The sequence below is a fragment of the Melopsittacus undulatus genome, chromosome 3, assembly GCF_012275295.1.
Source record: "Melopsittacus undulatus isolate bMelUnd1 chromosome 3, bMelUnd1.mat.Z, whole genome shotgun sequence".
NCBI lineage: Eukaryota > Metazoa > Chordata > Aves > Psittaciformes > Psittaculidae > Melopsittacus > Melopsittacus undulatus.
This window is the reverse complement of record NC_047529.1, coordinates 114,469,682-114,606,010: the sequence shown is the minus strand read 5'-3', so window position 1 is coordinate 114,606,010 and position 136,329 is coordinate 114,469,682. Positions and strand designations below refer to the sequence as shown.

At 43.1% G+C, this 136,329-nt stretch overlaps 1 protein-coding gene across 1 annotated transcript; it reads left to right on the top strand.

Annotated features, from left to right (window-relative positions):
- The first annotated feature begins 21,026 nt into the window (after nucleotides 1-21,026).
- On the top strand, nucleotides 21,027-94,381 carry PLB1 (phospholipase B1). Its single transcript, XM_034060795.1, has 56 exons — nucleotides 21,027-21,090; nucleotides 21,552-21,610; nucleotides 22,845-22,885; nucleotides 23,751-23,794; nucleotides 24,710-24,794; nucleotides 25,329-25,380; nucleotides 26,501-26,581; nucleotides 27,174-27,236; nucleotides 28,491-28,573; nucleotides 30,591-30,669; nucleotides 31,314-31,418; nucleotides 32,375-32,467; nucleotides 39,309-39,377; nucleotides 40,025-40,105; nucleotides 41,606-41,672; nucleotides 42,345-42,403; nucleotides 43,453-43,526; nucleotides 44,873-44,916; nucleotides 45,747-45,855; nucleotides 46,736-46,787; nucleotides 48,694-48,774; nucleotides 50,155-50,220; nucleotides 50,873-50,970; nucleotides 53,542-53,623; nucleotides 54,434-54,538; nucleotides 55,250-55,345; nucleotides 55,813-55,884; nucleotides 56,345-56,404; nucleotides 56,804-56,864; nucleotides 57,571-57,629; nucleotides 59,365-59,432; nucleotides 60,452-60,495; nucleotides 61,731-61,839; nucleotides 65,605-65,656; nucleotides 65,801-65,881; nucleotides 66,995-67,060; nucleotides 67,406-67,506; nucleotides 68,359-68,440; nucleotides 68,869-68,973; nucleotides 70,471-70,566; nucleotides 71,687-71,758; nucleotides 73,509-73,586; nucleotides 75,562-75,622; nucleotides 76,555-76,613; nucleotides 79,111-79,169; nucleotides 79,963-80,006; nucleotides 81,204-81,303; nucleotides 82,682-82,733; nucleotides 84,518-84,598; nucleotides 85,677-85,742; nucleotides 86,112-86,206; nucleotides 87,326-87,407; nucleotides 88,665-88,769; nucleotides 89,808-89,903; nucleotides 93,366-93,440; nucleotides 93,557-94,381. The coding sequence occupies exons 1-56, from the start codon at nucleotides 21,063-21,065 to the stop codon at nucleotides 93,776-93,778; spliced, it is 4,299 nt and encodes a 1,432-aa protein (XP_033916686.1). The 5' UTR covers nucleotides 21,027-21,062; the 3' UTR covers nucleotides 93,779-94,381.
- The last annotated feature ends 41,948 nt before the right edge of the window (nucleotides 94,382-136,329 follow it).

The following is a 136,329-nucleotide window of genomic DNA, read 5'->3' as shown; positions in this document are numbered from 1 at the left end:
AAAAGCCAACAGGAGGATAGGTTCTTGCTTGCCTCCTGCCAACCTGAAGAGCTCCCTAAGCTCCTGTTTGCTGACAGCGCCCTTCAAAAAGGCTTAAGGTTGCTTGTCTGCAAGTGCTGCTTGCGAGGCTTAGGCCTCCCACCTGATTTCCTCCCAGCACTGGAGGGTTGCAACTGCCTCTTATCATCACTGCCTTGCAGATGCTGGAATGTCCACAGCAGTTACTCTTAATTCAGGTTTTGAAGGATGAAACTACACAGCAGAGAGAACTGTTTTCCACCAGCCTTCTAGCGGTGGGAGGCCAAATTCTACCACATTGACATGGAACTTGTTTTTTCCCAACATCCTCATCTTGGTTTAGATCTCCACTTCACAAAGGGAATTTCCCCTCCTCCTGAAACAGATAAACCTCCTTCCACTGTACGATGCTCACACCTCGCTCTCGTGCAAGGGAGGGATCTGTGTGTTTCCATGGGGCAGGCAGAGTCATGCTGGAAGAGAGGCCACCCAGTCCTTTTGCAATGAGAGGATGTGAGGGCATCTGCGCTGAAAACCCTTCAGTCAGGATCAATATACTTCCCGGTGTTCTTAGTGTGTACAAGAAGGCTCCTCACTCTTCTGCCCTTCCCATGATGTGAAACTCATCTCTGGACTTTCCTCCCAGTCTCATTTCTTAGTGAAGGACCAAGAAGGGGCTCACCTCTTTAGGCACCATGTGCGTGCAGCCTCATCTTCCTACCTAGTCAGTGGATGGGAGCCCCTACCTGGGGCAGAGCTTTTGTGGGAAGAAAAAGCCTAGAAGAGTGACCTTAATGTATCATGCCAGAAGTGGCAATTTGTCAGGTGAAGGTCTGTGGGGGTTATTTACCTTTGCTTCTTAAACTTTGGTCTAGAGTCTGCAGGAGCAGCCACAGGAACACTGTAGAAATTCTGCAGCCAATGGAAAGAATAAGCGTGTGCTAAACCTGAAGAAAGCTTAATGGCAAGCAGAGCTGGAGTGGGAGTGTGGGGGAAAGGAGAGCATCCAGAATGCTGGTTTGAAGTGATGTTTCCACTCTCATGTGGGAAGGATGTGACAGAGGAAAACTGTGACACAGTTATTGCATCAGATACCCCGAAGTGGAACAAATGATGTATGCTTATTTTAAAACACACATCACCTTGTGGTCCTACTCCTACTGATGTCTGTGACCTGTGTCTATGGCCTGACCCCCTGAAGTTTCATGGTATCATAGAAAGCTCCTTGATTCAGTTGCAAGAGCCTGGGGTCTCATGTCCTGTCTCATGGGGCAAAAGTGAGGTCCTCATCCAGCAGTGCTTGGCCAGTGTCAACATAAGAAACAATGCCTATGGATTATCAACCTGCGTGGAAGTTGCTGGCACGCCCTCATAAGCCTGAGGTTTAAGAAGAAGGGGTTTTGTGTGTGCTCCAGTGTAGTGAGATCCAAGACACCTCAGGAAGATTCTTCTTGATGAAGACAAGGCCAGGCTGGGAGGAGAAGTTGTGAGAGGTGGGATTGAGAAAAGAAGGCTCAGGGAGCATCTTACCAAGGTGTGTAAATTCCTGATGGGGATTGGGAGCAGAGGAGATGCTGTCAGACTCTTCCCAATAGTCCCAAGTGACAGGATAAGAGGCAATGGCCACAGTTTGCCATAAAGGACATGAAAATCACTTTGTTGCTCTGAAGGTGGTCAAATAATGGCACAGGTCACCCAAGGAGTTCTGTGGAGTCTCCACCCTTGGAGACATTCAAACCTGACTGGGCATGGCTCTAAGCAATCTACTTTAACTGATCCTGCTTGAGCAGAGGGGTGGATGAAACACTCTCCAGTGGTGCCTACCAATCTCAGTCTCTCTGTGCTTCTGCTTTTGATTCCACATAGTCCATATTGCAAGCGTAGTTCTTTCCTCCTTGCAGTCCTGTCCCATCTGAACTCCAGAATTCCTCTGTGCTAAATATCAGCTTTTTTGATGCTGGCTGTGCAAGGTCAGGCAGATAAGGACTAAGCTGGGAGGAAGATATCGTGGCAGACAAGAATGTAAACTGTTCAGCCTGCCGCAGTGCAAGTCTCAGATTTCCCTTTTTATTCTGCATGCTCCATTCCACAGACTAGTGTGGGGGAAGAGAGGGAGACAGGACTTACATGGCCATGATCTAGAGCCTGCATCCCACAAATGACTGTACAACTCTGCAGATCCACAGGCAGTGCCAGGAACTGTTGCCCACTTGCCTTTCGCAGGCTCTCCTACCATTTTTCCTCTCTGAAGCAGAAGTTGTTTTTCGAGTTCCCTGGAAAGATAAATATGGATCTACAGCTGGTGATCCTCATAGGTCAGGCACAATCCATCAACTGAGCATAGAGGCACCCCATGACCTCCCCACCCCCTTTCTGTAGCCCTCACTGGGGCTCCCAGACTCAGGCAAATTCATCATTGGCTCGCAGGGATGACACACACTCATGCTGGTGATTACTGACATGAGCGGCCACAGCAGATGATGTTTGTTTGGGGCAAAGGGAAGAAATAGGTCAGTTCTTTTCCTTTGGGTAGCTCAAGTTATCCAAGCACTGGATGCTCTAATTCACCTAAATCCTATTTCACTTGCTTACATCATATTACTGCTCTGAAATGCACTTAGTTTTGAAATGGTTTATCTCACGTTAATGAGAGTAGAGCAGCAGACACCAGCCTGTGGCCTTGAAAGAAAAATTACATGCCAGAGGCCCATGAATGTCTCCAGTAATACAGGGGGAAAGGTGAGCTCATGATCCTTACACACCTAAGATTGCCCTGTGCTCTGGCCAGGCACAGCCCTGCTCTGACCCCTCAGAGCCAGGGCTTAGGGCAGGGTGTCAGCACCAGCAGTGAGCAGCACCAGAGCCTCACACAGCAGCAGTCAGCCACCAAAGCCTTCATTCTAGGCTGATGCTGACTTAGAGGGCTGCTATAGGTCATGGGGGTGATGGGAGACATTAGCTGCCTTTTGTAGCCTCCAGTTGAACTTTGTCTTTATGAGCCACAAGGACTGTGATTAAATCTCTACTCTGAGCAATGTTCTGAGGCCGTACTGGTATCTAATTACCTTCTCTACTTCTGGCAGCTTAGGAAATGAAGATCTGCTGTGACACTGTCTGTGGTGAAAGGGAGGGAATAGGAAACGAGAGTGATGCCTTCAAAACATCACCTTCAGGTGCTTCCCATGACCTTGTGCATGCTTTTCTGTCAGCACCTGCAGCTGGGATGTGTACTCATCATGGAGCAAGGCTCTTCCTTCCCTCTGCTCATGTCATTCTCATGGAGGTGGGATCTTGCTGGAGCCACAGCCCCTCATAGGCCTTCCCCAGGCAGGTGCAAAGGGCAAGGTTGTGGTGTGGCTGCCCCACAGCAGGAGCTGATCTTGGCAATTCAGGGTCCTCCAAGACACCTTGGCTGTAGGAGGTCCCTGACTGTATGGACCTGACAGTCCTAGGGGCCTGGAAGAAGGACCTTCCTGGGAATGGCTCTTCAGAATATGCTTGGCTGGACAGGTCTATCATCCACCCATGTTGTCTGTCTGGTCCCTATTTTGTTTTTCTCTTCTCATTTGGCTCCAACTCCTAATTTCCCTGTGTAGCTGCTGCCATAGCTCTGTTCCTCAGGACCACTGCCTGCTCCACAGGCACATCTCTGGTAGTGGGGAAGGAGGAAGACTGTTTCCACCACAGGGGTCTACGAAGGGCTGAATCCTGTGACCCGGTGCCACAGGGAAGAAAGCCATTGCTAATCCCTACTTCACAGCTGCTCTGCCTGCCCAGCAGGATCAATGGCGCCAGCTCAGCCCCATTATGTTGACTCTGAATCAGGGAGGAACCGCCACGGAGCTGGGAGGAGAAGGCTCCTCCCTGTGTGGGGCACTGCTGCCTGCCTGGGACAGCCTGGTCCTCCTTTGCCCTGACTTTGGAAGGGGTAGGGAAGCACTCGGTGGTGCTTATGCCCACAGGCTAAGACCCTAGAGGGGTCCCTGCTGGGACAAGTGCAGGTCGCCAGCCCCAGGATGTGGGGTGAGCACGGGTGCCACGCAGCCTCCCTATGGAGGCCAACCAGTTCTGCTGGCAGGTAGAGGCAGGGGTGGATCTTGGAGCCATTTCCAGGGAGCAGGCTGGCGCTGGGGGAAGCAGGGAGGCTGCAGCTGCCTCCTTGCCCCCACATTCACACAAGGTTGGGGGTCCAGCATTTAGCAAACGATCCTGGTGGGAATGTGCACATCCATCCCGATGCTGCTCATGAGGACAAATGCGGACGGCTTTTTAGATGATACCATTTAAGGAGTTCCTCAGCTTAGTGAACCTCAGCTGACCTCGGGGTATACTGAGTTTCCAGCTCATCAGAGCTGAGTTGAGAGCACACCACCCAAAACTTCCCTCCTTGCATCTGGGGGAGCTGTGCGAGGGTGGGCAGCAAATGGCACCATGCAGAAGCAAAGCTGATTTCACCCAGGTGACTCTTGGATGTAGCCAGGTCCTGTCCTAGGAAGGATGTTGCAGACCAACAGAACCAGCTTGAACGTGAAGCAGCTTTTGGCAAGCACTGGTTTGAGTGGGATGGGAGGGCGCCAGGCCCACAGCACCACTGGGTGCTGCAAGTCGGGGCGCAGGAGCGTCGCCCCAGCAATGCAGTGTTTACAAAGGTGAAAAACATTAACAACATGCACTATGCTCCTCCTGTTGTTTCAACAAGATCAAGGTGTGTACAGGAGAGCGTGTGTGTATATACATGTGCGCACACACGCACTCGCTGCGGCTGGCGCGGGATGCTGCTCGGCGCAGGATTGTTCCAGCCAGGCTGCAGTCAATACTGGCAAATACAGTATAGGTCCTGTCTTGCCCACAGCAGAGAGGGAGCTGTGGCAGGCTCGATGCTTTCCTCCCTCTTGTGAAAGACCCAGGGTGTTTTCAGCAGCACAGAGAGCTAAGGTCCCAGTCTTATCGGGTCTCAATGGTTCATGGTCTTGCTGCTGCACCAAGTGAGTTGGGGGAGTGATTCCGAGCTGCAGTTCTCCCTCTGTGCTCTGCCTGCTCCATGTGCTGCACGAGACAGGGGTTCGGTGTAAGAAGGGAAAAAGAAGAAGCAAAAAAGAAATAGCATGTGAGATCATATAATTAAAGATGGTATCAGAATGTCTAATTAGGATGACTGAGAGAACTTGGCTGGGAGACGCAGCCAAGAGCTGAGTTAGTGTGTTTGCCAGTCCAAAGCTCCTTAACAGTAATTAATCCTTAAATGTCCAATTGTTCAGAGTTCAAGGAAACACCTCCTACTACTGTACTTTGTGTTCCTGTTAAGCAAGGAGACACAGCAGGGCGTGTGCCCTTATTCTGTAAGAGCGACACGCCTAGGGGTGTTGTTAGGAACTAGACCGAAGGTTGAGTATAATTATTAACTACCTAAGAGTTCCCAGCATTGCACAATTACCCAGGCCGCCTTGCAGCTGTGCGCTTGCCCCTTCTGGGGTTTTGTTCTTTTGAAACAGAAAGGCTGAGCTTTAGTGGTGTGTACAAATGATACCCGAGTGTCATGTGCTCCCCTTCCGCTGCCCCTTGTGCCGCTGAGCTGCGGTGATTTAGCAGGAGGGAGCGTATGTACATACATTCATACTGTATGAGAGTCAGTGCTCTTCTTCACTGAAACCCAATAGGCTTATTTACATCACTTGCAAATTTGACCCAGAGATTTAGCCTTTGTTTTGATGCTGTCAGCCACTCTCACATTAACATAAAAGCCTTGGCTATTTACTCTTGTGGGGTTTTTCATGCTGTTTGCATTTTTGAGGTGGGTTGTGTTGGGGTTTTTTCTTTGTGGGTATTAACAGGGGGGAAAACCCAAAGGCAAAAGGTTTGACACGGTAGGTGAATCAAACTGCTTGTCCTGCTACAGGTCCTCTGCCATTGTCAGGCTCTTGTCACTGGGATGGTGGGAAAGGATGCTCCACTGCAGGCAGGTGGGCTTGAGCAGCAGAGGTGCTGCCTTCAGTAAAGCCCAGCTCAGTGGCCACATCACGTATCACGCACAGACAGGAGGGAGTTATATGTCATTTCCTCAGGTGCAGCATCATCTTTTAAGTCTCGTTTCTATGTTTTTATCCTCTCCTGTCTTGTTTTAATTGACCCTTTCTGCCAGGCTGGGAGCCGGGCGGCCAAAGTCGCTTCTGCAGGGGATCATTAACTCGGGCGTCAGCCAAGGCCACTGAGTGTTTATAAGGCTCAGACAATTAAACACGGTCACAGCCCTGAAAGGCTATAATAGGAAAGCAGACTGTGATGATGTCCACCGAGAGGGCCCGGCTGCCCGGCTCCGAGGCGGGATGGGCAGCAGGGCTGGGCAGGGCTGACAGCATGGCCGGGCATGGCCAGGGCTGCTCCATGCAAACGCCCAGGCAGGAGAGTCCCTGCCCTGCTGAGCCTACATGTTCCGGTGTGAATACAAAGGCTGGGAGGGAAACGCAGGAGAAAAGGGACTTGCCCAGGGCCACCCAGCAGCCAGGAGCTGGCTCTGGTCCATGGTGGTCCCTGTGCCAGCCCAGAGCTCTGATATTGCTCCTACAGGTGTTTATCGTGGTATGAAGACTCTCCCCCTGCCAGGATGCTGTTTTGGGGTGGTGAAAGGGTGGTCTTGTCCTGTAGCTGCCATCTGGGGGTTTGGGATTGGCCATTAACCCAGTACTGACACCTAGGCAGGCTCTGGGGTTTCAGGTGGTGGGGAACAGCATGGCTGGGGCTCTTCCCAGTTTATATGGTACTCTACAACCTGGCCTCAGCTCGTAGCCAGTTCTGGGCACCACAATACCAAATGCCAACAATGCTTGCTCCCCACTGGTGGTTGAACAGCCACTGGAGCTGTGTCAGGCAGCTGTTGCACTTGCTTTCCAAGGAGATCTGTAAAGATGCCGAGTAACTAGACTGGGATCACCACAGCCCTGCTCCAAGCTCTGCAACTGACTCACTGTTTCACCATGAGCATCACTTCACCTTTTTGTGACTCAGAATTTTCATCTATCAATTAGGGATTTATGAGGTTTAATTAAGGTCTGTGAAGCCCTTTGAGATCCTTGCTTGAAAGATGCTGTGCAGGCATAAAGTGGTGCACGCAATGAAGAAAACAAGAGAAATTAAATGCTCCAGACGAGAGAGGAGAGAGGGCAGGTTTCCCACTGCTTGGTCTCCCAATTACATGATCCTTTGGATGGCAACCTCACTTTAACCTGTGGACAAGCGAACTTGTTCACCCCTTCTTGCAGCAGACAGGTGATGACGTGCAGCAGCATCTTACTCATTAGTTAGCCTTCAGTCATCTTTCCAGAAGTATGAGCAAACAGGGAAGGGGGAAGGGAACGAGGGCGGGCGAGGAGTAAGAATTCCAGAGAAAAGGGAAGTATCAGAGAGCAAGCTAGGATGTGCAAGGGCCTTTATCACTGCTGCTGAGATCTAGCTCTGCATAGTAACAAACAGGAATAGATCTCATCTGTCCCTAGAGGTACGTGCCCCGGAGCAGGGAAGAGTTGATGAGTTACAGCACAGAGGAAGCAAGGGAGTCTTCTTATGCAAGTCCTCTCTTTCCATGTCAGAGAGGTGGTAGATTCAACTTGAAGGAGTCTGAGGAAAGTGTTTGAACTTAGGGCTGTTTTATCTATCTTTTTCAAAGGTTAAGGCCTTGTTTCCAGAAGTTGTTGAACACATACTTCTTTGGCAGCTCATGCTTAAATTTAAGCATGTGCTTAAGACCTTCACTGAATGGGGATATACCCAAATTTGTTTAGGTGCTTGGTGCAGGCTAGGTCTAAGGGGTGGGAGTCTAACAGCAGCTGTGAGAGTAGCCAGACTATGAAGGCTGCAGGAAGCAGTAATACATGGACAACCTTGCCACAGTATTAATAAGGTCAAGTTGACCTGGGGTAGGAATGGGCAAAAAGGAAGTTCCATCTCCAATCTTCTCCTTTGCTTGCTGTACAAACAGCTGTGGAAGCTGGCTCCAGTAGGTGTGGTCTGTGTATGCACTCCTGGGTGTGCCACTTTGTTGTGCTAAAACGACCATTCCTCAACCGAAAGCAAGTTTCCAGGCTGTCAATGACAGTCACATCAAAACTGGTGACCCTCCCAACCCCCATCTGCATGCCTTCCCTCTTAGGTAAGAACAGAGATGCCTGTTGAGATGACACCCAGACTAGCCCTGGGTTTGGTGTTGTTGTTCCACACTGACCTGGGAGTCCTCTGTCAGGGAAAACTAATGCAGGATAGTAATTGCTTCTGGCTGGAACAATCCCCTGCTTTCAGGGCAGCCACCATAACTCTCCTCCTCTCTCCTGGAAAAAGCTCCCTGAATCCCCCCAGTTCTCCATAGGGTTTCTTAAGCTTATTGTTGGGCTGGTTGGTCTGCTCTGAACTCTGTCTTCCTGAAAATGCTGCTCTGGTGTCCCAACTCTGGTGCAAGGTTTAGCATCAGTGAGTGCTCTTTTGGGATGAAGCATAGTAATGACCTTCTGTGACACACTTATGACACTCCATTAACATATCCCGAAAGAAAGGTTTGTGTTTTTTGTTGCAACAGCAGCATTCAGTTGACTCATTATATGATCCCCTCTAATTCCTCCAGATCCTTTGTGTAGTACTGCTGCTTAACCAATTATTCCAAGTCATTCATTTGTGCACTTAATTTCTCATTCCCAATCACAGTACTTTGCTGTGTGTTTTCATTGAATTTTATCCAGTTGGTTCTGAGCAGCTTTTGCAATTTATCGAGATCACTTGAAATAATAACGTGCAGATTAATTGTTCAGAAAATCCTATGCACAGGCCCATGCCTGCACCCATAGCTGGTTCCAGAGCCCAGCCTTTCCATCTTAAAAACAAAGGCCTCTAGCACTCGATGACATTCATGCGGCATTCAGCTGAAATGTCAGGATGAAGCTTGGCAAAGCTGTGAGTTTTGGAAGGCTCTTCCACTGGAGATATGGAATAAGAGCATCTGTTCAGCTGGCAGTTGCTTTGGTCTCCAATCATCTAGCGTTTGGTTTGAATCACTAATATTTTTTGTATCATTACTGATCTTCAAAGTGTGCAGTCGCTGAAAACACACGTTTGAAGTCGGATTCTGCCTGTAAGGATGGAGATGGAGGTACTGTTGTGTGATGGTACACCTGGACCACGACAGGTCTCATCAAGAATCCCCCTGCCTGTCCTTCCCCTCCTAAGAACTGGAGCTACAGCTCCATTGCTATTACATTTTCCCCCCACTCCAGCCGAAAGGTCCGGATACACCGCGTGTTCAGGAGTGAAAACATAGGAATTTGGTGCCCTCTGGGGGCAACCGGGAGAGTTACAGTTGGCGATGCAAGAGTAACCTTCCAAAGGCCAATGGTCATTCAGTCCAACCGGCCTCATGCTCTGGGCATAGCAATGATATTCCTTCCCACCCTGCACTGTAAATACTTCTAGTCCAGGCTGGCTTCTGTGGTTTCTGTCTGCTCACCCCTCCTGTTTATTCTATGCCTGGTTAGCCGCTCCCCTTTCTGGAGCGCGGAGGTGCCTGTGACTTTGGGTTCAAATTGACTTGATGGTGTTTGCTCTTTGTTCCCCCGTCATTTCTTTAGCTCACAAAAGGAACTTTAGCTTCTGTAGGCACCTCTTCACAGCTAGTGATGGCTTTAACTGATTGCCCTTGCATGGCCCCTTAGTAAAATAGGTGTGGCTATGGCCAAAGACCTTTTAACCCACTTCTTTGAGCTCTTAATCTATCACCCTCAGGCTTGCCCAAGTGTGGCTACACTCACTTGGTGAAAGAACTGGTGAGCAAGAAGACACAGAGCACCTGGACAGCCTGTGTTTGGCTCTTTTTAGCCACAAAACAGGTGAGAGCAGCTCAGAGCATTTTATAGATGGTGAAAAGTACAGTGGGAGGACTTTTGCTGCAATTTGTGGTGTATAAAGTACGTAAAGGGAGCATGCTGAGCCATAACCTCCAGGTGCTTCTGCTGGATATGGATGAAGACTGATCAACCTCAAGGACCTTAGAGGATAAAAGCCTGTGTTTGGTGTGACTACAGCCAAAAGAGTCAAACAACCTCATGAGAAAAAGGAGCCTTAACTCCTCATCTCATCCACTATGCTACCACCAGATAGTCTTTTTCAAGGGCAGCACAAGTACTAATGATACAAAAGGAATACAGCACAGCTGGGGATAGCTCATTGAGGTCAAAGTGATACGTCCTCTGACATGTAGAGGCAGGCTGAGAGACAAATGTCTGCAGGGGAATGAGGTAAACAGTCTTTTGGGGTGTGGGTAGATGGACTGGCAAGTCTGGGACACCATGGCACCGAGACAGGCTGACCCCACGGAGTCTGTGTGCTGTACCTTCATGTGGGAAGAGCTTCAGAGAGCACAGTCAAGAGCTTCCCACACAGCTATTGCAATTACAGCACTGGCTGTAAACGGGGCCCCTTTGTGGCGTGAATACAAACAGCAAAAAGCTGGCACTGCTTTGGGACTTTTATAGCTTAATGGAAAAGAATGGGAGAAAGGGAATACTGGTGCTTCCATTTTACAGGAAAAACCACAGCACTTTGAGACTTGGGTTGCAGTTCACAGAGGTATTTATTTATGTGCCTGATTTCCATGCAAATCTGTCAGAATTAGCTGCTTTGGATGCAAGCATCAGTGAGCTCACCCAGAGACTCACAGGAAGACAGCAAATGTTTTCTGGTCCCTACTCTAAAACTCCATCACTGTCTATCAGAGGCAGACAGACTGCTTCCCTTAGCTATCTGCCTTCCTGCCAGTGCTGCTCTCTCGAGGCTGTGGTAGCACTGGTGGACTCTCCCAAGACTGGGGCTGTAAACAGGGCTCTCCAGAAACGAGTGTTATCTCCTGATCTGATAACTGAGGGGCCAGCGGAACATGAGGACATGGGAAGTAACTGGTCCCCATCTTCTTCCTGCTTACAGACTCAAAACAAACCCTCATGCTGTAGAGAAGTCGGTAAAAGGTCTTTAGGAGATGATCTTTAAGCCTCCTGCTGTTGTCTGTGTGTTCAGAGCCCTCAGCTGACTTGCAGCCCTCATGAGCTGGCCTACAGAAGGTTAACAACTAGCAGGAGAACAACCTACTTCCTTCCTTCCCACAACCCTGGGGCATTAGCTCTTGTGGAGCAAGGGGGATTTCTGCTTATGCCATCATCTGCAGCTCACCTATATAAAAGGCCCAGAATATGCTAGAAAAGGCAGTGAGGAGTAGTTCCAGCTCTTGTAGTGAGGGTGTATCATGTTTTTATGACAAGTAGTGAGACATGAGGGACCTGTGCCAGCTGTCTGAGCTGCAAAGGCAGGCTGGGGTACCACCAGCCTCCCAGCAGTGCCAAGCACATCCTATGGAGATGGACTTTGTGCTTTATGTTGGGGCCACCCTCAGGTCAGTGGCTAAAGGGCTCGTGCCCTTGCCAAGCAATCAAACAAGGGCAGGTTGCACCCTCCTGTAGGCACAAGGAAGAAATTCACAGTTTCATTCAGTTATTGTGAGGTTTCACTGTAATATTGCTGCCTTCATCTACTGCTGGGTGTTTGGAGGAGGCTGCTGCCTCATAGCTCATCCAAAACATGGCTACAATCTCAGGTCTCTATAGCGGCTCTGCTAGTCCCAAGTACCCAAGTGAAGAGTCCAGTGCTCCACTCATGGGCTGAGCGTAGACCAAAACATTACAGAAGTGTATCTGAGGCTTTGTGTTTTCCTTTCTCACTCCTGCCCTAAACGGCCAAATTAACGTTTGGTTTCTTCTGCTCCTTTGAGTACTTGCATTCTGTCCAGCAGGTGGTAGCAGCCTCCTTCAAGCTGCGCAGTCCTCCCGCATTGCTGCCCTGTGATTCACGTCCTGGCTGTCCTTGGCCTCGCTTGTCTCCTCATCCTCAGCTGCACGCCTGGATTCTCCTGTGGAAGAAGAGCTGCTGTTTAGGTACAGACAGTGCACTCACAACGTGAAGCGCAGCAACGGGAGGCACAACAGCATGAGGAAATGAGAAACGTCTCGCAGCTGTATATGATTTACTCCTGATGGTTTGACAGCACTGACATGTGAGGGTCTTGTAGATAGGGCAATACATCCAGATTCAAGACCTAAAGCCTTGGCTAGGCAGTAGCACTGGCTGAAGCACTGACAGGTCACAGACAGGCTGCATCTTCAGATGAAACAGAGAATCAGTCTGCTTTGTATTTCCACAATGTCCTCTGTTATGCCTGTGTAATAGGATAGTTTTGAGGATACAGTTACATGATCCTCTGTTATATGGCCCCTGCTTGTTAGATGCTGATCAAGTTGCCTCCCTAACTCACACAGTAAAAGCTTGTGCTCATGGTGATAAACACCATCCGTTTAATTACAAGTGGTTGAGTGCTATGTTTTTTGTGTCTGGGTTCTGTTTTTCCTTTTTTCTTTTAGTGTGCAGCCATATATTCACTATGTGTGTTTTAAAACACTGGTTCTATAGGTGAGGAGGCAGATAGGTTGTCAGTTTCTGGTTCTCAATATTCTGTATTAAATAAAAGGAATGCAAGGAAGAGCTCTGTTTCAGTAAGCAGATAAGAAAAATCTTCAAGACAAGGTAGAAAACTCCCTTGGCTTTCCCAGCTGTAATTCCCATAGCAGGTATGAGAGGTAAAGATTTAGGTTTATTATAAGCCACCTAAAAATGAAGCAATGGGCCAGGAAGTTGGGCTAATATATCTTAATGCATATGTTTGAGTATCTGTTTGGGTGTTGCTTACTCTGAAGCTGAGGCTGGGACCTGACTTTTGTTTTTGTGGTGTTTTGCACTGTTGAGCCTAGATATATTAAACAGGTTGCACCAAGGCACAAAGCTTCTGCTCTTCACCACCAACTCCCATGCAAAGCTCTTCTGTGCCAGTTGTGTTATGTTATGAGCCTTCTCCTTCCAGGGCAGGTACTAAGAAGACTCACACATTTCAAGCAGGGTTAGTGACAAGGTCCAGCTAGGTCCTTGTCCCACCAGAGCAGCAGCAGGTTGATCATTAGGTAATCAGCTATATGGCTGCAGTTCCCAATAATACCATCAGCTGAAGGCTGTCTTATGGCCTGGATCTCTCTGTGCCTTCTGTAGCTGCATCTAGCTTTGCTGTTATACTAATGTAAAAGCTTTAATTTGTCTCTGACACCTTCTACATCTAAGAGAAAATTCTCCCTTCTCTCTTTTGCAGACTTCTTTGATCTTTGCTGCCACTTGCTATTTGCTGTTCAATCTAAGAGCTATTTTGATGCTTGAGTGGTGGGAAGGAGTGTTTACAGAAGCCTTGTAGTTAATGCTGTTTTCTTTCTGGAGCGTGTCACAGTGTCTAAAGGCTAAACTCTTAGTCTTGGAGCTGTGGTTTATGGCAAATGTTATGAATTAATGCTATCTTCCTTCCTGTGTTTTGGTTGGTGTGCAATGAGGAAGACACTTTCTGGGATTTTAAACACTTGAGCTCATTAAGTCTGTTTCTTAGACTTGTTGATAGGGACAATTCTCTGTCATGGAGTGACTCAGCCACAAACCCTTTCATGTAATGACAAAACCCACCAAAGGTAACTCCCATCCATGCTGAAACTGTGCAGTGCCACTTTGACTGACAGGTGATAACAGCCCTGACCAACCTCACCTGGGACCTCCCTCATCCTGCTTATCTGCCTGGGAGCTCCATTTCACCTCAGCCCAGACAGGGGAGCTGTTGACTGGTGTGTCCTGACAGTGAGTAAGCTTCTAATTTCTCATTACCTTACTGGGTGTTCAATTGTGTTTCAGACTATGAGACCCACAGATGGAATGAGCTCATTCCTCTCAGACTTGAGCATTTTGCTGTGTCTGAGGTGAGCAGCCCCTTGCACTGGTGAGGTCTGTGGTATGTTTGTGCTGGCATGAGCTTGGAGACTCAGGGGGTGGAGGAACACTTTCCCCTGTCTATGCAGATTCCTTCTTGCATGTCGCTGAACAAGAGCTGTTTGTGTCCAGAATTAGTTTTGCATTCCTGGTTTTGAAGAGGAACGTGGGCATAAGATCTGCTTCCAGTGTGTTCCTTCCAAGAATGCCAAATTTTAGTCATGAAACAACAGGAAGCCAAAATAAACACAGCCCTTTGAAGGATGGGTTAGACTGCCTGAGCTGGGTGTGTCAGTGGCATTCAAAGCTATTTACTTAAGCACTCTCCCATTATTCATGTAGGAGCTTTATCTGGGTGTCAATGGGCTTTGGGGAGACCAGAGGGTAGTCTGGTGTTTAGTGTGAGGACAGCAGGCTGCTCTTCAGAGGTTTGGTCCCATAATTAAGGCATAACAGAGTCTCAATGAGGAGAATTACATCACATGTAACCAGCATTTCTGCATGCTCTCTGACCCTGCAAAAGTGCCCAGGCTACTGCAATAGCATTGTAGCAAGGGTTTTGGAGATCTCTTTGCAGAATGAGGGCACAGTTACTGATCCTGCTTGTCCACCAGGTCTCTGTCTTGGCAAATACTGGTAAGGCATATCCCAGTGAAGGAAAACTTCGGGAAGAACTGCCTGCATCCTATGGGCTGGAGCTGTAGAGTTGGTCTTTAACATGCCTGCTGCCAGGACTGGCAGTACTTAATGGTTTGTGTTATTTCCCTCAACACCTCTCTGCTTCTCTCGCTATTGAGGAACTTCATGGTCTCAAGTGACACATCCTTTACTTTGTCTCACTTTAGGACAAGGTTTCACAGCACAAGGCAGACCTGTGATGCTCTGCATCACAGTTTACTGCTGCAATATGTGGAGGCTTACTCTCCTCGCTGGTCACAACCCTCTCACGTTCTTCTGTGCTGTGTCTGATGCTCATGATCCTCTATGAGCCAGTCAAACTGAGGGTTTTGGAGTTACAGGGCATTAAATCAGCTTGGGAAATGAGCTGGTGTTTCTGGAGCTAGTGGAAGAGAGATGAGGCTGGCTGAAGGCAAGAAAGGAGCAGAGTCAGGGAAGGAAACAAGAGGAAGAGCACAACCTTCCTCTTCATTTGGGTGTGAGCTGTTACATGGCTGGTTGCTCTTGTTGCTCAGAGGCTCCTTCCCTGCCTGGTAGAGGCAAACTAATGCCAAATCAATGTGTTCTGTATTGACTGGAAGAGCCTTGACCCTGCTGGAAGCTGACTCACGTGCTTGCGGTCCCTCAGGAAAGCAGCCAGTTCTCTCTGAGCAGGTGAGAGAAGCTGTGCCACTTCTGTATTCCTTTGACCCTTGGATGGGCAACTTATAAACTGAGATTGCATGTTTCTTTAAGCTGGATATCACTGTCACTTTGCTTTCCAAAGGTAAAGAGGCTCATAAGTTTTATGGCTGCTGAGTTGTCAGCTTGTTAAATATAAAAGAGGAAAAAGAAGAGAATTTCTTTCTTCGCAGCCTTAACATCTAACAGAGAGTACTCCAGGATTATCAGTTCATAAAGGCATTTATCATGAAGCTATTGCTAGGCCTGTTGTTCCTTTCGTTGCTCTCCTCAGAAGGTAAGTTTTGAAAGGCCTTTGGATTTGGGTTACACAGTATTTAGGAACCTATATTTTTAGGTGTTGCAAGGTGGGTGTATAGAAGGAGCCTTAGAAGCAGGATGAAGAAAATCTGTGAGTAAAACTGTGATCTTGTATGTAATTTTGGGTATGTTTGATCATTTTCAATAAAGATACATGTGTTTGTACTGTTCTGGGGATGAACTGCATCTTAGGCAGGCATAAAGGCTTTCTGCTAAGGAAAACATCAAGTAATTAGACTAAAAGTGAGATCTGGCCCAAAATAATGCAGAAATTCAAGAAAGGGACAGAAATTTTTCCTAAATTCATATTTACAGTCACCAACTCTTTGGTAATACAAGACTGTGTGAATGGGTTAGGCAGCATCCTGGTACTCAGGGCATCATTGTTCAGATTCCTGCAACTTTCGGGGTAAACGGGAGTCTTTGTTTTCTGTACTGGGTCTGTGAAGTCCATGTTTGGTGCCAGGAGTCAGTTTTATAGGTGCTCTGGGACTAAAAATGTTGTGTATATTTTGGCCTACTTGGCTCTGTGCTTCAGCTCTCTGAATGCAAGGAAGTAATGATAAATAGTGATAATGCTTTACCTTATGAGTAGGTAAGTGTCTTCAGAGGCTTATAAGGTGCTCTGATAAATAGCTAACTGTTAGGGGGTTTTGATTCCTAAATAAACAGCAGAAATGATCTCAGCTGAGCCTTTTAATTGAAAGGAAAAGAAGCATAAAGTTTTGGTTGAGGAAAAAATGTTAACTGAGAGCAACCCATAAGAATTATTAACTGAAACAGGTTAACTACAAGAGCAAGGGAGGAAGGAGCAGAATCTGTCTTCCAAATGAATAATTCACCTTTTTCTGAGATGTTGAGAAAGTTAAAAATACAAACATGAATTATCAAATGGTAAAGTAAGGGAGTGACTATAATATTCAGAGCAGCAGGAGTTGAAGGAATCATCCTATGGAAGCATAAAGCAAAGCAAATAAGGAAAGCTAATGAAGTTAAAATTTAATCAGCCAAGCAAAATGAATCTGAGGGGAAACAATGAAGTGTTTTTGAAGGAATAACACCTAATAAATCCTCTTCTAAATACATGTGGAACAGGGAGCCTGTAGGGGTGGCTGATGTGTAAAAGACAGCTGAAGACCAACAGAAAAACTGATTCCTTCTTTTCTTTGGTGTCTCTGCACCTAGCTTAAAAACAGCCTCACACTCAGAGCTCTTCAGCATGGGACAAGTGGGGAAAGGGTCAAACACTTGAACAAATTGATAACAAATAGTAAAACTGCCAAGATTAGATAATATCCACCCAAGGAGATGAGCCAAGCAGAAATAGGAACCTGCCCATTGTATTAACTGTGGTGCAAACTACTTCTTGAATCAATATTGGGGTTGGGAATGGAAGATGGCAAATGGGGAACCAGTTTTTATGATGGGCTCTGTTTTAGGGGGATCTGGAGAACTGCAGTGGTAGTTGTACAAAAGCAGCAAGGTCGTCTTCTGCACTAAACAAATGGGTGATAACAGTGTAAAGAACTTGGGGTAAATAGGATATAAGAGGGGATGCTCCCTGTGGATGAAGAAAATCCATGACAATGGGCATATGCCCGTGGATTAATTCTTCAGGTGGGCTGTGTTTGTATTCCCACAAATCCTTTTGAGCAAGAGCTCTTATGGAAACCAACTGTCATGGTCTAAGAGTGAGGGCACCTTTGTGGGCCCCTGGATAAAAGCTGGAGACTGAGCAGTCAGACTGCAGATTTAATGTGTGAGAAGAGGGGAGAGTGAACCTGCAAAAGCTGCACTGGGATGTGGGCTCTCCATGTGTTCAGAAATAATCTGAATAAAGGGTCATTTTAGTTGTCTGATGTAGATGTATTTAGGATGCTCAGAAGGAAAACTTTAATACATATATAGGGAAAACTTACTCTAGCTCTGTGTACACCATGGTGAACTCTATATCAAATACTGCTTGGTCACAGAACATAGCTGTCTGAAGACATCAGCTCAGTGTTAGAAACAGAGACAAATGATTTCAGGAGTCAGGAAGAGAACAGGGTAGAAAACACTTCTGCTGCTGTGTATGAGTCCATACTTCATCTTGACAGTTGTCTGCACATTTCATCCTCCTAGGAGGAGGATAGAGGGGAAGAGTACTCAGACTTATGAAACAACTTCCACATGAGATCAAACAGACTCACTTCAGCTTGGAAGAAGGATGGATAGGTGTATGATAAAGATATACACACATATGTTAAATGGTGAATTTTGTGGAAACAGGGAAATGACAACTCTTTACAAGAACAAGGAAACAGATTAAGTTATTAACAAATGAGGAAGTACTTTTTTTGAACACTTAAATTATGAAGCACCTTTGCCACAGGTCTTGGGGGAAGCAAAAAAGGTAGAAAAAGATAGAAAAACAAACAGCAAATTCATGAAAGAAGGGGCTCAGGGAGTTCTGTAGCAGTAAGTAATTGCTTTCTGAGGGACAGAAGTAGCATTGAGGGTTGAGAGAATAAAGCATGGAAGTACAAATGTATTGTCCTTATTCTTTCTTTAAGTATGTGCATCTGGATGTTGTCAGAGGCAGAATCTTATATTGGATGGACCTTCATTCTGACACAGTACAGCCATTCTTAAATGTCTGAAATGTGAAGGGATTGTTCCCTGCCCTCCAAGACTCCCCCTAGTCCTGGACACTGGGGTTGAACCCTCTTTTCTCCTTGATAACCTGTGGATCTATTCTCAAATATAGTTGAAACTAAAGTTCTCAAAGAAACACAGAAAACCCCCAGATGTATGGAAGTTGCTGACAGTTACTAAAGGTAACTGTAGTGTGGCTCATGAGACAGGCTGAGGTGGACATAGGGAGCAGCAGTGGCTTTCTTCTATCATGCTGACCTCTGTGTGCACTGGTACCCTTGTCCTGCTTGAACCAGGCGTGCCACCTCCTTGCAGCGTGAGTGCTGCCAGCTGCCCTATGTCCAAGCATATCTTGTGTGCTGCACTGAGCTAGCTCTGCATTTCCTCTTGGCAAAGGAAGATGTACAAGCAGAAGTATGCAGCAGGACAAAATGTTCCAGAAGTAGCTCCTGGGTAATAAAAGGCAACTATTCCAAGCACAACAAGACTTGTTCTGAGACTTGCTGGATGCTGATGGCTTCAGTGTGGCACAGGCAGGGACACAGCAGTGAGCGAGCTTTGAAGTTCAGCTGAGGATCCAGACCCAGACTTATGGTTACCTTTGTGGAGATTTTAGGATAACCCAAAATATATGTGTATAAATCCAAGTGTATACTCAAGGGAAGAGAATAATGTTTGCTGAAATAGCTGCAGACCTCACTTCTGGCTCCACAGGCTTTCATCTGTCAACACTCTCAGGGAAGAAGCTACAGATGTTTCTGTACCGCTATGGCAAACTCACAACAGTGTGATGTTGCTGCCTGAATGTGGAAGATGAAGATTAATGTGAATTGCTCTTTCTAAGGAGTTCCACCTTGTACATGTCCAAATGTCTTTAAATTTGGACAGAATAAGACTACAGTGATATATGGAATGTACTGAAGAGGAAAACGGGTAAAAAGGGCCTGTGGAAGATGAGGTTGGTCGAGGAGATCCAGAAGCAATCCATCACCTGTGTGTATGACTTCACTGTATTCCACTGATTTCAACAGATCTCACCTGCTTATAATAACTAAAAGCTTATTCTAGTATATTAAATCTTCTGAACTGTTTTTTTTCTTTAAGGGAAAAAAAGGCAGCTAATTCTTTTAATGTTTTTAAGGTAATGCAGATCATCTGGAAGAATGGGGGAAACTAAAGGTAAAGTATGAGTATGGTTCTTTTCTTCCTTTATTCAGTACCTGTCATCACCTCTCTAGCTGTTGCTTCCTCTGAGGCAGGCAGAAGAATCAAAAGTACATCTTGGTGCTCTAAACTGTTTGATTCTGCAAAGAATAAATGCAAAGCAAATGACTCAGCAATGCGATACAGCAGCTGCAAGATTACAGTACCTGATCAGGAAATCAAGGCTTCTCAGAGCAACATTTGGTATTAGGTTGTATATCCTGTATGTAGGTAGTTGTGGTTAGCACTTGTTCCTAGATACTCTGTTGCTCTTTTAGAAACACAAGATTAAACTCTTCTGTGTGCTAAAATGGTGCAAAGTGTGTGCACCATTTAATTCCTTCTACTGGGGACTAAGGGGATGTGTGGGGACTGTGGTGGTCCTTGTTGCGGTGTAGATTTTGCCATTACATAGCAAAGATGGTCACCTAGTATGGTCATAGTGACAAGGGAAGCCCTAGCCAAGGCACCTCAGGGAGGTTGTCTTTCATCTCTCTTTAAAGTACTAGATGTTGGGCCATATCTGTACTCACATAGATGTCATTCACCTGGATTTATGCAAGGCATTTGACACCGTCCCACAAAACATCCTTGTCTCTATAACTGGAGAGGCCTGGATTAGACAAATGGACCACTTGGTGGATGAGGGGTTGATATTGGGACTGGTGCTATTCAACATTTTGTCAGTGACATGGGCAGTTGGATTGATGCACATTGGAGGCAGGCTGAGAGAGCTGGGGCTGTTCAGCCTGGAGAAGAGAAGGCTCTGGGGAGACCTTAGGGCTGCTGCCATTGGCTTAAAGGGGCCTACAAGAAATGTGGAGAGGGACTTTTTACAAGGGCTTGTAGGGACAGGACAAGGAGCAATGGCTTTAAAATGAAAAAGGAGAGATTTAGATAAGGTATTAGGAAGAAATTCTTTACTGTGAGGTTGGTGAGACACTGGCAGAGGGTGCCCAAAGAAGCTGTTCCTGCCCCATCCTTGGCATTGTTCAAGGCCAGGCTGAATGGGGCTTTAAGCAACCTGCTCTACTGGAAGGTGTCTCTGCCTATGGTAGGGGGATTGGAACTGTATAATCTTTAAGGTCTCTTAACCCAAACCATTCTATAATTGAATAGTATTCCTAGTTGTACTGAGATGTCTGTCATGCTGGGTGAAAAACATCACTCACATTCTTGTCCCAAAAGCAGCTCTTTTCCCCCACCTCTTTAGTGCTTTCATGATCACCTGGAAATTTTGCCACCTGTCAAGGAGCAAGAATTGATTCCTTCTGCCTTTCCTGTTGCCTACTGGAGATGAGGCTTTTTGTTGCATCCATTGGGCATCCCTTGGCATGTGAAGATGCATGCAGTAGCTGTCCTTATGACATCTTTCAGATTAAGCACTCAGCATTTACAGCAATGGATGCAGCAGGTTATGTTCAGCACATTTCATTGTTTGCTTAGACCAAGTTCTGTATTAATAAGTAAAAAAACTGGGTTTGTTTGTTTGTTTCGTTGGGTTTTGTTCTTTAAAACTGTAGTTATATGAATAAGAGCTTGGTAGTGTGTAAAGATGGAGCCTATGGGATCCTTTCTTTTGCAGATTTCCTTGTGAGATCTAAACAATCAATCCTATTTCTTTGTTTATGTCAAAGGCTATAAGAAGCTTCCAGCTTTCATGTGAGCAGGTGATGCTACCCGAGACCCCTGCATCTTCAGGTTTGTGTTTGATGTTATCCTTGTAGAAGCTTTACCTCCCCAAATCATTTGAGAATGGGCTGGGGGAGAAATCAGCTCTTTGAGGGGATGCATATATGTGGGATGTGAGGTTTAAGTGGAGATATATTCTACAGTTTCTGTAGTTGTTGTTCTAATCATAATTGCTTTTCTACCTTAGTTTCTTCAGCTGCTAACTGAGTAACTACTGTTACTTCAGTTATTCACAGCAGTGTTCTGTGACCTCTTCTTGCTTGATGGTTGAGCATTTCAGTGCACCTAAGTACCCAAAGTATTTATTGAATGCCTAAGTTTCTCATTCTCTCTGACTGATTTAAAACTGGAAACAATCAGTATGGACTTAAGTTTTAATCAATTTTGTTATGTTTTAATATACTGGTGAATGTAATTTTCTGTTAAGATTACAGCTCTTTTTTAACCTGATGTCTTTCACTTTTCTTCAGTTCATACTCTGAGGCCAGCTGACATTAAAACAGTCACTGCTATAGGAAGTTTGCAAAGAGTAAGTACAAGCGGGAAGCGTGCTAAACATGACCCATTTCCTCCCCTATGATGGTGAAGTGAGCTGATGATGTAGTTTGGGGTCACAGTTAGGGCATTCAGGACTTGAATCTTTCCATAGACTTCAAAGGCTTCTGGTGACAAATGACTGGAAATACCTGCTGTTCAGTGTTCCAGTACAACCTGAGACTAAAAATAGCCAGCTGACTTCGTGCAGGAGGAAATGTGATCACAGTGCTCTTGCAGAGAGCCATAGTATTTGATGAAATTGCTTGGATTTTCCTAATGATGAGTATAACAGATCAATTGACTGGAAGAGGAAGCTGGGGAAATTCAAACTGGAAAAAAGTATAATCTTGCTGATCACCAATAGAACAAATTATCAAGAATTGCAGTAGATTTTCCATCCTGTTGAAATGCTTTCCATAGAAACTGGTTTCCTCTCTAGAAGGCAGAAGGTCTATAAGAACCACAAAGATGCATTTCTGATGCATAAATCAGTGGGTAAAGTTCTTCTGCCTGTTCTAATACAGTCAGATTTGGTTGATCTTTACTTATCTTAATAGTTGGAAATGCATATCAGAAATAGATCTGAGGCCCAATTAAAAGCATTTAACCACAGCTCTCAATCCTTAGAGAAGTATAGAAGGGTTTGGTTTTCTTTGGACTAATGTATTTCTTTGTTGGATGTGGATAGTGCCATAAAAAACCATATAAATGATCTTCTTTTAAGGAATCTCTACTTTCCTAGAGCAAACATTTCTGTCACTGTCTTCTCCACAGACCATCTGGAATCAATGACGTTCCTCTGTTATGTTCAGTGGTTTTTTAATAGACCCCATATTGGCTGAGTACCATCCCTGTAAATTAGCTAAATGAATTCTGGTAATGTCCCTTGTTGAAAAGGAGGAGATCCTGAGAAATTTAGCTTAGAGCAGCATTTCATTTGACTGAATTTGTGTTCAGCTAGACAAATTTAATTTTAAGCCATGTGTAATACATTAATTAATGAAAGTAGCAACTAAGAAAGGATTACTAGGCTATGAAAATACACTGTAATAAGGAAGCTCTGGAAAATAAGTGTGTGTGTAACTACAGCATGATGGAGAAGACTATGTAGAAAACAATGCTACCTATACAGAAGTGGATTATGGTAGGGGTATGTATACATGTACTGTATGTAGAGCTAGTTTACCCTTTGCTTAATGCTATTCTTCTTGCTTGTTTTTTCACAGACACCAGGATCTGGTCTACATCATGAGGATTTACTCCAAAGGTAACAATCATTTGTTGGCATTGACAAGTGTCATGATACTAATTTATGCAGTATCACAGTGCAGGAATTACTCCCAAGCAAAATTATTATTGTTTTCTAGGAGGAGGAAGTCTGTGTAAGACATAAAGCATTTTAAGATGCCAGATCCTTGTCAGTCCTTGGTTAACAGAAATCCTTTCTAGTTTGCAAGCTATAGAACTACCTTAGGGTTGCAATAACCTTGATTAGGAATCATTGCTGCATGATGAATCCTAAGTAGTAAATATCATCATTCACTAGTCAGAGACCAGAAGGGAGGGATTTATTACAGCAAAGAAAGCACCTAGGAGTCCTGACACCCTGTCCTCTGCTTGAATTATTCCCAGTGCTTCATGGACAAGCTTTACCTCATTTTCATCTTTCATGCCCCCTTAGAAGATCTAGATCAACGAGTGAATATATGGCTAAACCTTGTAGATGCAAGTCTGTGTAGCTCTTGTGGGTCACAGCATTCCAGATGAGGATTTGGTCCTGCACGGATGAACTTTAAAAGACTAAAAGATTAAACATCTGTGCCCATGTGTATGTGGGTGCACACAGAGAGCTCCCTGCATCACTTGTGCCTATGCATAAGCACAATTACTGCAACATACATAGTGTAGGGACACAAAATTTGGGATCGAACGCTGTGTCCTTACTCAGCAGTAGCTGATGACATGATAGTTTTGGGCAAAGAAAGTCCCCATTCTCAGTTTCAGCAGCTGCAGGGAGCACCCATTCTGAGCTGTAGCATAGCTAATAAGAAATTGAGGCTGTGCTGTAACATGATTTCTTCTTTGAGAAATGGAATAACAGCAACTTCCTGTTTTCTCTTCCTTTTCTATAGCACAGGAAAGAGCCTCCTCGAAGTGAGCGTGGAAACTTTAGCAGGTGCGTCTTGCTGCTGCACTGAAAATGGAGCCAATTGATTGAACAGCTTGCTGACAGGGGTGTAAGGGAAGCCTAAGGGACAATATACTTGGGGTACATGAGTACAGTCAGGCTGGGTTATCTGTGCTGGCTTTAAAGAGCCTCTCTGAGTACAAAAACAGCAGTGATATTATATTATATGATTATAATAGGAGTGCTGCAGGAATCTTACATGACCAACAGGATATTTTGGGCTGCTGCTACTACCCATGCCACAGTTTCTGCTGGTGTGTGCTTGCTGTCCATGCTAGTCCAGAGAAATCTTGTGTGGGTTTGCCTATCCAGTACCCTTCCTGCTGCCATGTGTTCAGGATTTACATTTGGGCTGCCATAGATGCACTACATAAATGAATTATTCATCATTCAGCTGGTTCCAGCTGGCTCTGAAGGCAGCCTGGACTTGCTTGGAGGGTGTTGCAAGTAAAACCTTCAGGTCCACTGGAATGTTGATTTGTGATAGCTCAAGGATTCTCCTCTCAAAACCTTCTTGTCAGTGTCTTCACATCACCTCCGTTTCCCTTTGAAAGGGATTTAAAGCCAGGCATGACAGCACTGCAGGAGGCTGTCTCCAGGTAGACCTTTCCAGTGCCTTCATACCTAGAGCTGCCTGTATTTAAAACCACCTACACCTCTTGTGGCAGACATGAGAGATGGGGGATGGAGGTTTCTGACTGATCTGAGTCTGAAGGCAAACTCGGGCTCCAAACCTCCACTTCAGAAGGTGAGGAACAAAACCACCAAGAAGAGTTGCAGAGGGGCTTTAATGCCTACCAAGAGATCCTCAGACTTCATATTTTCTGGCTTGTGTTTATAGTGAAACGGCAGAGTAACAGTCCCTTGTGTGCAGAAATCACCTAACCTGTGTATGTCTTTCAGCTCTCATTAGCAGTTTTAATCCCTCGGTCCTACACCAGTCTCCTCTGCTTGGCACAAAGGGAGCGACACCAAACAGTCAAGCCACGTGAGTCTGAGGGTGTTTCACTGGGCACTTGATTTGCAGCTGGCAAAGGGTAGGGTGGAAGCCTTTTACACTGCAGCAATTCACTGGACACCCAGTATATTCAGTGGTGGCAGAGGCTGCACAGACACTCCAGGGGCAGACCCCCCCACTGTGGCTCAATTGTCACCTCTTGGAGGCAGAAGAAGCAAAGCTCACTGTGCAATTTGAGGTCTGGATCACCTAACTTAAAGGTCTCTGTCTTTATAGCTGTAAAACAGTTTTCTTGGATCAAATAGAATTAGATATGTGCCTACCAATCCACGTCTGCTGTTTATATCTAAGTGCACATGTCTGAAAGCGAGATGCCTGAATATGAGCTAATCACTCCAGGCTCTCTGTGTAGCACAGACAGGTGCCTAATCTTAACACATTTAAGAGAGAAAAGATTAGTCCCACCTGAAGTCTCAAATGTTGCTTGATTTAATGGTAAAAATCAGCCAAAGCTTTACATTTAGCGATGCCTTCATAGCTTCTCTTTTCCTTTCTGCTTTTCAGAGACCTCCTGCATCAAGCTGAAGAAATAGTGAAGCTCATGAAAGAGAATCAGGTTTGTTTAAAGCACAGGACAATCCAGAGAGTTTGGTGTTGAAGCAGAAAAAAGGGAGAAATGTGATTAAATACTCCGAGAGCACTTAAAAGTCTCTTCAAAATAGAAAATGCCATTTCTTGAGGTTAATGCACTTTGGTCTTTCTATTGTAAATAAGGTTCAGTTCTGTACCTTTCAATTAAAGAGATTTGTTCTCAAAAGTATCCCACCTGGTTTATGATTATCAGTGGCTGAAGTGCTTGGTAGGGAAGCCAATACGTTTGCCTTCTTTTGATTAAGGATGTGAGACCTCTGCTAGCTACACTCTCTAATGGTGCCAGTGTTTCTGGGAAGTCAACACCCAAACTCAATTCTCAGTATTCGTCTCTTCAGTTTCCTCTTGGTCTTTTAGGGTCATATTTTCAAGAAAGACAGAAAAGACCTAGATATGGTTTGGCTGGTGTCAGTGCTTGACGCTGGTGAGATTTTGAATTATTACTCATGGCCGAATGCTTTGTAAATCACATCCCACAGTTTTATGCATTCTTTTTTCTTTTATTCTTAACCTTGAGGCAATTTCTTCTGTAAAATGGCCTTGACATAATGGGAAAATGTAATTGGCAAGGCAATTCTGCTCTACAGGAGCCCATTGGACTGTTTGTACATGGACTTGGCATACATTTGGGGAACTGAGTGGTTCGAACTCAAGCTCCTTAGGATTGGCCAGAACTGCCTAATAAACAGCTGAGCAGGGCTCTAGTGCTCAGCTTTTCTCTCCAGTCTTCAGGAATGTTCACCCTGTCAGCAAGCTGTGACACTGATGGAAAGAAGCAGCATTAAGCTCTGTGCTAAGCTGTGTATGTTCTTCTCAAATAGACTCCCTGATGGCAGAAGGAATTTCTGGCTCTATCCTGGCATTTTTATAGTTGACAGCTTTAATTGCAGCATTTACTGTCTCCTCTAGGGAAGAGCTGGATGGCTTGTCAAATGGAAGGGATCAGGAGAGCCAGGGCTGGGCCATGGGCTACTGCTTGGTCTTGCTGATTCAAAGCCATAACAAATATGTGAGAAAGGAAAATATCAAACAGGTTTCTTATTGTCCTGTTCCTTCAATTTCTTTAATTTATTTTTTCTTCCCAGATGATGGACTTCCAAAATGACTGGAAACTGATCACTGTGTTTTTTAGTGCTGAATGTTCTTCCTGTGCCTCCACACAAATGGTAAGCTTTTAATGGGGTAGTTTAGCAGTCAACGCAGGTAGTTAAGTCTGCTCTCTGCCATAATGAACCAAAAGAGTTGCTACGTTTGGGATGATTAAAACCCAGTGATTTCAGCTCCCTGCACATAGAATCATAGAATAGTTATGGTTAGAAATGACCTTAAGATCATCCAGTTCCAACCCTCCTGCCATGGGCAGGGATGTCTCACATTAGACTATGTTGCCCAAGGCTCTGTTCAGCCTGGCCTTGAACACTGCCTGGGATGATGTGCTTTGTATTTGTAAACATCTGCATTCAATTTGTAATCTCAAGTCTGAGATGCCTTAGGAGAACAACTCTTACCAACCTTCAAGTCTATAGAAGCTTTTCTTCCCCACCCCTGTAGTTTTTAATGTTGTCTAATTATAGGCAGTTAAACTGCAAAACTGGTTCCATGCTTTCTTCTTGGTGCTGACTAAGGTTGAATCCTGAATGTAGTGGTCATTGGTAACCTTCCAGTACACAGCTCAACACACAGGGTTTGTGACTTTTGGCAGATTGAGAACTTTGTTTTTTCTACTAGTTTTGATGGCATTTCTTACCTCATTTACAGAAGAGCTGCTTGTTGGACAACCTGGAAGAGCTTAAAACTGTCTTGGATTTTTTGTATAAAAGGGTAAGATTTATTCATCAATCCTGAATACCTGAATCCTTGAATTTCCCCAGTCCTTGCTGGACTAGGGTTTGTACCACTGACTTAAAAACCAGTCTCTTTGACTCCAGTCCACTTGTTCCATTCATTGTCACTAACTTTTATAAGAACAGATGGGTAACAGCTTCATTTTGCAACACAAGCTGATGTACCATTCACTTTTTGGGGGGTGTTAAAGTTATTTCTATGAAAAATGGAGTATATCTGTCTAGGTCTGAAAGCCATTCATGTTTAATGGGTCTGCTTGTGAAAAGAATTGGTAGCTAATTATTGGATGTGTAGAGCTACCTAGACAGTGTACAGGCTGCTAACTAGGTGATGACTTTAATGGAGCAGGGAAAGCACCCATTAAAAACATGTTTAATAGATCTTTTTTCCTATTATGTGTTCATTTTAAGATCTCTGCACTTCTAAAGGTTTTCAAGCTGGGAGAGTTCAGAATTATCTGTTCTCTGGAAGGATTTCTGGGAAATGCTCTGTGTTTTAGTCTACCGATGAATAGTAGACTACATACAGATATATCACTACTAAAGCAGACTATGAACTGTTTACCTGAAGTATTCAATAGCATTTTCCAAGCATTTTGTTTTGCTGGACTGAAGGACTAAAGGATCCGCTAAACCTGCTGCAGTTTGATTGCATTAAGCCACAACCACTCATTTCTCTGACTGATTTCAGCAACTGTTGTGTATGGGTGAAGTTCCACCCACACGTTGTCTCCAGATTCTCTCCACTATTACATCCAGAGTGTTTATGTGCACTTGTACAAGTGAAATATCATTATGTAAATGGAAAACTGCTTTCTGCTTCAGGGAGAGGTGGGGTGGGATGCGCGAGTGCTTGTGTTATTACATAGGATGTTTCACCCCCAGCTTTGTATTGGTATGTTGCCACAAAAATGGTAGTTCCGAGATCATCTGAGTTCAGTTAAATTGGCTGGTGGCCACTTTAGTTGTGTACAATGAATTGCTGGGTCTCGGTCAAGAAGTCATGCTCACAAGGTTTTTTGTGAATGACGTGCAACAGTATTCTAGGTGGCAGGCATAGGAGCAGGGTTCAGAATGGAAGTGGTAAAGACGTCGTTCATTGATTTTATGCAGGCAGAATCTCAGGCCAGAGGTAATACACGTGAAGCTGTAGGTGTAATTTATCATTATTACTACTTGCTGATCTTCAGCTGTAAATATAATGGGATTAATTATTACTTTGCTACTGCAGGTTCCCAGGGCCTTTGTAAATCTAGTGGACTCCACTGAGCTTACAGCTTCATCTCTTGCATGCCAAGATTACAGTAATGTCAGGTAATAGAGGTTTCTTTAAGTGCTTGACACTCTCTCCTGCTAGTACTCAGGCTCATAGCTATGTATACATATTGACTTTATAATTGAGGTAGAGTCTTCTGAACAGTTTTTCTGCCCTTAATACAGAAGTATGATAAAGATTTTCTGTTTCTACTTTGTTTCTGACAATCTCTCTGCAAGGTATATTTCTACTAGGAAGAGCAGGTGCCTTAATCATGCCAAGCCTGATAGCGTATGTTTAAGTATTGGGTCAGAATTGAGGGTGGGAAGAGAAAGCCTTGACGTTGTACAATCTCCATTCAGTAACAGCCAAAGCATTGGTGTGTTGTCAACAGTTTTAGCCACAAATCCAAAATACAGCACCATATGGGCTGCTGTGTAAGAAGTTAGCTCCATCCCAGACAGACCCAGTACTGTCTGTGATTATGGTCACAAGTCTGCACAATCTACCTACACTCAGCTCTTTAGTCAATGCTACTTCTGCCCTGTAACTCTAGAGTAAAAAATTCCAAAGGCTCTTTAAAAGTTTAGGAATCAGCCTTCAGTAAAGGAATAATCAGTCTAAGCACATTGTCAGGCTATGTGAAAACTACTTCTAGGGCTTAAGGTATGGTAGGATGGTGTGCATCCAATTTGTTAGCTCCTTATGGTAACTGCACACTTAGATGGTTTCAGCCATCTTCCTTTCTCAGTACCTTGTAACAATAGTGTGGTAGCTTATGTCCCAGTTTAGTATAGAGTGTGTACATGGACAGTAATGATGGAGTAGTTTACAGCTGATGAGATTACACTCCATCTTACTCCACAGGCATTTTTTTTCCTGTGCCTGTGGCATAAGTCACCATATGTACTAATACAGTCATTCTGAAGTGTTTCACAAGCTTTGCATGTATACAACCCCGGATACATTCCGTCAATCAAGGAATGGGTCTGGCTGCTGTGTAACCATGTGCTTAGCAACAAGTATAAGCAGAACTGAAGCTTTCCTTGTTGAGAGTGACTGTGTGCAGCATCCTAGCTTATTTCTCCTGAACTAAGGGGCAAAATGTGAGACAGGTAGATAAGAGGTAGAAAAGATAGATTTAGGAATATGGGCCTTGCCATATGTTGAAGGCCTTAAAAAGTAAAATTAAATAGATCTGATCTTTTTTCCTCTGAGCAGTTTTTATGTTTCCTTTTCAACTAAAGGCATTTTGCTTTCTCACTGTCAGCATGGTCTTATGCTGTGTTTATCTGGTGGAACAGTTCTACCAGTTTGAAAGCCTTGTACTTTTATGGTTTGGTAAACTCCTGGATTCATCTGTGCCTCAGGCCCAGATTGTCTCCCAGATAAAGGGCTTGGCATTTGGCTATCAAGACTTCATTTCGAACTGTACTTTGAGCAAAAACATAAGCAAGTGCCAAAAGATGAGATTTCAAGAGTCCAAGAGGGCAGCAGTGGCTGATATTCCATGATTCCAAAGCATCCAGGCAATTTCAACTGAGTATATCTTTGCTGGATATTATTCTTAGATGTATCATATTTGTTCCTGTCTACAGCCTTGGGAGGTCTGAGTTTTCCAGCTAGCTGCAGAAATATCTCACATGCACATCTCACCTTGCAGGTTAGAAATCTGGCTGAGACTAGTTAGCTGCCTGACGGTGCCTGGCTATCCTTTAGCATATATAAGCTTTTACAACACTGAGCTCCCATTCACATTTCTAGATGCAGGTCTTGTGGCTGTTACCAAGGCAAAAGTTCGTGTGGAAGTGCTTTGAGTGTGTTCAGTTTTCCTATGTGACTACAGAGAGGGAAGTGTTTGAAACATACTGCTGCTGCTATTTTAAGCCTGAACATGCTGCTAGTTTGTAAGACCCTGTGCTAATCCAAGCCTGGTGTATTTGTCATCTGAATAGGTTTTCAAAGCAAGAATACAAGCTCTGGATTTAGAAATGTAGATTATTCTATGTTTATATAAAAAAATAGGAAGTTCTGTGTTTATCAGAGGTTTATAATGTTTTTCATTCTTTTCTGCAGCAATCCAGGCAGGAATCAATGCAATTGTGCTGGTGAACACTCCCCATTAGATGAGAACATATTGAGGTGGTCCTATTATGTATGTATGGCATCTTCTGTGTTGTTTGGTTCTCATATTGCTAGACTTGTCTATTCATTTTCCTGATTGGATTGAAGTGAGGAGTAAAGGGAGGAATAGCAGTGAAGAAGTTGAGTAACAGCCTTTTAACCACAAGTCCACAGCAATCCTGACCCTATATCTTAAATCAGGAATACTGGAGATAAGTTCTCTCTATACCTGAGTGATCTTAGTATCTATTGAAGTTTCTAATTACTATATAGCTTTTTGGCAACCTAGGATTTGTCATATCCCATCAAAGAAATGATCCATCTTGGCCAGTAACCTGCCACATGGTTTAGTAAAGGGAAACCTTCTGTTAAGACTAATAGGGATGGCTGGAATTCCTTTTAAAAATGATGGGGAAGCAATAAGCATGATATTTCATTGCCTTGCTAAGCCTCCTGCTCCCTCAGATTATGGTATATTAGTGTAGCTTTCTCACAGCTACAAGGAGTTTCCAATTATTGTTTAAGATTTCATTAAAATACTGTCTTTGTTCTGGATTACACAATTTTATGACTGTGGCTTACTAGGCATGGGGATAATCTTTAAGCCCTGGCAAATTGCACACATATTACACTTTACCTGATAATACTTATCTGGTTAAATGTTTGTTTATTCAGGATGCTTGGGAAAAACTTCTGGAGTCCAAGTGGTTTGATCACAAGGATGACTTCACTGTCATTCTGCAGCCTTCCCTCCAAGAAATAAATCTGCTGCTTAGACCAGTGAGTAAATCTGAGTTGCTCCATTCTTTCTAGCTTGTACCTGCTGAGATTCAGTGCACTATTCAGATACCTCTTTCCTGTCTAGGCTATGTGTAATGCTAGAAGATAAGGTCAGTCAGGCACATGAAGAACACACTTCAGGATCAGACACAGGGGTCCTGAGAGCAGAATTTGCTTCCAACAGCACCAGTCAGAGATCTCATGGTTTTGAATGCAGTATTCCTGCAGAAATCAAGTCATGACACCTCTGTAGACTAGGTCACGAGTGTCAGGAAACTGTCAGTGTTGATAGTTTTATCTATATCTTTGTAGTCATCAGCATTTTCATCCCTGACTATGCTTGTGTGTGTTTGGCAACAAAGGCAGAAAGTGGGTAACAAGAACTATTTAAAAATGGGTGTGAGTGTGTGTGGGGTAAGATTAAGGTTATGTCATAGGTAAATTCTGTATTTCTTCTGATCTAACACCTGCAGGCCACCATGTATAATCTTCCAAACTCTTCCAACAGTCACTTTCATTTAAAAATAAGCACGATCTCTTAATGCAAGTTCTGCCTGTTTCCACTTTTTCAATGCATGTAAGTGTTAACTATAAGGAGTGTTGTTTATTTCAAACCATTCATGTGATCACATCTGCGTGTTTCCCTCATCGCCTGTATGTCACTATCATGGTTTTGCTTTGCTGCTGCTCTGGTTGTCTTGTCCTGATGATGTGCAGTTCCCTCACTGCTGCCTTACAGTGGTAGGCACAGCAGTTGTTTACAAGACAACCATTTGTTCTGTCTTAATGCACCAATAGTAGCTGAGATCGGCAACAAGTGGTTTAATGAGAGTACCAGAGATTGATATTCTTGTGGATATGAATATTGTTTCATGGATTGAGACTTCTTCTGTGGAATATCTCATCTTTCTATACTCTTAAGTGTTTTCTAATGCTCAAAATACTTTCTCTTTCAGGGCAGGGATGCTTTCAGTACCACTTCAAAGACACAAGTGGAAACTCTGGAAGAAGTTTACACCATCATGGCTTTGGGCCTCTGGAACAACATGGTGAGCAGTACCACAGACACTGTTGCTTACTGAGCTTAGTATGCAGTAGCAGCTCCACACTAGCCAGGCTTTGATAGCAAATAGGCAGAGGAATGAAGAATATAGGAAAGAAACTCCCCATGAGTGCTATCCTAAGCTGTGCAGGGAGACTGATCTCAAATAATGCTAAATGCCTTGTGCTCCCAAGACAAATCTCTTGCTGTTCTGTGGCTGCTACTTACTATGAAGAGCTTTTTAGAAAGGTTTCCAAAGTAGCCCTTTGGGAAGTCTCATGGAGTAAATGAGCTGTGGCAAACCCTTCTTTTGCTAGTTTAACCGCTGTGACAGGGCAGCACAGTGACAAGTGAGGCTCATTCTAACCTGAAATTATAGTGATAATACTCTTTTATATTCTCTGTCCTGGATGCATTCCACTGCCTTTACTAACAAGTCTCTTACCATTGCCTCCTTCTTAACCATCATGCCTCAGCTGCTGTTGCTCATAGCAAAAAGGTGATAGCCTTGAGGAACTCCTGTCACCTCCTCAAGAGGTGGGTGTCCTACCCAGCTGAGGAAAGCAGTGCCTTCTAATGGGTGAGAGAGGGTGTCTGAAAGGACCATGGGCCATCCAGCTCTCCACTCAATCCTGAACACAATGACCAAATCTCTAGGAGGCTGTTTCTTGTGCCCACCTGAGCTGCTGACACACAGCACTTCTGTGTGTCACTGAGTGAATGCATATACATCCCTAACCTGCAGGGATTTGTGTTTTAAAATGGATGGTGGGGGCAAGTGAAGAAACAGGAGTTGCTTTTCAGTATGAGTGGGACAGAAAGCAGGCGCATGGTTTTGGGTTCACCAGAGCCATTTAAGTTAGACTGAAGATATAAGACTTCTTGCTTGTGTTGCAGTCCAAATGTTGATAAGATTTTCATTTCAGAGCACTTACTATTCCTGTGTCTGTCCAAATTATCTTAAGGATGAAGAAAAAAAGTCTATACTGCAACTGCCTTTTAGTGAACCGCATTTAAAAATACATCCATGCAGATTGGCATGTTCTTGTTTCGTTTGTTGCCAAGTCTGGCAGTAGTAATGATATCGTAGCCTTGATCATTTAAAGAAGCAGGGTTTTCAGGAGAAGCTTTTATTCAACCCAATAATATTGCTAGAAGAGCCATATACAGTCATGTTAATAAAAGATCATACTGGTTTGGGTTGGAATTGACTTTAAATTTCATCTGATTTCAACCTCCTGCCACAGATAATGACACCTTCCACTGAAGCAGGTTACTCCAAGCCCCATCCAACCTGGCCTTGAACACTGCCAGGGATGAGGCAGCCACAGCTCCTCTGGGCACCCTGTGCCAGCGCCTCAGCACCCTCACAGTAAAGAATTCCTTCTTAATATCTTATCTAAATCTCCCCTCTTTCAGTTTAAACCTATTGCTCTTTGTCCTATCCCTACATATCCTTGTAAAATGTTCCTCTCCAGAAAGGTCTCCCTGGAGCATTCTCCAGGCTGAACAACCTCACCTCTCTCAGCCTGTCTCCATAGGAAGGGTGTTCCAGCTCAAGCAGGCCCACATCACTCTTGTGCTGGGGCTCCAGAGCTGTACACAGGACTTCAGGTGTGGTCTTATAAGGGTGGAGTAGAGGGGAAGAATCACCTCTGACCTGCTGGTCATGCTCCTGTATCTGTGCTTAGGATTGTCCCAACCCAGTTGCAGGATCTTGCACTTGGCCTTGTTGAAGTTCATTAAGTTTATACAGGCTAACTTCTAAAGCCTGTAAGGTCCCTCAGGTTGGCATTCCTTCCCTCCAGCATGTCAACTGCGCCACACAGCTTGGTCTCATCGGCAGACTTGCTGAGGATGCACTCAATCCCACTGTCCGTGTCATCCACAAAGACATTGAACATCACCTGTCCCAATACTGACCCCTGAGGACCATCACTTGTCACTGGTGTCCACTTGGACACTGAGCTGCTGACCACAACTCTCTTGAGTTTGACCATCCAGCCAACTCCTTATCCACTGAGTGTTCCACTTTTCAAATCCATACCTGTCCAGTTTAGAGACAAGGATGTCATGCAGGACAGTGTCAAATGCTTTGCAGAAGTACAGTTAGATGAGGTCAGTCACTCTTCCCTTGTTCACCATTGTAATCCCATTGTAGAAGGCCACCAAATTCGTCAGGCATTATTTGCCCTTTGTGAAGCCACGTGAGCTGTCACCAGTCACCTCCTTATTTTCCATGTGCCTTAACAGAGTTTTCCCAAGGATCTGCTCCATGACCTTGCAGAGCATTGAGGTGAGATTTTATCTTTTAGTTAAAGTTAGTAGGACTTTGGTTAGTTAGTAGGAGCCAAAGAGTTAAAAATTGATCAGCTGTTGAAGCTTTAGCCTTGAAATAACCATGCTGCATTCAGGTATCTCTTTTGCTGTTATCTGTGACATTCCTCATGATGATGCCAAAATTCCTACATCCATTCTTCTATCATAAAACAGATGTAATATGATACATGTTGTCTTTTTATCTTTCTTTTGCCTTAGTCCCACTTGGCAATCAGTTTTGCTGGTCGAATGAGCAAAGCAAACACCCAAAGTCAGATTCCTGCAGTGTGAATTTAACATTGCCTCTGGTTCTGGCAGTTACCTGTAAAGAAACTGAGTTACCTTATCTGCCCATGCCTCAGTGTCACCATCAGGGTTTGGGGTATTTACCTAGATCAGAAAATTACCATCACCTAAACATGATTTGTAAGACACAAGAAAGCAGTGGCATATCCCCTTCAGATAATACATTGAAACCAGTTTGGAGCCAGCCACACAAAGTACGGACATACAATTTGTTGTGAAAAGTGGCACTTTATGTCTGCTTAGCATGTTTTTTCCATCAGCAAATTATTGAAATTCAATGCTGAATAAGTTGTATGCAGACAGTGAATGCTTCCAACTGGAGAGGGAGCACAGTGCCACCAGTTTTCCAGCCCATTCTGTGCCTCTCCAGCAGGAATTGCTGGGGGACAACTGAACCAAAGTTGTTGGATTCTGAGATCCAACTGTGGCAATAGATCAGCCTGAGCTAATGCATTTTCTAGGGCTTATCAAAGCTGACCTCCAGCTTTGAGTAATGTTCTTTTCTTTTATCAGAGTTCATTTACTTCTATGTGCTTTGCACTCATTGTTTTCCAAGTCCATAATATATCTCTTATTTATCTTTTTTTTTCCTATGGCCTCTTACTGTTCAGCATCTTAGATTTCAGTTTATGCAGAATCCAATACTAGCATCTTGAATATTCTTTACATGGAGTATCATCCCCAGTGTGAAATAGGTATATTGCCTCCTCCAAGTCCAGGCTCTGTGTCATGGGAGAGGGCCAGGATTTGTCTTCTAAAGTTTAGTAACTCTTTCCTGCCCTCTCAAATTCTGATACTTAGTTTGCAACAAATTCCTCCTATCCTTTCAGATTATACTTTATTTGCATTTTCTGCTATCAAAAGAGTCTTCCTCTCTACCTCTGCTTCCTTTTTGTGTCCCAAACCTATTTCTGCATAGACTTTATTTTTGCCTCTGTTTATTTTGCATTGTCCTTGAGAATCTTGTTCTTTGGTGTGCTGCCACTACTCTTGCCACTTTAAATGCTAGGAGCATTTTGTTGGGACAGCAGAGGTGAAAAACTATGAGCAAAATAAAGTGGTACTTTTAAGGATGACTGCATTAGGAGTGGACAGCATTCTGGAACATCTACTGTAGGTCATGCTTTGCCTAGAAATGTTGGACCAGATGATGCTTGAGGTCTCTTCCAACCTCGTATCCTATGGTCGATTGTATGATTCCCCTCTGTTTTTCTGCCTCCTCTTTGATTTATGACATTTTATTAATGCAGTTGGCAAACACCACAAAAACACCTCTCTGGGATGGTTCCTTGTCTGCCTGTGATGGTGTTCTGCCATGCTGCAAAAGCAGATGACATGAAAGATGCTTTCAGTGTGAAAAGCACTGGCAGGTATCCTTACCTGGCAAAAATCACTCTAGTTCTGCTGGGAAGTCCAGCTAATGGTTTATGTTGACTGCTTTAAATACAAAACCAACCCACCCACAATGCAGTATTTTGGAACTGATAGGAAATCAAGATCAAGACTTGCCAAGCAGCAAACACAGCAGAATGAGGTGCCTGAAGAGAATTTCCCTCTTCCCCCTCCTGTCTGCCAGGCTGCCCTTACCTTGTTCTGAGGCTTGGAACAAGCCTTTTCCTTTAAATGATTACCTGCTTATTGGCCAAAGGGCAGAACCTTGACAATCTAGTGGCAGTTGGCAGTAGTACTGCACTTCATTCTGACTGAGAATTAGCTGAGCTAGCAAGTGCTAAGGACTTGTCCTAGGCATGGCTGGATATTTTACCGTAACATTACTAGCTAGCTAGGAGCAAATCAATTCTTAGCTGAACACATCACAGAACAGTCAGCTGAATGTCACTGAGTAGCTAAATGACATGGTGTAGCTAGGAAAAGCTGAGAGAGGTTGGTTGTTTACTTGGACAGCCTTGAATATCTGCCACAGAGCCTGATTGATTAATTTTGGCAATTGCCTGCAATTTTATCTCTGGAAATACATCCCGGAGCAAAGCTTCATGTGTGCTAAGAATTTAGTCAAGAAGCTCTTGCTTTTGTGTTTGGCCTTCTTTTGTGTAACAGAAACCCTATCCCACACCAAGATGGAAACTGAAGCCAGGCAAGAACCTGAATGGGAACAGCGCTGCAGGAAGCTGCCTGTGCCCCTCTTCTGCATTCAAGGGTTTATACTGACTTAGAAACTGCTACAATACCAGAGCAGACATGCACACTAATTTGCCTGCACGACCAATGTGCTGGAATTCAGGGAATGTTTTAGGTGACCACAATGCAGACTTGGTGCCCCATTTCCTGAGGGGGACCTTGCAGCATTACTGCATGGGAGCTGTGTGTCTTTGCTGGGAGAACAGTGTCTCTGAGCCATCTGGAATTAGTTTCCTCCTGGGGAAATTCATTCTCATCACCCAACTCCCAACAACACACAAGTGTCTAATGCTTGTCTGAAATTCATTCCTAACCAAGAAACACCACTGTTGTCCCATGTCCTGTGGGATGGTTCTGTGCTGGAAGCAAAATACATTCCTTTAAGAATGTCACTAAATAGCGATGCTGTTTTGTCCTAGAGGATAGGAAAGTACCAGCTCCCAGTGTATCTCCTCTCTGAGCTTCATTATTTTGTGTGTTTCAGCGACATTCCTTTTATTCCTCTCTCTCTCAGAAAAGCACAGACTGTTTCTTCAAATGCTTCTTTCAAAGAATATCAACTCTATAAACCTCTGTTTCTCTGAATTTTCCCATTATCTTCATTGATGGAACAACCAGACCAGAATATAACATCCCTGCTCAGAATGTATTGGTGACATTCAGCATGCTATTGTTGTATTTTCTAGTCCCTTCAATACTGTCTCTTTAGCCTGCTGCTTCTGGCAGCTGCTGCTGATGGTGCAAGCTGAGCAGGCATTCACTGAGGAATCTAAACCAGTGGCCAACTCCTTTGGGTGTGTTTTCTATTTAATTAGCACCCACCAAGGTGCCTGAACAGGTGAAGTGATTCTTTGTGCTCTCAGTATTGAACCATTAGTAAGGTTTCATTTTCCCCTCTCCATCTTGTTATAAGGCAGCCAACAAATACAAATATTATCAGCCATTTATGCAGAGTCAGAGTCACCTTTTGATGTTGTCTAAGATATATGAAAATGTAAACAAGGTAGGATAAATTAGCAAGCTTTCCATTGCATGTGCTGCAGCCACCATAGGATTGTTGTGTGACTATATATCACATATGTGTTATACCCCATGTTTCTGACTTTGCTGCAAAATGAACTTGCAGCAGCAGGAGTACTTAAAGATAGTGTTCATGAGACAGAGGGAAAGAAGTTGGTACAACGTGAATGTATCACCAAATGGAAGACTTTTAGTTTTGTATTAGGGGTTTTGTACTTTCTGCTTCTGAGGCAAAGCAATGTGGACTTACCCAAGCTTTCAGTGTATAATCTTGAGTCTAAGCTTCATTTTCCAAGCAGTTTCTGTAATCCTGTATTTACTTCAGATTTTCAATCTCCTTGAAGTTGCTTTTCCTCCCACTCAAAATCCTCTGTGTTTCTTTATACTCTCATATGAAAACTCTAAACTCCCAAGTGTGCCTTTTGTAAGCATTTGTGAGCATGGTTCCACTGCCTGCAAGAAGACAAAATATGTGGTGGGTAAGTCCTGGGAGGATGGGCAGATTGCTGTTGTTACAGGGCAGCTGAGCTGTGGCAACCCACCCTTTGCTTTGTCATACCCAGCCCAGGTGGGAAGTAAAACTGGCTTGCAAATGGCAGTAAAGCTTAAGCTGTGTACCATAAGGCAGGGGGAGGCGGAACTAATCATAAGGATGGTTAAAGTTTTGCTTATCTAGGGCTTGTCTGCAGTTACTATGGTTGAGCTGATAAATAGCAACTTGACTGCCAGTAGCTGAATATTGTACTATCATATCTATGCCTTGTGGGAAAAAGCCACTTACAGGATTGGCATTCCCAAGAGCAGAGTTAATGGGTGGATGGTTGTTTTAATTACGATGGAATGACAGTCTAATGTGAGAGGCCTTGTTTTCAATTCCTTACTTTACAGGTATTCATGTGGTATGTTATACATAAATAAATATTTATCATAAGTTTTAAACATATATATGAACATGCTGGAAGAACTCCAAGCACTAGAGCCTCTGGGTTGCTGCTGCTCTCCCTTCCTTCCCCCACCTCCCACACAAAGAGAGTGTGCAATTCCTCTCTTCTTTCCTTTCCCAGATGGAGCCAGTCGGACAGAAGCAACCTTATGGTGTCACAAAAATGCCTCAGGTTCAGTGTCCATCTCAGGTAAAAGGGTTTCCTTATTGCTGTGAGGTTTTATTTACTCTTTGGGGTATTCCCAAGGTTTCAAATAGTGTTGTCATTTGATGAAATTTAGTTCAATCCTCTTACTGTGTCAGGTTTCTTATTCAAAATATAACTGGTTAACCTGAATTTGTTAATTGCAGATCAGAGGAGTGTCAGCAATAAAACTAAGTCTATGTATTTCTATATAATATGGCTTTTCTGTGATTTGATTCTGTCTGCTGTCAGGTTTGATGATTTTGGCCCCTGGAGCTGTCAGTAGCACAGTAATACCTTGAGGCTCTGAGCACCTTTGGTTCGAAGAACAGGTCCTTGAATGCTTTTGCATTTAAGCTCTGACTTCAGTAATTTGATAGTGATAAAATATTACTGGCACCCAAAGGCCTCACTGAGCAGCAATTAAAACATCAGAGAAATTCAATTATCTGTTTTGTTTGATGTTAGGTTTAAGGCAGGAGGTGGTGCTGTGCCTAGAGCATACCAGGGATTAATTTTCAGGTCTAACCTGGTTTACTTCACTAGTGCAATGTCATCCAAACATTAATACTGTAAAGATTTTCTCCTCTTGGAAAATGTAGCCAGAAGTGGATGGTGTTTCCACTCGCATTTCCACTCTCTTCACTCTGCAGGAACATCCATATTTGTTCACATACAGGAACAGTAACTACTCATCCTTCCTGGAGACATTAAACACCAAAGAAACATCTCAGGTATAGTAGGACTGTTTGTTTGCATCATATGGACTGAGTATATTCCAGGGAGTAGGACAGGTGGGTGAGAGTGTGTTGTAGCCTGATTAAACAATGCTACCCAGGAAAACTAAATACAGAACTCCAGCTCTTTATATCCATGCTTGACTAAGTAGTCAGATGTTTAACAGCACATTTTCCCCTTGATGGGTTTTGTAGAGTGTGATTTAAGGTAAAGGTGTTCAGCCAGCCTAAAGTGCATCTTACCTTCACAGTTAAGAATCTTTGTTTAAACATCTGGATAGCAATGTTCATTTCCCTGGGTTAAGCAGAGGGTGAAAATGGGGCCATTTAGTCCTAAAGTGGAGGAAACTATATGAGATCAGTCTCACACCACTGTGTGAGTCTGAATTCGTCTCGTTTACACCATAGTGATAATGAAGAACAATGGAATTTTCATTTTTCTTTAATTTTTTGGTGAGATGGCTGCAAATGAGATGTGTGGAGATCAACAGCCAGGCTCTTGTTTTTGTCATGGTACTCTGATTCCAAGCAGAACTTGGTGCTCCCAAGCAGCTACCAAGGGAGGTGATAATGTTCATTTTCGTGTCCCAGAACACAGTGTCTAGACTACATCTGCACTCAGAATTGCCTGTATATCACTGGAATAGTAATGCACGTTTCTCTTCTCATTTTAATGTTATCATCTGTTTTGTTAGTTACTCAGGGTGTATATACCTCTGCATGTGGCAATGATACCTACCACCCTGATTTTCAGTAGTAGCTATGGTGTAGGAGGTGAGAAGCAGCACTGCATTATGTTTGTGGGGTTTGGTTTTTGGTTGGTTTTATGAAAAGATATAAAGCCAAAATGAAGCAATGGGACAAGACACACAAGTGTCTTGTCCCTAGGCAAGTTAGTCTACCTAGAGAGTTCTGTAGAGACATCTGGAACAAACACATGTCCTTGAGTCTTATGCCATGGTCTGCTGTGGTGTACTGATAGTCAGCTTTCACTAACAGCAGACCTTGGGGATGTTTCCATTAGAAGGCTGCAATCCAAAAGAGCCAGAAGGGCAAATCCCTGGCTGCACACAGCTGTATGTGGAAAAGGCAGGCCCACAGTCTAATGACAAAGGTACAACTTAATGCTGGTGCATTCCAAGGACGTTCAAGCACTTTCTCACAAAGAGATGTGAGCTCACATCACTCGGATTATGGGAATACAGAATTAATGCCCAGCTGATCACAGCCATGGCACAGAGTCTGTAATAACTGGCCTTACATGTAGGCAGCAACTGCATTGCATTAATATGGCCATGCGACTTCTGAGGAGTCTGAGCTTGTGTCTGCCTTCAAAGGGCACTTGTAGGCATGGCCTGAGGACAGGGTGAGCTGGGTAGAGGTATACAAAGCATATGGGACATTTGTTAATCTAATGCTCTGAGATATAAATCACTTATCATGACCACAGTATAGTGAGGCTGATGTGAAGCCCTGATGTGTGCTCTGTCTTTACAGGAGAGAACTTACGGAACAAATATTCCCTGTTTAGACCAGGGTCCCTCTGATACAGTTCCAGTCTCAGGTATGCCCCTATACAATTGTATTGTAGAGCTACTTCATTTAATTGTAGGAAGAGAAGAGGAACTGGGTTCAGTTAGGAAAGGTACACTTTTACTTGAAGCAGTGCACTCTATTGACTGTGGCTTTGCTCCTTTTTGGAACAACGTAAGTGGTTGTACAGCAAGACACATTCTCCCTCAAGGATGGTGAAAGCTTGTGCAACTGCACCTTCCATGTACAAACAAAATGACAGTGGAAAAGACAGGAGGTAGTTGGGCTCATTCTTCAGTTTAGGGGTGGGAAAACTGTATGTATGGAATGGGGCTTTTGTCCGTCTGGGGTGCAAAAAACCACATGGAATTTTGTCATCAGGTGGGATTCATTTCCCCTTGATTGTCCCCAAATTTTCACCCTGTGTTAGCACAGAGGCTGTGCCTGCTTTTTAGTCATTTTCACCAGTTAAAAGGTATTTGAGTAAGCACAGATGCAAGACTGAATTCTTACTGCCTCCCTTGTCGCTGTATCCACCTATAGTACCAAGAATCATTTTTGATTTGATGCTTTTCATGCCTGCAATTCCAAGCTGAAGCTGTCATGAATACTAAAAGACTGTCTTTGCAGTGCTAACCAACACAATTTGAAGTGTTCTCTCTTTCCTCTTTTCCTTACACTACCTTTGTTTTTTATGTGTTAGTTCATCATTTGAGACCAGCAGATATTCGGGTGATTGCTGCCCTGGGAGATTCTCTCACCGTAAGTAAAGATCACTGGAAAACCATCATTAGGTAATGAAAAAGCATCTCTGAATTCCTAACACAAGAAATAGAACGCATGCAGTTACACCCTATTAAGCTAAACACATTTGTCACATAATCTTTTCTACACTCCACCTTGGCTGACTGCTCACAAGACTGATCACCAGACTAACCTGAGTGCACAGCTCCCATTTAAAGTCCACACGAGTGTCACACAAGGAAGAGCTGCAAGAACAGATTGTGCAGTAGCAAACCCAGCCTGCTGGAGTGGACTTGAAACAACTGCTTTTCCTTATTGATTTTAGGCAGCTCCCAAGCAATCAGTAAGCAGCGTAAATAGGAAAGAAAAACCTGCAGATAATTGTGTGTGTGTATGATAAATCTGTATATATGATAATATAGAAGCCTATAAAGCCATGTCCATTTATACTAAATACTGGAGGAAAATTGCAATGTAACATCAGGTGTGTCAAGTGTAACTTATCTTGAGAACTTCTTTTAACACTGTTCCTGGAACTCTAAACTCATTACCTGCAAACGGGCTGTGATTCTTCAATCAGTGATGACCATTTCACTGCTCATACCATAGTTCATGTTTCTCCTGTGTTCTGTGCTGATTACCACATGAAATTACCACATTAAATCCTTGCAGTCTTCTTTCTTAGGGAAACTGGGGGAGGGAAGAAATAAAATCACTGTAGCACTTTTTAATATGAGGAGCATTATAACAAATTATTCACTCAGGACCATTGCTGCCTTATTTATTCTTCATGTAAATTCAGGATATGAATATTTTGAACATTCTCAACCATTTTTTCCCTGCTTAATCTAATGAAGAAGTTGACAGAAGAGGGTAATTCACTGGCTCAGAGTTAAAATACCCTCAGCCCTTGATCCTCTTGAGAACAAGGATCTGGTTTATTTTGGGAACATGACGTAGCTTGCTTCATCAATGTACTCTTCAATTATTTTCACTAAGATCAGTCAGAGAACTAGTTGCTGTAGCAATGTTTGTGTTCTGTTTCTGAACTCCTCTTCTGCTTCCAGGCAGCTAATGGGGCAGCATCCAAACCTCATGATGTCCTGGATGTCCTGACTCAATACCGAGGTCTTTCTTGGAGGTGAGTCCCAAGAACTTCCACCACCTCAGTCCACCCCAGGGGGAAGAGAATCCATTTTCTTGGGTTTTGATAGATGTAGTTGTTTTTGTAGCACATGGAGGCTTGTGGAGAGTGAATTTGACTTTAGGTTTTGCATGGGGGCACATGATTGTGTATTACTCATGATAAAGAAAATATTAAAACTAGTACAATGTAGCATGGCTGGAATAGACCTAGATACTCAGATGAAATAGGGCCCTTGATAAGATGGTCTCTTTTCCTCTCCTGGTTTAGCTAATGCAAAGAAGACTTGTGGATCCCAGCACTGTTGTATCACTTGTGTATTCTGTGTTTCTCTCCCTGCTCTTTCTGTATCCTGTCTGCTCTTCCACACTGTGGCCCTCACCACCCATTTGCCACATTTAAAATCAGTGGTCTACAAGAAGTCAAAACAGGATCTTTTTTTGCTGTTGTTTCATATGCAGTACCTATTTCCTTCACCCTTTTCCAGTATTGCTTGCATCATGCAGAACAGTTCATCAGTACAGACTTTTACATATACAGGATTTTATTAGACATGTGAAAAAGCCACCTGAAGAAAGACAATCACATTCACCTGTTATTCTGCAATTATATGATTTAATACCAAATCTGTTAGGCTGACTTTTTGTCTTTGTTTATCATTTCTTACTGCAGCTCCAAGAAGTTTAAACAGGTACTAGAGCACTTCAAAGTGTTCTATTCTGAATTAAAGAGATACTATAGAGGTGTTCAACGTTCCCTATTTTGTTCTTTGACAATAATCTACTGACATTTTGGAGGAAAAAGTATCCTAACATTTTCTACAACATGAAGGAGAGTAAAGAGCACACAGACATATGATGAATTTTAGCAGTCTAGTAGTATCCTTCCAGTTGAGTGAAATGGGGAGGCGAAAGGTATTGAGTTACTTAGCACTTTGAAATATGTGCTTTTAGAACGTGTTGTTATGGATACGAAGGGTTTGTTAACTAAAAATGGCAGTAATAAATATTTTAATAGGCACAACAATAGCAAAGATGGCAGCTTGTCAAAATCCTCATTTCTTTCAGCTAGGTTTGAACATCTGCCAAACCACGCGAGAACTGAAAGGGCAGTTAGTGTACAGGGCTTTTAATTGTGGTTATTATGGTTATGACAGAGTCTCTGATTTCGTGACCCCTTTGGTATGCAGGCAAACAGCTTGCTTTGATTTAGTACAACCACCACAAAATGTGCTGTGTACATGTGTAGAAACCCCAAAAGGGGGAGCTCTCTTACTTAGTCCACTGCCTTACCAAACCCATCGTATTTTGGAACACTTTTTTCTTGTTCTTTCTTTTTAACAGTGTTGGAGGAGATGGAAACATAAGCACGGTCACGACACTAGCAAGTAAGTGCCTTTTCCCATAAACGTGATAAACCTCTGGAGCTGCTTATCAAAACAGCTGTTGTTATAAAAGGAGACATAAAGATATAAAATTTATAGCATGACAGAACCAATCCCTTTGTATTCAATGCCCAGTGCTGAGTAAAAGTTGCATAACAACCAGGCTGTAATTTTCTGTGTGTGACTTAACTATGTATGTTGTAATTCCAAGGGGTTTGGTTGTTTCACTGTTCTTCTGTTGTCTATAGTTCTGTCCAAACTGTGTTGGGAATAGATGATCAAAGATCTCAGATCATAGCCTAAAGAAACTATTTTAACTGTATGGGAAAGTTGTTTTAGGCAGGAGAAGAATCACATTACAAGATCAGATTTTACATGCTTTTTAGAGGTCAGGGCATCAGATCTGGGTGTTTGCAAGGCTGGTTTGTAACCTAAGACGTAGAAGGGAACCTTGGGTCTTTGTAGTTAATACATCTGGGGAGATTAGACTAAAGGATTTGATTCCAGTCTATCTGCAGTTAGAGTATGATGGCATGGGAGCTTCCTGCCTGAGTGTAGGGTTACTTAACCTCGCTTACCAGGCAAAATAGCATTGCTAGCCAGGATGATTGTGTAAGGTCACGAGATACCTGAATCCATGATATTCAGGAATCTTGAAGGCAATGAGATAGTTATATGGTGATGAAACTCCACATTTATTATACTTAAAGGTTAATTTTATTATAGGATCTCTCAAAGCTTTTCAATGGTCTTTTACTAAGATTTAATCTTTATAACCTCATTCCCTACCTGCTGCAGTAAGCAACATTTCAGGGTGCTGTCTTTTTCCACAGATATTCTTCGTGAGTTCAACCCATCCTTGATAGGGTATTCCACTGGCACTGGAAGGGAGACTACAGATAACGCTGCATTCAACCAAGCTGTAGCAGGGGATTGTGCTGAGTAAGAGGAAAACTCTTCAATTTTAACAGAAAGTAATTTTTCCTTAAAACTCAGGTCTAACTAAAAAAGGGCTCATAAACCTGGACTTTGTCAGGAGCATAAAAGGCTGCTAGGCAGACCCAAAAGTACTTCATTAACCCAACTCTCACATGAAATGTGATTGTTTCCAACCTATGCCAAATTAGCAGCAAAAGCAATGCTTTCTCTAGTAACCTCAACCAAGAAGCCCAAAGCACTTTGCAAGCACTACTCAAAAAGCTTCACATCTCTATTGTGAGGCAGAGAAAAATATCCCTGTTTCATAGGAGGTATATTCAAAGCCTCTTGTCAAGAGTTTGTGTAGAGGAAATAAGAGGAAATTGTGGATTGCTTATGGTCACTCTGTGGTAGAGCTGGGAATTAACTAGGGACCACTATGCTCAGTCTTCAGTGAAAGTCATATATATTCTTCTCTCAGAAGCACTTCTTATAAAACATCTCAGTGGCTTGAGGCCATGTAATAACATTGATACATGCACGGGTGCTTCAGTGATATATGTACCAGTAGCATCTGCCTGAAGCTGGAAAGGAACAAAGTGCATTTATTTTGTGGTGGCACAGTGCATTTTCTATATAGCTTGTAAAATTGTAACTATGCAGCATTCGCAAAGTGGTTGAGTGCCTGTTGGGTGCTAGTTGTTTTCTCTTTTTCTTTCCACCACTGTCTCAAAATATAGCCCTTTTTTGGGTATCATGGCCTTCATCCAATGAAAATTGGACTTTCCTAGGTTCTTTGACTCATTGGGATGTTCACTCATCAGCATTCCTCTTTGCCTTGCTCTCTATGCAGGATTCTGTTTTCATTTTTATTATTAGGACTTTATTTTTCTGTTGTTTTTAGGGATGTTCCTGCGCAGGTTAGAAGGCTGGTAGACCGCATGAAGAACGATACTGTGAGTCTAACATGTCTTTAATATCTTTAGAATGAAGTTACTTTGGCAGCATTAGTTTATGACAGATGCCAACAGTGGATGCCAAGCATGAAAGCTACAGCAGTGTACAGTGTAATATTCCCCAGTTCAGGGTGAGTCAGCACAGAATAATCCATAGCTTTGTCTTAAATGACACCATGTGATAGCTACTATCAAACCCAGATAATTGTAATCTTCTTATCACTTTTATGACAAGTGGCTTGTAAACTCCCTGCTGTCGTTTCTCCTCCCAACCTATGTCACTGTGTAAGGTGACACAGCTTCACTTCTGCTAGGATTTGCCTCTAGTACTATTAATTATCTTGTAAGCGCATGGGTTTTCCAGCAATAATGATATATGGTGTTGAGGGAAAGCTTTTCAAGTGGCAAGTCATGGGCAGTGAACATGTGAAATGAGGAAAAGACTTGTTTTCATAAAAACAACATAGTCCCTTCTTGAGTCATCGGCTGATTTTTGACCTACACATTTGTTGTTAGGAATGATTCGATTTAAGTTCTGTAAAACACGCATTAGGTCGAGGATCACTTCCGTGTTTTTCACCTCAGCTGGTGTTTTGAATGTTCACTATTTGTAATTTGACAAATGTGCTAAGCAATCAGTGACCTGGTACCTTATTTGTCTTTGTGCGTTTCGAAAGCAGCCTAAAGGTCTTCAAGATAACTCTGTGTGTGTGTCTGGTATAAGTACTCTGGTAAATATTCATACTGGCAAAAAATATTTGCAGTACCTTCCTTTTTGGTTCACTTTCTTATAAACAAGATTTCACTCTGATAGCTCTGTCTTAAATGAGATTAAAAGGATTAGTAATTAACAATGAAGCAGTTGGAGAGTTTTAATTCAAACCATTCAAGTCTCATAAGTATTACTATACTTATATTGTGTTGCATCTATTGCCTTGGAAACACCACACAACAGAAATGAATGCAAATACCTTTTACTTAACTAATGAACTTCTTTCTGACTAGAAAGCCTGTTCATATTAAAGACCAGTAAAGATCTTTGGTTTAAGAGCTCCTTTCTTTTCCTCTTTTTAAAAGACCTGGTTAGTGCGTGAGGAAAAGAAATTTTCCTCTCTCTTGATTTAGATAAGTACATTTTGAGACCAGCCTACTGATCAGTGTGTTTACTAGTTGGAATATGTTGCCTTCTGTCTCTGAAGATATATGTTTTTAAACCACTTGAGGCTGATGTACTATTGCTGCTTTTCTTAGTGGTGTTTTGCATGGAAATTGAAGTGTTAAGATACCGAGTACAACGTCTACTACATTGTACTGAGCATATCTGAACCTTTCCTCAAAGCTAAGGTGTGTGTTTACTATAATGCAATTACCCTGCATTAGTTATCCCTCTGCAAAATCCTTCCAGAGGAAAATGTGCTATTTTTTGCTGGTATTCTTGGATAGAGTTAATATTGCCCCTCTATTCTTTGCAGTTTGTCTCACAGCAAGACTGAAACATATTGCCCTCCAGGGTTTTCCAGCAAGATAGTTGCATTATTTATAACACAGTAAAAGATATACCATCATTTTTGCAATGAAGATATATTCTTAGAGCTGCAGGAACAGTCACTCAATGTATACACAGGATATTATTAAGAAAAGCATCCAGATGGATTTTGAGCAATAGTTTTTGGAAGCAAACCATTTTGCATGGTGCTATGGATATTGTAAACTTGGTTAAGATTGTAGCAGTTTCTACGTCTTCAGTCATAACTACAAATTCATTTTGGTGTGGATGTAGAGAGAACTACAGCCGGTACCCTGAGAAATGTCAAATTTGTGTTTATTTATGTTGCCTGCTGCTCTCCCCTTTGTTCTTTTTTTATTGTTTATTAATAACTTTCATTCCATCTCCTTCTGTGTACAGAGAATAAATTTTCAGACTGACTGGAAGCTCATAACACTTTTCATAGGAGGAAATGACCTGTGCGTATTCTGCAGGAACCCAGTAAGTCTCCTGCTGCCTACAGTGTGAAGTGGGCCAGCCTGGGCAAAGGGTCTCTATGCATTCCATTGAGTGAGAAGTCAGAACTCAGTGGGTGAGACCAAAGTAAGGTAGGTCTTATTTGCACAGCTCTGGAATGTAACTGTACTGAGACCTTCAGGTTGTTCAACCTGGTGTGATGATAATTGTAGTGATAGCTTTAGAATAAATTACATAATTGTCCCTACTTTGTTCTGCTATTAACCAAGATAGCTTTCTGTTATCTAGTTACTTTGCCACCTGTAGATAAAAGGTCAAGGGTTTTTGCTCCTCTTTGCCCTGTGCGCAGTCACACTCCGAAGTCTTACTTGGTGTTCTCTTACCAGTTTCAGTGCTATGGGAATGGTTCTACCCACAGCTCATACTGATGTAATTATATATAAAATAGCATATATTGTATAGGTGTATAATACATATACATACATACTGTATGTAGCCTCTGTTATATGTGAGTATAGAGGGGGTGAAAAGCTGTGGCAGACTCTTCACTTGGTGAGGAGTGTTCCTGACCCAGACACAACATGGCAGTTGCACAAGCATGTGGGTGGCAAGGAGGTAACACATCTGCATCCAAAGATCAAAGTGATACTTCCCCTTATGTTGTACAGCTACAAACAGTGCCAGCCACAATGTGTTTGGTGAGCTGTGATTTAGGAAATGAATAAGGGAACTGAGCTGTCTAGTTTTGTAGAGTAGGCCAGTGGGGCTCTCAATGTACTTCTGCTTGAAATTAAATCAAAGAGAATTAAGGCTTAAAATAAGGCAGGCGTTTCTCATAGGGAAGCTTATTTGATTGTTGCATAGTTCTGTAAGTGAAGAAACAAAAGTTGGATTACATGAGACAATTAAATTAGAGGGTTTAAGCCACTCAAATGGAACAGGGAAATTTTGCTGCTGAGAGGCAAGTATATATAAAGTGATTTAATTTCCAGATAAACTCCTAAGCTTTGCCAGTTATTGTTTATGGCAGACATATGAGAGGCATGTTGGTACTACTGCATACAGTAGAAACAAACTTACTTTTACACAAACTGATCTCTCCCAAAGCTGGTCCCTGTTGATACCCATGCGTTTAAGACTAAACCAAGCAAGCCTGGGGATGGAGGATATTGTGATGTCTGATAATGCCCCCTCAATTTGTTCCACATGCAGTGGGCACTAGGTTTTTTCTTGTGAGACAGCTGTGATGGAAAGGAAGAAAAGCAGAGGCAGGGCAGGTTTGCCTAAGACTCTGTTGCTCTTAACCTCAGAGTCAGAAACATGAATGCTGCTGTGAGGGACTCTAGTCAGTGTTCTGCTGCTTGAATAAAGCAGTAAGAAAAATCAACCCTCTTGCTTCAACAGGTACACTATTCTCCTGAAAACTACACCTACAATCTACAAGTATCTTTGGACATACTTCACAGAGAGGTAAAACAGACTTTTCTACTATATGGGAATGGGGATCGTGTTCTGTTTGTAAAGCAGTCGCTGGTTATTGATTGAGAATTGAGCTCCTTGCTTTCATCCGCAGAGCACTGCCGTATGCAGAGGTGCTTGCTTGCTGGAGAATCTTTGTGAGAGGCAGAAGTATTTTACCAAAGGCATAAGGATGTGCTCAGTTCTAGCTGATGTGCTGCAGAAAAATAATGTAAATTGCAGCGAATTTGAACAAACCTGTGGTATTCAGTGGCTAGGAGATGCTTTGCTCATTCATTATGCTGCAAATAAGTATATTTTTGTGGTCATTAAGAGAGAGATTCTGATATACCAGATGAGGGTGAGGATGATGAGAGTACTTGAGTGTCTGAGCCAATCTGAGACCTTTCTAAAGTCATCATTTTGAAGTGACCATTCATCAGCATCTAAAATAGAACTGGGCAGTGCAGACAGGGGCTGTAATTTAGTATTGTACATGTGGGGGATTAATTATTGAGGAACTACTTTGAACACCTCTGTTATAAATAATGCAAGCTGCATGAATCAGCAGGCTGCTACCTGAGGTCTGCTGTGGCTGTATAAGAGCCAAGATAGCACTCCGTGCCCTGGGTGATGACTATAGGTTTGCCTGTTCTCTTGGCAGGTTCCAAGGGCGTTTGTGAACCTGGTGACAATTCTTTACATAGCAAGGCTCCGGGAACTGCACGCATCAAACAATACATGCCCGAAGCTGCTCATGAGGTTTGAGGATGATCTGTGTTACAGCTCTCACTGTTGCTCACAGAAGGCTGCGAGGTCTTCTTGGGCAGCTTTTTGTCCTTAAAGGGAAAAGGTTCTAGTATTTCAGATCACTAAAACCCTTCCTCTGTGTATGCACATGTACCCACACACTGATTTCAACACAGCATTGAGAAATACCTGTCTGTCACTGTCTCTGTATCTGATGAGCCCTGCTGTTACCACTTCTCTGTGGAGGTGCTATTTCAATGATTCATCACAAGGGCGTCCAAGCCGGAGCAGAAAGAGCTCAGCTGTGTTCTTTTTGGGTAAAGACAGAAGAGACTAAGACTCAGGGTTTTCACCATTGATCTCTTTATTTACAGATTTACCTTTCTGCAGTCTTAAAACTCTCCCTCTTGCTTCTGTAGTTTCTGATCTCTGTAATCTCATTGCTGATTATTAGTTTTATGGTTAATTAGTCTCTCAAGTAGATGTCTGGGATGCTTAATCACATTATGTGTTGCCTTGTGGCTCAACAATCCTCCCAGGTCAGAGCAAATCTGCCATTGAGGGGCAGGTCTCTGCTCTTCTGGACAGACAGACAGGCAGAATAACCTTGTTCTGCGAGTGCAGGCAGCCACCGAAGGAGGTTTTACAGGAGGAACATGGATGCAACCCTCTTACTCTGATTTAAGGGCTCTCTGGTGGCTCTCAGTGGAGAATTAGCTTTTAAACTTAGAGTGCTGGTGCTTCTGATTATCAGTTGTAGGTTTTCTTTTTAACAAAGGTTACTGGCTAGAGCACACAAGTGTCTCAAGACCCAAATCATTAAACAGTGATAATGGGCCCTTTAAGATTAGATTATCTCAAGATACCTTTAACCTTTTCCCTTCATTTCAGGTGCTGCATTGAATTTAACATTCGCTTCTATGGCAGTAAGCTAAGCTTACAGGGTACTAAGCAGATCCTAAGACAATGAATGCCATGTTACTGAGTTGAAGGACCTGAAGAAAGCTTTTGGTCCTGAAAGCTTGTCTCTCTTTTTGCTGAGAGCAGCAAATCACCTACAAAGAGATTACATCCCCGCTGATTTTTCCATTGCTTATGTTACCGAAACACATCTGAAAGCACAGTCTAGGTTTGTGTTGCCTTTCATGTAGAAGTGCCATAGAAATAAAACATTGGTTTATTACTTGCTCTCCATTAAGACAAATTTGGAGGTGATAAAGGTATTTGTATACTTTATATGTATCAACTGCATCTCTGTAGGAAGTATTTATCTTAAAGAGTTGTCTCAGGGATGCTTTACTCTGATCATATGACAAGATTTTTAAAAGCAGTCCTTTTTCTTATTTGGATTTATGGAGTAATAATGAGGCATGTCCAGGACGAGGAATCTTCAGGGAGAAATTCATGTGCTTGAAGGATCAAGGTTTCAGAGAAGGATAAACGTGGGCAACGTGAGCTCACAGAAAGGATGGCCCTGGTTGGCATGGCTTTTGAAGGATGGAGACTCCAGCATCAGTCTTGGCATCTCTTTTGGTGTTCTGCCATCCTTCATGTGAAACATCCTCTAACTTGTGACCCTCTCAGTGGATTAAGAATGAGTTTGTGGGAGCTCTGTCTTGAGGGATGCTTGCTGAAGAGAACCACATTGCACAAGAGTACTTATGAGCGGGTGTTGTGGTGGGTTGCTTCTGTGGCGCCTGGCAGGAATGCAAATAAGAAAGCTCGTCAAAATACAGACAGGGAAATCACTTACCAATTACCATCGCAGGCAGAACAGACTTGATTTGGGGAACGTAGCTGAATTTATTGTCCATTAGCATAAGTATTACTGATTCTGGTATTGGGAAACAGACAAACAGTTGAAGCACATATCCTCCTTCATTCCAGGTTCAAGTTCACTCCAGGCACTTGTCCCTCCCTCCTTATTACTGCTGCATGCTACCCTCAGTCTCTTCAGTGAGGCATGGGTGGAACAGGGTCTGAACACAGAGATTTCTCTTTGCTGCTTCTTCCTTCTCATGTGTCCTGTGCTCTGGTGTATGTGCCTGCTGTGGTGTGGGCTCATCCACAGGCTGCAGTCCTTCCAGGGGGGTGCCTGTTCTGCCAGGGAGCACCTCCTCCTTATTCCGCTGTTGCTCTCTCCTCTTCTTCCTCTCTAGTGTTTTCTGCCCTCTCTCACACAGGGTTTGGCAGAGGCACCACCACCTTGGCTGACAGGCTCAGCTGTGCCTTGTGTTTGGTTCACTGAAGCTGTCTAGAACTGGCTACATCCAGTGCAGGCAGCCCTGGCCTCTCTGTACAGAGGTTCACTCCTGCTGCCAAAACATTGCCATGGGCATCCAGTGTGTTTTTTGCTTGCATGGAGCTTTTTCCTTACTTTATCCTCATGAATTTATGTTTAATAAATGTGTTTCTGGTCAAGAACCAGTGCTATGGAGAAACTCAGAGCTGAGAGCTAATGCTCCCATTGGGCAGCCTTTGAGATAAATTCCTCTCCAAGAAGCTTTTAACCCTACAGCTTGTCGTCTCAAAAATGGAGATAAAATGAGGAGCAGACCTCAGCACCATGCTCTCATCCCACAGGATCTTATGCCCTTGTGTTTTGAACCCGAAGGACAACTCCGATGAGTTCAAGAAGTTGATCTACTTTAACAGAAGGTATCAGGTAAGACGTGTCATTTGTTACAGGTTTAATGTCACCCTCCTGTTGATCAAACAACCACAGAGAAGCTGATACTTAAGAGACAGAATCATAGAATCATAGAATAGTTAGGGTTGGAAAGGACCTTAAGATCATCCAGTTCCAACCCTCAGCCATGGGCAGGGACACCTCACACTAAACCATGGCACCCAAGGCTTCATCCAACCTGGCCTTGAACACTGCCAGGGATGGAGCATTCACAACCTCCCTGGGCAACCCATTCCAGTGCCTCACCACGATGGTTTCCTCATTTTACTGACATGCTTGTAGTTGTGATTAAAACAAAAGAAGGATGAGAGGGAGATGGGAGTAGGCTCAGGATCTTTACAACTGTTTCAGTGAAGCAGGAAAACAGACAAGAAGAAAGACTGTTAAAGAGCCAAAGAAAGTAGAGTACTCAGAGAGCCCACAGGTTTTTGATCACTTATCTTGAAGATCAGATTAAGTCAAAGAACACGATAACTCAGGAGCAAACTTCGGGCATGGGACGTCAGCCAAATCAAAGACACTTTGGTGGCTCTGGAAGAACAACTTTGTGACAGAAAACCTAATTGGTGGTGTCAGTCAGGCACCCATCCCCAGGCTGCCTCTGCAAAGGGATGCGTGTCTCAAAGACGGCTGTGTTGGCTGCCTGGCGTGAGCTGGAAACCACAGCCATGTCTGGGTTTCTGTGTTACAGAAGGGAAAGCCCTGGCTGAGTTGTAAATGGATGAAGGGAGTCAATGAGCTGAATGTAAAAGAAGGAACAGTGACAACTTTTCTTTGACTCTTTAGGAGAGAACTCGCCAGTTGGTGGAGAGTGGAAGGTATGACACTACAGAGGATTTCACAGTGGTCATGCAGCCGTTTTCAGTGAATATTGAGATGCCAAAAACACAGGTAAAACAACCAAAACACCTGCCCCTGCCTTAAATCCTGGTGTGATCCCACTGGCTTCTTAAAATTGTCTTGGCTTTAAGTGTGACCAGCAGTTTTCTAGCCTAATAATTATTTATATGCAGTTTATATATATATTTATATGATCTTAACCCAAGATTCAATTGAGTTAACATCTAAAATTGCAGAAAATGCTTATGGAATAATGAGTAGATAATGGGCAACAGGAATACTGACCTTGAAGTCATGATCTGGGACACTGAGTCCATGCCACAGCAATCAGATAACCATGCAGTAGATATTTAGCTCAAAATCTTCAGCAGGGAGCACTTCCTCTATCTTCCCTATACATCACAAATCCCTTCCAGTGTTTTGGTGTATGACTTTTAGTATGTGCTTGACAAGACTATACTGAATGAATCTCAGGAGAAATAAAGAATACAATCAATATTTGCGCCCAGGTATTCCATACATACACTCATAGTGGTCTGTATTCCTTATTACTTTGGAAATCCTATATTTGAGGATTTCAAAGGCTTCTCAGTTCTGAATTACTAGTGTTCTCTGGACCAGTTTAATTCTCTTGGCTTCAGAGGTCTTTACAGCTGCTTCAGTTTGAAGTTAGCTGCAATATTTCTCTGGAAGAGAGAGGGGATAATGCACAGCCTGTTGCATGTTTACTGCCTCTGTAACTGCACTCATCCTGTTCTGTAGGAGGGGTTGCCGGACAGTTCATACTTTGCCCCAGACTGTTTCCACTTCAGCCAGAAGACTCATTCCCAGACTGCACGTGCTTTGTGGAACAACATGGTAAGACTTCTAAAGGATGTATTGGTCATCCCTTTTCTGTTCCATCCTGCCCTTGACAGCAAAAAAAGCCCATCAGTGAGCTAGTAGGTAGCTAGCCCTATCTCTTCCAAACCCTTGATTGTGTTCATAGAGTGATCATGTGGAAAAAGCTCACCTGAACTGTTAAACCAGACATATCCAGCTAGTAAATCTCAGAGTATGTTAAGGCTGGGGGTGTTGAGGCTTCTTTCAGGGTGATGATGCCTGCCTGGCATGTTCATTACCAGACCACATTCAGGGTGCATGTGTATTAGCCTCTTCAGCATGCTAAGAAGCACTGCATGAAGGCAGCCATTATCATGGGTGCAGTACACTGCATTTGTCTTGCTGTGCTGCAGAGGTGGTTTCCAGTGGCTGGTAGCACAGCATTATTTACTGCTCTCTGATACTTATCCACTTTGCTTCTGTGCACCCCCATTTCTCCACAGATGGAACCCTTAGGGGAGAAGATAGATAATCAGCAATTGGACCATGAGATTGTTCTCAAGTGTCCAACCAAGGTAAGTTCAAAAGGTGTCTGTGTTTATGTAGAGGTGCTATAGGTGGCTGGGGGTCTGCATGAGCCTTTACCAGGGAAGGGTGTTTGGCTGCCTAGTCATCAAATATCCACACTGAATAACAGAGCTTCAGTAGAGTAACAGAGGAATGATGCACCAGCCAGCATAGCTTTGCAGAGGTCACTGGGACTACCTTGCAGTAAGACCACAAGCTTCTTGTTAATCACACACAGCAGGGTCCTGAGCATATTCTGTAAGTTCTGGCTGTGTAAAGATATTTACATTGTTATTGTAGGCAGTTAAAAAATGCCTTTTTGGGGGGGTGGTTGTTTGCTTGTTTGGGTTTTCGTTTGCATCAAGATGCTAATCATATACAGACATCTGAGAACTGAAAGCCGGGGAATGGAAATCTACATATATTCTTCCAGTGTTTTGCATTGACTGAGATTGTCTTGTTTTGTAGGCTGAGCCATTCCTGAGGACATATAAGAATAGTAATTACACATACCCTAACCAGACTCCAGTAAGTGTCAACTGTGTCATCATAATCCCACTCTGCTGCATCTGTTTCTGTATGGTAACCAGCTGAGTCATGATCTGCACTGCAGGTGAAAGCAGCCTTTGTTCAAAGGGGCTTGGGAGGCTGACTGCATGGCACAGAAAAGCACTCCCAGAATTAACCAAAATACATCCAGAAACACCTATAAGAACACATGCTCAGACAACGAGGTTATCAGTGCAGGATGATACCCTAGTCTGAGCAATACCAAATATGACTATTGAATGAGCAACCAAGACTTGTCTGGTTAATTACATGCTAAAGAGGTTCTGGTTTATCCACCTGGCCTCTACTAGGAAGATCCTAGTTACTACTGACTGTATTTGCTAGTCAAATGCTATTCAGCTTTCTTCTTCTCTTTAGAAGTATGGAAGCCAGCTGCTATGTGAGGACAGGTCTCCATCTTCCCCTCCTGCAACTTCAGGTAGTCTTGCCTGTTTTATGTTAAGAGGCTGAATAACCTTCAACTGTCCTTCAAGATGAGTTTCTATTTCTGCTGAGTGCTGGACTGTGAAAAGCACTGCTCAGAAAGGATGTCATGTTTCTCAGCAGCTGTTTAATAGATACAGCGCCATACTGTCATGCAAGGTAGCATTCTGACTAAGTAGCTTCACTTAACTCACTGCCAGCAAAGAACTTCAACATATCTCATGCTAAAATCCAAATCTGGGTGCTGGCATAGCCTGTAAGTGATACCACCTAAATCTTGGGGAAGGAAACTGGAAATCCTGCTTCATTCATGTTAGGCTAAGACATGGCAATATTCAGTTTTTCAAATAACTTCATGTTTTCTTCTTCTCCACATTTTTAGAGCTTTCCTGTTCCTGCTTTATCTAAACTGTGCTGTTTTACTTTCAGCTTGGTGCTGGGTATTGTTTGCAACTTACTGTTTGCTCCTTTGCTCCTGTCTTTTCACTAGCAATGTTAACCACTGATATGCTGGATAATACGCATATGCTACTGCTACAACCACATAAGATGAGCTGGAGAGAGCTCCTGTTTTATCACCTGTGTATTGCAAAACCATGTCTGAGCATCAGAGTGCACAATGGCATGTTTCACACACACAGTGGTAAAAAAGAATAGCTATTTGCTATCCAGGTTCAACTGTCTCTCTCTTTACTTTGCAGTGCATTCCCTAAAGCCAGCTGATGTGAAAATTATAGCAGCCCTTGGGGATTCTTTGACGGTAAGAAGATAGTGTTTTTACTGTTCTCTTGGTGAAATTACAGACATGTGCCTGCTCTGGTGGAGAGGAAATAGCTGTTGTACCTAGAAGCAAAGATCCATTCATTTGTGGATGATAATAGATCTAGCAGCTAGAACAAGAAAGAAGGTGTCAGTTCTCCAGCACTCTGTTCCCCCCACGCACATATTCACATGCTTTTGAACTCAGGCAAAACACAGGCAAACCCTTTAAAGAGGTGCCTAAATATCTGAACTGCAGACAGAAGAGATCAGATGCTGTTGAAACTTACGGGACACAGCACCAGCCTTAGGTTACTGTGTCTTCCTGAATAGAACCAGGCTGGTGAACCTGTTCCTTTCCCTCAGTCCTTTCAGGAACAGAGTGACTAAGGGATGTTGGATAGTAGCATTTTATTCAATGAGATAAGGATGCACAAGGATAAGAGCCTTCTAACTTTATCAGTTTAAGAAGATATTCAGTCTTTTTGTGTGTGTGTGTGCCTGATTTAACTCACAGCTAATTTCTTTATCAAGATGTAGCTCTTGATGGCAATGATTATCTTAGGCAATCTAGAAGAAAAATGTCTCAAGATCCAGACATTGTATATTCCAATTATGTCCTTCTGCCTGCTGTTTTCATACCGGTCAAAGACTGAATCTCTACAGTCAGCTCAAAGAAAACACAGGGCAGAAAGACATAATTGGAACACAGGTTTCTCTGAATCTGAGCCTTAACAACAACGATATTGTGTGTACAAACCATGAAGCCTTTACAACTCTCTGGCAGGCATGTTGCTAAAACTCCTACACGCTGGAGGCTGCTGAAATAAATAGAAGCTTTTCAATGCAATCTTGCAATATTGACAAATATTCTGTATATAGCTGTAGTTGCCACGTTATAACATCCAGGATCCTGCAGGTGTTTCTGCTTCTAAGTATACTCTGTAGGAACTGAGAATAGAGCTTCCATAGAAAGTGCAGTGTTTCATTGCTGTATCAGAGCTGCACTTGATCTGTGCATAGTCATTGTGAACACCAGTCTTCCATTAATCCAAGCAAGTTAATATATGGAAGCAAATGTAGGATTGCTGTTTAATCTGAGGTAGTAGCAAACAGTCTATCTGGTCTTGTGCTGTACTGCCCCATACTCAAATTTAGTATGAAACTATCATATCACAGCTGTCAGGTACTCTGCTTCTGAATTCTTGGTGGTATTTTAAGAGGGATGTAGTTGCTAGCTTGCCTCTTCCTTTAGCATAAATGTAGAGTGCTTTCCTCCTTGCTATATAGTACTGCTACAAGACTCTATTTAGCAAAATGCTTTTCAAATTGGTGTAAAGATATCACAGTGCTTCCTTCTGAGATATGTTTGTTTTCTCTGTTGAGTTCATACAGTGTTTCTTATTGTTAGCCAGAAAGTTTATAGGTATGTTTGAGATGTTTTTATCATTATTGACTAATGCAACTGTAAATGAGTTATTCAGCTATTCTAGACCCATGAGAAAAAACCCTTTGTTCCCCAGCTCCATCATGTATTTTGTGTCACCTACAATAAGTTGCTTGTAAATAGTTACAAAAGGTATTGATGCATCCTTCAGAAGGAAGGGTTTAGAAAACCAGATGCTTTCTAAAGCTTTTGAAGGGATGCATTCAAAAGTAAGTGAAATGATAATGTATGACTGTAGCATTAATAACTGTGCTTTAATTTCATTTGGTTAATGAAAACTAATGTGTAGGCTGGTACAGGAATTGCGTCAGATAACCTCCTGGATTTGAGCACTGAATATCGGGGACTGTCTTGGAGGTAAGTCTTCATTCAAAGTGATGAGGAGAGATGTATTCTGTCCTATAAAGATTATTCCTTTCTACACATTTAGGGTCTTTCAGCTGTCAGAAATTTGAGAGTTAAATAGAAGTAAGTTGTTTTTTGGGCTAACATACCAAGATCCAGGGTTTGCCATAAAGGTGCCTTCCCAGCAAATGTTTTAAGCAATGGATTCCAAGCTAACCTTGTGACTTCTCTCATGCTTTCATCTTTGGCTGCTCATGACTGTTTGTATTTTTATGGTGGGATGGCAAGCTGTAAATCTACAAAGCTGGAGAAAAATCACTGGTACAAACAAGCCATAACTTGCTACTTTGGGGACTTCTCAATATTTGCTATTTCAAAGCTTTCTGTAGCACCATGGAAAAAGGTTTTTTAACTGGAGAACTTTTACCGCATGCAGCACACACTTGTAAAAGACTAAATGTGTTTGGTGTGATGATGTAGCTCAGTTGACATTGACTTCAGCAGCTCTGTGATATCCTAACACCTTTCCATAAGCCAGAGCATGGTCTCAGTGTGCCCCATCAATTTGGAAAGCTTGAGAGACCATCAATGTGCAGGATGCAGGAACTAAGAATGAGGAGCTGCTGTTGCAGCTCTCTTGTCTACCATGCGCTCCTGTTTGGTACTGCCTTGAGTGGCTTCACAAGGCTAGAACTGGTCTGAAAGCTGACCTTCTAATCTGCAGTACTTTGGGACTCATCCATTCGAGTATGTAGCTGTCTCAGGCATTTTCTGCCATTTCATGATTGACTACAGCCCTGTACATCTGCAAGACCATTAAATCCTTCTGGCAAGCATCTTTACCACAGAAACCTCAGCCATTTTCCCCATAGCACTTCTACTTCTGTCCTTTCCATGTAATCTATTAGATTGATAGTTACCAAATTAATCACCCTTTCCTTTTTCTCCTGATGTGTAGTAGGTTTTCACTTTGCTTATTGTCTCTGTCCAGCTGAGAGATGAGTGATTAGTATTTCTCTTTCCTGTTTTAGTATTGGAGGAGATGCATCATTAGAGAACATGACAACTCTACCTAGTAAGTAAATGCTTTGCTAAATCTAATTGGCAAGACTGGAGAGAGGGAGAGGGCTAATTTATGATGTGTTTACAGAGTATCTCAAAGCTGTATTAGAGTGATTAACAAGAACTACCTTTCAAAGGAACAATATCATAGGACTAATGAATAAAAAGCTGGCTTCAGCAGTGAAGCTGAGAAGCATCTAGAAATTCCCTTACTTTCTTTTCCCCCTCCCTTCTCGACTGCTTGGTGAGCTCTATTTGAACCTCTGTAAGAGCTTGCTATGTCTGTACTTGTGATGCAATTAACATTTGCATTTAATAAATAACCCACCGCAGCTTTTCCCAAAATGAGATGTTTGCAGAGTAGACCTCTTTGGTAAATATAGCTGACTACTCATACATGTAACCTGAAGGGAATAGTTTTAGCTTTCTCTTCACTGAAACATGCAACTTCTTGTAGCTCAGTCTATTGTTAATGTAAGGCCACTCGAGAGTCAGTTTGGATCAGCTTTAATAATAAACTTCTATTTGGCGAGGGACAGTAAAGTGTCCTTCTGTGTGTTGCCCATTATTATAAGCAGAATGTAACAAGAATATAATCAGAATAAGCAATTAATGGATTCACTGGATGCTATTACATTTGACAGAGCCTTTATTTGAAGTGTGGTTAAATTCAGCCTTTGAGATTATAGTTTACAATGCAACCATTTTCACTCTCAGCTGTGAATTACTCTATTGACTTCCTTTTGTAAGCTACTGTGGAGGTAATGGAGAACAAGATGGTATTTCATCAGAGACATACATCTGAGGCTTTCATCTTCATATTTGTCAGTAGTAAGAGATTTTGCACAGCCATAAAGCAGACCCAGATCCCCTGGCTGAAAATGAGCTCCTGCTGGGCTGAAACCCCCTTCAGATTTGCTTCACAAAGCCCCCATCATATGATGGAGGGTTTTATTTTAGGCTTTAACCAGCACAACACAAGCTATTACCACACACAGCAGTTCCCAAATCTGCTCATCATATCCACTGGTGACAGCGCAGGGCACAGCAAGCTCAGGGTTGTCTGCATCACTGCCAGCTGGTGATCCCTCTTGCCACTGCTTGGTGGATGCATCTAGAGGACTGGAGGCTGCAGGAGCTGAGCAGTGCTGTCAGAGAGCAGAACGATAGCAATGCTGGTGTGTGTGAGTCCATGGGGCAGGCAGAAGGTGTCATAACTTTCCCTTTGTTGCTATCTTTCCTTTTCAGACATCTTTCGAGAGTTCAATGTTACCATTGTGGGCTATTCGACTGGCACAGGGAGTGCGAATGAGTCGAACTCATTCCTTAACCAGGCAGTTCCTGGAGCACAGGCCGAGTACGTAGCTTCTTGTTTAACATATGCAGGTGATGGATGCTTCATCTAATTGACTTTCAACTGTCTCATGTGCTGTCACAACTTGCTCTGAAGAGCAAGCAAAACCAGTCTAGTTAGGGTTTAAATTCACTCAAAAACCTGCTAAATGTATGGGCTTATTTCATAGCTGAACATTCAAATGAAGATAACAGTCCTGGTTATGAAATTCACAATCAAGAAACTGGCGGTGGTGGTTTCTGCTCTTCCTCTTGAACACCTATTGATTTATCTATTTATCTGTCAATAAATCTCTGAGATTATGGATGCTTTCAGAAACTGAGCATGTAGTGAAATGTTAAAGAGATGATAGGAGAAAAAGTAGATGAAATCTTTCATCATTCTAGCCTCAGGTTTCTGAATAAACAAGCAGGGGTAGACACAAGAGAGTAAAAAGAGCAGCCACAGTCTTGAATCTGAAGAGTTAGTGATGGTCATATATGGGGTTTGGTGCATTGCAGACCTGGTGCAGTTGCAACCAGTTCTGCCAATGTAATAGGGATTGTCATGTCTTGCGGTCATCCGAATTTGGCTTTTTGCTTATAGTCACACCTGGGAGGCTGCATGAGTTGAGCTTTGCTATACTTCTTATCCTAGAAATCCCTGGCTTCTTACTGAAGGAGTCAGTGATGCTTAATTAACAAAATAGATGGAATTCAGTCATAGTTTGGGCACAGGTTCTGGCAGACCATGCCTGGATTTGACATTGTTACTTGCTATTACCCAGATATTATTTTGGTTGTTTAAGGGAAAAAATCCCTCTTACTTCCCAAAGAGATCTTGGAAGTGAAGCTCAGAAGCTAAGTGAAGTGGTTGAGTTTGTTGTATCTAAGCAAAGATTGTAAGGTTTTATTGGATATTTTTATTGCTCTCCTGCAGGCCTTGAGTAATCCTGACTCATACCAGCAATCTCAGTAAATGCTTTTATTTACCGAGAGACACAGTCTGCTAGGTGCCCTGATACATCCTACAGCTGCCCATACCTGAGAGAAGAAGGCATTTTATTTCCTAGTGATGACTCAGTGTATCTGCCTGTCAGCGAAACGTGCAAGGGTTATGGCTCTGATTCAGCCATCAAGGAGGATTTATTTCCATACTTCTAAATGCAGCATTTATCCAGATTAGTTTCAGCTTTTGCTTGTTATAGGGAAGAATAAGATAGGTGCCTGGTTTGTATTTTGTGTCAGTTAAACCCTAAACAGGCTTTTTTGAGTGGTAGGAAGATTTGAAACGGGGTATACAGCCTCTTAAGTCACCCATAAAGCTTCAAGCAGCTTGTATCAGTAGCAACCAAGATGTTAACGTTAGCTGAATGAAATGAGTTGATGCACATTAGTCTAATGAAAAATTGTGTACTTCATCTATACCAATTAGTCTTCTGTCTTCCCATACAAGCAACTGGACTTGACAAACATGATGAAGTGGAGCTATCTGTGTTCTGCAGCCATGCTTTGTAAACATCCAGCAAGGAGATGCAGACAAAAATAGTCCCAGATTCCTGCTAGTCTTCTGTTGTTTCTCTGTCTTGTGACTCTCTGTAGAAAGGTGTGCAAAGTAAAGCCCTGTAAGCTACCTCACTAGTATCCCTGAACTCTGAGATGCTTCTTTTGGGGTTTTGTGTTGTCACATCTGCTTGTCTGTTTTGTTCTGTTTTGGCTCTTGATGCACCTGAGAAGATGCATCCTAGTTGAACACTGAAATGTATTAAAACATAGGGAACTGTTTCTCCTGCTTTAGGTATTTGGTCCTGGAATGATGATGCAGTCCAGCATTTATTCTTCATCAGCCAAAACTATTCGTTTTTCTCTGATTCAAAGGGCAAAAAAAGCCCACAAAAAGAGCTAAAGTTGGTACTTTAGAACTGTTCTGTGGCCTCTCTTGTTTTTGGGTACCAATCTGGAAACTGCTTTCCAGAAGTACTGGGACTTCTCTAAAATCAGGTAGTTCTGAACCCTTACCAGCCTTTGGAAAACAGCTGTAAGGGTGTCTTAAAATGAAATCACTAGCTGCTTTGTGTTAACTTGGTGGCAATGTAGCAATGCAGGTCTCATTCAGCAGGATCTGAATCAGACCTAAGCCTATCTGCATTCATTGCCAAAGTGCTTACGTACATGCTGGAGTTAAGGATAGATCTGAAGCATGTTGCTGAAGCAGAGCCTGGCTGAGTTCTCCAGTTTCACGTGATAAAAAAGGAGGTTGAGAATTCAGGACTGAGAGTAGAGAACAGGTGATAAGAACTGTAAATATCTGTATTTCCCATTAGCAAACTGTTTCTGTTGATCAGGATCTGTATTTGGTGGAAAGTGCAGCTCAGGGATGGGTGATTGCTGGCACTGCTTCGTTCACGTTAGATCTTACTGACTGCATTGGTTCAGGATGCACCAGCATTTCAGTGACTGCATGAGAAAATGGAGGTGTTGCAGACAGGCAGCTCAATAGGTGCTGTTTTCCTCTGCATCAGTATTCAAACTGATGCCCTAGCTTAGGGGTTTCCATAGTAAGAACAGAAGAAAACTGTGACCACCTGTGATTTGTGACAGCTTTAGGATATAAATAAGTAGGTTATGACATTGGACAAAGGTAACAGTGAACAGAACTACTACATGCCTACAGTGTCTGTGTCACAAGTAGATGTATGACAGGATTCATTGCACAGTAAATACTCTTATGTTAGTGTTAGACCAGTATTCAGTTGGAGAAGGGTGGTGAGAGAGATCTTCTGTTCCCCCAGTAAACATGGTATTGCAACAGAGATCTAAGCTCTGGTTGCCATACAGAACAAGTGTCATGCTTATTAATGTCGGCTGAAATGCTTCCAGAAATGACAGACAGCCAGTGAAGTGTTTCTAACAAGAGCCTGGAGGGAGATGCAGCTCATACCATAGTACAAAGCTGCCTGGAAGGCTGAAGCTTTCCAACCACATTCTCTTTTCTATGCATATTTGAGGATCAGCATGTCAGGGCAGTCAAACAAGGTTGAAGCATTCAGTCTGAGTAACTCAAAATTCATAGAAGTATATATATATATATATATATAGATAGATATTAATGTATATGTGTGTGTATAAACAAAAGAGAGAGGGAGTGCTCACTTGGCTCTTGGAAAAGAGCAAGTCTGTCATTTTAACCTGCCTGGACAATCTGGGAAGTTTCTTTGGGTTTTACTTACCCTGAAAGGCAGCGTGCAGAGAGATGTTTTACATAGATGAAAATGAAGTATTGACTCAGTGCAGGCTACAGAAATGAGGGAGGTGTGCACAGTGAACTCTGAAACACTTCAGCTTTGCAGGGGGATGAGCTGTGATTTATGCACAAATGTTGCTCAAGAGATCAGTTAAATATGGGGACTTGGGTTTCCCTTGTTGTTTTAGTCCAGGAGGAATAGACTGATGGCCACCTAGCTCTAAACAGGCCACCTCATTTGCTTACAAACATGTTCCTGTGTCTGGCTTTTCAGCTGGTTTATGTGCTAAGACTGTAAAAGCAGCTAAACTTATGGTTCCAGATTAATTATTGAATTTGAGAGAAATCAGGATTCAAGCTCAATTTGATATTGATTTTCCACAAAGATACGAATCTGTGATTTGATCACAGCAACATGAGTATTGTACTGTCTCCTCACTCAACCCTTATGATATCTGACAATTCGATTTAAGATGTCTGAAGAGCGTTAATGTTGAGCTTTCCATAGAGGTGCTTCTTTCACTCACAAGTTGTCTTCCTCCACAGGGACTTACCAGCCCAAGCAAGGAATCTTCTGAGACTAATGCAAACTGATCCTGTAAGTTGCCTGGGACTCCTTTAATCTTACAGCATGAAAAGAAACAGGTGTTGCTTCACACAATACATTCACCTACAGTGATACCATGTGCATATCAAAAAGTCAAGGAGATTCAGGCTTGTTATTTTCTTCCTTATTGCACAGAGAATTGACTTCAGTGCTGACTGGAAGCTGATAACAGTACATATCGGAGGCAACGACCTGTGCAACTATTGCAAGGACCCTGTGAGTAGTAAACTGGTTAACTGAAAGTGTAGTGGGATTGTGATGTGAATGTAGAAACACTTCAGAGGGAATCCATGGATCCTTAGACCCTTCACAGAGATAACATGAGTTATATATGTGTTGCTGTATGTTTTGATGGGGGTTGCTGCTGACAGTGCCCTGATATAAAACTAGTTACAGCATCGGATGGTTTTGTTTTCTCTGGCTTACTCCAAGGTAAGAATCACTGTCTTTGCTACTGTCTTTTGACCATGAGCAAAAAATGGAAGAAAAGCTTCACTCCTCTGATGTGGTAACTGTTCTACTGCTAGCACAGCATCATTAAGACATCCAAGAAACAACTGTACTGCTTTGAACTACCACTGCTCCAATCCTACAGCAATCATTACCCCGTAAGTCACAGTGTAGGAAGGTACTAGGAACGGGTAAGGTGCATATTAGGGAAGTTGCTCAGTGTCCAATATCATTTGAATTTGATGCTTCTCTGGATTGCGGAGAAGCCTTTAGGGCTGCCATAAGGAGATCATGGGAGCTGAGTGGGCAGGTGGCTAGGAGAGGCCACCGTTCTCTGCCAGCTTTTACTCTCTTGCCTTTAAAATGCTAAATCCTTGTGAGCATTTTCAATTCTTCTGTACCCTCCTTGTGCTTGAGAAGTTTGCTGCTTGTTCAGGAGCCTCATTAGGCATCTTTGCTGCTACCGTCAAGTTTTACAGCTTTATTTATAGCTATGACCTTGATTAGCAATGATTTCACCTCATTTTATGAGAGCTTATCAGCTGGCTCTGAGCACACCTATGGCTGCTTGGTTTATGCTGTTCAGCACGCATTCAGGTTGGGTTCCTTCCTGCATCTTTACATGAAGGACCCAGTGGATTTGAGTTAAATATACTGCTCCTCAACAAGGTTTATTTTAAACCTAAAGTTTCACCCAGACTGTCTACATTTTGGATTAATTGATATGCTTAAAATACCTGGTCTCTAGAAAGAAGCAAGAGCAGTCGAACGACCACAGTGTTGTGTGCCAGAAAAGAAAGTGAATTAATGTGATTCTCCAGCCTCCCAACCCAAATACCTTGTGTCTGCACTTAGCAGTAATCTCTCTGTTTCTCTCAGGATCACTACTCAGCTGTGAATTACACCAGGAGGATTCAAGAAACTCTTGATATTCTGCACGAGCAGGCAAGTGCTGTGAAATTGTCCTTGCATTCTAGCTTGTACTGGCACATGACTGACCAGTGCTAACTCTTCTGCTTGTTTGCTTTTGTTATGTTGTTTCCCATTCTGGCACCAAGCGTATTCCATCGACTCCTACAAAAGCATTTCCTTTTGTCTTGTCAATCTGAGAGTAGTGAGATGCAGTCTGAAAAGGCAGACAGTAATACTGGGCCGTGGTGTTGGAGAGGGATCAAAAGCTGAGTTTGGGGAGGAATTGTTCCTTTTTTCTTTATTTTTTTTCCCTAAAATAAATGCAGCATGGGCTGCATAATCAGTTGCTTCTAAGTTAAAGTCTAACTTACCTTTCAGGTTCCGAAAGCTTTAGTGAGTCTGGTTGAAGTGATGGACCTCCACCCTCTGAGACAGCTGTTTGTGGATACTCAAGTTCAGTGCCCCACTTACATGGCAGAGTAAGACTTGTTTGACTTCCTCTTGTACCTAAGCTTACTGTCCGTAGTGAGAAAGCATGTTCTTATTCCACGCTTCTCTCCTCATTTGAACTGATGATCAATGGTAGCACTACAGTCCATGCAGTGCAGACATCACCCTCCTGATGGCATTGCCTTCTCTTGGCTTTGACCTTAGTGTTGTCAGAGAATCCATGTATTTTGTCCATGTCCAGAGCTGGAAGGTTTCCTGTGGTACACAATATACACCTCCCTGAGGGTTCTCAAGGTGGGGTTGAAGTTCACAAGCGTTTGGGTTTTCAGGCCTTTTACAGAATGTGAAGTGTTTGCAGAGTACACAGGTTTCTCCTGTTGTAGAGGCTTTATAGCAATGGGTAATTTGCATTCGTTGCTGACCCTCCAGACAGAGACAAATTCTTGTGTTGGCAATGCAAAAGGAATTGTTGATTGGAAAGGTACCAGCTCAGAGGTAATGCAGGCAGTACATTTCAAAGATCTATTTTCTAGTTTCAGAGGGACTGACATGTGCCTTCGTCAAGCTGCAGGACCTTTGGATGCCGAGGTGTAATGAAAGGGACAAGCTATCACAAAGTACAGTGTACTTTACTTTGATTTACCTGGGAGTGAAATCAAACTGATTTAGGGTAGCACCATTCACATGAGGTAGAACATAAGACTAAGGGTTGGAATGGTGAACAACAGCAAGGATGATAAGCCATTTCCACAGAAACACAACTGTACAGGTTTCCTTATTGCTCCCATGTCACGAGGATGTTGGGTGGCAAAGGATGACTTGTGCATCCTCAGAACTCTAATTCTCTCTATTCCTGTTTTCCCCTCTAACCTCTCCCACAGTTATCTGTGCAGTTGTGTTCTCGCAGAAGAAGAAAACTCACTAAATCTATCAATGGTGAAGGAAGCCACCAGAGATTACCAGGTATGTTTATCAAGAGTTGGTGCAGTAACTTGATTTCCATTTGAGGTGAGCTCTTCATCACCAAGCAACACATTATAGCAGTATTTTACCCATATGGGCCCTATGAGCTAAGGAGAAGGTAATTTGGTGCTACCCAAAACACCAAATGTCTAAAGCCAGCAGCAAAGTTCTTCAGAAGAACTCTGTTTCCTAGTACAGATGGATAGGTGGGACTTTAGTTACCAAAGCCCTGTTCCCAACAGTATTGTGTTCCAGCCTTCTCAGCCACTTTCAAGCCACATTTGCCAACATCTGTGGCTATTTCAGTTAACAAGTAAAACCTCCTTTTAATTCATGTGCTTTCAGAAAACAAACCAAACCCACCAAACCCACAGCTATGATGCAGAGATGTTGATGGATTATCGGTGATGGTTTTTTGTTTCTTGTAGCTTGGAATTCGGACACTGTTGGAGTCTGGCAGATATGACACTCATGACAATTTCACAGTGGTCATCCAGCCTTTCCTCCAAAATCCCAAGATTCCTCTTGGTCAGGTACAATCTAAAGAGGCTTCTGCATGCAAAGGACTAAGTGTGCATATCTAACTTATAGAGAATACTTTCATCTTGTTCTGTGCTTCTCTTATTAAAACTGGTTGCTTTTTGGCATAGTTCATCAGATTTCTTCCTATACTCAGCAGTTCTTTGTTTTACATACTATGCAGTATATGTAATATGAATTACTGTTTGGGAAAAGGAAGCAAAACCTGAATGAAGAGGTTGGTTCTCAAGGGTACAGAAATACTTTTCTGTCTGAGCATACAACATGATTAATAAAGCCAGAGGTACAAAGTTATAGTTTTTAAAGCAGCACTGCTGCATTGCACACTGGAGACTACAGCATCACCTCATCTTCATGTCCCATAACTCATTATTCTGTCTCTGACAGAAAAAGAAGTTTACATATGATCTAGTGGAAGTAACAGTTTTATGTAGAGTCCTTTTTCCTGTTACTGGCAGTTATATTTCAGTTCCTTGAGTTGTAAGTCTCAGTAAGCTATAAAGGATGAAAATGACCCAAACCTCTGAAACTGAAACTCCACTTGCAGATTTTCACATGTCTCTGCACTTCTTCATCTCACCTGGAACTAAGAGTGGATGGGGCAAAATATTGAGATGAGATTGCTCTGTAATAATTGAACTGAACTGATCCTGAAACTGCCAGCAACAGCCAGGGACAAGGTAGAAAAGTTTAGATGCTGGTGGAAACCTTCACAGGAAAACCAGACAGGGTTTGTGGTTTTTGTTGTTTTGGTGAAGCTGGTTCCTGTGAAGTTATCCCACATTGTTTTGGTACTGAAATAGGGAACACAGACATGAAAACAGAAGCAGCAGCAAAATATTTCTGAACATTTTATAGTCTCACAAGCCTTAGTTCAGATTTTAATGACGTTCAGGACGCTGTTTTCTATTCTTCTTATCTCACACAACATTCATATGTTCCTGAACTGAAAACTCTGCCTCTAAACATGGCAAAAGATACAGATGCAAATTTTGGTAGCAATCTTCTTCTAGGCTAGCCTAAACACACTGAATTGAAACCTGCTCAAGTTTTGAGGAAGAACCACGCTGATCAGACAAAATCTTGTTTCAGTCATCTGTGACCTAAGCTCCTCATCTCAGTACTCACACAAAAGCCAAGATACTTAAATGTCCAAACTCCATTTCCTTCAGATGCTCCAGTATCTATATTAAAGTAAAGCTTTGCTCAGAGGAGGCTAAACACAGATTTGAAAATGGTGGGGTTTCTATTTCTGGTTAGATCTGTTCTTGGAGGCACATAAACATCTCTAGTTAAGTGTTTCTGGTAGCTCATGGACCTGCTGAAGTACACTGTGTATCACCAGGTAATCATGAGACAATTCTGTATTGGATCAGCAAGCAAAAGTAGCATGAACCTCTCATTACTGGCTCTGACTTGGCCTCAGCAACCCCAAGTTGGAGCAGTGTGGATTCTTCTGCACTCAGATGTCCTTATGTTTTCATCTGTAGGATGGGCATCCAGATATCTCCTACTTTGCACCTGACTGCTTCCATCCAAACCAGAAAGGTCATGCTCAGCTTGCCAAGGCTCTCTGGAATGCACTGGTAAGGTGACAGGCTCTGCATATAATGTGGTCTTTACCTAGACCTTACTACCATTGAAATAATCTCTGTAATAAACATTGCAATGAAAGCCTGGATAGTGCTGGACCTTGTGCTTGTTTCTTCTTAACTAGTCACATACCCTCCATATTTGGTGCTGCTCTCAGCCTAGAATCTCTTGCTTCTGAAAGTGTATGTGCAGGAGAGGGATGCTGTATGTGCATGATCGCAGTCATACATGCATAAATACATACATACATACAGTGATTACAGCTGAGGGACTTCAAGCCTACTTCACCCATTGTCATGAAAGGCAGGGTAGCATTCAGTAAGGATGATGTTTCTATGGGCTGCTATGGGAAACTACCAAATAAAGAATTGTAACTGCATACGTCAATTTAAAATGGATTACTTAGAAGTTTGTTTTAAATCCATGTGTTGTGAATGTCTCATTGGGAATTAAAGTGGCTTTAATTCAGTTTAGTTTTACTACCTTTGGAAGTGAGTAAAACTTAATGAAAATGAGTTGTTAAAGATTGCTTAAGCAAACCCATTTTAGCGTTGCATTGCAGTGCAATATGCAGTTGGAAGCATCTTGGATCCTGGATGGTAACTTTTATATACTTTGGGGTAATGTCTTAACAGCTGACACAATTGCTTGCAATCATCCTGCAGTACCTCTAATTAAATTTGGTTCAATCTTCTATGCATGAACAGCCTTTTGTTGGAGATGCCATCATGCAGCTTAGTGATAAAAACTGAAGGACTCTTAGCCTCTTGTCTTTTATGTAAGAGAAAAGAGTTTATGACCTTGCCTCCTGGCCAAATCCCAAGGTACTTCATGTGCCTGCCAAAATCCTCCAGGAGTTTAAACTGATCCAGTGTAGCTTTCTACTTCCCATTTTAAGCTTCTTTCTGGAGTTGTTCTGTTGTTATGCAGTTGCCATGTTCTTTTTGAGAAGCAGATGCATTTCAGCCTTGGGTAAATCAAGGTCTGTAAATACAGGCAGTTTTATATAAAGCTGAAAGCTATATTGAGGTTCTGTTAAATTAGACTTGTTATACAAATGTAAGATGAGCCAACATGGTTACAAAATGGGGTTTTTGTTGTCTTCCTTTCTAGTTACAACCTGTACATCAGAAAGCTGACTCGTTTGATCTCATGGCTGACATTGTCCTCAACTGTCCAACTCAGGTGAATATACCCATGTTGTGGAAGCTGAGCATCAGGAGGCTGCGTGTGCTTGTAGCTACTGCAGAGAGTGGGGGTTTGGGATGTCTGGAACAAGCTTACTGGAGACTTTGGTTCTCTGCTTACCTGCGAGTGAGCAGATGCTCTCATATAGCTGCTCTGGTGTCCCTCAGCCTTTTTTACTGTGCCATGAATACTGACAACATGCTGATTGGTGTGGGTTTAGTTGTAGCAAAGGTTCTGTTTTGCTGTGAAGTACAGAGGCAGGTCAAACAGCAAATAACAGAATATGTTGCATTAACTTTCCCATCAGAATCAACCCCCGTATCTGTTATCTCTTGAGCTAGTGCCAGGCTGCTTTTCCTGGCCTGATCCGTAACAGGGATACTTCAGACTCTTTGGAAGCTGCTTCTGCAGTTATAAAACAAGCTGCTGAACTTGCAGTACAGTTGCTAGGTATCAGCACGTGGAAATAACCACTGCAGTCAGCAATAATTGGCTCCCTCTCTTTGGCAGTTTCAACAAGGAGGCCAAAGGACTGAACAGATCAGAGAGCTGAGTTGTTATCTCGGGTCTGGAGACAGCCATTCAAGTCACAGAGGAGGATTTTGTCCATATCACATCCATCCGGTCAAAAAAGGAAGATCTGAGAGTTATTAGTTGGCATGTTTCAGAAGTCCTCAGATTCACTTAAATTGATCCTCTTTAATTTTACCCAGTATTCCTTCCAGGCAGCTTAAATTAACTTAGCAACTTCTTCAGTGCCAAAATATGTGGATTTTCTACTTCTTTCCCTCCATCTACTCCTATTCAGAAGTAGGCACAGCAAAGTTTAGTAGCCCTTGCAAAGAATACATGGCCATTGTTTTCAGAAATGGTAAGCCCACAGTGCTTTGGGAAAGTCACTGATGGAAGTGCCAGTAGCTTTCCCTGCACAGAAAGCTCTGTGGCAGTGATACAAAGGAATAAATAAACTGTTTCCAGGGGATTTCACTGCCTGTGTTACTGAAGGAGTAGTGAATTATTTCACATTCTGACACCCACAAATTCCATTTATTGTTCCCACAGTTGCTCACTGCAGGTTTAAAATTCTATCTGCTTTAAGCAGTCATGGCCATCAAAATGTCAGGTATGACAGATTGTAAGGGCCCAACAAACCATGGAAACTAGTTTGTATTGAGGCAACTTAAAGAAGGGTAAAACCCTGCAAATAAAAGAATAGTGGGTCTTCTAATCACATATGTTAGTGCTTTACCTCCTTGTGCAGCTACTGGAATGGCTCTTGAGACATCCCAGTGGAATTTGTTAGCCTATACAATGTGCATGTCTTCCTGAATGTGCATTGCATTAGAAGGGAACAAAAATAACCATGCAATTTATACAGCCTCTCTGAGAGACAAGTGATCCTTTCAGTAATCAGTCTTTCCATCTCCCCTCTGCTGCCAGGTTTCTCTAGACTTCACATGGGTATCTTTTAAAAGGATTAAATATCTAACAAAATCTAAGTAATTTATGAAAGATTAGGAGAGGAAAATGTTAATTTTTAATCAGGACCTGGTATATGTCATTTTTGCCATAAGGTGCTGAACATAAATCTTACTTCTGAATCTTAAGAAAGGAACATGGTTTCAAAATCCAGATCTCCATTCTTCACCTTAGCTATTTACTTTCTTAGTGATGTCTGATATCACTTGCTGTGGTCTGTGCCATGTGCTTATCAACTGATTTCTCTTATGTATTCCTCTTTCTCTAGGACAAACCATTCCTGGCAACATACAAGAATAGCAACTACACATACCTACCTGTGGAGCCCACTGATGAGCCAATAGAGGTAATTGTTGTATCCTTTGCTGCGTTTTCTGTGACGTATGCAAAGCTGTATCTGGGGACTGTTCACACATCAGCCTGAATATATAGATGAGATAAACTATTACCAGTTTTTAGAAAAAGAAGTCTATATTGCATTGCATTTTTTTCATTTGTAATCAAATGTTAAATTCTTCCTAAAATCCAAACAAAAAGAATTAAATTAATTGGTGCAATTGTACCAAAACTGTGCTCAACAGTAGGGTACCTGGGATGCATCATTAATTCAGATAGCAGGTTCCTCACAGTAGCTAGAAGATAATGTATAACCCTGAGCCCCCAAATGATCTGAGGAAGGTTTCCATATTCTCTTCTTGAGCTGCTGTACTTCCATGCAGTAAGGTAAGCTTAACCTGCAGAGGGCAGTCACCTTTACATATTGGATATGTGGTTAGGTACAAAGGTGATAGGAATCCATTTTCAAAGAGATTCATTTTCCACAATGACTGAGCAACTATCACAGGGTTGATTAAAGAAACTGCTGAAACAAACTTTGTGTAGTATGTGAAGAAATGGGGCAGGTAATTGCTCTTGACAAGTGGCTGCAGACATGCAGACTAAGTGTAGTTGGAGATGACAGTCTAATGCACTGGTCTAGTTCAATATACTGGGGGTCCTCCCCAGCTAAATGATGAAAATCTTCATGTGCCTTGAGCATTACAGAGAGCAACAGCTGGTTTTGCTTCAGCAAGCATAGTTTGCAATACTGAAATAGGATTTTTATCTGTAAAGACAGAGTTATACTTTTAATGGGTAATCTTGTACTTCCACTGAATCTCATCAGCAATAGCTTTTAAAGTGATAGGGAAAAGGAAAGAAACAGAAGAGAGAGTAAAGGAACAGTTCTCTCTTTGATCTGAAAATAACTCCAGCTGTCCTTTCTACCCTCTGCAACCAGCCTTTAGCTAGATGGCTGATAGCAGAGTCATCTTCTTTTACAAGAAAACATTAATTTGTCTTGATGATTTTAACACTAAGTATGCTTTCTGAAGAACACTGCTCCATGGAGTTTCAATGGTAGAACTGTGCAATTGCAGAATAATTGGGGTTGGAAGAGACCTCAGGATAATATTAGTCCAACCTCCTGCTCCAAGCAGAGGCTGCTTTTGCATCAGCATATAGAGCTCTATGCTCTTGCAGGCACTGCCCATCACAACAGTAACAGTATTGTTGCTCACTACCAAAAAGTGTGGGTGGAACATTCATCAGCTGTCTCTGCTGGTGAACCAAGATGTTCTGCAATGCATGGTTCACTCAATTTCCTCAACTGGTGGAATAAACATAGTACCCCTGATATCACCTACAAATATATTATAGAATGGCTTAGACTGGAAGGGACCTTAGCGATCATATGGTTCCAATCCCACTGGCATGGCAACGTTCAATTATTTAGAGGATAATAGCTGTCTTTACAGAAACTTGAAGTTTCAAACTTCACATTTTATATTTAGTGAAAACAAGCCCTTTTTGAAAGTTTCTAGGAAAATAATAGTTTTCTAGCAAGGTACATGGGAAAAATACAATGTAATAAGTTAATATTATAGATTTGCAGAGGATTTTGTTATTGATTTTTGTTTTGTTTGTTGTTACAACTTTTGAGATGGAAAACCTGGAGACCCCACTTTCTAGGTCATGCACAATATCTCCAGGCTGTAGAAGAGAGGAAAAGAATAATCCTCCTTGTGAAATTTTGTCATAAGCAGTATTTCTCAATTGAATATTTCATCTTTGGAAAGGTTTTATGCTTTGGTTAGAAAATGTCATCAAAAGTAACTAATGTTTTGACAGTATTCAACAAAGAGGAGGAAAGGACTGTTGAGCTATATAGGTACCAAACTTGGATCTGTGTCTTAATTTGGTTTTGCCCTTTGCTGTACAATGAAACCATATATGAATTCCATATCATAAATGTGATCCGATTTTGTAACTTGCCATTGCAGAACTGGGGCAGTGACCTGTTGTGTTCCGAACAGGCTTCATCCAGTCGTGTCCCAACATCAGGTGAGGAAGAACTTGTAAGCTAAAATCACAAAGAGGAAGAATTCCACCTTTTGTTTTTAAAAACAGTAAGATCTAGAAATTGCCCATCCTAGATGGGAAGCAAACAGTAAAAGCTGATGTATTTAGCAGCAAGGAAAGTCTGTCTTGCCATGCACAATAAATTCTGCATCACAGCAGATGTGCTCTCTGTGGATAAATACAAGCATATTTATCATTGTAATGGTTTAACCCAGCCACCAATTAGGCACCACACAGCCACTCACTTCCCTGCAGTGGGATGGGGAGAGAATCAAAAGAGTACAAGTGACAAAATTTGTGGGTTGAGTTAAAGACAGTTGCAAAAGCTGCACACACTAAAGCAAAGCAGCTCAGCCTCCTCACTGGTGGGGTGGTGTGAGACGCAGGAAAGACCTTGGCTCCTTGTGAGCACTGCTCAGCAGTGATGAAAGCATCACTGTTATCAGCACTGTTTCCAGCACAAATCCAAAACACAGACCCATACCAGCTACTGCGAACACAGTTAACTCTACCCCAGCCAAAACCAGCACAGTCACGTACACGTATCATATACAGCAACATGGCAGATTAATATTGCCTGGGTATGTTAGTGGCCAATCTGATCTATGACCCAGACCTGAAAACCGATTGAAAGAGATTGAATGTATGTACCCCATAACATATCTAATCTGTTTTCACTTTTTTCCTAAGATCTTTTAAGTTCCATTTATTTCTGTGTTTGTTGAGTAAACTGTTGCAAGCAAAGGCAAGGAGCTATGCCTCTTGCTTAGCTGACACAGAATTTGAGGGTTGTTTTCCCTGGAAAACTGTAAAAATGCTATTGGGTTGGAATGAGACACTTGCAACTTTATTCTGTTAAACTGTGTTTTGTCTCAATTGTCAATAATCCTGCTTTATTTCTCCTACTTTTTTAGTACATGAGCTACAACCTGCTGACATCAAAGTCATAGGAGCACTGGGAGATTCCCTGACTGTGAGTACTGCTGTATTCCCATGTTTAGAATGAGGAGAGCAATTGTTAGGTCTCTATCTAGATGTGATCATGTCAGGCATCATCAGATAGAAATCAAATTGCTTTGGCTTGGCAAAGAGAAATTCCTCTGCCTGTGTCCCTTTGCAAAGGAATAATCTGAAGGGATATGAGTGACACTGGCACTTGTGTAATCCAGTAATAAATAATTCAGGCCAGAACAGAAATGGGATCACATTCTCTATTCCACACGGTTTATTCACAGTTTCTGAAAGGGGAAATGTCTGCTTTATAGGAACAGCCTTTTCTGACATTAAACCAAGAGCAAGCAGTTGACACTTTCCATTAACTGAGAGATCTTGATGAAAATTCCAGTAGAAATAACTGATTGCAGAATAACGTGCTTCTCACTCGAGATGATTCTGATATGTCTGTATCTCAGGCTTCTGCTTTCAGATGCTGCTTCCTGGCTTAGGCATCTTCCAGTTAAAACTCTGATATATACCAAGAAATGCAAACTGAAAGGAGTAGGCACAGCAAAGAGAAGCCCCAGGAAAGAATAGCAGGGAATACTGCAGACCTGCATCAAAGTCTTCTGATGAGAGGTTCCAGAATTACACAGCACTACAGAATTGTTCTGGCATGGGATGAAAGCAAACATTCATGTCAGCAGTTCCCATGAATTTTAACTCCTGAGCTAAACCAGTGCTCATTCTAGCAACTCCTGTAGAGTTCAGAGGGAGTTGGAGGTACTGAAGCCCTTAAATGATCAGGTTTATCTGCAGGCAGGTGTGCACATCTTCATCTCCTCGCTAGCTCCGAAACTGATTTTGCTTGACCTGATGTAATCCTGGCTTTCCTCTCCGCTGCTGAGCTTTGAGCTTTTCTTAGAAGACCTCAGTAATGACCTTGCAATTCTCCCTCCTACCCATTGCTATGGCTCTCATAATTAATTGCTTGATTTCCTCCCCCACATCTAGTGCTATAGATGTGCTCTAGCGCACATCTCTTCTTTTTTACATTTTAATTCTTCTAGTACATGAGACATCTCAGAGACCCCTACTCATTCAGGGCCAGGTTAATGCTCAAGCTCCCTGTCTCAAGAGCTGGGCAAGCCAGTTTTCATACTGCTGTTATTCATCCAGTTCCTATTAGCTTCTGTTGCCACAGCAAAGCGTAATTGGGCTTTTTGGTAAGGGATCTACTGAGGGTAGGAGCAGGGCAGAAAACATGGCAGACAATTTCCCTCATGTGTGTACGCATACACATACCCCTCAAGTACAAAGTGCCATACAGCCAGCAGCAGTGCCTGCTTTGTACTGCCTAACCATCCCTGGCCCATCTGACTGCCCCAGCTAAGATCTGTCGTGGTCCACTAAGACATTGATTTTCCTCCTGGTATTTCCCACAAGAGCCCTGAATGCAGTGGGTGTTCATGGCTCAATTGATACCACAGCTTTCTGAAGAATAGAAACTGAAGTGAAACCACAAAGAAACTATGAAGCTGCAGAAGCAATTTCACAACTGCTGTTCTCAATGTGAGTGAGGGTATTGACCTTGCTAGAGGTCTGTCCTAGTCCTGTCAGCTGCTCAGATTCCTCACAGCTTTGTTCCAATGTCTTATTTGGTTTTGAAAGATTAAAGTTCACACTGCAGGAAAGCTGCTCTCAGCCCAGATGCACTTGGAGATTAATGAAATGTTCAGGAATTTGGTCATGTCACTAGCTGGAATGCATCTGTCTGACTTCCTAGCACCAATGCACAGTGAAAGCAATAGCTGTGCCAACATGCTTATCTATATTGGCAAAAAAACCCCTGCTACACCTCATCGAGTCCTTGTATTGGATGGGCAGACCGGGTCTGGCACAGGAAAAGTAGATTTTGCACCAAAGATCTGTTTTCTTGGCAGATTAAAAGCAGCTCCTCTGCTGATTTATTTGCAGCTGAAACTGGCTGGGAATTTTTAATCAGTGTTTGGTTGGGTTTTTTCCCTGTGTTATTAACTCTCTCAAAATCAGCTTCAGGAAATGCCAGAATGAAGCACTTTCCATCAGGAAAATCCAAACAAATACAAAGCTGATGGTTTTAATCTGGGTCCCAGTGGATCACTAAAACGATATTAGAGTAGTAGCTCTAAAGCTCATGTCCTTGACCTTACAGTCTGATGCATTCTGTCTGGATGTTCCATGGTCTGCTATTTAGATGAGCTGCTTTTGGCAATGTGAAGGCCTTGAATTTGAAGCACAGAACATGCAGGGTAATGAGAAGCCCTTGAATCTAAAGCACACAACATGCAGGCCTGCGCAGAGGCCAGTGTGTGGTGCTGAATTAAGGATATGGATCGCTTATGCTAAAACTGGGATACTGCAAGAGGCTGTCTGGATGCAGAGTAAAGTTACCAAATGCTTCTGCACTTTCAAATCACGATGTCTGCCTTACCTAATCGTGTAGCATTTTTCTCTCCTAGTGTTTTATACATTATCCTTTCCATCCTTTCCAGACTGCCCAAGGAGCCAAAGCATCTGACCTACAAACAGACTGGAGGGGACTTTCCTGGAGGTGAAAATGCTCAGTCTTCCATTTTGCTTTTTCATCCACAGACACAGTTTGTGGGTCACCTGGCTGTGTAGTTACATACTTAAGCATGTAAATGAAGGAGTAGGATGTTGAGAGCAAGTATTGCTTGGTAGGGACTGGAGGAGTCTGGACTGGAAGAGAAAGGCAGTGATTCTTATCAGGGGTTTTTGCTTGTTTTTGTTTTCTATGGGGATTTTGTTGCTTTTTTCAACCAGACCTGATTGCTACAGGCACAGTCTGATGTGTCTGGTGGTACTGGATTATGAGGTACCTTCAGGAGGGACTGCCAGAAGTGATATAAGAATGTATTGGCTCTGCACACAGACAAGCTTTGGGTGATGGAGGCAATAGTTCTTCTCATAATCAGCATTGCAGAAACTTCAGATAGGTGGTTACTGAGTGTTTAACGCAGTCTCTCTTCTGTGTATAACTGCACACGAGTTTAGCTTCAGCATGGTCACAGGGACCAACTTTGGTGAGGGAATATGCCTTTCAGTGATGGGCATCCCAGCATGTCCTTATGAAAACTCAGTTCTCTCAGCTTGCTCTATTCCCCGTCTGGAAGTTTCTCTCTTAGCTGATTCCCTGCTTGATGTAATGTGAAATTTCCTTTCAGTACTTTCCCTGAATTCTTGTGGTTTATCTCCTTAGTCCTCTTTGAAGTTAGTCTTTTATTTCTTTCCTTTCTTGGGCTGCTAGAGCAACATATGGTGGCAATAAGACAGATGGTTGCAGGATTAATCCTACTTGGTGATTTTGTTCTTTCCCTTTGTAGCATTGGAGGTGATGGCACCCTGGAGACACAGACTACTTTACCCAGTGAGTATCCTGGAAAATCAATGTGAGGAAAGCAAAAGGCAAGTATTACTCTGAAAGTACTCTAAGTGGATGCTAGGAAACATGTGGAAATGGTCATGCTTTCCTTGCAAACAGTGGGAAATACCCATCTATTGTGGGTTTGAGCAGTTCATGTGAGTCACAGCTGAAACCCAGATTGACCTGACTTGTAAAGTAGCTGTAGATTGAGCCCCCCCACATCACAGGATCTCCATGTGATTGTATCATCCTTCTGACTGAAATTATTAGGTGTAAATGTGCTGAAAGTGATTGAAGTCCATGGCAGGACTGTTCCTCCCTTGTTTCATTTTCTGTGTTTCAGTGACTGACTGGAAAGGATGTGGGCAAATAAAGGGTTATGAAACAACTAGTGGTCCATCTAGCTAGGGTTGACAAGGCTGTGGTTCCTCCTGATGGTTTCAAGTTGCTACATTGCACTGAAGAAAGCCCTAAAAATCCTATACATTTCTTGTCTTATGTTCTGTGTAATCAGTCCTGTAGTTGCCATAGAAACTATTCAGGGGTCAGTGTGACTGTAAATTGGAAGGGACTTGGTTCGCAATGGTTCATCTATTTTCATGTGATCCAAGCTGTGGAGCAGTTTGACAATACCTGACATTGTTGGTAATAAAATCTGATATGCTTTGTCTTGTACCATGCACATTGCTGTGCTTAAAGAGAAATAGAAGGTGCATTTCACTTATGCAGTATGAATGATACTCTGAAGGGGTTTCAGACAGCACTACAGGCATAGTAACAACAATGTCATGCTTCCCTGCTGATGGTTTTGGTGAAATCTAGAAATGTGATTAAAATTTACTTCTCTGCAATAAATAGAATTATCTTGATGGGTATCTGGGTGAGTTAGAGGGCTGTATTCAGAGCATCTGCTCCTGGTGCATGAAGTAACCACGATTACTGCCATTCAAATTCAATACCTATGAGTTGCATGAGACGTGCACCTCCTGGGCTGCCAGGACTCCTCAAGGCCATGGAGAGAAATAGTTGCAGTGTGAAGTTCGGACAGTAGAATCTCCAAAGCAGCTCTGTAAGGTCATAGAGAACAAGGGGGAAATCCAGGTCTGTATTCCTACCACTCGATTGCTTGTGCTTCGGAGGGAGGGAACGCTGCCGGTTGTACTGTGCATGGGTGAACCTTGTGGCTCTTTCCTTTTGAAGATATCTTGAAGAAGTTCAACCCAGACCTCTTTGGCTTTTCCACTGGCAGCTCCATGGAAACAGCTGGGTTCAACGTAGCACAGAGAGGTGCCACAGCACGGTAAGCACAGTCACAGCTGAGAGAGGGCAAAGCAGTGAGCGTTGATGGACACCCAGAGTCTCTCTGAAGTGCAGGTTAAGGCTGGGTGAATACTGATTACTGATGCACTGAGCATGTCTCTGTGACCTGATGTTTTTCATTGGGTTTTTTAAGTTATTTCATAAAACTCAGTATTTGGGGGGTTTATTTTTATCTCTAAATTAGAGATGGAGGAGAAACTTACTTTCTTTATTTGACTTCTGCCCAGAATTTCTAAGCCAATGCCTTAGTTACGCTTCTGATTCTACCAGTACCTTTTTCTGCCCAGCCTTCCGTACATAGAACCCTGATTCTCTATCACGCCATATCTGTAATGAGTAAAAAGAAACATGAGGATCTTTAATATATTCCTTTGTTTCTGGGAAATGTGCCTCAAGCTAACAAATAGAAATCCACTGCTCCCCTAAAGGCATTAAGAACTATCTGTGTTTGCAGTGCAAAGAGAAAGAACAGAATGAGCATCTGGAAATTAATCCTCTTCTTTAAGAAAAACTCTACTATAGTCTGTTAACAACCAAAATGTGTAAGGGCTTGTATTGTGTGCACTGTGTTTGCTTTATGGATACTCATGGAATTTGTTTCCAAGACTTTCTATGACACCTTTAACAGTCGGTAAATTCAGTGCAAAAGAGTTTCAGAATAGCCTGTATAACTACTCAATACTTCATGGGTGCCCTGAGCAAAGACTTAGGGCAATCAATATAGTTCTGGGGGTCCAAATACTGTAACTGCATTGTGTGGGTGCTGAAGGGAGGCAGGGCTCATTAGCTCAAGCACAGTCTTATTCTAGTGTACCAGGAGGTCAGGTTTCCTGCTAGTGTCTCAGCATGGTTTGTGCTTCAGCCCATGGACAGCGCATCCTGCCCAGAGATGGACTGGGACTGGCAGTTCCACAGTGTAAGCAGTACCTTCCAGCCATGAGACAAGCTGTAGGAGTTCAAGGTCAGATCAGGATGGGCGGTTAGGTACCCAACTTCTGTGTAAGCATCAAACTCCCCCACTAGATTTCAAAGAGACTTATGCAAATAAATGTCTCTGTGCATCTGGGCATTAGTGGTTTTCAACAAACAAAACACTCTTAAGCCAGCTCTGAGATGGGAAGAATTCATACCAGTTGCCTGCCGCTTGGCAGTCATCCTAGCTGAAGCCCTTTCAGATCAGATTATTCACTTGTGCAACTGCTGCTGATCCTTGTCCTATGTTTGCTCATCCTTTGGAGGTATTGCTTTCCTTGCATTGATTCTGCTGATCCTAATATTCCCTGAAATGAGGAGTGGGAGGTCAGGAAGATGATGTGTGTTTAAAGCACGCATCTAAAATGCTTCTGTTCTCTCTCTAGCAATATGTCAGCCCAAGCACGTGAATTGGTGGAGTTAATGAGAAGCAGCTCGGTAAGTGGAACTTGGGCCACCCCTCAGTGCTCTCATGGTCTCTGGAACATCACATTAATTGATGGGATGCTTGAGCAGTGATGGAACAAAAGTCAGTGTCCTTGTCTCTGGTGTGCTTTCCAAGATGGATGTGCCAGGGATTAGCCTTTAAGAGATGATGATTTGCCCATAGAAATCCATGTAGGTAGGTGCACACAAGGCAGAGAGCAGTGTAGGATGCAGTGGAGCCAGGAGGGTAGTGAGCAAAGGAGAAATCTGAAGGTTATGGGAAGATCACAGGACTGCTTTAGTTGAGCAGCACCATTCAAAGTGGAAGTAGTAAAGGCTGGGTATAAAACTGCTGGAGCAGGCACCTGGTGACCAACATGAATAGCACTATTCATTCTTGGGTCTGGGAAATGGCGATTTTGGGAAGGGGACAACTGAAGTCTTCCTAGGAGACTAGACCCTCTGGCTCTGAACAGGCAAGTGACTGATCAGTGCCCAGAAACCTCAGGGTTGGGTGAATCCCTATCACTCCACAGTTATTAGGGATGGAATGTAGCACTGAGGGACAGACTGCTGTGCCAGTTCCACTGAGGGCTACAGAGGGCACTAAAAGGATGATTCCCTTTCAGTTCAATGGCTGCTGCTGCAGTTTGGGGTGGGGGAAGGATATCTGGGAGAACAACAAGGCCAAACTGTTCCAAGTGTTGGCTGAATTCGAGCAGACTGTCTGGGTGTGAGCTGCTGGTGCAGGGAGAGCACCCTGTGAGGGAATGGGAGTGCCTGGTGCTCCTTGGCTCAGGCTGAATGGGAAAGGAGGGTACTGAATAAGCACGATTTGTCAAAGCATGTGTCTCTCTGTGCCAGCACTCTTGATGGATGCTGTGTGCTCACCCCACTGTCAGTTATTCCATGTTACCGATTGTTTAGCAGAGTGAAGGGAGCTGATGTGGCTCTTCAATAAAATAGTATGTGGCTCTAGAGCTTGGTTTTATCCACTGCTTTTTGTTCATCTTTAAAGGGGGGGGGAAGTCCCTGCCACACTTTGCCTCTTCATGAAAGGCTTTAGGAGCAAAGCGTTGGTTAAGGAGCAGAATTCAGACCTGTGGGTGATTCCCAGGCCCTCCCTCTATTTGTGGGATCCTTTTGCAGATGTTTGTTATGTAAATGCACTACCCTAAAAATAGTTGTCTTTGATTCCTTTCTTTGTACTGAATGTTACAAACTGTTTTGATGAGATCCAGCTCTCAAGCGCCTATTGTTAGCTTGCAGTGACGTGGATGCTGCAGCTGCCCTTATATGAGCTCAATGAAGTCACCAGCCTCCTGGACTCTTCTATTTTAATCCAGCTGTCTGCTCCCTGGGGCACCCCTCACCCCTCCTGCCCGTGGGGTGATACTTGCCCAGCTGGCAGGGATCCCCAGCAGCACCAGTTCCACAGCTCCATGAGTCACTCCAGCATCCATTCCCACAGTGCTCTGTCCCCATGGCTGGCAAATCCCCCCTGGCCATCCCTATCCTGAAGCTAACATTCAATTAGGGGCACTTGCTGCCACAAACACGTTTCCATGCTTGGCTTTCCGGACAGATCCCATCTGCTGAAGGGAATTTCCAAGGTGAATTGCAGCTGGACTAGCAAACAGTTCACATTTTCCCCCTGGAGAGATGCTTTCCTTTTGCCAGCTGAATTCAGCATCTCCTTTCTTTGTGCTGCCATGCTGTCTGCAGCCATTTGTGAATGTGACCTCTGCATGCCTAAGCAATGGATGCTGCAATCTGTTTATTTTATGTGCCACCAGAAAATTAACTTCAAGGAAGACTGGAAGCTGATTACTGTCCTTGTTGGAGGCAACGACTTATGCCAGTACTGCTTGGACAAGGTTTGTATCTCTGAATTAGGCATGCTCATCCAGGCACTTGGCAAATGACCAGCCCTGGAAATATAACCTTTCTCTCTCTCTTAGTGAGCCAGAGTTCCTCTTTGTTTAAAAAGCACTTAGAAATCCTGTTCCTTTCATCTGTATTGTATCAGAAACAAGTGCAGAGCTTTTAATACTGGAGCATTGCAGCTCTGGAGTCACATTATTTAAAACCCAGCAGCCTGCCCCATACTGAACAAAGCACCAAGGACAAATTCAAGAGGTCTCCCAGCTTACCTGGACAAGCCGTGTGGTGTTTTAGGCATGTTATTATGGGGACACAAGCGAGGTTTTATTCTGGAAAGCATCTCCATGCAATAATCACTGGGGATGCCTGACTCTGGCTTCAGAATGACACCAGAAGAAACAACATCAGTGTATAGCGAAGATGCCTTTTATGCAGCTGTTAGTGGTCATCCCCTCTGAAAAGGTCCCTGTGATGCAGACTGGGGGTCTGGACCACAGCTTGTTGAAATGGCTGCGGCTGTTCTCTCAGGTTTCTCTTATTTGCTGTTGTTTTTTAGAGGCTGCTGCCTGGAGCCTTTGCCCCCACAGCTCCACCTCTATAACTACAGTCACAAAGTAGTTTTGCCTGTGGGTTTTGTGGGGCCTCCATAGCAATTTCCCCAGACTGGCAGAACAATAAAAAGGTATCACTGCTCATAAGGCAGACTAGGCTGGTCTGGATCCCATAAAAGACAGTATCAAATCCAAAAGTGTGATTTATATAGACATTCATCAGGCAAAGACTCTGCCAAGACTTATTATATACCTTGGGATTTTCTACAGAGATTAAGAGACTCTATTAGAGACATAGAAACACAAACACTGTATAACCTGGGTCGATGTGGCAATAAACCTCTTGATCTGAAAATATACCTGCCAACAAAGGCTTAAGGAAACATTGCATCAGTATATCTTCTCATGGGCTGCCTTGCAACTGCAGAATCCGTGGGCTCCTTTGTTCAGGTGCAAAACAGTTAAACTTCTTAGTTCCTCAAAGAAGGCTGATCCTTATTTATTTATCTTAATTACACAGGAAACCTTTTCAGTGCAAAACTATGTAAAGCACCTTCAGGACACTCTGGATATTTTCTATGAGGAGGTAAGCCTTTAAGACACCATAGCAAGCTATGTTCCTGGCAAGCACACTGATGGTTTTTCTCACCTCTGATAGGACCAAACACAGCAGGACCCTGTGGCCAGTTCTGATAGCTAAACACGGTTTCATTTACCCTAGAGAAAAGGAAATGCCTTAGGGACTGCAGCAACATTTCAGCTAGTTTGTACAAGCTGCTGGGATGTTTTTGGCTCACATCCACCATATGTCTCCCTCTTCCTATACATCGTCCTTGCACATGCCATTGATTGCAGTTTGCTCTGCCTCCCTGACCTATGGATGGCACTTCTTCCTCACTTTGTAGTGGTATCAGGTTCTGTGATTTGGTATGTCTGGTTCTTATAATCCCTGCAGCTCCCAAGGGTCTTTGTCAACATGGTGGAGATACTAGAGATTTCTGGACTGCGTCACATTGCAGCAAGCTCTTCAACGTGTGCTTTGATTGCAAAGTAAGTGAACAAAACAGGTCTTTGCCTTTAAAGGCTTGTTTTCTTGGATCAATCTAAATTGCTTCTTCAGCAGGCATTGTCACCAAGCTTTTCAAGCTACTTGCACTGCAGCCTTTACCTGATACACTAGTTCCCATCAACTTCCTATTACTTCTTCCAATACTTCAGCTAAAAGGCACACTCCTGTAGACAGCAGAGTTATCACTTTTCTCCCCAGCTCTAAGGCAGCATGTCACAGCACAAGTCACCATAGAAGTGGTGTTCTGCTGAACTCCAAAGCCTTTTTTGTTCAGGCTTTCACTGGTCAGCAGGACAGGCTGACATCCCTGATGCCTCTGCCTGTATTCAGTGCTGCATTACTTATGGTGCAGGCTGGGCTGCATACTGCAAAGTGCACAATCAGGAACTGCTTTTCACACCTAATGGAGGAGAAAAAAAATCCTAATTCAGAGAAGGTTGGGGGACTTGTTTTAGACAGCAGCAGAGACCTTACAGGAGTCAGCATGGACATGGAGAGGCTCTTTAGTCTAGCAGAGAAAGGTATAACAAAGACCAGTGATTGGAAGCTGATGCCTAATGAATCCAAATGAAGTTAGGCACAGGTCTTTTAATACTAGAAGTGATTAACCACTGGAACATATTAGAAGGGAAAATAATGGCTTGATGTCTTCATGTTCATTCCAAGCACGTTCTAAGAGGATGCCTTCAGTGAAGCACAAGTTATTGCCTCTCAATATGGGGGTAACAGAATAAAATACAGTGGTCTAAGGAGTCAGATTACATGAACAGTTTGTCTTTTGTATCTTTAAACCCTCAGGTATATGTGGGTTTTTTTTCCATTCTAACACATGTGATTTCCTGCTGATGTGTGGCATACTGAACACTTCTGTGTTTGACTTACAAGTTGTGGATCCTGCAGTTCTTACCAGGTGTTCACTTTGAAAATGAAGTCAGTAGGGATTTTTGTATCTGTCCATTTCTAAGCCAAAGAGGTGGCTTTTCCTCTGCATGTGAGCTTTGAGCACCTATCCTAAGCTTTGTGAAACAGACACACATTGCTGAAGAGTTGCATGGGCTATTCCAGATTGGCTTTTAATTCCAGCATTTCTTTCATTGAAGGAACATTTGCCCATGTGTCTTAAACCCTGAGGAAAATTCTTCTGAGCTACAAGAAATGAAGAGAGTTAACAGAGATTTTCAGGTAAATATCTTTATTCTATTACTGGCCATCTTCACTTCTGTCTTTTTATATTGCTTCCCTTACTTCCCTTCTTCTCATGCATATCTATCCTCAGCAGGACAGAGGGGGATAACTGGGAAACAGCTTGGCCACAGTCTACCTTACCCAGCTAAGTGCTTAGCAGCAGGGCAAGTCTTTCCACACTGCTTTATGATTTGACCTTGATTCAGTTTCCAGATGCTGTTTCAACAGCTGTAAAGGATGATGATGGCTCTTGTGTTGATGTGTTTGTTTGTTATGAATCCAGTGAGTAGCTCACGTGAATTAATGTCGCTGCAAGGGTGACAAATTACCTTGTATCAGCTGTTTTGTGGTAAGTTAGCAGAAGGAATGAACTAAACCAACCTGATATTCCTTTCATTTGCCATAGGCTGAAAGCATGCACGCAGATAGCTTACCATGGATCAGCTTGCTATCTAAGAGTAACTTATCATAGCCTTGGGCATAAGATTCACCCAAAATTAACAAAGGTTATAAATAGCTACTGGAACATTAAGTTTTTCCATCATTATTCCTATGAATACAGGAATCACTGTATCAGATCACATTATGTTCTCCAGCCTTCCATTCTCACTCTGGCAGTGGACACTGTCTAATGAATCTCAGAACAGTGCTCAAAAACCCATTTCAAAACACACTTCTATAAACCTACAAGAGAGGATATTTCCATTTAACTAAGGAAGCTGGATTAGGAATGTTTTGAGATATGACCAAGAGCATCAGAGTTTATACCCACAAAGGGACAAGTAACAATGAGATATTTTTATTATCTGTTTGAATGTCCATGGTCATAGTTTTTAAAAGTGGTAGGTAACTTTTCCATGCTTAAGTTTTGCTTTACTTCAAGTGTGTCTTTCTGAAGAATCAAGTGTCCTTCGGCCTCAAGTTGCATTCTGACCCCACTGTCACTTCTAAAAGTTTTGGCCTAATTCCTTTTAATTCTTTGTAGATTTCAATCTCATTGCAACAGTGCAGCACTGATTTCTATAAGCTATGAATGGCTTTCTTTTCCTTAAGCAACTTTATGTCTCTAATTATCCTAACTTTTGTGCATTTTCATCTCTTTATGAACCAAGTTACTTTCTTAGCTGTTTCCTGGACTGCTTTTAAAGCTGGCTTTGCACTAACAATTTATAGCTCCCTACATTGAAAGAATGTGTGGTTTTGATAGCTAATATTAGAAGAACCTCATGTTTCAACTCATGAAACTCTGCACAGGCTGAAGCCTTACAGCTGATCAGCAGCGGGCGGTACGAAGAGCGTAAGGACTTTGCAGTTGTCATGCAGCCGTTTTTCCGAAACACGTTGTTGCCCCTGGATGCTGTGAGTCCTGTTCTGATTTCCCATTATGCAAACACCAGTATCTTGATTTCTCCAAGTCAGTAAGATTGATTCCACAAGGGATGGGTTTTCTTCTCTTCGCACAGTCTAGAGGCACAGGGTGGAACCTGCAGTAAGTGGCAAAGGGGAAAACAGGAAGGACTGTGTTGCCTGTGAATCTAAAAGGCTTTAGGAAACATTCATAGTGTCATACATTAAACCTAAGCACCCTCTGGCTTCCTCTAACTGCACATTGCTTCCCCCATTGGGGGCTTGGTTGGCATTCATGTCACTTTTGTCTGATCTAGGTTATGGAATGTGTTCAGGTTTCCTTCACACAGAAACCAGAACTTGCATGCTTGGTTCATCCCAGTCTGGAAACAGGAAGCAGCCTTTGAAACCAAACAGTGATTCTCTTTTTCTCTATCCCTTCATTATATACACAGTGTTGTTAGGGATACAAATATTCATCATGAATCCTGCTCAAAGCCACCCAGTTTTGCATAACTATGATCCCTTTACCATATCATCCCCATTGTGTTCTGGCAGCCTTCAAAGTTCAAAGAATGGTCACTGTGTAGGCAGTGATAAGGCAAATTCTCTCTAAGACAGTTATTTGCCACAGATGGAGAAGACCACGTTTTTAATGTTGCCTGAAATCCAGCACACATTTCAACACCTGAAAGGTTGTAAGTTTGAGTTATAGAAGGTTAGCAGGCAAGAGTAAGCAGTTTTCTGTCAGTTCTGTACCAGGTGGTGTGTAGACCAATGGCAGTGTCCATGTAGGAGCTGTGACTCTAGGCTTAATGAGCATTTAGGTGTGTTATGCAAACTGCTGTGTGAAGCTGAGCAGGCTGCATTACACAGGAGGTCTCAAGATGCAGTGATCAGCACACAGTTATTTGCAGTGCTAAAATATGATCGCATTGTTTTAGGAAGACACCAAAACTGTGAAGTGGGGATGCCAAGTACAGTACACTATTAGATACATTATGTCAGCTCTCAAAGGTGCTGAGAAACACGTTTTTGTTCTTATCACAGGATGGCAAGCCAGATATGAGTTTCTTTGCTGCAGACTGCTTTCATTTCAGTGGAAGAGGTTACGCTGAGATGGCCATAGCTCTCTGGAATAATATGGTAAGAGGTTACAGCCTAGATCCCCATGTGCTGGTGGCAGCAATCCCTCTAAATGATCATGAGAAAGGTGTCTGAAACAAAGCAATAAGCAAGAAATAAAACTGAGATCCTAACAAGAAGGGGCTGTTCAACTCTGAGACCCTTCTCACTCTGCATTGCTCAGGAACACAATCCAAAGTGATCACAGTGCATAAAACAGTGTTAAGCCTTAGCTCTTTCAAAATGAGAAATACTAGGATTCTCATTGCATTTTTGCTCATTTCATTTTTCATTACATTAATGTAATGAAAAATCTTCTTCTGATTTGGTAAATAACTTGTATTAAAGCAATAAAACCCAGCCTAGTTAAGCATTCAGTCCTGTAGACTTCCTGAAAATGTCTCTTGAATGAGCTTACCCTTCTTGAGTGAATTCTGTTAGGTTTATTAGAAATGTGATTGAATTTTTGCAACCATTCATAGTGTGGACACATTATACCACCCACTCTAGTATCTGAGGCAATTCTAGTGGAGTCACTGAAGCTAATGTGGGGCTGAAATCACACCTATGATGCCTCTGCTTGCAGTCACATCCCTTCTGTCATCTGGGGGAAAATGATAGCTTTTGAGTAATGCTGTGAGAGTGTGCAAGAGGCATGTGCTAGACTTGATAACTCCAAGGTCACAGTTGCTTTCAGAACCATGATGCTTCCTATGTTGGAAGGAAGACTATGCAGTTTTCATGCCACAGCAACACTTCCTCCTCTTGTCTCAAAAACACCAGTACCCAAATATATTGTGCTAGCAGAAATCCTGTATCCTGGTTTGTACAAGAAACAAGCATAAATGGAGGGGAATTTCTTTTCCATTTATGTTAAAGTTTGAACAAGATAAGAAGCTTACAGGATACTCCAAAATGAGCTTGAGCACCAGGACTGGGCAATGCAGGGCAGAAATCTGTGCAGCTGCCAAGTATAGCATATGAGTGTTAGGCCCAGGGTTATAAAAGGCAGTAGATGTACAGTGCACGTACATGCTCTGAGTAATTGATTTGTGCATGCACAGCAAATCTGCCTGGTTTCCATCAGGCTTCCCTGTCTGGGACTCCAGATGACAGCAGTCTGGTAGGCTTCACTGTGCTTCACAGCTCAAACAGGGCTAATGGTGGCCCAGAAACCCCAGGCAAATGGAGAGAACATTCAAACTGAGCACGGCTGCAGGTTTCAAGAGGAAAAAGGGACAATACCTGGACATATGGTAGCCTTAAACTGGGTTTCTGTTGCTACATGGAATTCCTATTAGCTGTTACTCGTTTCTGAATCACCATCAGTCCTTTCAGTATGCCACTGGAGTTTTATTCTGTCCAGACTGTCACTCATTTCCTACATGTGTAAGGTTATAGAAACAAAGGTTTCTGCAGGGATCAGGTTCTTAGTGATGCTGTTTCCTTCCACACAGATCTGTCAGTCTGTGTCAACTGAAGATTTTCCTGTTCAGATCTAGTCCTTGTAACCCAGCCCTGCTTTTCACTCACAGTCCATGTACGGTGAGGCTGTGCAAGCTTTTACTGTAAGGCCGTATTGTTTCCCTGTTCCCTGAAAAGCTCAGCAGGCTGTAGGCTTATGGCCAAATGACATGGATTCTTGTCAGTACACATAAAGGGCCAGACTGTGCCTGGCCACTGCGTGGGTATGCAGGAATAGGGATGGCTTAAGGAGCCTTTCCCTCACCGTAATGTTCTTTGCCCTTTTTGGTTTGTGCAAAGCAAAGCATGTTTCTGTTCTCTGAAGTCAGAAGATTCTGTAGTCTTGAGGAGCTGTCACTGGTCCCCAGTCCCTCTCATCATCTCTCTGGCCCAGGAGAAGCACACATGGACAGTGTATTCAGCTTGTTTGCCACATGCTGTTGATGAGCTGTGTGTTTCTTCCAGTAGCTGTCCTGTATGCTTATGGACTTGGGGATGCTGTCATCTTCTAAGCTCAGAGGCTAATGCTCCCGAGGAACAGATTGTGTGGAGATGAAGCAAGCATGAATTTTGCACCTTATCATCCTTGGTCTGGGCTCTGTGCCAGACTCCTTACCAAGTGCCCTGGCACGGGAGGTATTACAATTATCTACAAATAACCAGTCGTATGGCAGACAGAATGCTGCAGGATGTGAGCCCCATGTCTTACAAACAACCACACCAGAATCTGAGCTGTTCCCTCTAAGATCCATCAAAACTACCAAATTCAGTCTGCGGGTTAGGCCAAGTGATTAGGATTCCATATGAGTTCAGCAGGACCCCATGACAATCAGCAAAACCTGGCATTCTGTTTTGCTTGTCATCTTCTCTCCACTTGTTAGCTTTCTTCCCTTCCCTAGGCACATTTTTCCATGGTTCATCACATTTTGACGTGGTTCATCTCACTCTTTTTATTTTTCAGTCTCTACTTCATTTTTTAATTTCTTTTATTTTTATTTTAACTGAACTAGAAACTTTTTCCAGTGTTTCCATACGAGAATCCTATGAATTGTGATGGTCTTGTTGTGGTGTTGTTTCTCTCCAGTGTACAGCTGACACTTCAATCACTTGAGGACAGTAAATGCACATATGGAGAACAGCAGAAGCAATAGCACTCCTCTGTGCTGTATTCCCAGAAGTGCTGGATGACAGCTCTGTGGTCTCTATGGGCCAGTCCTGAAGTCATTACTTTAGGCATGTCCGTACACAGTTGTAAACACTTAGCTAACATGACTGAGCAAGCCTCTACTTGTTAGCTTAGCTATGGTAACCAATGGTATGTGTACTCCTAGCCAACCACAAATGCTATGCCGTTAGCCTGGATACAGTTTGAAATGGACTTAGGGTGAGCCTATGGTCAGCTACTGCAACTTAGCTGGTAATATAAAAGGCTTTATTTAGCTCAATTCTTACAATCCCATGAACCTAACTGCAGCAAAAACTCTAAGGGAATTTCTTGTCTGAGTGAATACTGCAAAAGGCTGGCACCATCTCATCCCATCTCTGTAACTCCATCATTTCTGAAGTCACTTCCATCACTGTGACACCTAAGCATCTTTCTTCTTGTAACGTGCTAAGTAACATGACTAACATCTGTCAAGTGGGTTTGGTTTTCTTTCTTATATTAGGTTTATACTGTCGCTTGAAATGTGTACATAGGAGAACTGGGTGTGCAGTGGACCACTTTGTTTTACCAGAAGATGTGGTATTCAGAGCTACTTTCTCAGCAGAAAGGGAGGAAAGGCTTCTCCTGACCCTTGCTTTCAAGAGGGTTTTTCTGCAGAGAGGACATCAGCTTATCAATGTCTTCAGTTCATGAGTGTTAAAATGTGTGGAAACCATCCTGTGATGCACCTCCCATCACATTTCTGCATTGCTGCAAGCACCGGGAGATTGGATAAATCCATAACCACCCAAGTCACAAGAGCCTGAGGAGGCAAAAATCATCATTATTTTTACTATTGCTTTTTTCTTCTTCAGCTGGAGCCAGCTGCTGGAAAGCAGACTTACAACAACTTCACCTATGACAGATCAAAACTCAAGTGTCCAAGCCCAGTAAGTAAAGACCAAGGTGTCTATACTCTTCATTAATGACATTTTTTCTCCTTTCTTATTGGTAAAGCTCTTTAAAAGAGTCTGTGGTCAGTAAAACCTTTGCTATCCCTTTGTAGGAGAACCCCTTTCTATTCACTCTGAGAAACAGTGGGTTCAGAAGCGCAGACCTCAACTTGGGTAAGAGCGAACCTACAGTCCCCTACTGGGCTGTCATTGTGGCTGCAGTAGCTGGAGTCCTGTCGGGTTCTTTACTCATCTGGATAGTGCTGAGAAGAAGAGTAAAGAGGTACCAACATGGGACTGACACAGAAAAGAACATGAAAATGACACCTCTGTAATGCAAGTGGAACAAACATCTTTCTCTGCTGAGGCTGCTCTCTGGTGTGATGCAGAAAGCCATAGAACAAGAAAACCCTGCTGGATATGAATGAAGCTTCTTGGTTAGCCAGGGATGTTGAGGCCCAGTAATCTTGACCAGAAATGTACTGTAAAGTTGGCCTCTGCACATCAGCCAAGTGGAGAGTGAAGTTCAAAGTGTTGAAGCTTTTCATTCTGGGATGCAGCTCTTCGTTTTATGAATATTACTCAGGATGTCAATTGCTTGCACAGAGTGAGAAAACTTGTTCATGCAACTTGGCACCTTAATTGTGCATCTGCCCTTTATACATATAAAACTGTATATAGAATACTAGATACAAGTTCATGATTGTGACCTGGTATTCCCCAGTAGCAAGGTGGGATAAAAGAGAGAAGTTGCCATTTCAGATGTTGGATTCTGGTAGGTGCTAAGGTGATTCTACACTGGCAAGTACAAAAAAGATGGAAACATCTTTAAGATAACTTCTGAGCAACGTGGACCACTCATGTGCTATCCCTGGGCGGCACAGCTTGAATAACTGCACTCTCTCCACTGCTTTGGACCCCAGGCTCTCTCCATCTGGGACTGGTGGTGGAGCTGGGCCATTAGGGTGACTCTGCTGGGGCTGAGGAGCTATGGGGCAGTCCTGTACCCTCCTGCCCACCACTGTGTAGCAGCCGGTTCCAGAATGACTCTTCCTGTGAAGAAGGAATTTCTCTGTAGCACACGGTAAGGGGTCTAAGCACAAATGAGGTACCTGACTGGTAAATCAGCCTGGCTTGACTGGTACATCAGCCTGGCTTAACCCTTCCTTCTCATAGGGCCTGTGGTGTGTTCAGGTCTCCCAGGCTGGACAATCTGAATTTGCAAAGTTCCTTTAAAAATCCCAGTTCACAGATCTTTCCTGGGAATTATCCAGTTCTTGTTTTATATTTGCAGGCCAATTCATGCAGTGTACTACTACAGAAGATACTTCACAGGTTCCATGTGATCATGTTTTCCAACACCTTCCTTATTTCCTATGTCAAATACTTTACATTTTGATGTTATTGAAGCCAAAGCGTGGTTCGTGCTGGTGTAATTCCTGTGAGGTGTACTATGTTTCCACTCCAGAAATGTAAATAAGAAAATTAAAGTATTTTGGAGAAGAAACTGGTCTGAGGTTCCTAAATCTGCTCCCAGAGAGCAGAGTGAGAATGCACACAGAAGGCAGCCTCCTTTTTCCATTTCATCACTCTCATTGTCCTTGCTAAGATAAAAAGAGGTGGATAAAGTACAAGCTGTACTTACAAATCAGGTTTCAGGGCTGTAGCTCCACTCACCTCTCCTTTGATCTGCTCTCAAAGGCTGGGCTATTACACACAGGACTTTTATTTGCCTAAATCTCATGCACAGATGGGTCTCTAGGAGCTCTACATGCAGCCCCAAATGGGGATGTATTTGGAATGCAAAACAGAAGCACCTGCATCTTGCTTTGGTTGCTCTTCCTGTCCCTGTCTTCACTGTGGGTCATTAACTATCTACCTAATAACCCAGCTGCTGGTATTTGTTTAGCTCAGTAAATGGAAGCATACACAGCCTCAAACCTGCAATGCAGGAGGTAAGTTTTACCATATTCCAGTCCATTCCACCACACTTTCACCTCAGACACATTGGGAAATACAAACCTTGCAGCCTGAGCAAATATCCCAGTGGATCATGCTTTACCTTTCTAATTCATGTGTGCCTGCAGGTGTGGGGTGGGTGTCCTAAACCATAAGTTACAGCTACAGAATACTGCAGTTCCTCACATCAGGTTTGTCCTGCCTAGAGATGGGCACAGTGCATGTTGGGTTTCATGCTGGTGCCCCTGATAGATAAACTAAACATCCCTTTTCCTCACTTAGCTAAAGTTTGGTCTGAGCTTCTGAAAGTCAAACCATAAGAGGTGCAGCCAGTTGGGAGCTAAGATGGCTCTTGGCCCTTCCACCATCCCGAAGGATTCTGGAGAGGAGATAATTCTTGTGCACAAGTGGCTCTGTTTTGGACTGCAGATCCTCAGCTCCCTGCGGCATTCTGCTCTGTAAGGAATGCTATATTTACTGATGCCTTGGGGAACTAAGAAATCATGGAGCTCAAGTTATGCTGGCTCTGTACTGCTTCTCCAACAGGAGACTTTTCCCCCAGTTTCTGTAGCTGTGATGTAGCTCTAATGCACTACTTGAGCAGGAGCAGATAGGAGCTGGAGCAGACACTGGCGGGCTTCTTATTTAGTCTAAGAAAGTATCTTTTGGCACCTTTCTGGCACAGAATGAAGTATGTGATGAACAGCATTGACATTTAAAAAACACATCAAGAATCATGCAGCTGCTCCACAAGCAAAATGATTTCCTTGAAGATATTACTGCTGAGCATTCCCTCTGTGCTCATTAAGCGGAGGTAACATTAAGCTGGAGTGAATGACAAATGGTTAGGTCTGGATCTCAGTCTGGCTGCATTTGGTGACACATGAAATCAGAAAGTAATCTGTGCATCCTGTCAGTTGTCCATTCCCCCATGTCCATGTCCTTGGTTTCAAATACTGGCCCTGCTGCCCAGCTCAGGTGGTTGTGAAGGGCACTGAGAGTAAGGGTTATGCTGTTGCATGGTCTTGAGAAGTAATCTGCTCTTCAAATAGGGAAGTAATGGAGCCTGACAAGTGTTGGCAAGCTGTTTGTCTGCAGCTTTGGCAGCAGCTGAGTTCAAGTTCTGCTCTCCTTTGTGGCTGCTGTTGCACCTCCCTCTCATCACGGTGCAGTGCATTTTGCTTTGTAAGGCCAAATGGCACACGAGAGTTTCCTCTAGGGTGAGTTCAGCCCAAAGCCCAGTTAAGGTGCTGAGTAAACCTAGGGAAGAGAGGGGAAATTCAGGAAAACATCTGCACAGAGTAAGTCTGTCTGGTTTTGGAGGTTGCTAAAAGCTTCCTCCCACCTGCTTCTAGATGGTGAGATAGAGAGATACTGATGACAAATGATGGTCACCATTAGTAGATGGTCAGTATGTTTTAGATTGGGGCGTCTGGGCAAGGACTTCGTTACTTTGAGGGGTATATAGCTAAGATGTTGAGGTAAAACAACCCCATCACAAAGAGAGGGGTACGGAAAAGACCTGGGTTTTTTACAACTCTGCCTTTGTGCTATTCATGTTCCCTGAGGTATTAAAAAGGTTTGGTATTGGAGGACTTCAGGTTCTGTCCTGGGTACAGTTTGCTCACCCAGAAACCGGAGAAGCATTTCTATGTCTGTATCCCAAAAAGGGGTTGTTGGAAGAGGGAAAAGAGGCTGGCACATTTTAGCTTGGCACATGCTGAGCCTATTTCATGTAACTGTCAGCAACCAGGTGTTACAATATCTTTTGACTATTGAATCCCTTTCTGAGTTCAGTACATTTCTCTTGTGCATTTTGAAACCCAGCACCGTTAACACACACCTGACTGAGGCAAGGATGATTATTAACTTTAGCTACTTCTGATGTGCAAAGCAAAAAATTGTTCTGTTTCTGACCATTGGAGAGAATAGTGACCCAAAGGAAACGAGCAGGGTTCGAGCCATTTTAGACAACAAATCCAACAAAACACAGGAGAACTGAATAAAGGGGTTGTTAGGACTACTCACTGCTACAGGCTGAAAGAAGTTCCCTTTTGTCCTTCCATTTCTGTGACCCGTGTAACAGTCACTCATAGCACAGTCATAGTTAGATTAAGTTATGTGGATTTTACTCAGAAGATGGCATTCACTGAACTGTATGGGTTTCCCTTCAGCAGGGTTTGTAGAAGTCAGGTATGGAAATGTGCTTGTGCTCCTTGTTGGATGGGGTATAGGATATAGGATCTGTATTTCAGTGGTAGGGTGCTTGCAGTTTCCCAGCCTTCTGCGTCCTTACAAGAAGGATTTAACAGTCACTCTGAACCAGTGCTCTGCAGGAACATGCTTCAGTGAGAGGCAGCCTGGAATTTCTACCACTGATCCATGGGCTGACCCTGGAGTGTGTTATTTCAGCTGGAGACGCCAGCTGCTTCCAAACATCTAAGAGTGCTTTCTCATCAGTGTAAAATGATTACAGCTATGAAGAAGGAAAATGACCTGATACTTTCAAGTGTCTGCATCATAACTATCACGGGTTATTTAAAAATCCCTATTACTGTTAAAAATAGCCACAAAAGAAAACCTTTCAGCTACCACTTGTGTTGCTTAGGTGACTGGAAGCACCACCTGAGGGCCCAATGGACTTAGGCTGTGATGGAGATAATCCCCAAATTAAAACAGCAGCCAGGGCTGCTCAGCAGTGGTTCAGTTTAACAGCTGGGACCCTCAGAAAGCTCACCCATCTGCACATACAGCCTTTACAGCCTGGAATGCAGCAGCTCTTTAGCGGTCCACAGCAAACCGGAGTGATTATGTGAATCATGTAATATCCCTCAGTATTGCTCCCAGACCCTTTGGGGATGTGAGGCACTGGCACACGTAGGTTGTGAATGCCAGTCAGCCTCAGGAGCAGGACAGACAGTGAGATGTTCACCATAGGCAAGAAGGCAACACCACTGGAAAGATTAAAAAGCAGAACTTGGAGTATCTAAATGCTTTTCAAGTCTGAAAACAGAGCTGAGCATGTATTCTGAAGAAATGACATGGGACTTTGTGACCATGTAATACTTAACAGGATTAGCCATCAGTATTCCATCACTATGTCACCTACATAAGCTTTTTGAGTGCCTGGGCTGAAAATGACACAAATGCCCCTCAGCCTTTGGCATAACATTTATCTGTCATGTACTTGTTTTGTGGCATGAGCTGACCTTTTCCTGCTGCAGCAGGAACAACCTGAACATCTTCTCCACCCTTTCCCTACCTGAGATATCTTTTTGATACGGCTGCCATAAACCTTTGGTGCAAGGTAAGTAATCAAGCCAGCCTGGCAATTAGGACATTCCCCTGGCTGTTACTTATTCAACAACAGAATACTCAATGCCTTTGTTGAAGCATCATCTAAAGCATTTTAGAAATATTTATGAGGGCAATTTGTGCGTCCTAACATTCCTCTGAGATAGTCTTATTACCCCCCCACTAAAGATGATGAAATCTGTGTGCAGAGAAGTGATGTGCCCTGGGCTACCTGATGAGTCAGTGACTGAGCAGGAGATTAAACCCAGAAGTCCTGGCTCCGCAGACACAGCCCAATTGTGTAACCACTACACAACTTATCACTCAATCGCTAACATAGCTAGACTGGTAGCAGTGCCAACTTTACGCCTGTTTTTCCCCTTAGCTTGAATGCAAATGCAGCAAAACACTGGCAGTGTGTTTGAGTGGGGAGAGTGCAGTGGGGAGCAGCAAGCTCTGTGGTGTGCAGCTCACTGATCAGGATGAGGTCTGCCCTGATGCTCCACTTCCACACAGGGGCACTGGGTGCTGGGAAGTGCTTTGGCAAAGGCCCCGGCTGGGATTAGGACAGGGTGGGGAATGGAGAGAGAAATCCACTGCTCTCCCATCGTGCTCCCACTTGCATTACCCACACCCAGTAATTAGCTCACCAGGTTCCACCTCCAGCCTGCGAGATGCTCACCTCACCTAGCTCTGAGGGGATCCTTGCTCATTGCCTACAGTAGGAAGGGTCAGGACTGTAAGGGATCGGATCCCAGATCTGCTTAAATGGTGAAGTTATGTCCTTTAGAACAGGGAAAAAAATCCAACTGAGAATTAATTGATGCTGAAATGGATTTTTTCCCCTCACATTATTGGTCTGTTTGTCTTTCACTATTTACTTGGGGGAAGAGAAGTGATGGGGAAAAGTGGACCTGAAGTGAAATTTTTCATTTCAGAATGTTATTTCAAAGACACTTCAGCTATTTCAAAGACTGTTTAGATCAGAATATTCAGAAATGCAGGATGTCTGCCTTTTGACTTATTTTCCAGCTCAAAGCATATAGTTGAAAACTAGTACTGATTTGGAACCTCTTAATTTTTGTATACTGCCATCCTTTTCTATTTGAAATGGGAACTAACTCTGAACCATCATCATGCCTGGGGAGAAAGAAAAGTTGTTTCTTCTGAATAGTTCCAGTAAATTCAAAGTTACTTCAGTGCTCAAGAGGCAGCTTCACTGAGGAGCTAACTCCTGTATTGATCAGCATGAACTGTTTGTACCAGGTAACTGTGCCAGCTATGACAGTGACCACAGAGCAAACCAGAGCTGTCAGCCGCACTGCTTGACAGTACCAGTGTGTAGCTCTGAAACCAATTTATCAGTAGCCAGCTTCAGTAAGAAACTGCAGTGTAATCGTTGTAGCAGTTGCTGCATGTGTGTGACCATATTGACTGGGTAAGCCTTTCCCACTGACTCCATGAGCAACCCAGAGTTTTAAAACAGAACAAAATAAAACAGGAGGAAAAAGAAAGGAATAGGTATTTTTCCACATAAGGCTGCTTCCCATCAGGCAGTATCTCCACTGGGATGCTCGCAGCTCACACTTGCTTTGCTTGACCTATCTAGCAGTGCCACTGCTGGAAGGAGGCAAAGGGTTATGGAAAGGGGGAGCACACAGCACTCCCTGTGCTGCTCCATCCCAGGGAAGGGAAATCTGCACCAGTAGGCCCTGCTTATCCTTTAACCTGCAAACAGTACCACTGGGCTGGGGAACTGCTCTTGGGCATCTTCCCATCAGACCATTTTTAGCAGAAACCTGTGGCTTACTCATGCGGCTTTTTTGGTTCTCAAACCATCATGACTTTATGCGAAAGCAGTTGTGAGCTGGAATGAATCCTCTTGATGGGAAACAGGGATGCCTCTGTAAACTAGATAACGTTATTTACCCGTATGTTCTCCTTTGGTTCTCCTTGGAGCTGCCCCAACTGACTGTTTGCTATGACAATCTAATTATAACTTAGTTTGGCCACGAGCACCAGCTGCCTTCGGTTTCTTTTATCTCATGGAACTGGGCAAGCAAAAGTTAGGTGCTTCAGAGCCTGCTCCCTGCATGAAACTGAGGGAATTCAGATATGTATTAGAAAGGCATTAGCTTGTCCTTTTCTCTCTCTTTTTCCACTGGAGCCCGTCCAGATGGAGCACAAACAAGGAGAGGATAAATGTGAAGTGTTCTGCCACCCTGAAAGCACGCGCTGATGTCAGCTTTCATGAACTGGCACTTTAATCATTGCATGGGGAATGTTTCTCTCTGCAGCCTCCCTTTGAATTTCTCAGTGCACCAACATTAGCATTTATGGCAAGGAAGATTTATTTTCTTTGCTGGTTAAGAGAGTAGTAAATTTGGAATGCTTTCACAAGCTGCTAGACGGAGAGCCCTGGAGATCCAAAATCCCGTAGGCTCAGACTAGGTGCGTCAAGGGCAGCAAAAGGGCAAGCTTCTTCCTTTGTGTATCTCTACTTGCATTAACAGCTAAGCTGGAAAGCAAGGGGCTTGTCCAGTCAGCATACACAGGGAAGTTACTAGCTTCTCCTGTGTAAAATGATCTGGAGAGGAAAAACAGTACAGACATGAGAGACAGATGAATTAGGGACCTCCAAAGGTCTTTTTTGAGGCATGTAGGTTAAACTCTTCAAAATTAAGCACTGAAAATTAGCATTCTCATTTTCTGTTTATGTGTCAGGCCTCAAACAAGCACCTTGCTCTCTTCCTCCATCCCCAGTTTTCCTGGTGGACAACAGAGAATGGGACTTTGACCCCTTCTCACAAGAGCTGGGGGTGATGAATTCACTACACTGTGTAAGAGCATTTTGAGCTCCGTGAAGAGGAGCTCTATGTAAGTGCCTTGCATTTGCTTTCATCTAACTTTCTGCTGGGGTTTAGCCTAGGCTACTCCCCTGCATCTACTACTGCCTAGTTGTATTTTCCTTTACGTCCTTCACACATGAGGGAGCATGCGTGAAGCAAGAGTAGGATGCAGCCATCCTTTCCTGGCTGACTGCCATAGGTGTGCCCAAAGGTGAAATTCTCCCCCTGGCACAGTGGCCATCGTAACTCATGAGTTGGGGCAGATCTCAGTGGAACAATTCAACTCAAGATTTGGGTCTTCATGGTATGGGGAGATTACCTCACTCTATACATTGAGACGTGCTAAAGAGGGGGGAAAGATGACAGATAGTAATGATGCTAGCAGGCTGCTGTCAATATAGATGCAGTCAGCTGGTCCCATCAGCTGCTTTCATTAGACTGCCAGCTTCACAATAAAGTAGTTTCCTAATTATAGCCTTTGCTTCACTCTCTGTACTGTACAGTCCTGCGTCATCTGGTGCTGCTGCTTCCTTCATGCTTGCTAGAGCAGACTGCAGCATGGAGCTGTCTCAGCATTAAGGCCCCACTCGCCTGTGTAATTAAAAAGGAGGATTAGAGATGGATTTGTGGCAGCTACATTCTTGCTCTGTAACTCCTGCACGTTGTGGCTGTTGCTTCTTTGAGGCCTTAGGTGGCTAAAGACTTGCAGGCATTTAAAACACACACATCCATATATATATATATATACATACACATATATATAAACACATATATGTGTATATATATCCCATATATGCATTTCCCAGGTATTTGAAAACTTCTGTAGTGGTATGTTTGACACACAAAAAGATAGGGAGCAAGCGTAAAGATCATCATTAAAGATTTAGCTAGGATATACTTTTCTCCCAGGTCCATCTCTCACACACAAAAAACACATGAAAAATACACCTATTCCTTCCTACCATGCACTCAGCCACCATATTTTACTTCCTTATCTTTTAAGAGCAGATACTCCCTCCTCATTACCTCTCTCTCAAGAAAACTCAATTTTCTATAGTAGAGCAGCCTGCAGCTATCGGCTTGACTCAGGCCATCACACATCATGAGCTGTCTGCTGGAATACCTGAGAGTTTGGAGTGGGTTTAATAATTAGTTTGATGTGCTTCTTTATTTACCTGTTTTCAGTGGTAGTGCTTGGTTCATGGCTTTTAAACTCTCAAGGCTGGATATATGTTTTCCTTTTAAACGAGAATAGCAATGTCAATGTAATTACAGAGTTGCAGGAGCAAGGGCTGTAGAAACCAGCACCCAGTATTGTGAAATTCATGATGCAATCATCACAGCGTTCCTGACGTCAGTGCATGATTTGACTTGCTAATACTGGAACCCTGGGTTTGTTTTCCTGGTCTCTCTCAACCAGCCATTTTAATATCCAAAGTTGTTCAAAATGACCACTCTGCTCCTAATCTAAGAGTTTATATTGTCACTGCTCACAAGAAGAGATCTGATGGCAGAGCTCTCTCTGCAGTTCTTCCAGCATAGGCTCAACTCGTACTCACCAGCTGCCTTCTGATCTCCATTACTAGCTCCCAAGGTGAAAGAAACCGCATGTAGTGACCTCATTCTTTTGTCATCATAAATACATTATAAATAGGTTTTGCTAATAGAATGTGATATATTTTTTCAACAAACCCTTGTTGGATATTGCTATACTGATTAGAACTGGACAGAAAACCAATAACCAATCACAGCCAATGCAGGCCTGCAAAAAACCCCACAGTTCCACATAAATATATGATCTGCAAATTTTGGACAGTGGTGAAATGTTCTGTTTTCACTGTTGGGGACCTTTTAGAACAAAAACTGTGCTTTTCCCATGTGAAATGTTTAACAACAACATAAAAACTCCACAGGCAGGTTAAAAAAACCCTTCTGCATTACAATCAATCCTAAACTATTCTTTTCCAGGGTTTTGCAATATTCAGATTGCATTCCAGTGTGAAAAAACATTTCAAACTCAGCATTCACAGAGGAGAGGTCTTGTCTTCTAGCTAGTCCTACTAGTGGCAAGTATTCCTGATAAACTGGAGCTATTTGGCTCAGAGCTGGTAGCAGCAGTACTGGGTACAATAATACCACTCTGGTGATGGCAGAAGACCCTATGCAATTAAGATATTTGCAGTGTTATGGCCCTCCCCCAGTATTCAAACTCTTAAGATCAAAGGTTGCCAGAAAGTGGGTTCCTACTGCTCTTACTGCTGCACTGAGCCCTTGCCACTTGCATGGGATTTGCAGCTTGGGGAGCTTAGGTGGTTTCTTGTTCATTTTTTATGCAGTACTAAGTAACCTCAGAAACACTTGATGACTCCATTGCAGCAAGCTGTTACTGTATAAACAGTTATTTAAAGTACCGTGTCCTGAAATATCCACCTCATGGTCTGGGGAAGTAGTCATATATTACTGCTCTGTGACACCATATAATCAAGGGGACTGCCTGGCCAGTGACAAGCATGGTGCCTTCTGGAGTCATGTGGATCTAAACAGTCATCACTAGAAAGCAGTGGAGAAGCAACTGTCAGCATTTCTGACCCTCACTGGCTCTTGCTGGGTAGCTGATCCTCCAGGATGATCTCATGCAATCATTCTAAGCCTACCGTGCCCATTTTATTGGCATTTATGTGCTGGCAACTTCTATTTCCAAGAGCTATAGCAGCTATTCAAGCGGAGCTGCAGACTAGCTGATGACTCACCCAGCTGAAGCTGGATTCAGATCTCTCCTAACCCGTTCCCAGAAATGAATGTCTGAAACCTCTGCATCCACCCTGCTGTCTGCCTCATTTGTGTTTTATGCCTTAGGAGAGAAATCTTTGTTCCCTTCTCCTTTCTTGACTCTGTTTTCCTGGATGAAAGAAAACACGTGGAAGAATGGGACCAAGCAGAAGCCACTCACGCTGTACGTGCAGCTGTCTGCATACCCCCAGCACCTGTTTGTCCTCCCTATTTTGGCCCTACAAAATGCCAGGAATTGTTCATCAAAGGTTTTTTCATCAGCTATCTCCCGAGAGCAGCCGAGACGTCCATCTGTCCATCCAGAGGAGGAGAAACCTGGGCATGGTGCTTTCCTTTGCACTGCAAGTCTCTTGCTGTTCCCTGATCTGTGGCCAGAGCTCCTTCTGAAGGTGTCCCCAGTTTCTTCTTTGATCTGGGCCACTGCATGCGGGTTCCTGCTCAAGTTCTGCTCTGAGACTTTCCATATGACACATTGACCTACATACCTGTCCTTGCCAGTAATGGGTCGTATCCTGGCTTATCTGGCCCTCCCTTTCCAAGGGTAATAATAAAGGAGAAACCTCTAATTATGTGGTAATCTCCACCCACCGGTCCCCAAGTGAAATGTGCTGCTCTCCTTCATTCTTGTTTGTGCATTTTTGAATGAGAACTAACTAACCTAAAGGATTTCCATCCAGGCATCTCTGTGGAGTCTGAACATCTTAATCCATCCACAATCTTAACTAACTGGATTTGTTTGTAGAGGAAAGCTGCCTGTGGTTTGACTTTCTGCAGAGCAGTGAAAAAGCCCAAACCAACACAAAAAAGGGGGGAGAAAACAGATAGAACCAAATCACAGTAATGAAGAAAAAGCAGACCACATCACAGGTTACACTGCTGTACAATAGGTATATATATCGCTTAAATATGCAGTGGAGGTTTTGCATAAGCAAATCAGTGACCTACATGGTGCTTAATATTCCTCTGTCCTTGTAGGTTAGTTATGCAGGCAACATTCCTGCAATGAGTCCCACTAACTTGTGTCTCATTTCAGCTTCTAGTACCATTGCTCTAGCAAAACTCAGAATGTAAAATGCTGCTTCTCTTGAGAATGGCTTGTAGGTGCTGCTTTATTTCTGCAGCCATCAGTGATGAATTGGTAAATGCAAATAAAAACATGAGTACCCAGGGAAACCCAAACTCCAGAGGTTAAATATCTCATTTTAGACAAAATCAGGTTAACAATATATATATCCACTGGCTGCTGAGGTATTGTGCCTATCACACTGTTAGCATAGCAGTGCTGCCTGCTGCTATCCCTGTGTCCTAGGCTACGGGACATCTGCTACAGCTGCATAAATTATGTTCAGACAACCAAAAAGACAGTGGTTTGCCCATGAAACTTGCACCCCTGCAAGCACTCTCACACTGCCTAAAGTGCCATCACATCAGGAATGAAGAATGCTGCTCACGGCTCATTTAGCAGGGTCTGTAGTTCACATACGTTTTGTGTTTGGTGCTTCAGACGTCCTCCTGGCTGGAGGCAAGCAGAGGGAGCTCAGCTGTGCCCAATTATGGTCAGAGACACATGGAGGGTAGAGCTTAAAAGCAGTGCAAGAGGTCAGATATTCAGTGTGGCTTGGAGATGGGGCTGTGTCTCTGTGCTTTGTTCTGATTTATTTATTATTTTTTAACATTCCTGAAGTTTTTGAGGCTGATTCCAGCTTATTCTGCATTAGTTCTGTCCTAATGTTTTTCCACTGAATCTTGATTTTATGAAGGTAAGGGTACTGTGAGGCCTGTTCACTGTAAAACAGCAGGTCAACCTGAGCTTGTTTCCTATTGCTTTCATTCATTCCCGTGATGGGCACCAAAGGGGCTGAGCCTGAGCGTAAGCCAAGCCCTGCTGAGCATCAGAGGCTACTTGAATCCATGAGATTTAGGTGAGAGTTATAATGATATCATTTTTTCTGAGCTTTTTTTAGGAGTGTAGAAGAACACTGGTCTTTAAATGGATCTGTTTAATGCATTTAGGACCTCTGTGATTGATGATGTCTATAAATACCATTCAGGCAATAGCAATAGGGCATTTAACGTACCACTTTCAGCAGGCTGTGAGCCAGGCTTGCTGCCTTGCTCCTACAGCAGTTTCCCTTGGCTGCAAAGGGATGCTCTGGGTGACATGTCCTTGGCACTGGGGATGGCTGGTTGGGGGGGTCTCCTCAATGCCATCCCCCTTGATTTTGGCAAAGGGGTTATCACTGGGGAAGAGAAGTACACAGGGCTACCAGGGATTGCATCAGAGGATTTCTGTGCTTGGATAATAACATCAGGGTCCCCAAGCCCTGGGTCAGCATGGGGCAATGCCTGTTTCCTCACAGGAAGAGGAGGAACTAACCCAGAGGGCAGCACAGGTAGATGGGGCAAGTGGCTCCATGGGTAGCACAAAACAGGGCAGGGGGAGGGAAGAGCTGAATTTTTCACTTCTATCCTTCTGCACCTATTTCCCACACATATCTGTGGTGTTATTCCTAATATGAATGCTCTTCTTGGGGGGGAGGGGAAACATTTATAGGAATCTGATTATGTGTTTCTATATTTAAGAAGGGGAATTTATGTTTTTAAGCTAAAGTAGAAAAAAGTGGTTTACTGTATTAACATTTGCAAGTACTTATCATAATCTAGTGATTAAAGCACTCTTTACTGGTACGCTTATAAATCGCACATTCCCACTGCAGAATGGCTCCTGTGGCATTCTGCCAGTTAACCTCTGCAGGCTTTGATCTTGCTTTGACTTTGGAAGTTCAGGCTGCTCCCCAGCTTGTTTGGTTGTTGTTGTTAACAAAACACTCATAAACAGTGCTTAGGGTACGTGCTTCAGGTCCCTGAGCACATGCAATATTGATGTCTTGTGGATCATAGAGAAAGCCTGACTCATTAGTGAAAAGCTACTAAATAAACATCCTCAGAGAAAGCAAACAAACTTGGCCATTATGAAGGCTATTTTTCAGCCTGATCTGCGCTAGCAGATGCAGAGGAAATGTGGGTTTAGTGAACTGGTGAGGAGAGGGGAACTCTGTTATGTTCACCTACTCTGCCTTCTATCCTGCCTTTCTTGGGTCCTGGAAGCAGAGCTGTGGGACAGACAGTAAGGATGGAGCTTGCAGGGAATACTCCTGCCTAGAACCTGGCAACCAGCAGCCAGCAAGCATAGACTTTCTGCAAAGCACTGCAGCCACAATTGCTGCTGCATGCATGAGTCCATCCTCATTCCTCCTGAGTTCACATCCAAGACCTGCCTTTGGCTTACCCCCTCTCTTTTCTTCATGTTTAAGTGTACAACATATGGTATTTACCTTTCCCCCTCCCTCCCATAGGTAGTAATCCTGCAGTCAAGGAACAAGTAAACACTGGTTGAGGCCAAAAAGGGTTTAAGATATAAACTGTACCACAAACATTGAGTATTCTTAAATAGGTTAGATATAGATTTTGCAATCCATGTGACATTTATTATTTATAACTAATGAATATGTGACTGTTGAGAAATACGGAAGAGAATTTGCTCTCTGTGTTCAGGGTCTCTCAGTTCACATGAGTCAGTCTCAGTCTGAAGTCTAAAAAAGGTCACTTTGCAATCTGTAAGTAGCTTTAAAGCCTTCATGGGCCTTAAAGCATCAGGCTTAGCCAGCAGGGAAAAAAATCTCCTGGAGCAAGGTAGCTCCACAAGCAGAGAGCTGGAAACTGGGAAGAGCTGATAAGTCTGCCATGTCCTGCTCTTGAGGCAGGTAAAGGATGAAGAGTTTTCTAGAGGCAGAGCATGTGTCTGATTTGTCACAGCTTCAGCTCTAATTCTCACATTTATCTATTCCAGACTCTTCTCCAAATGACCAAATGCAAAACTTGACATTGCCGTGTCAAGATACATGAAGCAGTCAGAATGGTGAGTACTCCTGTCTTCACAGAACACTGTATTCTCTCATTTGCTGTCTGTTCTGTCATTGTGGCCTACATATCCCACCAGTAAGCCATCAGCACCTATCTTCTGCTGCTTCTCACTAGACCCACATCACTAGACCCCTCATCAGACCCACCCATGAAGGAATGTGAGAGCCTAGCTGTCTCCGATCACACAGACCATGCTAAAACTTGTTCAGAAGCTGGTCCCTGCTTATTTGACATAACTACTTTTGCTCATTCATTTCCTAGTACTTAATTTTCCCTCAAGTGGAGTTTCCCCCCATGATGCCTTACATGTATGAGAAAACCTGGGACAAAATTCCACCTTGCCACTTTCCTCCTGACTGCCTATCCTTCCTCTAAATGCCTCATCAGGTTGCAAAGCTGGTGCCATGTATCAGCACTGGACTGTGACTAGTGTTTGTTTACTTGCACAATAGTATACTTGTCTTATTACCTATCTTCAGCCTTCCTGCCATTTTCTTCACTTCCTATTTCCCCATTTATTTTGTGCATCCATTCCAAGTGATTAGCTCTTAGAAGCAGGAATTGGTATTCTGGTTTCCTCAGGAAATGAGGTGATCATGCTCTGTACATCCTCAGATAACTGGTGAATATACCAGTTGATTTAATTTGGCTGATGGAGAGTGGGCTCAAAGCTAATTGGGTTACTGAAGTTTTGTGCAAGGAGGCAGCTAGCTGGAGCAGAGAGAAGCCCTGAGGTCACATGGCAGAAAGAAAGGTAGCAGATGAACTCACATCCTAGTAGATACCAAGCAATTAATGAGGGAGATACACTAGTTAATGGTCAAAAAAAGCACCTCAGATTGTACCCATGAATGACCACAAGGAAAAGAACCCATAAGGAACCTGGACTCTGCCAGTGTTTGCTGAATTACTTGCTTTATGTTGCGTGTATTGTGACTGGGACAATAGGTTTACAGTCCTCAGGAGGACTTTCTGTGTGTCGCTACAGACCAGAGACAAAATGAGAGTAATAATAGCGATAAAGGCCAAATGTACTCATGAATGTTTCCTACCCATGAAGCTATTTTCAGGGCAGTACCTTTCTGTAAATCTGGCTTTGGCACTTTCCCATAGTTTTCTCTCCACAGCCTTGTAAATGTCCTGTTTGGTCTTAATACACTAATTTTGTGTTTGTTTAACTTCAAATGGTGGCACAATAGGGCTCAAAAGGATATTCGGGCTTTTGTTGTTCCTGCCAGGAATGAAAGGCAACTCTGGTGCTGTATCACCAAGGTCTATCAAACTGACATAGTGCATTTGGGGTTTAGCTGTCTTCTCAGGCTGCTCGCTGTCCTGGTCTGTGACTCTCAGAAGGTGTAACCACCACAGGTTCATCTGACATCTGCAGGGCACAAAATCTTACCCAGCATGTTGGGGAGTTTTTGCCAGCAGTATATCCTCAGCCTGTGCCCACCACATTCATCTTCCAGGGACAACCTTATAAGTAGCCAGATGACGTGTAGGTGTATGTAAGCCCCAAGAAATCAAGTGGCTTGCAACTGGCAAGTGGCAGATCTAAACCTAAGCTTGTGCAGCAGTCTAGCTGCCATGTTTCATGCAGTAGTACTGTGTTACAGAGATAAACATCAATGCTTAGCTTACAGATTGTCTCAACACCTGGAAGGCTGTTATAGAGGAAGGTTTAATAATTAATTGCTATTTCTTTGAGACAATACACCCAGGATCTCTTATGGAGCATACTGGACACCAGATAAAGGAGGCATAGGCAATAGAGACAAAAGCATTAGAAAAGATAAAAAGACTGAGATCAAATAACATTATTCTTCATGTCATGGTGGCAATGGAGCTATACTCACCTGATCCTACAAAGGAGGCTTGTTCTGCATAGAGAAGGTTCAAAGTACTTGAGGTCAAAATACTTATATTTCAAAGTTGCTTTTAAATAAATTACTCTCATACAGCTGGTGGCAGACAAGGTAGGAGCAGATCAATTCCTTGATGCTACTATGTTGGGCTTATACCATGTCACCCTGAACATAAGGGGATATAGAGGGATTGTATTATAACCAGAAAAATATTGTACCTGGAAATGATGCTGAAAGGTTCCTACAGGATGTTTTCTGTTTGTACTATATATTTTTCTCATCTATATTTAGCATTATATTTTTCCATGAAAGCTGTAAGCCTAATGAAATTTAATGCTACAGTGAAGTGAGTAACAAGAAAACATTATTCTTCTGGGCTCTTTAGTGACCATGACCCAAACCATAAACATGGGCCATATTCTGGTGGCAGAGGAGCACTAGCAATGATTTCTGTCTGTGTCTAAGGCACTTTTCCATGACAGTTGCCACCACTTAACACTCCTGGGGGCCTGTGGGTTACAATTGTGGTACCAAGAGGAAAGGTAACATCTGTGGGCACACATGTATTGGGGAGGAAGATAGAGAGCTGGTGGTAGGCAGGAGGGGAGGCAAGGCCAGGCCTGGTGTATGCCAAACCAAAAGTGGACAAGAGTTGGGTTAGGCAAATGGTATATTTCAAGGTGCAGTGGGCAAAAGCATCAGATGTGCATGTAGGGAAGGAAAGATCCCAAACATATGAACTCCATCTTTCTCTAATGCTTATATTTCTTAAATCAGTGCAAACACATAAGGGATTTCAGCCATAGGGATATTAATGAAGCGCAGCCTTAATTCAAACCAGAGTGCAGGTACCAGCACCAGGAGCAAACAGCATCTGCTAAAATGGTTGAATAGATACATAGCAGCTAATGGCACAGAGCTGCATATTCTGGTAGCAGTGCTGCTTTGCAAACTTCACTACAGGGCATAATCTTAGCATAAAAGCTTATTTGACCAAATATGTATGTTTACTGGTGTGAATAGTCTGATCTTAACATAATCAATGAAATGAGCAAAATTATGAACACACTTAAGATATCTACAAGGACAAGGCTTACTGCAGGTACTTGCTGTGCCATGAGTTCAGGCACACCTGTGTGTTTATTATTGCATGAAGCCTGCTGACATCCTGGGCAAGACAGAAAGCCTATTTTCCCTATGTATTTTATTGCCAAATTGGATCTTGATTTCAGTGAATCAGATAATGTTATTTGGTAAATGTGTCAGCTCAGATGGTTTTGAGAAATGTGTTTCTTTGTGGATTGTAGCTGGGTCTCTTCTTTGATAAGCGCAGTGCAGAAATTGAAATACTAATATTGGATATGAGCAGTTGAATTACTTTACAGATGGGTCTGATGCTGTTGGGCACATTTTCCCAGTGCTACTGTTAAAGGAAGGAACTTCTGAGCTGGAAGAGGGGTTTAATAGAGGAAATTACTTGGGATGGCCCTAGTTTCTGTAAGATAGCAGTTACTGAGGAAAGGTTCTGTTGGCAAGCTTCCCTTTAGTTTATGGCCAGCACCTCAACATAGAAGTTATCCTAGGCCCACTGAAGTTACTTTTGTACTAGCTGAATTTATTATCCTGTACTTTATAATAATTTTTGGTAGCTTTCATCTGTTAATCTGCCATGGAAAACCAGCCTAGGATGAAGCACAGCATTTATCAACCAAGTCTGTAAATCTCCATAAGACATTTGAACTAATTCTTTCTCTCTGGCACAGAGACTTTAGAATACATGATGGCAAGTTGTATGTGAAGAACCAGTAGGAGCAACAGTGAGGTGTGTTTGTGGAGTTGAAGGAGTTACTGTCTTGATTGTGAAAAGCAGCAAATAGCTTCTGTGACTCCACAGTGTCTGGGGTTTTAAGCAAGTGCTGGAACATGCAATTGTGATACCACAACTGGCTTGTAAAGATTGAACTCATTTCAATTTTGGTTCCATCTCTGATGAAACAGCTTTTTCTTATCTCCTTAACTATGATTGCTGGCAGTCTTGCTATCCACTACTGCTCCAGCACTGGAGATAACATTCAGCATTTTCAGAGTACTTTACACAATTCCAGTGTTGGAAAAACATTAACTCATTAAAACTTGCAGTATTTCTGTAATAAGAGCAGCTATTCGTCACTTTAAGGGCAGGAATAGGGGAGGATGAAGAGTTTAAGTGATCTAGCCATGGCTAAGTTAAGATGGTGCTATTGATTTCTGAATATCCTCTAAAGAGTCCTGAAAACTATATTCCTTTCAGAGATGACAGAGTAATAAACTACAGGTGTACAGCAAATTCCTCAATGTAATCAGTTGACTTGGTGCTGGGTGGACAGAATAAGAGCAGTGCTGATGGGTTCAGTCACTCAGGTCTCATGGAAGCTTTACCACTGCCTTAAGTCAGCATTGGGTGATCTACTTTTGATAGATGATTGAACCTTAAAGCTCACATTGAAAAAAAGGTTCTTTTGATGAAGTCAGCTACACTGTGTTGTTGACAAAGATCTCTCCTCAAGTATCTTATTTTAGGGTTTGTCCCATAGTAGGATTTGCTTGCTGGATTGAGCTGTAAGTCACTTAATGTCTGAGGCTTCAAAGCAAATGAGGAAAAAGAAAGGAAGGAAGGAAAGAAAGAGAGAAAGAGAGAAAGAGAAAGAAAGAGAGAGAGAAAGAGAGAAAGAGAGAAGGAAAGAAAGGAAAGAAAGGAAAGAAAGGAAAGAAAGGAAAGAAAGGAAAGAAAGGAAAGAAAGAAAGGAAAGAAAGAAAGGAAAGAAAGAAAGGAAAGAAAGAAAGGAAAGAAAGAAAGGAAAGAAAGAAAGGAAAGAAAGAAAGGAAAGAAAGAAAGGAAAGAAAGGAAAGAAAGGAAAGAAAGGAAAGAAAGGAAAGAAAGGAAAGAAAGGAAAGAAAGGAAAGAAAGGAAAGAAAGGAAAGAAAGGAAAGAAAGGAAAGAAAGGAAAGAAAGGAAAGAAAGGAAAGAAAGGAAAGAAAGGAAAGAAAGGAAAGAAAGGAAAGAAAGAAAGGAAAGAAAGAGAAAGTTCCATGCCATAGAATGCAGGAGATTTAGATTAGACATTAGGAAGAAATTCTTCACTATGAAGGTGATAAGACACTGGCACAGGTTGCCCAGAAAAGCTGTGGCTGCCCCATCCCTGGCAGTGTTCAAGGCCAGGCTGGCCAGGGCTTGGAGCAACCTGGTCTAGAGGAAGGTGTGCCTGCCTATAGCAGGGGGGCTGGAACTAGGTGATCTTTAAGGTCTCTTCCAACCCAAACCATTCTATGATCTATAATGAACTTCTTACATTGTACAACTTAACCTGGCAATTCCTGTATGGGACCACCCAACCTGTGACTGAAGAAGTGTGTATTTTTAGAAACATCATTAATCCTGATTTAATCATTTCACATCACTGACAATTCTGAAACAAATCTTTGTAAAGCCGTTCACCTGATTTTCCTCAGCGTAACCAGGAGATCATTAATCTGCCCAAGGTGATGTTAGCTGTTGCCAACTAAGGCCACGGAATAGAACTGTGTGAGTGAGCTCCCAGCCCATGCTGTCAGTATAAGGAATCCTTCCACTCCAACATCCCTAGGATGTTCTCGATCAAATTGAAATACACAATTTGTCTTTCCAAAACCACTGACTGGCTGGTAGTTTTCATCAGGTGCCCCTGTCTGTAATGCTCTGCTGTGTGGTCTCTTGCTGTTTTGGACTGCATTTTAAGGGGAAAAGATGCTCCTCAGAAAATCAATATAACACTAGGGTGCAGAAACACTGGAATATGTTTTTACTCTTTTCTATAGTAGGAACAATTAAAAAGCTGAGCTGCAGTCTTTAACAGGAGGCATTCTGGACATGAGAAGGCAGAGGACATGGCTGCTAGGTTCTAGGCATGGCTCCCTGACTTCCACTATTGATACTGTTCACAGAGTTAACCAGCATAAGGCGTACTGAATGCAGATAAGTAAAACAAAGCAAAAAAAACAAGAACAAAAGACCACCCAAAACACCAAACAAAAAAAAACCCACCAGAGATCTTAGTGTTCTTGCTCTTATCCAGACAAATTTCCACTGATTATTATGCAAAGGCACCATAATTTAGCTCATCATCCCTGCTTTTTAAGCAAACATATAAATACATGCATGCACACACTACTCTGTCCATTTAGGGATCATAATGTGTTCTTAAGAATGTGGGCCACAGGTTTTGAAGAGAAAATCTGCTTAGTGGCCCAGAGATTTATAAAGCTGCTAGCAAGCATAAAGAGAGATATGGCACAACAGATGTGCAGACACAGTTAGGAGGAATTGTTGCAGACATGAGAATCATTTGTTGCTGACCCACGTTCCCCTGTTTAGTTGACCCACTTGCAGTATGCCCTTTGTAGCATATTTGCAGCTGTGTAGTTTTGTTTTTCTGGCCTCTTGTACTAGAATATATGTATTATAATCTTGGTTTGAGAACCACTGAGATGGCACTTGCCTGAAGTGCTGCTGGTGAGGTCTCCTTGGCAGGGCTACTGAAGCAGCCATCGTATTACAGTTGTGGGCATTCAGTTTCACTGAGACTCAAGCAATTTTGGTGTCAAAAGATAGGTACAGCATTTTAGTACTGGTTAATTCTGTAGGGGGAAAAAAAACAACCCAAAACTTAATTTGGGATTTTGGTCTAGAATAGTCCATCATCTGGGATTTGGGGATTTTGGTCTAGAATTGGCCACCTTCTAATATACATGGGCAGGGTTCCTCAGTATGTTAACCTCACTGTTTACCACATTGAAAATGCCTGTTATTTCTTTGTCTTCAGATCAATAATACTGGTGCAGTCTCTTAACAATCTTGAGTGTTTGCTGCAGAGAAACAACTTCTGAGTCATTCTTCCTCCTTGTTTGCTTCTTTGTGGTTACTCATTAGGTTAAATCAGGAGAGAAAAGCTTTTTTTACTTACTGAAAGTTGAATGGGCTTTGATGAGCCATCAACATACTGCCTGCAAAGTACCCCTGTGGGCAATGGACTATGAGGAATAAGCCTCCTTTGGATTAATAGTGATAATAATATAGTGATCACTACTCAAAAAGTAAACATTCTTAAAAGTAAGACATCATACAGAATCCAGGTATTCCTATAAAACAACACTAAATCAGTCACATCAGGCTCTGTAATATGTTTTTTTCAGTGACAGCTTCCAGGGAAAATAAGGAATTCACTGTATTTCTGTGATCATAACTCTTGCATAAAGGAGCAAGTAATCTGTTATTTTGTAAATCTGCCCATGTAACAGCAGTGAAAAACTATGTTTGGAGGAACACAGCTTTCTAAAGTCCTAAAAGGATGAGTTGGCATACTAGTTCTGACAAGGGCAGAGTATTAGTTCTTTATTGTAAGGGTGGTGAGGCACTGGAATGGGTTGCCTGAGGAAGCTGTGAATGCTCTGTCCCTGGTGGTGTTCAAGGCTCGGTCAGACAGGGCCTTGGGTGACATGGTTTAGTGTGAGGTGTCTACCCTCTATCAGTCTCCTCACAGGACTGTAAGCTCTTCACTCCTGTTGCGCTGCAAAATCCTTCCTTTGTCCTCCTCAATGAGGATTCAGTCATGGCTCAGAAACAGAGACTGCCGACCACAACATCTTTCTCCAGGGGTTCAGAACTAATCTTAACACGATCTGTTGGCACCAAAGAAATTAACTTCTTTTGAATTGGGACTGGATAAAAACAACGTGAATACTTATCTGATAAAGTACCTTCTCTGTATATGGAATTATCTGTCCTTCAAGCCTTTGCATGCTCTTGATTTGCCTTTCTTCCAAGCTGAAATTCAATCCAGGCAAAATTTACTTTCTCCTCCATTATGATCATCAAGCTTTTACTTGAGTGAACTTTCTTCCTCGAAGCCCAAACCTGCTCTGTGTTTCCAGCAATTCAATTTGCAGCTCCAGTTGAAAGCACCAGATCTTTTTAAATTACACAAAGCAAATACTTGGTCCACTGTGAAGCCAGAGCCACTAATGAGCATGGAATTGCTCAGTGATGAGATGGCTGTTTGCAAGAGAAAATGCTATTTGGAAAAGTTGCATGTTATTTGGATAAATACCAATATATCAGGAGGCCAAGATGTTAAGCTGCTGGAAAAGTAGGATAGTCAGCAATAGAGAAGCTTCTGGGAGGTGTGATCAGGCATATTATTTAACATTGAAGTCAATAGATCAGTAAGTTCCTTCTCCTCTCTCCCAAATAAATGTTTCTTTGCTGAAAAATACCATGTAAATTATGAGAAACTCTTTACCACTGTGGCTAGGATGAGACACTTTGCAGGTTTATTTTATATGCTTTATGTGTTAAAGGCTCTAAACAGGTGAAAAGATGTGTGCTGCCACATTAATATGAAATAGTAATGGCAACTGCAGAGATGGAAAAGCATCTCGATTAAGGATACCAAAGGCAAATGTGGGGCTGTTTACCATGCTGACTTGTGCTGTTCAGGTTGATCACAGCGCAGACCATAAACTAGCCTTGAGACCCATCAGGTCTGTTATCATCCCATGCTCTCCGTGTGGAGATGCAAATACTCTGTTTGCATAGGCTCTTCTCCCAGCTTGTCTTTAGGTGCCCCACAGTACTGTGGCTCTGCCAGCTGCCTGCTTCAGAGGTGTGCTGCAAGCAGGGAGCCTGGCCAGCAGCCCCAGTCATGCGGGTTTTGTGTCCCATCTGCTCATGCACAATGGGGCAGACCTGAACCATTGGGGCATTACGGCATCCAGAACTTAAGGGCAGGGAAACATGGGGTTTTCTTCATGTTTTTAAATCTGTTGTTCAGACATTCAGTAAACATTCATATAACCCATACTCTCCAAATTATTTACTATTACTTTTCAATGATAGTAACCCCCTTGTTGCTTTGTCATATGGGAAAGAAAACAACTGCTTTGACTAACTAAATCTTAAATCAGGTTGGAGAAGGTTTTAATTAGTTAATTTCATTAATCACAGTCTGTTGGTGTGGTTCAATGTACCGTGGAGCAACAGAAATGGCTGCTATTACACAGTGAGGCTGCAACTGTGCTTCTTCAAGGTTGTTAGTAAAGGTATTCTCTGTGTGTCTTGTAATGTGTATGGACAGGTGTACTTAGGTTTTTGTCTTGTATATTAATAGTATTAAACTCTAATATATCATTTGCTGGGGACACATACCTTACACCAGCAGAACAGGTTATGTGGTTTATAGAGGCAAGTTACGAGTTTGCAGTGAAATGGGAGTTCAGTGAGTACTGTGTTACATCCTGTTCCTATCTACCAAAGATTGTGAAGGCCAGAAATACCAGAATTTGAGACTGGATTCATGAATCCATACACCAAAAAAATAATAAAAAATAAAAAAAAAGAGAAAGAAAAAAATTAAAATTACTTTTCCAGCAAAGAAATGCCATAAAGCACCTAAAATAAAATCTAAACCTGTTTTGCCCCTATGTGCTGTAAAATTAATGTGGAAGCTTAAAATCTGATATAGTAAGAGGGGAAAAAAATCCAAGGAATTCATTTGAGAAGCACATTTTCTAACTTTATATGATGGAACAACCTAGAGTAGTCATATTTAATAAATATATGTAGTGCTCATAAAACTCTTCAGGCTGACATCAATGTATGTAAACCCTGTTGCGCTGACTCTCCTGCAGCATAAGTGATGGTAATTACTCTGAAATCAATGACCCAAACTCTGACAATTTGGACTGACTGCAGGTCTGCCTGTACTCATTTTTCATATGGTAGGTACAGATTGGGAAATAGTGAGACTGGCTTCCCATGCAGGGCAATTGCTTCCACACCCTGATCAAAAGGGTTTATTCCCAGATCAGAGTTGAAAGAGATGATTAATCTCATACATTTTTCAGTCTTGCATCCTTGTACAGTGGTCAGCAGTTCATGAAAAGCCTGAGTGGGAAGCACCACCACCTTTCCTCCCCTTAGCTGCTAGGCAGCAACAACTTTGTCACTACTCACCTGATCTAGGCTTGTGCCATAGCTTGGAGGTACAGGATACACAAGCACTGAGTCTTTTGAATTGTCTAGTTCCCACTTCTTCACCTAAACTATACTTTTTAAGGCTATTTACCAAAATTGCACATAGTATTCTTTGAAGAAGAAAGTTTCTGCTTTTCACAGGCATCACTCTTTATGCCCTCGCTTGGAAAACTGCAGGTGCATTATATAGCTGCTATGGGTGTTGTTTACTATTATCTCTACTGGGAAATCAGTTGGTGCTGCAGAGGATGGCAATAAACACTTGGAGCAAAGAGGAAATGATATTCTCCTGTGGTGATAGTGATGACATTGATAGATAGTAAATAGATGGTCAGAGAAAACTTTACAGTTAGCCTAGCAGGATTGACCTTAAACAGCTATGTAGGCTTATAAATATTCTGATTTCAGACTGACACCAAAGCAAAAGTAGTGGGTGCAGTACACATGTAGGTTGTGTGCCAGCATTAAAACTGCATTTGCATCACACTCTTATTTGTTTTCAGAAAAATGCTCTTGAGTCTTCTTGCTTGAGTTGTGAAGCAGTAATTTTGTTGTTTTAATATGAGCCTCTGTGGCCTGAAGTGGAATAGCTGCCACTAGTCCTTTACTGGTTTTGTAAAGAAAAAATGTGATGATATACCAAAGTGTCTGGTCTCTGCAAACCTCAGCCACTGCATCTACTGTGTATAACATGATCAAAAGCATATGCCAAGGCTCCACTGCAGATCCGGTCCCTAGTTTGTCCTTTAAGTTTGTCCTTTTTGTAGCTTTCAGTGCCAGTTGCAGTGATCTCTCAAAGGATTATTTTGCTGTAAAGTCCTACAGAAGTCACAGTAACATGACAGACTCTGCAAGGGACTGTAAAAACACATCATGAGCAGTGGTACCTAAATGGGATGAGGTGCAAACCCTATTTGTGGCAAGGAGGTATCCCCTGGTATTATCTGTAACAAGGGTACAATGCCCTGATTTAATTCCAGCTTGAGTGATTACATTATCTAGTCACATTTGCTAGTGGTATCACCAGGACATAGTGTTCTTCATTTACTGCTTTGGCTGTTGCTCACAAACTGTTCATCTATCACACTGTTAGCTAGTGTTTAAATAGCATCATGGACATTCTCAAAATCTGTAAAATAGGCAGAGCTGATTGAGCAGGTCCACATCACACTGTAGAATTAGTTGTATCTCGGACATAAATGAGGTTTCCCCTTTATTTAGTTTAGGCCTAAATCTACTTCCTCTGAATTTGGTAACAACCTGTGACTGATTCCAGGATAAGCCTGGTTCCAGTGCTTCATTAGAGGATGAACTTTGTACTTGCAGTGAGTGATACTTGCACTGTATCTGTAAGATAGTAATGTTTTTCCATGTGATCTCACAAGTTACCATCTCTGACTTCTTCAGGTCCTAGCCTTGCCAATAACAAAAACTTGCGCCATTGTTTCCTGAAGGGCTGCATTTACATTTTTGAGGAACCTAGCAATACTCATGTGGAAGAAAAACAATTAAAATGCAGCAGACTATTAGAAATGCAAGACTGAATTACAGTCTGCTGGGGAAAACTAATCTAAGTGTGCCTAATGACATCCTTTAGAAACTGATACTTCCCTAAGAAGGTATATTATTGTCATTTGTATTGATAATCTACTATGTTAATGCTTGCAAATACTTTAAATTATTCCCAAAATTTTAGGGAGTCTGTATTTAGAGATCCAGTGGGGTATCCATCAAAGTGGCAGGCATTTCTTTCTCATTGGTATTCTAGATATGTTTACAGTTCATGGTATCAAAACCAAACAAACTTGAAAAACCTAAAAGGAAAAACTACTCTTAATACATTTAACTGAGATGACAACCAAAGTAATGTACATTGGAAGACACATGTCAGTAAAGCTAGTGAAAAATAAGCTGAAATAGAGTAAATTTCACCCTGGCCCTATTAATATATGATATAGTTTAAGGCAAGTTAAAGGGTCTCTGTTCAACCACAGCTATGAAAAAAACAAATGAGATTATACCACACTGGATACATGGTTAGCTAATACAATCCTGAATGTGACTTTGTCTCTGCTGATTATTTACTTGTGCTCAGCACATTCTGACAAATTTACCTTGGTTTTCCATAACTGTATTAAAGCACAGTAACAACTGACTGGCCAGACAAGGTTTAAGGTTTCAGTTTGCATTTGAAGGCTTTATGCTGTGTAGGGTGATTTATATGACATAACTACTTCAACAAAAGCCCTAGTATAGACACAGTTATACCAGCAAAAATGGTGGGTTTGATGTTATGGCTTATATTGCTTGCCAAACTGGTATGTATTTTGCAGGCAAAAAGCACTCCAATTATGTAGGAGGAGTTTACTGGCATAACTACACCAGCGTGACAAAACTTCCAAGTGTAAACAGGAGTTGGGTGCTTATTTAAGTCAGTATGTCTTCTAATCACTTAACAAAGTATAATTTGTCTTCCAAAGCCTCCCCTTCCCTAGCCACACACTGGGTCTGACTCTCACCCAGTTTAGAAGTCAGCAGCAGGAGACCCATTGGAGGGGGAGGATCAGGCTTTCTCCTTTAGAGAGACTGCACTGATGCAATTCACTCACTAGCAGAGAGTGGTGTAATGAGAAAAGCAATGCCCTGGAAAGTACAAAAACAAGCAAAAAATTAGTCCTTGTCCTACTTTTACTGACACATTCGTATGACTTCTCTCACACTTCCTCACGTAACTTGTGCCAGCTCTAACCTCCTTACTAATCAGTGTATGGGTGCCGCTGGGACAAAAGGATTTGAGGAAACAGTGTGAGATGCTAACTGGGCACCAGGTATGCCATGCTCTGCACAGAACAGCTTCTCCTTCACAGTGTGATGCTGTGAGGAAGCCTTAGCAACCTGAGTTGTTAATAGCTTGGCTCATTCTCCCACCTCACAGCACAGATGTACCAAGTAAGGCTGAGCAGAAGGTCAAATGTAAAAGATTACAGCAGCTGGACAGTACTGTACCTGCCTGTTCTACTTCTGATGCTGCCATTGCTATTTTAATGAACTCTATTCACCCCCTCCACTCTCCTGCCACCCAAAAAAATCCAAGTCAGACATGGAAAAACATTTTGGTTTTGTATTTTGTACTTTCTCCTGTATTTGGGTTGAAAGGGAAGGAGGAAAGATGGAGAAAACTGTAAGATCATGTTCCAGAAATATTTTGGAAATCCACAGGCTTAATGAAAGAAAAGAACTAAATGCATGAATGTTGTCACTAGCAAGTTATCTGAAGCCTGGAAGGGAAACTGCTTTTAAAATCTTTAAAGTAAATGATCATGCCAACACACAGATAGCCAACACTTGAGGCAAAAGGTGTTTAATTAGAGTAGGAAAAGTCTTTGTTCTAAGTAATTAAAGGTAAAATTCCAGCGCAGATGAGAGAAATCCAAACTCCTTAAATATTTGACAGCTTTAAAGAGAAATCTGCAAGGATTCAGAGATAAACCCACACAAGGAGAGGCAGGGGATGAAGCTGGATTGCCTGCTTATGCAGCTCTACTGAGGTGTTGCAAGGGCTGAGAAGCAGGTCCCTGCCCATGTGGGGTAATTGAAAGTACTCGAGGCAGGTGTTCAGACTTCCCCTGCAACCAAGGAATAAAACAAGAATCTTCCAAAGAGTGATGAAAAATCCCACATGCTTTAATCTTAAAGGTTTTCAGTCTGAGAAAGATATACTTTTTGACAGTGTCCTCTCGTATATGTATAAATTCAATAAGTAAATTTCAGGAAAATCCCAGGGAGCTGCAGTGAGTTAGTCTGTAGGTAGTACTATGCAGAGGTGTACAGAGAGTCCTTTAGGCTCATGGGGTCCAAACCCCCCAGCTCAGAACAGGAACAGCTTAAGTCAGATACCCATCACCTTGCTGAATTCTTGTCCGGCTCAGGAGACTATGGGCTTGCTCCTTTTGCACACTGGTTATCACCTCCTCTCCTTAGCTAAATATTTAGCAGGAGGACTTTTTAAAACAAAGCTGTGGTGGTGATGGCCAATTCTGTAGAATGATCTATCAGCTAAAGGGTACACCCAGGAAATGGGATTTGGGCTCAAGATAAATGACGCTACCCAGGGCATGCTGTAATCCCCAACCGATGGCATGGTCTGAGAAAGAAGGAAAAGTTTCCTCCTGCTAGTGAAGTTAACCTGTAGGCACTTGGCTGCCAGAGTTGTGGGCCTTAAGACAAGAGGTCAGGGCAATGTGCCATGCAGTAGGGCACCTAAACTTTGGTCCTTACTCTCAAAGCCATTACTGGAGTTTATATTAGATGGCATCTTCTTTATACAGAACACAAATAATCCTGGTATCAGGAACAAGCAATACAGACAAGGGAACAATATGTTCATGGAACCTCATGAAACAGAGATGTTGAGGTATCAGCTCTGCTCATGCTGAGCTACCCCTGGACATGCTTAGAAACAGAACTGCAAGAACATGGAGGGTGTAATGAATTTGAGATTTACAGACCAAAGACTTCACTCAGAGGCTGCTGATAGGGTGACTGTGGACATCACAGTTTTGGAATCTGGCATTTCCAGAAGGAACTATTTATGACTAAGGCACCTACCTATTTTTGGAGGTCTAACTGTAATTATATACACACTAAAGTGACTGCTTTACATGACAAAAAGTTTTAGATGATAAATCTCCACCTCCTAGGTGAAAGAAAACTGGTAAAATCCTCAGTGTGCTGTCAGCTGAAAATGTTCTTTTTCCTTTTTCATTTGTTCCGGGTACAGCAAAGTCAGGTATTAGTAGTATAATCTTTCAATTCCAATTGTTTCCAGTAAAAACCATACTTCACGACAAGTTTTGCTGTATGAGAGACATGAATAAGCTTTGAATAATTTGGATTCTACTACAACTTTAATAGCATTTTCCAGTTTAGTGCTTTCTCCCTTCTCTATAATGGTTGCCATTATAAGTTTATAAGAAGATTTCCCAGCAAGAGGATTTCATACCACCCAAAGCTTTCCTATGGAGACACTCATCAATATTAGCAACCATTTTTGGAATTATGACACAATTATACAGCTACCAAGTGTTCTGCATTTCTCTTCATTAACAAGTTCACTGAAATTTATTTATGGCATTTATGCACATATGAGAAGACATTGTCAAAAGGTGTCTTTTCTGAGTGCTGTCCAAGACTGAAAACCTTTAAGATTACAGTCCAACTTTTGACTCGCATATAGAAACATGCTCATAATCATCTGCACAAAAGCCTATACCATTTCCTAGCTAACATACTTTAAAAGGGCTTGCACAAGTGGAAGTGTGATTGCATAGGATTATGCAGAGCAAGGTACTAATTTAAAGCAGGTCTCAAAGGTATGGAAGACACACATATGATTACCGGGTATCTTTCCTTCCTGGTGGAATAGGAGAGAAAACAGAAGAGCTAATTTGTACTTTAGCAAACAGAAAGTAAACTTGCTGCTGTCAGAATAAAAAGACAAAAGGTATGTGGCTAACGTATTGTGTACAGGCAGAAGTGTCCTACCTATGCTGTGTTAAACACAGGCAAGGTTCTTAGAGAAAGTAAGGTCTATTGTTTGGTGTGGTGGTTGCTTGGTGTTTGGGGTTTCCTTTTTTTCTAACTACATCAGCACTCTCTTTTCCTATCTTCCTATATGTATCTCAGTATTTTATTGTTCCCTGAAGCAGACAACTCCAGGCTCAGTGTTCTGGTTTCTGGGGGTCTCATTCAATGACCTGACTGCCTCTGCCCTACGTACAGGCTTTCTGGGGGATCCCTGGAGGGGCAGAGGACCATAGTGCCTGCCATCCTTTTGGCTTTGGGCCTCACACAAAATGCAGCTTTGTCCTTTTGCTCTGCCTCTGTGAAAGTCACGGAAGTGTTTATAAAGAAATGTTTTCTCTTTCACTTGTGATAGAGCCTCAGTAGCTGAACTGAAATTGCCTGGATGTTCTAAACTTATAAGCATCATCCCACCAGAGATGTGTTCTTGAATGTTAAATTTAGGCTAATTGGAGGCATATCCTTTAATTTAGCAAGCTGAGGTTACTAATACAGATCAAGAGCTAAAAATTAACAGTGGAGCTGATGTATGCTAAATGCCTAAGTGATATCTTAACCTATAATTATACAAGTTCTGTTAATAGTGAATAATTCAAATCTTCAGGGATTTCAATAGTCTAATGGGCTGTAGTTATTCCCAATTTACATTATGGTTGCTAGGTTTCATTAAAATGAGAAAAAGGCTGTATAGTGTAGCAGAAGAAAATTGGTGTTTGAAGTTATCACCCAGGAACCAAAATATGAAATTTAAATTAGAAGGTGTCCAAGCAACACAATGACACCAAATCTGAGCACTGATAATGAAAGTAGGAAGAGGGTGAGTTTGCAGAGAATATTAAAGGAAGACAGCACTACAAGCAACGTGCTCCGTAACTACGATACCTTATAAACTCTGCACTACTGCCGCATGTAAGGAGTCCAAAACATATCACAAACCTCATTAAGCCTCACAATGCTCTTCTGAATTATTTAAATTTTGTTATCACTGATTTGCAGATGGCAGGCTGAGGCACATAAAGCTTATCTGAAGTTCTGCAATGACTCAGTATCATGCAAGAGGAGCAGCTCAGGGCTGCAGCCTCTCCCCTAGCCTTCTGCCAGGTACAGCTACACCACACCATCACTCTGGGAGGCTCTTCAGCCAGTCCCCCTCCATGGTTTGTCACTGCTAGTTTCATCCTCACACAACAGTCATCAGTCTTCTCAGCTGAGCTGAGACATGCTGGGAGATGTGCTATACACCAGGTCACTCAAAGCAGCGCGGGTTAAAGCTAGTGCTTTCCGGAGAGCCAGAGGGGCTGTTATTCATCTGAACCACTGTAAGCATCTGGCTTGCAGTGCAATCCCACAAACACAACAGCATGACTGCAGAGATGGCAAGTCACAGTGGGGAGGGACAGCGGGAGCTTGGAGAGAACACCTCCAACTGGTGTTGAGACCACCAAGAAAGTGTTGTGTAGCCAGCTCTGGTCACATGTGTTTCTACAGACTTTTTGGGGGCCACAGTATACACCCCATAGGACTCCATGTAGAAGAGCTAATGGCCTCCTCTTAGCCAAGCCCACCCAGGCTTTCAGAGTAAGTCTAGGATTTGCTGACTTGAGGCTTAAACCTGTCAGTGTGACCCATCGCTACTAGTCCACAATGATGTAGTCTCTCCCAGCTCCTACTCTTCTGAGAGATAATGTATGCAGATGAACTATTTTTGGAACAACAAGGATAAATTAGATTGCATGATAGGTAACAGAAATACCACGTAAGTTAATAGAGATGAGCAGCATGTATTTCCTTGACTTGTATCAAATTCTATCTGACACATTATGGTATCTAAATTTGACTTTAAATTTCCTTTGAATTCTTCTGGAGCATACTTTAAATATAGAGAGTATCTGCTTCTTATGAGCAGGCTAACAACTAAAATGTTCTTTTGTACCTCACGATTAGCAATCTCTTATGTTTTGTTAGTGATTCATGTTATTTTATCTAATTTCCAGCTCAAATTCCTCACACTTCAGGTTTGGAATCTAAGTTAAGTATCTGAATTTTTCTAAGAAGGCAGAGAATACCGCAGTGTGGGTTTGCTTGCTGGTTTGTTTTAATTTAAACACCTTGAAGCCTTGTAGTCTGAAAGCTGGTGAATGCCCCAGGAGATGAAGAGTTATAACTAAATAGTTTTTTCTTCATAAAATAACAATTCCCAACAGCTCCTTTTTATTCTTTTCTGAATCAAAGTAAGCTCTTAACATCTCACTCTGAAATACATGTATCCATTTTGTAAGACATTGCTAAATATCTCTAATTTACATAAGAAGCAACAGCCAAACTCCATGTACATTGTGTTAGTTGTTATTATTACTATTATGTAATTACATAATGGAGAAATAGCAAATTCAAACTCTTAAAGTGCTGATCATGAAGTATATTAAATTATAGCATTGCCTCCACTGCAGGGGAGGTGTGTTCAGTGGCACACCCTCTGTCATGCAGACGACAGGATAAGCCAGAGCACAACACAGTTTCTCTCCTGGAAACTGAAGGAGACATCCAAGACCCAAAGAGACTTCTTCAGACTTCTGTTGTGTCCCACAGCCAGGATGTACTTCAGGGTTCACAGGTGTGGGACTTCAAGGCAGGACCTAGTGATTCGCAGCAAATATGCATTTCACTAAGTGATCCAGAAAACTGACATGCTTTTGTGGGCAGGTTCATTCTGAAATTACATGTAAAAAGAAATCCTTCCCAAGCCTATTTTTACATGCAGCAGATGATGAGGATTCCGCAGGGTGGGATTTGGCTCAGGAACATGTGCTGCAGTCGTTAGTGACCACAAGGCCTACAGTCATCATAGCCTTGCTCTGCAAGCTATGAGTAATCTTGAACAAACCACATCAGCCTCCCAACAGTTCAACAAAACAGCGCACCTATCAGAGTTGCTTAGGTTAATTACTGAGTGATTGAAACCCACTTTTCAGATTGGTAGAAAATAGATACCTTGTTACTACAGAGTTGTGTTAAGCAATAACAACACAAATCAGTCAAAAATGCCAAATAAGCATCTTCAGATGCTTAACCCCCATTGCAAATGCCATTAGCAAGAGGTTTGAGGGCTGTTCACAAATCTCTTCAGTGTGAATAATATAAATTCCCCATAGAGCACTCAGATGCCCCAGCGATGGCCATGCATGTTGCATACACCACAATCCTGTCCCTGCGCTATTAACAGTAATGGTTTCACATTTAAAAATTGCGTCCTGGGAATATGGCTGAGGACACAGCACACTAAAGATGCTTTAGCAAGTAAAGAGACATGTGGATGGTCAGAGCACGCAGGAGACCAGACTGTGACTCACTGCATAACCCGGAGGAACTAACTTACCTTCTCATCTTTACCATAATCCTCTGTGAGAAATGTGTATCAAACTTTAATTACTTCATGGACTGTTATGCAGTGCGATTAATAATATTTAGACAGCACTTGGAGATCCCTAGATAGAGGTTGTTTGGGTTTTTTTGTCAGCCTATCATTACTAAAACCTTCATAACTTTCATTTCTTGTGTTGGGTCCCTGGGTTTAAAGGAGTTCTTTCTAATGCTCTGCACACATTTTGTGAAACTCTGGCTGCTGGTGTCAAATGCCAGCATATTCACAAGGCATAAACCATCTGGTTTTGCTGAAACTAAATATTCCCGTGTTTACTTAGGAAAATTGATGCAGATACTTTCAGTTCTCGCAGCTGTTCCTTCCTGGGAAACAGGAGAAGAACATTTTTCTCTCCAAAGAAGAGAAATAGTAAGCTTGATTGACATTCCCAAACTGCAGATCCCGCAGGCCCGAATTATTTGCTTTGTTTTCCTCGGCAGTCCTTCCCCCTTCCTTGCTTGGGGAATAACACCACAGCAGGTGTTGTGTATTTCTGATGGTTTTTGGATAGTAAGAGAGGCTGCCAGGGGAACTGAGATTTTATCATATGCTAATAAATATATTTTTAAAAAACCCCCAAACCTCCTCACGCTTTCAAATAGTTCTGACGCAGAGAGATGAAGTAATCTGTGATACCTACCACTGGGTACGCCTCACCTTGTCCTTGTTTTGCATGCAGCTCTCAGGAGGCTCTCTCGTGCCTTCAAGGCAGGGCTTATCTAGTCCAAGCTCTCCAGACTAGCTGGAAGCTATCAGGATAGGGCCGAGGCAGCTGCTCTGTTCAAAATAAGACATTGAAGTCACACTCACTGTGTTGAAATTTATTCTGCTTTTCTTTCTTAACTATTTCAGCGCTGGTTCTTGACATCAACGATCTGTTTTCTTCAATATCAGAGAAAATAGGGAACATTTAGACCTGCCCTGACTTTTAAGTATGCATAAAAACCAATGATGATATAAGTGCATTCGCAGGAATTTAAGGTCATCAATCTATAAAAAAATCTTGTTCTTCAAAAATTAATATTACCAAAGCTTTGATGGTTATAGCAGACATATTTGTGTATCAACCAAACATCTCATAATGTGTTTCAAGTATTTCAGTTATGTCTCTTCACATGTGTTATTACTCCCATTTTATAAATGTGGGTATTAAAATCAAGAGCTCACCAAAGCTGCCCAGGTAATGATGAGCAAATGTATGACAAGAATCTGGGGAGGCTGAATCTGACTTACCTATTAGCTCTTTGAAGTGGAAAGAATAAGTGCACAATATATGCAGAATATTTACGGTGTGATACCTTAATAATATCCTGCCTCTGTGATCAGATTAATATTTAACTATTTCTACAAACTGTAGTAGCTACATTGAGAGAGATGGACCAGCCCTATTGCTGAATGATTGAGGCATTCAGTCAATACAGATCCAGACTCAAATGCCTGCTCCAGTGGATATTTAATTATCTGCGCAAAGTGTTGTAATTCCAGACAGTGCTACCAAGAGACCAGCCTTGGATACAGCAGTTCAGAGGAGAGTTTTCCACATCCTAGGTACGCTCCTCCAAACCCAAACCACTGGCTAGTCTGGGGCTCTCCTCCTCCTCCTCTAATTTCTTCAGAAAGTTGAGAAAGCTCAATGTAGAAGAGTAATTACTTATATTTATTTAAAAAACAAAGGGGTATAACAAAATGTACTATTTACCCACCTTTAGTGCAAATACTGAGAAACAAAAAAGCATCATAAAGTTCTGTGGAATGGAATCTGTTTGGTTTTCTGCACCTGTTTCTGAATCTAAAATTTGGGGACAAAATAGTGATAATTTATCTGCAGGTTTTGTATACTTTGAGATTACCTCCATAGAGGTAATTTAGCCATTTCTGACTAAAGAAACAGGACCTGTGAACATTCTGTAAACAAACTATCCTATGAAAATACATTGCTGATTTGGATTACTAACTTCTGTTTCAAGTCAGCAACTGAAAAAGTCTGCTGAGGAGGCAGCGGTGGTTCAGCCAGAGCCGCCCAGTGAGAATATGCTTCTAATTACATGCTGGAAGACTAACCACATGTCTCCTCCCAACTTTCTCCTTCCATCCACATAACAGCTGCAGCCAGCCTTGAGTTACAGTTAGAAAGGCGTAGAGTACATTACAAATGAGCTACAGTAATGGCATAACACTGTAAAATACTGCCGTGTGCTGTCTAGCAGGTAACTGATGACATACCTAGGAGGGCAACATAGCTAGGGCCATGATTGTTGAAAATTACAATGCTATATTAAATAAAAGTATGCAGTCCACTGACTTTAAAAGCACAGTGAGTAGCAGAAGTGCCGGCTGAACCAACATAAGGTTACTAGGGAAGAGTAGGTAACATCAGAGATGCTAAGAGTGTGCTCTGTAGTTGGGGAAGCAGCTGTCTCAAATTCATAGCAGCAGACTAAGTGAGAACTCACGTCTATGAGCCACAGTTTAGGAAATGGCATTGACATATAATTTTTTGCCACCTTCTTTGGAAATTTCTGTCCTTTAAATCTTACAAAGTCATCAGAAGGGCAGTGCAAATTAAAGGACACTATGAAATAGCATGCGGATAAGGAGAGGAAAGTTCACACAGAGGGTATTTCGGGTAAATGACACCAAGACCCAGTAGGGGAAATCAGAAGCAAAGCCGTATTAAGGGACATAAGAGGAAATTGCAAAATAACTGAAAGGAACTTTAGAAAGGAAAACATGATTAATGAGAATTTGCCACAAGCATCAGTGACATGAAGCTCATGCTGTGACTTGAATCACCAGTTAGGCATCTTTACTCTGTATCTGTGTAATGGTATAATGCCAGAAATTACTGAACATCTCCCCTTGATCAAAGAAAATACGTTCCGTCCACATTAACTATTTTTTTTTCTGAAACACAGAAGACAATGGGCCTCATCCTCTGATCTTTTAGTTCTATTTACTGTACTGGGATTACGCCAACATAAACCGCTGGACTGAGGGAGAAACTCACGTACCCATTTCCCTGCTCAAGCTATGATGCAAGGAGGGGACAGACACACAACACACACTCCAGAGGGTTAGGCAGCATGGTGAGGTGACCATCCTCCTGTTTGACAACCCACGTCCAGCTGGGGCATGACTGTCACCCAGCTATGTTCCCACTACCAGGCCAATGGAGAAGGAGGGAATGCAAGCTTTGGTGTGTGAGCTGGGATGCAGCTGTGATGGGAAGCAGAAGTACCCCATGGGGTGTCATACTTCTGATGCTGAGGACAGCACCAGGGGCTTTTCTCATTGTGTGACCCCAGCGTGATGCTATCCTTCAGAAAACTGAGAGAACACAGTAGTGAAACGGAGCAGAAAGCAAGCTTCATGTAATCACCAGAGACCCTCAATAATGCAGTGACACAAGTTATACAGGTCAATGTGGGTTCAGATGTGATGTAGTAATGTAAAATAAGGCACTGGCACTGAATCAACAAGGAAAGAAGTGAGATCCTTTTTGCAGCTTGTTCTGTTTCGTAGCATCTCTGCTTATTGAACTGTTTTGTTGTTATGATATGCTGCTGAATTGTTTCTGGAACATGCTGCCATGCCTAGTAAAAACAGTTGTTACTGAATTATATGTTTTGCTCAGTGTATCCAGAAGTTTACTGTCTCCTGGAGCTTTAGAAGACATATAAATTGTATCTTTATGCCACAGTGAAAGATAAGTTCATATACCCATTTTGTAGTCAATGCAGACTGTTCTGTGATAAGAGTGTCATTATGTCTGAACCTGATGTTGCGACGGCTTTAAAATAACCTTCAGGGCAGTTCGTCTGCATGAAATGAAACTGGGACAATTCCTAAAAGCTCAAGAGGGACTGCGGATTTATTAGTTTAGGCAGCAATGAAGTAGCTGGGATAAAGAAGATCCTTTTAAAAGATGAATAATTATTTTTTCTAGTTTCCTAAAAAAGAAATTCATTTTACTTAGATCTTCACTACCAGCAAAATTTGAAAAATAAGATAACTGTTATGTGCTTTCAGCAAAGGAGTTGCAGTTACATTTCTATGCAACTGCTTGCAAATGGAGAAACAAAATCAATTTTCTGGTTTCTTCTTTCAGTGTATCAACTAAAACTTTATTATCATTGTGCAGGTATTTCAAAAGAGAGTTCTTCACCTGTCTGACACCTAGCATTATCTGATGCCTAATAATTTCCCCACCTTGTTCCAATTCACAGACTCACAGAATGACAGAATCAGGTTGTAAAAGACCATCACCTATGGACTATCAATCACACCACTAAACATGTCACTAAGGACAAACTGATCTCCATCATGGCTACCTCTCATGACCTCCGGTCACAGCCACCCCTCATCTGCCCACTTCTAATGGCCCAAGCTATGTAACTGCTGCCCTACCCCTCATGGCTGGCCCTCCTCCCCCCTCATGATTTTCACTCGAGGTCATCCCTGCTCTCCTATCACGACCTTCCCTCATAGCTGCCTCTGCTCTTCCCTCATAATCTTCAGTCATGACTGCCCCCATTCTTCCCTCACAATAACATCTCACAGCCGCCTCTCCTGTTCCCTCACAATCGCCCCTCAGTATCAATGCTATCCCCTCATGATCTTCCTTCATGGCTGCCCCTCTTCTCTCCTCATGATTTTAACTTGCGGCCACCCCTGCTCTTCTACTATGATCTTCCTGCATGGCCACCTCTGCTCTTTCCTTAAAATAACCCCTTGGCCCTCATGGCTGCCTCTCCTGTCCCCTCATGATCCCCCCCCTCATGATTGCCCCTGTTCTCCCCTCATGATCTTCCCTTATGGCTGCCTCTGCTCTCCCCTCATGATTTTCACTCATGGCCATACCTGCTCCCCCCTCATGATCCACTCTCATGGCTGCCCCTTCCTCTCCCCTCGTGATTTTCACTTGTGGCTGACCTTGCTTTCCTATCATGATCCTCTTTCATGGCTGCCCCTCCTCTCTCCCCACGATCCCACCTCATGATTGCCCCTGCTCTCAACTCAGTATCTTTCTTCATGGCCGCCCCTTCTCTCCCATCATGATCTTTACTCATGGTCCCCCCTGCTCTCTCCTCATGATCCCCCATCATGGCCACCATTTCTCTCCCCTCACAATTGCCTCATGGTTGCCCCTGCTCCCCTCACAATTTTCACTCATGGCCAACCATGCTCTTCTACAATGATCCTCTTTCATGGCCACGACTACTTTCTCCTCATGATTACCCCTCATGAACTGCCCCACATCTCCACTCATGATTTCCCCTCATGGCTGCCCCTGCTCTCCCCTCACGATCCCCTCTGATGGTTGTTCCTGTTCTTCCCTATTTTCAGTCATGGCCACCCCTGCTCTCCCCTTATGATCATTCTTCATGGCTCACCCTGTTCTCCCCTCACAATCTGCTTTCATGGCCACCCCTTCTCTTCCTTCATGATCCCCCCTCATGGTTGATCCTGTTCTTCCCTCATGATCGTTCCTCATGGCTGCTCCTGCTCTCCCCTCGTGATCTTCCCTCATGGCCACCCCTGCTTTCCCCTCATGATCCCTCCCTCATGGGTGCCCCTCCTCTCCCATCAGTAACCCCTGTCATGGCCGTCCGTCCCTGCTCTCCCCTCATGTTGCGCCTCCATGGTTGCTTCTCCTCTCCCCTCACAATTTTCACTCATGGCTGACACCCTTCTTCTATCACGATCCTCTTTCATGGACACCCCAGCTCTCCCCCCATGATCTTCCTTCATGAACCCCCCTCATCTCTGCTCATGATGTCCCATAATGGCCACCCCTTCTCTCCCCTCATGATCCCCCCCTCATGACCACTCCTCCTCTCCCCCCACAATCCCCCCTCATGGTTGTCCCTACTCCCCCCATCATGATTTTCTCTCATAGCTGCCCCTGGTTGCTTCTCTTCTCCCCTCACAATTTTCACTCATGGCTGACACCCTTCTTCTATCACAATCCTCCTTCATGGCCACCCCAGCTCTCCCCTCATGATCTTCCTTCATGAACACCCGTCTCTGCTCATGATGTCCCATAATGGCTGCCCCTTCTCTCCCCTCAGGATCCCCCCCTCATGGCCACCCCTCCTCTCCCCTCACAATCCACCCTCATGGTTACCCCTCCTCTCCCCCCACATTCCCCCCTTCATGGTTGCCCCTGCTCTCCCCTCACGATTTTCTCTCATGGCTGCCCCTGCTCCCCCCTCATGTTGTGCCTCCATGGTTGCTTCTCCTCTCCCCTCACGATTTTCACTCATGGCCGACACCCTTCTTCTATCACAATCCTCTTTCATGGCCACCCCAACTCTCCCCTCATGATCTTCCTTCATGAACCCCCCTCATCTCTGGTCATGATGTCCCATAATGGCCACCCATTCCCTCCCCTCAGGATTCCCCCCTCATGGCCACTCCTCCTCTCCCCTCACAATCCACCCTCATGGTTACCCCTCCTCTCCCCCCACATTCCCCCCTTCATGGTTGCCCCTGCTCTCCCCTCATGATTTTCTCTCATGGCTGCCCCTGCTCCCCCCTCATGTTGTGCTTCCATAGTTGCTTCTCCTCTCCGCTCACGATTTTCACTCATGGCTGCCCCTGCTTCCCCCTCATGTTATGTCTCCATAGTTGCTTCTCCTCTCCCCTCATGATTTTCACTCATGGCCGACACCCTTCTTCTATCACAATCCTCTTTCATGGCCACCCCAGCTCTCCCCTCATGATCTTCCTTCATGAAGCCCCCTCATCTCTGCTCATGATGTCCCATAATGGCCACCCATTCCCTCCCCTCAGGATTCCCCCCTCATGGCCACCCCTTCTCTCCCCCCATAATCCCCCCTCATGGTTGCCCCTACTCCCCCCTCACGATTTTCTCTCATGGCTGCCCCTGCTCCCCCCTCATGTTGTGCCTCCATAGTTGCTTCACCTCTCCCCTCACGATTTTCACTCATGGCCGACACCCTTCTTCTATCACGGTCCTCTTTCATGGCCACCCCAGCTCTCCCCTCATGATCTTCCTTCATGAACACCCCACATCTCTGCTCATGATGTCCCATAATGGCTGCCCGTTCACTCCCCTCAGGATCCCCCCCTCATGGCCACCCCTCCTCTCCCCCCACAATCCACCCTCATGATTACCCCTGCTCTCCCCTCATGATTTTCTCTCATGGCTGCCCCTGCTCCCCCCTCATGTTGTGCCTCCATGATTGCTTCTCTTCTCCCCTCACAATTTTCACTCATGGCTGACACCCTTCTTCTATCACGATCCTCCTTCATGGCCACCCCAGCTCTCCCCTCATGATCTTCCTTCATGAACACCCATCTCTGCTCATGATGTCCCATAATGGCTGCCCGTTCACTCCCCTCAGGATCCCCCCCCTCATGGCTGCTCTTGCCCTCCCCTCATAGTCATCCCTCACAGCTGCCCTTCTCTCCCCTCATGATCTTCCTTCATGGCTGCCCCTCCTCTCCCCTGAGGATCCCTCCACATTGGGACTGTTCAGCCTTGAGATGAAAAGGCTTCTTGGACACCTCATAGCAGCCTTCCAATATCTAAAGGGGACCTGTAAGGATGCTGGAGAGGAGCTCTTCATTAGGAACTGTAGTAGTAGGACAAGGGGTAATGGGTTCAAAGTTTAGATTGGATATAAGCAAGAAGTTCTTTACTGTAACCATGGAGAGGCATTAGAATGGGTTGCCCAGAGAAGCTGTAAGTGCTCCATTGCTGGCGGTGTTCAAGGTCAGGCTGGAGAGAGCCTTGGGTGACATGGTTTAGTGTGAGGTGCCCCTGCTCATGACAGGGGGTTGGAACTGGATGATCTTAAGGTCCTTTCCAACACTAACAATTCTATGTTTGCCCCTGCTCTCCCCTCATGATCTTCTTTCATGACTGCCCCACATCCCTGCTCATGATCTTCCCTCATGGCCACTCTTGCTCTCCTCCCACGATCCCCCCCCCCCCCCCCCCATGGTTGCCCCTGCTCACGATTTTCACTCATGGCTGCCCCTCTTCTCCCCTCACAATTTCAGTCATGGTCCACCCTGCTCTCCTATGAAGATCCTCTTTCATGGCCACCTCTGCTCTGTCCTCATGATTTGCCCTCATAATGGCCGCCCCTGTTCTCCCCTCACGATTTTCAGTCAGGGCAGACCCTCTTCTCCTATCATGATCCTCTTTCATGGCTATATTTGCTGTCCCCTCATGATCTCCCTCATGGTCGCCCCTCCTCTCCCCTCATAATGTCCCCTGATGGCCGCTCCCGCTCTCCCCTCACAATCCCCTCTTATGGCTGCCCCTCCTCTCCCCCCCACACTCCCGCCTCATGGCTGCCCCTTCTCTCCCCTTATGATCTTTCATCATGGCCGCCCCTCCTCTCCCCCCACAGTCCCGCCTCATGGCCGCCCCTGCTCTCCCCCCATGATCCCCCCTCATGGCTGCCTCTCCTCTCAGGATCTCCGCCTCATGATTGCCCCTGTTCTCCCCTCAGAATCTTCCCTCATGGCTGCCCCTTCTCCCCCCTCAAGATCTTTCCTCATGGCCACCCCTCCAACACCCTCATGCTCTTCTCTCCTGGCTTCCCCTCCTCTACCCCCACGATCCCACCGCATGGCTGCCCCTTCTCCCCCCTCAAGATCTTTCCTCATGGCCGCCACTGCTCTCTCTTCATGATCTTCCCTCCTGGCTTCCCCTCCTCTCCCTTCAGGACCCCCCTCACGGTTGCCCCCGCTCTCCCCTCATGATTTTCCCTCATGGAAACCCCCGTCTCCCCTCACAATCTTCTTTCACCCCTCATATTAACCCTTCTCCCCCTCCCACCAACCAATGTCCCTGATTGCTTTCTTTTTTCTTTTTTTTTTTTTTTTTTTGCATTTTCTTCTCCTCGAGAGGTTAAAAATAAAAAAAGGATTTGAAATTATTTAAGGTGATGGGATTTTGCTGGCTTGTACACAGCGATGGAAAAACACGAAAGTTCCAGCTCACAAAGGTAAAGTTTCTATATCGACATCTCTATTTAGGCATATAAATAAGCTGCTGCTTTTTGTTTTGTTCTAGAACGTCTGCACTTTGCTGTTTTGTCTACAGATTTGTGTTGTCTCAGTTCATAAGCAGTTTTCACCACCTCCATTTTAAGGCAGCTCTCTCTCTGTCCGA

What these genes read in the sequence shown, in the direction of transcription:
- PLB1 (XM_034060795.1), top strand. Translation starts at nt 21,063, where the DNA reads ATGCTACCCGAGACCCCTGCATCTTCAG. An exon ending in TGATACAGTTCCAGTCTCAG is followed by an intron (nt 41,673 to 42,344) that starts GTATGCCCCTAT and finishes TTTATGTGTTAG; the next exon opens with TTCATCATTTGAGACCAGCA. An exon ending in CCCTTGGGGATTCTTTGACG is followed by an intron (nt 57,630 to 59,364) that starts GTAAGAAGATAG and finishes ACTAATGTGTAG; the next exon opens with GCTGGTACAGGAATTGCGTC.